Raw genomic sequence first — 109169 nt, forward strand, 5'->3', positions numbered from 1 at the left:
GGGGCATGTCGCGGGGGCGGGGGGCCGGGGCCGGGCATGGCGCGGGGGGCGGGGCATGCTGCGGGGGAGGGGCGGGGCATGGCGCGGGGGCGGGGCGCGGGGAGGGGCGGGGCCGGGCATGGCGCGGGGGCGGGGCATGTTGCGGGGGCGGGGCGGCGGGCGCGGGGGCGGGGCGCGGGGGCGGGCCGGGCTCTGAGGCCTGGGACCCGCCGGGACTCTAAGCCCCCGTGTCCCTCTGTCCACCCCACAATGGCGTCTCCCTGACGACTAAACAAGTTGGCGCCCACGGAACCCTCACACTCCAGCCCAGCATGCTGCAAATGCCCACGAGCCAGCCCTCGACCTGGGGTGCCCATCTGTTCAGGGGTTCTTTGCCTGATGTGCACAAAAGAGCCAATTCTGTGGCACTGGGGTTTTGAAGAAAGCGTTTATTATCGAGCACAAAGCAAGGAGAAGAGAAGGCCTATGGCCTCCCATCTGTCTCCCCGGCCTGGAGAAGCTTTTGGTGCTTCACAGCATTCAAACAAGGCAGGCAGGCTGGGCGAACGGGCAGGTGGCCTCAGGCTGATTCGAGGACCTTCATCTGTAACCATCGAGGGAGCTATGTGCAGGAGCACCAGACTGCAGGGTTGCAAAACAAAATAAGGGGATACGAGGGGACAGTCCGCCTTGCTTCCTGTTCAGTTACAGGGTAAAGATTATGCATTAGAGGACATAAGAAGCAAGGCATCTGGGTAACAGCGCATAGGTGTAGCTGACACTCCTTGTAGCTCTTGGCTGCATTGCAGTGTATCAGAAAGTTAGTGGTCTGTAGGTTACAATTATACCATTAGCTTTCTGGTACACCTGGGGAGGGTGAGGCACCGCCGGGAGTGAGAGGTCCTGAGCGAGCAGAGTCCTGGGGGCTCGGCGGTGGGGTGCAACACTGAGACCCTAGCCCAGTCCAGAAGAAGGAGAAGGTGGGCAGGGGCCAGGGAGTTTGCAGGGCCTGGGGTACAAAGCGGGAAGACAAAGGCCTTGGGGGGGGGCTGTGTCTCAATTTCCTGAGATAAATGAAGCTACCTGTGCAGGTAGGGTGTCAGGGGCTGGGGGAAGGGCTCGGACTGGAGGCTGAGTGTGGGGGAGAGGCTGCCTGAGGCCCCGTAGGCGCCTTATTCCTTTTTTTAAAAAGGTATTTATTTCCATTTTATGTATTTCCTCTTTATCCCCCCTCCGCCAGCTGGTCCTCTCCCTGTTCGTCGTTTGCTCGCCTTCCCCAGGAGGCACCGGGTATCAAACCTGGGACCTCCTACACGGATGTGGAGTCTGCTCATCTTGAGGGGGCTCAAACCTGAACCCAGGACCTCCCCTGTGGTATGTGGGCACCTACTGGTTGAGCCATATCTACTTCCCCCTTACTCCTTTTGCTCTTTCATTCTACTCCCTTTCTGCTGTCAAGAGTACATGTGATAGGGGCGGCGGACTTTGCCCAGTGGTTAGGGCGTCCGTCTACCACATGGGAGATCCATGGTTCAAATCCCGGGCCTCCTTGACCCACGTAGAGCTGGCCCATGCTCAGTGCTGATGCGCACAAGGAGTTCTGTGCCATGCAGGGGCGTCCCCACATAGGGGAGCCCCACACGCAAGGAGTGCACCCCATAAGGAGAGCCGCCCAGCGCTAAAGAAAGTGCAGCCTGCCCAGGAATGGGGCTGCACACATGGAGAGCTGACGCAGCAAGATGACGCAACAAAAAGAAACATAGTTTCCCGTGCTGCTGACAACAACAGAAGCAGACAAAGAAGATGCAGCAAATAGACACAGAGAACAGACAACCGGGGGGTGGGGGGGTGGGGGGGTGGGGAAGGGGAGAGAGAAAAAAAAAAGAGTATATGTGATAGCTAGAGCTCTGGCAGCTATTTTGTCCATGGAGGGGTAGGTGTTAACAGGTTGAAATATGTCTTCCAAAAAGATATGTTGAATCAATAATGAAAAGGTTAATTAAAAGACAAATATTTGGAAATGAAGAAATACATTTCCCAATAACTTGTGGGTCAGGAAAGAAATCATAATGGAACTTAGAAAATATTTAGAACTTGAGATAATGAAAACACTGCGTGTCAACACTTGTGGGAAGCAGGTAGAACTATACTTGAAGGGAAATTTGAAGCCTTAAGTACTCAGAATGGAAAAACGGCTGGAAGTCAATAAGCTGAGCTAAGCTTCCAATTTGGAAAAAAGTAAGGGCAAAAGTCAATGAAACAGCAAACAGACATGCAATGGGGATCTACGAGGCTGCAGTTGATTCTTTGAAAATGACCAATAAAACTGAGAACTTCTGTCAAGACTGATCAAGATAAAAGATAAGGCACAAACATTCCTAGGAATGAGGACAGAGGACATAAGCACAACTTCAGTGAGTTAACAGAGGATTTGTGAGTCATTTTATGGTAATAAATTTGAAAATCTGGATGAGTGGACAGAACTCTAGAAAAATACAACTTAACAAAAAACAAGCCAAGAAGAAAAAAGCAACCTGAATAGTTCTATAACCATTAATTAAGTTGGATCAATAAACACAAAGGAAACCAGGCCTAGATTGTTTTACTGGCAAGTTTTACCCTCGTTTAAGAAAAAACAATTCCAATCTAAAAAAATATTTCAGAGTAAATAAAAAAGACATATTTGTAAAAAAGAGAGAGACGCTGAGGTCCTAACCCCGGTGGAGAAGAGTGAGGCGGGGCGTCAACGGCAAGCGCTCTTTATTGAGGCGGGGGCAAGGGCGGGGCTCCCGGGCTGGCCCTCGGCGGCCGTCAGAAGGCGATGCTCTCCTCGTACAGCGACAGCAGCAGCAGCGCGGCCCAGCCGCCCAGGAGCCCCGCGTTGTGCAGCAGGAACAGGAGCCAGGGCCGCGGGTCGCGCACTCGGAGCATGGCCGGGAGCTGCGGGCAGGCGCGCTCAGCCCCGCTCAGCCCCGCTCAGCCCCGCTCAGCCCCGCTCAGCCCCGCTCAGCCCCGCGCCCGCGCCCCCGCCCGCGCCCCCCGCGCCCCCCGCGCCCCCGCGCCCCGCGCCCGCGCCCCCCCCCCCCGCCGCCCCCCGCGCCCCCGCCCCGCGCGGACCATGTCGCAGAGCGCCACGTAGAGGAAGAGGCCGGTGGCCACCGCCAGGACCCAGGCCTCGCCCTCCGCGCTGAAGCCCGCGGCGAGCGCCACGTAGAGGCCGGCGAAGGCCGTGAGCGCCGAGGCCAGGTTCAGCAGCACCGCGCGCCGCACCGACAGCCCCGCGTGCAGCAGCGCCGCGAAGTCCCCTGCGGGGCGAGGGGCGGGTGAGACCCGAGACCCCGCCGCGGGAGGCCGCGCCCCCGGGCAGCGTGTCCGCCACCACCCCCGCAGTCCCCCCCAGGCCCCCCCGCAGTTCCCCCCCAGGCCCCCCTGCAGCTCCCCAGGAAGTCCCCCTCCGCAGCACCGCTCTCCCCCACCCCCGTAGGTCCCTCCCGCAGCCGCCCCCACACACAGCGCCGCCCCCCCCCCGCAGTCCCCCCTCCGTAGTCCCCCCCACAGCCCCACACACACCGCCTCCCCCCCCCCCCCGCAGGTCCCTCCCCCCGGGCAGTTCCCCCCCCACAGGTCCCCCCTCCCCCGCAGCGCCACACCCCAGGGCAGTACCCCGGCAGCTCCCTCGCCCCTGCAGTCCCTCCTCCCACAGTGCCTCTGCCCTCTCCCCGCAGCTCCCCCTCTCCCGCAGCTACCCCGCAGCTCCCCCTCTCCCCTCTCCCGCAGCTACGGTCCCCAGGGCAGTCTCCCCCCCCAGCCCCCCCAACAGTTACCCTCCCCCCCAGCTTCCCCTGGAAGACCCCTCCAGTGCCCCGCCCTGCCCCCCGCCGCAGCCCCCTCCGCAGTGCTCTCCCTGCAGTTCCCCCCCACAAGTCCCCCCTCCTCTGCAGCGCCACCCCCCAGGGCAGTACCCCCTGGCAGCTCCCTCTCCACCACAGCACTGCTCCCCAGGGCAGTACCCCCCCAGCTCCACCCGCCCCAGTTGCCCCCCCGGCAGCACCACCTCCTATAGCCCCCCCCCACGGCCCCGCCCCAAGCTCACCCAGCTCGTGGGGCACCTCGTGGCAGAACACAGCCAGCGACGTGGCCAGCCCAGTCTTCCAAGAGGACGCGAAGGCGGCGCCCATGGCCAGCCCGTCCGCGAAGTTGTGCACTGCGTCGCCCACCGTGATCACATAGGGCAGCAGCCGCAGCTCTGCGGGGCAGGGGCGCAGGTCGGGCATGGCCAGGCGCTCCCTCAAACCCCTGTGGGCCACGGGGGAGGACTCACCTGGGTCACCTGAGCTGTTGGGCCTCTGGAGCTCTGGGCTCTCCTGGGCTACCTGGGCGGGGAGAGTTCATCTAAATGAGAGCCGGGGCGGGGGGGGGGCAGGGGCGGGCAGGGGTCCTGGGGGCCACAGGCCAGCAGGCTCCTCACCAGGTCAGTCCGGGACTCCCCGTGGGGCTGCTTGGGCGGCCGGAGCTCCACGGGGCTCATCTGCAGGAACAGGCTGTGGCTGTGCCCACCGTGGCTGCAAGGCTGGCCCCTCTCTGGGTCCTGTGCAGAGGGCAGCTGATGCCCGCCGCCCTGGTCCCCGTGCAGCCGCTCAGACCACCCCCACCCCTGCCTGCCTGACCTCGGGGTCCGGGGGCAGCAGGAGGTTGAACAGGTTCTCAAACAGGAAGAAGATGTAGAGCCCACCCAGTGCAGCCAGGAGGCGCCAGGTGGGCTGCAGGCTGTGGCCCTCCGCGCCGTGGTCATGCAGCCCCAGCACCTGCCAGACAGGGGACGCTGCGCCGGGGCAGGCATTTCAAGGCCCCCCTCTGCCCAGGCCAGGGCATGCCGAGGGGAACAGGGAGGGGGTCCCCAAGAATGTGTGCGGGGACGAAGGGCAGAGAGGGCAGCCTCGGGCCGGGGCCAGGCCAGGGCCCACCTTGGGCAGCAGGTGCAGGAAGGCGTCTCCGGTGAGCGCGCCCACCGCCATGCTGAGGAAGGTCTGGATGACGTAGTGGGTGGCGGCGGGGTAGCCCACGCAGGCCAGGAGCAGGAGGCCGAGCACGGAGGCCAGGCAGACGAGCAGCGTGGCCAGTGAGCCGTACAGGTACACTGCGGGGGGCGCGTCTGAGGGCCCGCAGGGCCCGGGAGCCCCCAGCCCCGCTCTTCCCCGTGGGTGGAGGGCGCCGGAGGCCAGGGCGGCTTGCTCTGCTCAGGCTGACCCCCTGGCCCGGGAGCCCCGCTCCCCCCGCCAGGCCTTCCCACTCTCGCTGGTCTCCTCCCCCTCCCGGGGCCAGTGTCCCCAGCCGGCCGCACCCCCTCCCCCCGTGGCCGGGCGCCCCCGGCGTGCCTGGGCACTCACTCTCGGCCTGGCTGAGCCGGCCCTGGGCGGGGGGCTGGAGCGGGGAGCGGCAGGCCCCGCTGAGCTGCTGCTGGAGCAGCGCCGGGCTGAGACGGGCCCAGGCTTCGGGGTCCACTCCCGCCTCCTCATCCAGCCCGTACACGGCCATCACGTCGCTGGCGCCGAGGCACACCTGTGCAGGCACAGGACGGGGCGTCGGGGGCTGCAGCAGCCCCCCGGTCCCCCGCCTCCCGGGACCCTCGCCCGTTGGGTGCTCACCGTGTCCCACACAGTGGCACTGCTGTTGGGGGCGTCGCGGTGCACAGGGTCCTCGGGGCCGGCCCCCTGATGGCTGTGGTCGTGGTCCCCGTGGTCGTGGTCCCCGTGGTCGTGGCCCCCAGGGGCCTTGCCCTTGGTCCCCACCCCCAGGCGCTGCATCAGGGCGGCCAACTCTGGCAGGGAGGACAGGGCCACCCAGTCCACGTGGGCTCCAGTCCCGCACGCCCCGGGACAGAGGCTCTGGGACGCCCCTCCAGCTGCGCCGTGGCCCCCCTGGCCGGCCAGTCGGGGCCTCACCCGTCACGGTGATGTTCCGCGCCGGGTTCCCGAGCTGGCGGAACACGAAGTCCACGAAGTACTGCGGGGCGGGCAGGGCGCGGACGCAGGCACCGCGGCCGACGTGGTCCACCAGGGCCGCCAGGACCCAGCCGGGGGCTCCCGGGGCCCCAGCCCCCGCCGCCTCCCACAGCAGCCGAGGCGCGTCCACGCAGGCCTGGGGGTGCAGCGAGTCGGACCCCACCCTCGGGACCCCCCGCCCCCAGCCGGCCCCTGGCTGCACCCGGGACGCCTCCCGCCCAGAATCCGCACCGATGCTGCCCGGCCAGCCGCTCCGGAGCTTCTCGAGCTCCGTGCCATTCCCTCCAGCCCCAAGCCGGGACTTGCCAGAGCCCACCCCTGCGCCCCGGGCCTGCCTCGGGACCACGCCCTGCGTCCCCGCAGCCGTCTCTCCCTGCAGCCCTGCGCCCCGTTGTCTGCATGCCCCTCCCACGTGCCGGGAAATTTTGGGGGTGGCCGTGCCAGGTGTGACGACGAGGCCGCCAGGCACCGCACGGCATGGCTGGCGGCCGCTCTCACCTCCTGCGGGGCAGGCCGCGCGGCCCCGCGGGCCTGGATCCTGCGCAGCAGCCGGTTCAGGCCCGGGCTCAGGGCCTCGGGGCCCTCCAGCTCGGCCAGGAGGCGGTTGGCCCGGGAGGCCCAGCGGCCGGCCCGCGCGTCCTCACACGTGCCCTCGGGGTCGCTGAGGTAGAGGGCCGCGGCGGCGCTCAGGCGGGCGGCATGCGGGGCGCCCAGCGCGGGCTCCGCGGTGGCCCCGGGGCCCTGCGTTCTGGCCAGGGCCAGGACATCCTCCACAGACACACACTGGACAGAGAGGCAGGTGGGCGGGGGCCCGCTCACACACATGTGCACACGCGGGCCCATGCAGGCACGGGCCCCGATGTCACACCCACCCCATGAGCCCTGGGAGCACGGGGCTGCACCCCGAGGGGTGCCCCGGCCGGCTCCCCCGGGTCAGCTTGTCGTGTCCACCTCCAGGCGGGTGCAGGACCCGGCCCGGGTTCCCAGGAGGCGGCCCCGGGCTCCCGGCAGGGGAGGCTGCTCCAGCAGGGTGCCGGGTGCTGGCCGCCGCCGCCTCCTGGAGTTTGCCCCAGGGCCTTTGCAGCCGGCCCCTGGGTCGGCCCTTACCTTTCCACACGGCCCGGCGGCGCAGTGCACACGGGCCGCCAGCGTATTTAACAGGCCACCCAGCGCCGCGTGGTCCAGAGCGCCGCGACCCGAGGCGAGCAGGCCCAGCAGGCGGGTGGGCTCTGCAGCCGCCGCGGCCGCCACCACGGCCAGCAGGAGCGCCGGCCCCAGGCGAGCCAGCTCCCCCATGACCGCGCGAGGACCCCGCAGTGCCGAGAAGGGCCGCGCCAGGCCGGCTGGGCTGAGAGGGCTGCCAGGGGCCAGACTGGGGCTGGGCGCGACCCGCCCGGCCCAGGCCCTCCGCAGGTATTTCCCTCGGGGCGCTGTGATTGGCTGCCAGCGGCTGCGGGTTAACCATTCCAGCTGCTGATCCTTCCCGACAGCGTCAGCGCTGCGGGGGGCGAGGGCCCTGTCTGGCTGGAGGGAGCCTGGACATCTGCTCAGAGCCCCTGCCCGGCTCCTCCCACTCCCCAGGGAGTGGGGGCCCCTGTTCGGGTGGGCTGGGAACCAGGCGCCCCTCCCCCTCTCCAGAGGTGCTCCCCACCCTCCCAGCACTTCCTCACTCCTCCTCCCGGCCGGACCCTCCTGGCTCAGGCCTCCGAGGACCTCAGGGAGTCAGGGAGTCGCTCTGGCCTCAGCCTGGGTTCCCAACCTGGCCCTGGGCTGTGTTCTGGTTGGAGGAGGAGCAGATAGACACGGAGCCCTTCCTGCGCCCAAGCCCCCGGGGACATTCTCCCTAAGAGGCCAGACCTGACCAAGTCCAGCAGGAGGGGGCAGGGACCAGGGACCCAGGAGGGGGCAGGGACCCGGGAGGGGGCAGCCACCCAGGAGTTGCGCCACCCACGCCCAGGGGCAGGAGCCCAGCAGGACGTGCCCCGGCCCCCCTGCCCCGGCCTTTGCACTGGCCTGACCTCGGCTGGTGACCTGCTGCCACCAGCCTGGCCGGGGCAGACTCCTGAACTCCCAGCCTGGGCGGCGGAGGCGGGGCCTGCCCGGAGCTGCCTGTCTCAGCCGAGCACGCAGGGCGGGGCCGGCCAGGCCGGGGCAGGGTCCGAGGTCCTGGGGCAGGTGCCCTCTGCGCACACGCCTGCCGGCTCCCTACACGTGCGCGGCGGCCCTTCCCTCGTGGGAACCGGGCACCCGGGAGTGCAGCGACCTGGGGGCTCCAGGCCCTCCGGGGAGCGCAGGGCGGCCCCGGCGCACAGCCCCCTCCCAGCTCCGCTGTCCCCCATGGCTAGACCGGGCCGTCCCCGGATCCAGAAGCGGTAGAGGAGAAGGGCGCCGGCTCCCGCAGATAGGCCCGCCAAACCGCTGGGCGCCCGGACGGCCCCTGCTCGGGCCCTGGCCGCGGCCTCCCCCAGGCGCGCCGCCGCCGGAGCAGGACGAGCGAGTCGGAGGACACGTTTATTAACGGGACGGGAGGAGCGGGTGCCGATGCGGGGCCGCGCACAGCCGGGGCCGCGCACAGCCGGGCTGCGTACACTGCACACCGCGTGCGCGCCCCGAGGCCCGGGGCGGGGCGGGGTCCCTGGAGCCGGGCTCAGGTGTGCAGGAAGCGGTTGAAGGCGTTGTAGGCCGACTCCAGGTCGAAGAGCATCTGGCGCACCTGCGCGTCGTCCAGCTCGTCGGACGCAGACATGCCGCTCAGGGTCTGCAGCCTGCGGCACAGCGCGGGGTTGGGGCGCGCCGGGGTCGGGGGGCGGGGCGCGGGGCCGGGCCGGGCACTCACCACTGGCTGACCGTCTGGCGGCCCTCGAAGTCGGGCGGCAGGTGGCTCATGCGGTGCATGGTCTCCATCAGCTCCCGCAGGTCCGGCTGGATCTGCACACAGCGCGGGCTGGGACCCTCCCGGGGCCCCCGCGCGTCCCCGCCGCCGCCCCCACCGCGTCCCCCCCTACAGACCCCCGCAGGGCGGGCACCTCGTCCATGGCGCGGATCTCCAGGCGCAGCTTGTCCATCACTGTGATGAAGAGCTGGGGACAGCGCGTGTGAGCCGGGCCCCCCAGGCCTGCTCCCCACGGGGGGCGCGTGGGGGGAGCCCGGGCGGCGGGAAGAGGCGGGGCATGCTCCCACCCACAGGGACACCCTTGCCTGGTGCTCAGCTCCCTCCCTTGCAGCTCACAGGCTGGTTCTCAGGGCAGGTCTGCTCAGGTGCCGAGCCCCCTGCCCCCTGCCCCGCCCCCACCCGCACCAAGCACCAAGCCACTTCTCCTCCCACCTGGGCCACCTTCCCCTCGAGCCCACGGCCCCCACTTCCACCGCCTCTCAGGGTCGGCGAGGTCTCAGTGGAGCCCCCACCTCACAGGGCACCCGGCCCTGCCGCCTCCTGGCTGACCCTGCGGGTGTCAAGGGCCCAGCTGCTCCCACCCGGGGCCAAGGCAGTGTCTCACCAAGGGGCGCGGGCTGGGCAGGGGTCTGCTCCCCCAGAGCCGGAGGCCAGGCCTGCCCACCCCCAGGGTCCCAGGGTGCGGGTGGCCCTGGGGAGCTGCTGGGACACGGCTTCAGAAGCTCCTGCCCACCCCACCTCCTGACAAGGACCCGGCCCACGCGTCACAGCAAGGGGTTCGCTTTAGGAACAGGATTTTCTGGGGTCCACAAAAGCTTCAAACTGCATGCCCCACCCTCTCGACCTGCAAGATGGATGTTCTTTCCATACGCAAACAGATTTATTCCATCACAACAATTCAAAAAGCCTTAAATCACTGCGGTAACAACAGTAAGTCCAAAGTCCTATCAGGCCGTTGATAGGCGTGCGGGCCTTGGGGGAGACGCCGGTCAAGTAGACCCGTGGAACTTGGAGAGCAAGCGATCCGCTTTCAGTACACAAAGGAGGGGCGAACAGAATCACATCCCGTCGCTCAGAGGGAGGAACTGGAAGGAGAACGGTCCCCAGCAGTTCTGAACACCTGCGGGCTCACCTATTAGGTTTCAGGGTAGGGCCTCACCTGTGGACAGAAGGCTCCAGCAGCCCCACCCTGTCCTCGGGTTCCCAGAAGCCACGTTCTCCCTCCGCCCTCGTCAAACACTCAAACATGGGCCCCAGAGGCCCACCTGAGCGCAAGGGGGTGAAGGCTCCACACCCCAGACATCTGCGCTGGCCTCTGAACCCCGGGCGGAGGCCCGCCCTCTCTGAGCTCCGGGGCGCACCCGCCCTTTCTCCACGCACGCTGGGGTCCCTCCCCTCACCCACTTCAGGTGCCTCGGTTTCCGCGTTGCTGCCTCTGAAGTCATTTCCCTTCGACCGCTGCGTCCCTGTCCCCTCTCGTTCAGGCTGGCCTGGTCTTGTTCCTGCAGCTCTCACACAGACCTTGCTGGTTTAAGGTGCAGGAAACGGTTGCGAGCCTTCGGACAGCAACACCTTCCACAGGCCCTCCTGGCTGCGGCGCCTCCAGCCCCGCCTTGCGCTGAAAGGGCTGCCTGGTTCCATGTTAAGTATCCCATGGAGCACTATTTTCTGCTCAGAATTTCCCAAGCCATCAACTTTTGGTTTCTCTGTGCCCTGGAGTTCAGCTCTCAGCTTTCCCTTCCTCCTTACCTTTTGCTATAAGCTGCAAGGAGAAGCCAGGCTGCACTTTCCATGTTTAGTTGGAAATCTCAGCTAAACATCCAAGCTCGTCACTTCCAAATTGTGCCTTCCATCTGACATCAGGAGTCAATTTTGCCAAGTTCTCTGCCATTTTAAAATAAGTTTTGCCTTTTCTTCCAGTTTGCAAAGACACAAGCATCATTTCCATCTAAGTCCTCATCAGAAGTTTCTTTAAAATGTTTATGTTGGGAAGTGGACTTGGCACAGTGGTTAGAGTGTCCGCCTACCACATGGGAGGTCCGCAGTTTAAACCCTGGGCCTCCTTGACCCGTGTGGAGCTGGCCCATGCGCAGTGCTGATGCGCACAAGGAGTGCCCTGCCACGCAGGGGTGTCCCCCATGTAGGGGAGCCCCACGCACAGGGAGTGTGCCCTGTAAGGAGAGGTGCCCAGCGTGAAAGAAAGTGCAGCCTGCCCTAGAATGGCTCTGCACACAGGGAGAGCTGACACAACAAGATGATGCAACAAAAAGAAACACATTCCCTTCCTGGTGCCACTGATAAGGATAGGAGCGGTCACAGAGGAGCACACAGTGAATGGACACAGAGCAGACAACTGGGGGCGGGGGGGAAGGGGAAAGAAATAAAAAATAAATCTTTGGGAAAAGAAAATGCTTATGTTGGGAAGCAGATTTGGCTCAACTATCTGATAGAGCGTCTGCCTACCACATGGGAAGTCCAGGGTTCAAATTAGGGCCTCCTGGCCCATGTGGTGAGCTGGCCATGTGCAGTGCTGCTGCACTGAGGAATGCCATGCCACACAGGGATGTCCCCCACATAGGGGAGCCCCATGTGCAAGGAGTACGCCCTGCAAGGAGAGTCGACCCATGTGAACAAAAGCATGCAACCTGCCCAGGAGTGGCGCAGCACATACACAGCTGACGCAGCAAGATGATGCAACAAAAAGAGACACATTCCCAGTGCCGCTACAGGAATACAAGCAGACACAGAACACACAGCTGGGAAACAGACTTGGCCCAGTGGTTAGGGCGTTCGTCTACCACAAGGGAGGTCCGCGGTTCAAACCCAGGGCCTCCTTGACCCGTGTGGAGCTGGCCCATGCGCAGTGCTGATGCGTGCAAGGAGTGCACCCGTAAGGAGAGCCGCCCGGCAGGAGAGAAAGTGCAGCCTGCCCAGGAATGGCGCTACCCACACTTCCCGTGCCGCTGACAACGACAGAAGCGGACAAAGAAACAACGCAGCAAATAGACACAGAGAACAGACTGTCGGGGGGGGGGGGGGAATTAAATAAATAAATCTTAAAAAAAAAAAAAGAACACAGCAAATGGACACAGAGAACAGACAACGGGGGGCGGGGGGAAGGGAAGAGAAATTTTTTAAAAAATGCTTTATGTTAGAAAACAAGAAAGGTCACAAATCCGTGATCTAAGAGTCTACCTTATGAAAGTAGAAAAAGTCAAAATCAATAAAAGCAGAAGGAAAGAAACGAGCAGAAATTATTGAAATAGAAAACAGAAAAACTATAGAAAAAGTAATGAAACTAAAAGTTGGGTCTTTAAAGAGGACCCCTATCTCACACCTTCTACAAAAATTAATTCAAAATGAGTCAGACACCTAAATGTAAAAGCAAGAACCATACAACATCTAGGAAAAAAATGTAGGAAAATATCTACAAGACCTGGTGGTAGGTGGTAGGTTCTTAAACCTTACACTGAAAGCAAGAGCCACAAAAGAAAACACGGATCAATGGGACCTCCTCAAACTTAAAAACTTACGTGACTCAGGATTTCGTCAAGGTGAAGAGACAACCCACTCCATAGGAGAAAATATTTGGAAACCACATATCTGATAAGGGTTTGATTTCCATTCTATATAAAGAGATCATACAACTCAACAATAAAAGAGCAACAATCCAATTTAAAAATGGGCAAAAGATTTAAATAGACATTTCTCCAAAGAGGAAATACAAATGGCCAAAAAGCACATGAAAAAAATATTCAACATCACTATTAGGGAAATGAAAATCAAAACAAAATGGGATATCATCTGATACTGCATGGAATGACCATTGTTTAAAAGCAGAAAACAATAAATGCTGGAGAGAATGTGGAGAAATAGGAACACTCCTTCAAGGTTTGTGGGAGTGTCAAATGGTGCAGCCTCTGTGGAAGACAGTATGGCAGTTCCTCAGGAAGCTAAATACAGAACTGCCATATGATCTAGCAATTCCTCTACTAGGAATATATCCAGAAGAATTGAAACTATGGCTCAAACAGACATCTGCACACGGATGTTTGTAGCGGCATTATCCACAATTGCCAAAATATGGAAACAACTCAAGAGTTCATCAACTAATGCATAGATAAACAAAATGTGGTATATACATATGATGGAATACTATGCTAAGAAATGAAAAAATGAAATTGGGACACGTATGATAACATGGATGAATCTTTTTTTTTTACATGGATGAACCTTGAAGACATTATGCGGAGTGATAAGCCAGACACAGAAGGACAAATATTGCACGGTTTCACTAATATGAACTAAATATGAAGAAAAAAAGAATTGAGTTAAAACCTCAATTATAGGTTATTAGGAGGTAAGAGGAGGGCTGAGAAGGACTACTGATGCTTATTGTATGTAGACGTTTTAATTAACTTGACTATAAAAGTGTGGAAATGGATGGAGTGATGGTAACACTTTATAGTGAGTAGCAGCTGTTTTGTAAATGGAAATGTGGCTGAAAAGAGTAGTCTAGGGATGTAAATGTTAATTGAAAGAAAGCTAGAAATAACGTAGGGACTGAATAACAGTGAACTCGGAGGTGGATGAGGATTGTGGTTGATGGTACAGATGCAAGGGTGTCCTGTGAGCTAGAGCAGATGAATATCGCTACTGCAGGGTGGTGGGAATGTGGAGAGGCATGGGAAAAATACAACTGGAGTGACCTATGGACTGTGATTAATACAGCAATACTGTAATAGTCTTCCATAAATACCAAAGATGTACTGTGTTGATAATGGGGGTGTATTAGTCAGCCAAAGGGGTGCTAATGCAAAGTACCAGAAAGCTGTTAGCTTTTATAAAGGGTATTTATTTGGGGTAGAAGCTTACAGTTACCAAGCCATAAAGTGTAAGTTACTTCCCTTATCAAAGTCCGTTGCCATGGGTTGGAGCAGGAAGGCTGCCGACCGCTACGAGGGTCCAGGCTTGCTCTTCCTCTGGAGGCTCCGTGGTCCCAGCTTCTCCCAGTGTCAGCTGTGGGGTAAGTCTCGTCTCTCCTGGGGCTCTCACTTCTCTTCAGGCTCAGCTGCTTGGGGCTCTGGTCTCTGCAGCTTCCCACTACCAGGTGAATAGCTCGTTTCTCCTCTCGGGGCCTCTGCCATGTCTAAGGAGCCATCTCTATGCCTCTGTGTTCTCCTGTGTTTACTTCCCAGGGTTCCAGCACCCAAAAACGCCAACCTCCCTTCTCTGTGGTGCCGTTTCTTTGTGGCTCAACGTCCTACTGCCGTCGCCCAGTCAAAGCCCTAATCATAATTTAATCATGCCCAGAGCGACAGACCAGTTCACAAGCATGATCCAATACCCATTTTTGGAATTCATAAACAATGTCAAACTGCCACAGGGGAGGTACGGGGAAAGGGTGCCAAATGTACGCTGTGGACCATGGTGGGTGGTAATAGTCCAATGATACTATCTCATAATCTGCAACAAATGTCCCACCACAGTGTGGTACATTGTTGAAGGTGTGTTGTATGGGAATTCTACACATGTGCATGATTGCTCTTTAAGTTTACAACCTCTGTAATAAAAATATATTTTAAAAAATAATAGGGTGGGTTTGGAGAAAAATACACCAAATGTAAGACATAGACTATAGTTAGTAGAATATTTTGATGATACTCTTGCATAGGTAGTAAAAAATGTCTCACAACAATTCAAGGTGTTGGTGGAGGGGTGATGTATAGGACCCCTGTATGATGTTATACATGTTTATTTTGTAAGCCTACAACTTTTACTATAGACTTGTTTATGTATGTTCATGTATGAATGATATACTTCAATAAAGTTTTAAAAATGTAAAAAAAAAGTTGGGTCTTTAAAAGATCAACAAAGTTGATAAGCTTCAATCAGACTGAACCAAACAAAAATGAGAGAAGACACACAGGATCGATATCAACAATGAGGAAGGTGACAAGCGTAAAAACCCTAGTGGAACCATCCCAGGTCCTCAGGATGGAGGAATAAAATATGGACTAGAATGGACTTACTGATATTCTACGATCAAACTGTTGTGATGAGTAATAGAAGAAATTTTAGCATCCAGGTAGAGAAGTGGCTACAGTAGTTGCTGAGGGCAGGGTAGAAGAGATATGATGTGGGGGCATTTTGGGGATTTTGAGTTGTCCTAAATGATATTGCAGGGTCAGATGCTGGACCTTATATATCCTGCCATAACCCACTGAACACTGGGGGAGAGTGCGAACTACAGGGTAAACTATTATCTGTGTAGTGCAGCAGTGCCCCAAAATGTGTTCACCAAGTGCAATGAGTGTGCCACAATGATGAGGGAGGTTGTTGGTGTGGGAGGGATGGGGTGGGGAGAGGGGGTATACGGGAACCTCTTTTTTATATATATATATATTTAAGGGTTTAAAAATTTTTTTAATAAATAAATCAAAAGGAATGTTACATTAAAAAACACAAAACAAAAAACATAAGAGGTTCCCATATAACCCACTCCCCACCACATCATTTTTATAAATTCTATTTTTTTTGAAAATATATACGTCACAAAAAAAAGTTACACTAAAAAATATAAGATGTTCCTGTATATCCTGTATATCTTCAAAAAAATACAACTTACAAAAATGATGTGGTGGGGCGTGGGGAGTGGGTTATAGAGAACCTCATGTTTTTTGTTTTTTTATGTTTTTTAATGTAACATTCCTTGTGATCTATTAACTTTAATTTTAAAAAAACCTAGTGGATATAATGAACAGGTTTACGTGAATAACTTAGACAACTTACAAGAAAGGGGCACATTCCTTATAATTCACAAACTATCAAGAAGGTAGAAGATATCCTGAACATTCTCCCATCTATTAAATAAATTAAATTAGTGGTTAAAATTGTCCCATCAATACATAACTGTCAATTGAAAGGAAGCTAGAGGATAATCTAGGAATATAACATAGTGATTTGGTGGTAGATGATTATGGTTAATATAACAATTATTATAATTATCTTTAATGTCCCTATTTTTGCCAACAGTCTCTTCAAAGCTATCTTGCCCTTTTTTATCAAGCATCTCACAATTCTTCCAAAATCTTCACTTTACCCATTTTAAAGGCCCTTTTAACTTTTTTTTTTTTTGGTATTTGCATAGCAGCATGCACCCCACTTTTCTGGTACTGATTTCTGTTTTAGTTTACACTAACAGCTGCTGGGAGCAATATACCAGAAATGGGTTGGGATTTATTGGGTTAAAAGCTTACAGGTCTGAAGCTGTGAAAATGTCCAAATTGAGGCATCATCAGGAGATGCTGCTCCCTGAGCTGCAGCCGTGGGCGCTCAGGCGCGGTGGTGTTTGCCCCCGTCCCCCGCTCCAGACCTCCTTGCTTCCACCTTCTGTCTTCAGTGGCCCTGGCTGTGGGGCCTGCTCTCTCAGCTTCTGCATTCCTCTGGCTCTGCAGTTTTCTTCTGTGTCTGTGGCTTTTTATTCCTCCATTTATAGGGGCTCCAGTGAGAGGATTTAGACCCAGCCTGGGTCCTGCAGTCTAACCGAGGTAATTCAGTGCAAACGCCCCACCTACGGTAGGTTCCACACATAGGAATGGATTAGCTAAGAGGATTTCCTGAGGCCCACAAAAGCTTCAAACTGTCACAGACATAAAATGTTGAACATACAATATTTTGTCTCATTTCTCTTCCTTTTTACAATATAAATTTAACTGTAGGATAGTATTATAATTTGAATAATTATTTTCAGGCCAGTGTTCCCCAGATTCTACTTCATACTGGACCAGGCTCCATTTCAATATCCTCCTTTTCTTTTTACTACTAAACACAGACCCTTATCCAGAATGCATTTTATTTTTCATTTTTATTTTTTTTTCAGAATGCATTTTAAAGGGCTGCAGTCAGATGTGCTAGTAACACTGTCCACGACTACCTAAAACTAATAATTAACTTTACAATATTAGCAACAGTACCAGTACTTTACAGAGACCCAACTTACCCAACAACCAGGTCAGATATGGACCAGAGCCAGATGAAAAGGCCGGTCAAACGTGGAGGGAGGGACGAGAGGGTCTTGGGGGAGGTGGGACCTGGACAGCTGAGGTCTGGGCAACTGTGCTGGCCTCAACCCTGCCTTCTCCTTCGCTCACCGATTTTGTGTCCAGAACCTAGAACTGTGTCTTCTCTCAAAATAAGATTGTACCCATGGGTCGGCGGCGCCAGTGGGGGCGCAGCCTCGACGATCAAGTCTCTAGACAAATAGGTCTGGTGGCCGTGGAGGGTTGGACTGGACAAGCTCTTCCCACCAGAGTCACCAATTGTGACCAAGCAAGGGCTTGCCGTCCAATGCGCACAGAAGTCAACACTGTGACACCAGGATTTCCAGGAGAGGTTTATTACGAGGCAGTCAAGTAAGATGACTGGAGGAAAAACTCCAATCTGTCTCTCCAGGTCTGAAGAATCCAGGGTCCGTGCAGAGTCAAACGGCCTTCGGGTTCGGTTACTTCAGAGGAGGCATGGCCTGGGGTGGGTCCTAATCCTCTTACTGGAGCTCTTTATAAATGGGATGAAGAGAGACAGACAGAGAAAACCCCACGGAAGCTGAGAGAGAAAGCCAGGGAACCAAGAAGCTGGAAGCAAGGAGACCCAGGAAACCGGCTTGACCAGCGGGTGCTGCCCGAGCCTTCCGTGTGCTGGAGGAGTCCAGGAGCGCCAGCTGCTGGTCTCCAGGGAGCAGCATTGCCTGATGACACTGTGATTTGGACATTTTTCTCAGCCTCAAAGCTGTAAGCTTGTAACCTAATAAACCCCATCGTAAAAGCCAACTCTTGTCTGGTATACTGTACTTTGGCAGTCTAACAAACTAAGAAAAACTATTAAAATAACAAGTATAAGCAACTACAATATGATTCAAAGGAAAGGAATTGCGCTGAACTAACTCTTATGATAACAGGTATACATCACTCAGTAGATGGAACTAAGCTAAAGGAACAAGAACAAGCACAGCTGCTGGAGTCAGTGGTTACACCACAACGTGATGAGCCTTGAACACGTGACTCTGAGTGAACTAAGCCAAGACAAGAGATCACGGATGGTACAGGTTCCACGCACAGAAAACACCCCACGAGGCCACAGGGAAGCCTGCAGGCCCTGCTGCCCTGCAGACCGCGGCTGGCAGCCCCCGCCCAGCAGGAGGCCCTCATGGGTATTTCCCTCCCGGCGCTGCGATTGGCTGCCAGCAGCAGACTAACCATTCCAGCTGCTGCGGATCCTTCCGGATAGCTGAGCACTGCCGGGGGTGGGGAGCCAGGGCCAGGCCAGCCCCGAGGGCAGCCTGGACATCTGCTCAGAGCCCCTGCCCCCGTTCCTCCCTCTCCCCAGAGCCCAGGGTAGCCCCTCCTGGGGCTGGCGGCCCCTGTGCGGGTGGGCTGGGAACCAGGCGCCCCTACCCCTCTGCAGAGGTGCCCCCCACCTCTCCCCGCCCCTCCTCCCTGGCTCAGGCCTCCGAGGTAGGATCTCCGGGAGTCGCTCTGGCCTCAGCCTGGGTTCCAACCTGGCCCTGGGCCGTGTTCTGGCTGGAGGAGTAGATAGACACGGAGCCCTTCCTGTGCCCAAGCCCCCAGGGACAGTCTCCCTAAGAGGCCAGACCTGACCAAGTCCAGCAGGAGGGGGCAGGGACCCAGAGGGGACAGGGACCAGGGAGGGGGCAGGGACCCAGGAGGGGGCAGCCACCCAGGAGTTGCGCCACCCACGCCCAGGGGCGGGAGCCCAGCAGGACGTGCCCCGGCCCCTCTGCCCCGGCCTTTGCACTGGCCTGACCTCAGCTGGCGACCTGCTGCCACCAGCAGAGGCGGGGCCTGCCCAGAGCTGCTTGTCCCTGCTGAGCACGCAGGGTGGGGCGGGCCAGGCCGGGACAGGGTCCGAGGTCCTGGGGCAGGTGCCCTCTGCGCACACGCCTGCCTGCTCCCTGCCTGCTCCCTACACGTGCGCGGCGGCCTTCCCTCGTGGGAACCGGGCGCCCGGGAGTGCAGCGACCTGGGGGCTCCAGGCCCACCGGGAGCACAGAGCAGGGAGCACGGGCGGCCCCGGCACACAGCCCCTTCCCAGCTCCTCTGTCTCTGGTGGCTAGACCACGCCGTCCCTGGATCCAGAAGCGGTAGAGAAGGGCGCCGGCTCCTGCAGATCTGCCTGACAACCTGCTGGGCGCCGGGACATCCCCTCCTCGGGACCTGGTCGGCCCCTCCCCTGCCCTGCATCTCCCCGCACGGCCGCTAGCCCGGAGTGCAGGCCATCACTCTTGTGCTCAGACCAGCCCTGTGGCTGTCACCTCCTTTTCTGCCCACTTCCCGTCCCCCTTGGCAGCAGAGGTGGCGCTGCCCCCACTGGCAGGCCTGGGTCCCCACTCCGCCCAGGTGTCTCCCTCCCCCTCAGCCTCCAGGCCCCCATCTCCAGCCCGGGTCTTTTTCTCCCAGCCCACACACTGGGAGTGTCCCGCACGCCCCATCACGCTTCGGCAGGAGCCCCCTCCTGCACGCGCTGACGCCAAACCTTGGCCCTTCTGGCCTGGGCACTGCCTGCGCCCGGGGGCAGCTCTACAGGTGCAGCTCCCAGCACCTCACCTCCAAGCCTCGAGTGCCCCACGCTGGCCCCGGCCCTGCCCCAGCACAGCTGCCTCCGATAGGCGGGACGTGCGCTCAGTGGGCCCTGGAGCCCCAGGCCCAGGTGGGGCTGGGGCAGGCATGGCAGGCAGTGTGCTCTGCGCCACCCCACCTCCTGCCCGGGCAGCGCCCCCAGAGGCTGTCCCCAGCCACAGTCGAGCCTGCAGCCCCCAGACCAGCTCCCGAGGGCCCCCAGGGCTGTGGGCCCAGGACCCATGCTGGTTCTGGGGTGCAGAGGGCCGTGCCTCAGCTGCTTCTGCAGGGGGCGGGACCCCGTGGGCTGGCCCAAGCGCGCCCCCCGCACGGAGCAGGACGAGCGAGTCGGAGGACACGTTTATTAACGTGGGACGGGAGGAGCGGGGTGCCGATGCGGGGCCGCGCACAGCCGGGGCCGCGCACAGCCGGGCTGCGTACACTGCACACTGCGTGCGCGCCCCGAGGCCTGGGGCGGGGCGGGGTCCCTGGAGCCGGGCTCAGGCGTGCAGGAAGCGGTTGAAGGCGTTGTAGGCCGACTCCAGGTCGAAGAGCATCTGGCGCACCTGCGCGTCGTCCAGCTCGTCGGACGCAGACATGCCGCTCAGGGTCTGCAGCCTGCGGCACAGCGCGGGGTTGGGGCGCGCCGGGGTCGGGGGGCGGGGCGCGGGGCCGGGCCGGGCACTCACCACTGGCTGACCGTCTGGCGGCCCTCGAAGTCGGGCGGCAGGTGGCTCATGCGGTGCATGGTCTCCATCAGCTCCCGCAGGTCCGGCTGGATCTGCACACAGCGCGGGCTGGGACCCTCCCGGGGCCCCCGCGCGTCCCCGCCGCCGCCCCCACCGCGTCCCCCCCTACAGACCCCCGCAGGGCGGGCACCTCGTCCATGGCGCGGATCTCCAGGCGCAGCTTGTCCATCACCGTGATGAAGAGCTGGGGACAGCGCGTGTGAGCCCGGCCCCCCAGGCCTGCTCCCCACGGGGGGCGCGTGGGGGGAGCCCGGGCGGCGGGAAGAGGCGGGGCATGCTCCCACCCACAGGGACACCCTTGCCTGGTGCTCAGCTCCCTCCCTTGCAGCTCACAGGCTGGTTCTCAGGGCAGGTCTGCTCAGGTGCCGAGCCCCCTGCCCCCTGCCCCGCCCCCACCCGCACCAAGCACCAAGCCACTTCTCCTCCCACCTGGGCCACCTTCCCCTCGAGCCCACGGCCCCCACTTCCACCGCCTCTCAGGGTCGGCGAGGTCTCAGTGGAGCCCCCGCCTCACAGGGCACCCGGCCCTGCCGCCTCCTGGCGGGCCCTGCGGGTGTCAAGGGCCCGGCCGCTCCCACGCAGGACCAAGGCAGTGTCTCACCAAGGGGCGCGGGCTGGGCAGGGGTCTGCTCCCCCAGAGCCGGAGGCCAGGCCTGCCCACCCCCAGGGTCCCAGGGTGCGGGTGGCCCTGGGGAGCTGCTGGGACACGGCTCCAGAAGCTCCTGCCCACCCCGCCTCCTGACAAGGACCTGCCCACAGCACGGTCAGCTTGGAAATGTGACCCCGGGCGTGTGCCTCCTGCTGCGACCCCAGCTCAGCCTCGACTGCGTGAGACCCAGCGCCCACCGAGACGACGTCGGCGATGCAGCGGTTGAGGTTCCCCTTGTCATCCTTGATGGTGATGGGCCGGTCCTCTCTGATCCTCTCCATGGCCAGTGGACAGTCCAGCTGGGGAGAGGAGACCCTGAGGTGTCCAGCCGAGGAGGGAGATCCTGAGGTGTCAGCCGGGGGAGGGGCCCCAAGGTGTCCAGCTGGGGGCGGGGCCCTGAGGTGTCCGCTGGGGGGGGGGGGCAGTGGGTCTCCTCTGGCCCCTGGCACTCACACGGAACTTGCGGCAGAACTCATCGATGGAGCTGATCTCTGAGCCCTGAACCTGCCGGAAGGCGGCTTTGTACTGGACCAGGAGCCGAGAGCAGGCCGCTGTGTACCTGGGGAGAAGCCACAGCCATACAGCGGCTGGCAGGACACCCCAGGGTCCCCCATTAGACACGCAGATAGCTCTCATGGCAGGGAGGCCCAACGGAGTGCTTCATGCAAACCGCAGAGAGACGAAGTTTCCCTTTGTGTCTGCCCAATCAACAAGTCCTGAAGAAAGGTAGGGGGACGCGCCGTAGCCCGTGGGATGGCCACAGGCTGGTCACGGCCGTGGGGACACGCCTAGGGATGAGCAACCCGTCCCCTCCACCCCCAGCCCAGCCATCCTGCCCTGTGCCCGGCGCTCATTGGCAGCTCACAGGTAGACCCCACTGAGCAAGGACCACGCACCTCCCAGCCGGCAGGGATGGAATGCCACCGCTGCTGCTACTTGTCCAGCGTGATGGCAGGGGTAGTGACGGCCCTGGGACACCCACCGGCCTGATGGCGGCAGCTGATGGACACACAGGCCCCAAAGGGGAGAGGCGCTGGCCTGACCACGGGGCCCGCGCACCGCGGGGACTCACTCGCTGGGGGTGACGCAGTCCTTGATGTAGGCCTTCTCCAGCGCCTGCATCGTCTTCACCACGGCAAACAGCTCCGCCATGTTGTCGTATCTAAGGAAGGCTGCCTGTCAGGCCGTGCCGCCGGAGGAGAGGGCCCTGGCTGGGGGCACACGCTGCCTGCCCCAGCCCACTGCCCTCCCAGCCCTCAGTGTGGGGGTGAAGGGGGGATGCTCAGGCACAGGGGGCCTGGACGTACTTCTCCCGCTCCCGGGCATTCTTATACAGCTTCACTTCCTGTCGGGAGAAGCAGACAGGCCATCACCCTAACGCCCTGGCGGTGGCCCAGAGCCCTGGCGAGAGGGGAAAGCAGCACCCCACTTACCTCGTAAAGCTCTGGTTTGGTCCCAGGGGCTGCAACAGAGCAGAGAGTTGGCAGGCTACCCTGGAAGGCTCCCCCGGGGTGTCCCTGTCCCGCCCCCTTCCCAGGCCTCGCCTTCCTGAGGATGCACCTGTGCTGCCCTGCAGCCAGGTGGGGCTGGAGGACGAGGCCAGCAGCCTGATGCCGCCCGGCGAGCGGGCACGAGCGGGGGCCACGTGCCTCCCAGGCTTCCCCTCATCTGCAGCCCTTTGGCCGCCCACCCTGCCTGCTAAGGCAACGCGACACCAACGAGGATGTCGAAAGCCCCAAGGCGCCGAAAGGGCGCTCCCGGGCTTCGTGACACAGGGTGTCCACGACCCGAGGCTTGAGCCACATTTAGGGTTTGCTGTCTCTCTGCCCGGGAGGGCAGTCAACCCACCTGGAGGAGGTCTCGGGGGCTAGGCTTGGCCCCCCCAAGGCCACAGGTGAGCAGCTGAGGCGGTCAGAACCCCGTCCCCACCCCGTCGCCCCGCCAGCCTTCCTTGGGCCACACTCACCTCCCAGGCCCGGAGTGGCCGGGACCCCGTGGAACATCCTGGGGGCTGGGCAGCGAGGCCTGGGGGAGAGCCACCGAGCACCCTGAGTCCAGAGCAGCAGCAGCCAGCCCCCCCCCCCAGGTGCTGCCAGCAGGAAGGCCCGGCTGAGACACGGAGGCAGGCCAGGGGTGCTGGGCGAAGGGGCAGGCTCAGGCGGGCAGGGAGGTGGCGGGGGCTGCCCTACTCTGCCCAAGAGGCCTGGGAAGGGCAAGTGGCGTGGGCAGTGGGAGGCAGCTGGGCGAGGATGGGGGATGCAGGGGCCCCTCCTGTGAACACAGATTAAGAGAGGATGGCAGGTGCACCGACTGCTAGGTGAGAGCAGCTGGGAGGTGTGCCTGGGAGAGCGGGAAGAGTCTTCCCCTCCAGGGCAGGTCCTTAGACACTTCGCGGAGACCAGGGGACCAAGGAAGATGAGCTATGGCTGCACCGGGGGTGCTCGGGCCAAGGGAACGGCTCGTCTAACACCGGGCCTTGAGATAGGAACGCGGGGGGCCTGGGAACGCGGCCGAGGCAGGCCGGGGTCAGAGCGCACAGGAGCTTGGGCTCTGTTCTGAGGCCCTGGGGAGCCAGTGGGGGTGAGGCTGCGGGGAAGCCCCAGGCTGTAAAGAAGGGGACGTCGGGGGACGCTGAGGGCCCGGGCTGGGAGGAGCGGCCTCAGCCAAGCGCTCCCGGGGACAGGAGCAACGACAGGCCCGCCGGGCCGGGAAGGGACGAAGGCCTGGAGCCGCCCCACAGGGGCAGGGGGACGGCCACGCGCCCCCCAACCGCGCGGGTCGCGATCCCGGGCGGCGGCCGCTCCGAGGCCTGAGCCGGGGAAGCCCGCGGGCGGAGGGCGGAGGGCGGAGGGCGGGCCCAGCCCAGAGCCGCCCCTTGCCCCCCGGTCCCGGGGGCCGCCACCCGTGCCCCACGGCCGCGCACAAGTACCTGGGCGTGCCGAGGGGGTCCCCGAGATGGCGCCGGGGCGGGGCGTCCTCCTCCCACCGCGCAGGGCCGCTCGCCGTCTGCGCCTGCGCGCAATGGGCAGGCCCACCCCCTCCTTTCCCGGGCAGCGGGTGCGCATGCGCAAACTGCACCCCGCCCCGACGGGAGCGCGCTCCCGGAAGGGCCGGGTTTGGGGTTCCCACCTCCGCCCGCAGACCCCCGAGTAGGGGGCGTCCCACCCCCGGGCCCGCACCCCGCCTCAGGTAGCGCCAGGAGATGACGGAGCAGCGTGCGTTTATTTAGGGCTGGGACACAGTCCGCGCGGCGCGCCGCGGGTCAGAGGCGCCGGAAGAAGAGCGTGGGGCCGCGGTGCAGCGCGCGGGCGCCGGGCAGCGCGTGCTGCAGGGCGCGTGGGTCCTCGGCCGAGAGGCGCCGGCTGCACAGCTGCAGCTCCTGCAGCTGCTCCGCGATCGTGTCCCAGAGGCTCTGGCCCAGTGGGCCCCGCACCGCGCAGCCTGCGGGGTCACGAGCAGGCTCAGGAGGCGCCTCGCAGCAGGCCCAGGGGCCCGCGGAACCCACGCTCTTTCCTCTCCCCCGCTGTGGCCCTCGGAGGAAACACTCCTGCGAGGCCCGGAGGGCCGGGGGGCAGGAGCAGGAGCTCTCGGGTAAAGCGAGGGCTCCTGTGCAGCCAGTGGCCAAGCAGGAGGGAGGCTGGCCCAGGGGACTTGGGGCTCCCTCTGACCGCACCCCGCTCTCACACTGCCTGCCTCCTCTCTCCATCCATAAGATGGACAGTGCGTCTGCCCCTGAACCTACAAATCGTGGGTCTGAGCTGACAGGGAGCACACCAGGCAGCACAGGTATATGGGGAGCACCCTCCCAGGCTAAGTGCAGCTCTCTGTCCAGCTTGCCTTCAGGGGCACCCACCTGGAGGAGCCAGCCTGGCCCCCTGCCCCTAGAGGCGTGACCCCAGGGGCGGAGCCTGGTGTGCTCCTGCCCAGGCCAAAACTGCGCTGCCGTGGAGCAAAGCCAGCTGGTCCTCCCCTGGGGTCAGCCTGGACAGGCTGCCAGGGGACAACGCCCGGGTGGGGCCGGAGGCTGCGGGTGGGGCTGGAGGAGCCCGGGGTGCCCCCCTGCCTGTGGAAGCGTGCCCGCTGTTGTGGCCTGCTGTGAGGACGAGGTAGGGGCCCGCTCCCTGGAGGCCGCTCTGCCCCTCCCTCCTGCCCAGCCTCCGCGACACCAAGTCCCACCAGGGTATCCAGCAGGTGGCAGTGCCAGCCCCACCTCAGCGGCCCCTGGGCCCTCACCGGACAGGCCGAGGAAGCGGAGCCCTTGGGGCCGCTCCTGGAGGGCGGACAGGAGTTCCTCGAGGCCGGCAGCGCTGATCTCAGGGTTGGCAGACAGGTCAAGCGAGACGAGTGAGGGGCAGAGGGGGAGGCACCTGGGGACATCACCAGAAGTAGCGCAGGGTTGGTTTCCAGGGAGCCCCTGGCCCACCGGGGAAAACGGCTTCCCAGAGGGGCCCGGCAGACCTCAGCTCTGGGAGCTGCCGGCTGGGCGTGGCCCGGGTGCAGGGCGGTGTGGTGGGGGCACCTGACGTTCTGCTAGAGCCGGCCAGGGCCGTGTGCGGTGGCCCAGCAGGGGCTCTGGCGTGGGCTGATGCACGCAGATGATGATGCACCAAGGGCAAGGGTGCACAGGGGGTGGCCAGAAGGAACACTGGAGGGTGAGGCTGGTGAGAAAGGAGTGCTGTGGGGACAAGCATGCTGGGCAGGGGCAGGGATGGCCAGACCTCTGGGCACTGCTTGAGCCCAGCTCCCTGGGGTTGCTGGGCCAAGAGAGGACACCTCTCCCCCATCCGTGGGCGGCAGAGGCAGCCTTACCTGCTCAGGGCTCTCACAGCCTCATCACCCAGGTGGTTTCCAGACAGGGTCAGGTGCGCCAGGGCACAGCCTTCCTAGACACAGCAGCCCGGGCTGTGGCCAAAGCCTGCCAGGCCTCCCCACTTCCCAGTACCCGGGCTGCCTGGGAGGAATGTCCCCCGCCAGCTCCCAGACAGCCCCCCCAGGGAGTGGCCTCCAGGCTGAGGACAGGGACCCCAGCTCTGCCGGGCAGTCAGAGGGAAGAGCCACCCCTGCCTTGGCACTCAGAAAGAACCAAAGGAAATGTCTTTCCAAGGCAAGTCATGCTTGGCACCCCACAACGCAAAACTCCCAGGGACCCCCAGAGCCCTGGAATGGCCTGGGAGCTCCCGCTGGGGGGCGGGCATGCAGCCCTGCGCCCGCAGCACCTTCCTGCAGCCCCCGAGGCTTCTCTCTCCAAACTGCACCCCGGCACCCCTTAGCTCATCTGGACCGATGAGCCCCCTCCTGCCTCCCACACGCCCCTCCCGCCCCCGCTCCCCCCAGTCCTCACACCTTAGTCAGATAGCTGACCACCGGCTCCACGAGCCCCGAGCCGCCCTTCCCGGCCGCCACGGCGCCGAGCTCCAGGTGGAGGAGAGTACAGGCAGGCAGGCTGTGCAGCAGCGGGGCCGGGGCGCCCAGGGCGTTGTAGGACAGGGACAGCGTCCGCAGGCGCTCGGCACCTGTGCGGGCAGCGCCTCCGTCAGCCCCACCCAGGTCCTACGCAGAGACGCCCCCGCCCTCTGTGGGGAAGCCGCGGCCCCGGGCTTTTGTGCACAGGGAAACTGAGGTCCAGACAGGCAGAGGTCCAGGGTCCCTGCCGGCCACTCTGGGTTGCCTTGGGTGGAGTAGGTACACGTGAGGGGTGGGGGCCGGGGGGGGCTCTCCTTGTCTGCGGCCTGTGCAAGGCGCCCTCCTGGGTGAACCCCAGCCCCCAGCCCCTCTGCAGCTGGGAGGGCTTGGCGTGAGCACAGGGGGCTGGACCCACCTGGCCGGCTCACCTTGGAAGGCGCCGCCCAGGGCCACCTGGTGGCTCAGGAAGAAGCCGGGGCTAAAGCCACAGGCCTGGAGGCGCAGGGTGCTGAGCAAGGGGCAGGCCCGCAGGACGGAGGCCAGGGCCTGGCCGCAGCTGTCCCCGAGCGGGTTCATGCTCAAGTCCAGCTCCTCCAGGTTCTGTGGGGACACGGGCGGGGCGCTGAGCTCCCGGCAGCCTCGGGGACAGCGTCCCCGCCCCTGGCACAGAGCCCAGCACAGACCCGGCTCTGCCGCCGCCGCTGGGCCCTTACCTGCAAGGCAGCCTGGCCAGGGAGGCCGGCCGCGAGCTGGCGCAGGCCCTCGGGTCCCAGGTGGTTGGAGGAGAGGTCCAGGAGGGCCAGGCCGGGCATGGTGGCCAGGGCAGCCAGCAGCTCGGCAGCGCACGCGTCCCCCAGCCGGTTCCCGGCCAGGCGCAGCTCCCGGAGCTCGGCGTGCAGCTTCAGGGCTCGCAGCAGGGGCGTGAGCTGGGCCGGGCGCAGAGCCAGGCGGCAGGCGCTGAACGAGGGTCCCGAGGCCTGGCGCTCCATGGCCTGCAGCACCTGCTGGTGCTCCCCTGGGGAGTCGGGGGGTCACCTGGGGGTCCCTAGTGCCAGCGCCTACTGGAGGCCTCACAGAGCCCATCCCCCAAGTCCGAAGGCCATGAGCCCACCACACCTCCCCCAGCTGCTGGCCGCCTTCGAGAGCTCCTTCCAGAGACTTCCGTGGCAGCTCTCAGTCCACACCAAATTTCCCCGGGGGGCCCAGGCACGGATTCGCCTGTGTTCTGTGGCTTTCCCCCATCCCGCCCCGACAGACCACGGAAGCTCCGGTCTGCCTTCGTCCACCCGCCATCCTGCGGCGCAAACACGAGGCGGAGTACCCATCAGGCACTGGGGCTGCGGCCTTCCAGCCCCGGAGGGTCCACCTCGTTGCAGGAGGGGAAAAAGAGCCAAGGCCAGACCTGGGGGTGCTCCTGGGCCCCCTGAGCTCCATGCTTGAACCCGGGCCCAGCCGGTGGGGCTCCTGCCTCACCTTGCCCCAGGCTCTCGCAGGCCCTGCGGTAGCGGTCAGTCAGCGGGGGCAGGTCCCACGAAGCCACCTCGGCCAGCACCTGGGGAGGGGAGACCCGTGAGCAGCCCGGAGGCAGCGCACGGCAGGGCCCGGCCCTGCTGCTCACCTCCTCGTTGCTCTGCAGCACGTCGGGGATGGCGTCCTGCGGGGCCAGCAGGGCGCCCTCCTTGCGCAGCGTCAGCCGCGGCAGCAGCCCGCAGGTCTGGCAGAAGCGCTGGGCCGCCTGCTGGGCCAGCCAGGCCACAGAGCGGGCCTCAGGGCTGCGGGGACGAAAGCACCCCGTGCTCAGGCCGGGGGCCGCCCCCAGGCTCCCCGACAGCGCCAAGGCCTGCAGCCCCCCCGCCCCGCCGCGTGCTCTCCCGTCCCCTTCCGACTGCCACGTGCCCTCAAGCAGGCAGGGCCCTGCCAGGCAGAACCCCGGGGGAGGGGGCCGCCCGGCGGCCTACCTGTGCGGGACAGGGATGAGGAAGAGGCTGTCCTGCACGCGGACTCGGACCCGGATGGGCGGGGTGGGGGCGGGGCCCTGTGGGCGGGGCCCGAGGGAGGGCAGTGTCAGACGTGACCCCACCCGCCCCCCCCCAGGGCTCCCCAAGCTGGAAGACCAGCCCTGCTCCGGGGCTGCACGCTTACCGGGGGTTGGCCTGTTGGGGGGTTCTCCGTGGGGACCGAGGGGCTCTCTGGGGGTGCGGCCGCCGAGCAGCTGCTCCCGCCTGCGCCGACCTGCGCGCTCCAACCCTGCAAGCGGGTCTGCCGGCTCAGCCTGCGGCGGCTCTCGCCCCTCCCCCCGGGGCTGTCCCCGCTGGCCCTGGGGCGGTGCAGGCGGTTGCCTTTCCAGCGGCGACCGTGGGTCCGAGGCATGTCGTCCTCCAGCCAGTCCTCAGCCGGGTCCTCGCCCTCGGGGATGAGGGCTGCCTGGCCCGCGGGGGTCCTGCCTGTGCCGGGAGGCCAGCTGGGTCCCGGGCTGCAGCTCTGGGTACTGCCTCGGGCGGCTGCCTTGCTGTCCCCAGCTGGGCCAGGCGTCGGGGCCACAGCCTGCGGTGCTGCTGCTGAGAGCCGAGGTCTCTTCTGGACGGGCCCCAGAGGGCCCCCGCAGTCCCCCTCTGAGTGGCTACCACTGGCGGCCGCGCTCCTGTCCCCTGGAGGCCTGGCCGCTGCCTGCTCCAGGGAGGCCTCCAGGGACCTTGAGGCATCAGAGGAAGGTCCTGGGTGGGGGCTCAAGGGTGGGGAGACCTCAGGGTCAAACAGGTGGCTGCGCGGGACAGTACCAGGAGCCTGGGGACTTGGGAGCGCTGCAGGGGAGGAAAGAACCTGCTGTGAGACAAGGCCCTGGCACCAGCCCTGCCACCTGCCCTGAACATGTCCTTGGCACCTCAGGACACAGAAGTCCTCCTAAGGGGACAGCGGCCACTCAGGCTAAGAGGCAGTGTCCCCAAGGACCACTCAAGCTAAGAGACAGTGTCTGCAAAGATAACCGAGGCTAGGGAAACGGACTTGGCCCAGTGGTTAGGGCGTCCGTCTACCATATGGGAGGTCCGCGGTTCAAGCCCCGGGCCTCCTTGACCCGTGTGGAGCTGGCCATGCGCAGTGCTGATGCGCGCAAGGAGTGCCGTGCCACGCAGGGGTGTCCCCCGCGTAGGGGAGCCCCACGCGCAAGGAGTGCGCCCGTGAGGCCCAGCGCGAAGGAGGGAGCAGCCTGCCGAGGAATGGCGCCACACACACTTCCCGTGCCGCTGACGACAACAGAAGCGGACAGAGAAACAAGACGCAGCAAAAAGACACAGAAAACAGACAACCAGGAGAAGGGAGGGGAATTAAATAAAAAAATAAAAAAAAAAAGATAACCGAGGCTAAGGAACAGCATCCCCAGGGGTCACTCAGGCTAAGAGGTGTCCCCAGGGGTCACTCAGGCTAAGGGGTGTCCCCAGGGGTCACTCAGGCTAAGGGGTGTCCCCAGGGCTGCTCAGGCTAAGGGGTGTCCCCAGGGGTCACTCAGGCTAAGGGGTGTCCCCAGGGGTCACTCAGGCTAAGGGGTGTCCCCAGGGGTCACTCAGGCTAAGGGGTGTCCCCAGGGGTCACTCAGGCTAAGGGGTGTCCCCAGGGGTCACTCAGGCTAAGGGGTGTCCCCAGGGGTCACTCAGGCTAAGGGGTGTCCCCAGGGCCCTCGGGTAAGGGGTGCTGCTCTGCTACCTTGGCCCGTGGAGGCTGTCCGGAGCAGCCGCTCCATGGCAGCGGCCTTCTGCCGCGTCTCCTGGTCCAGGTCCTCGTCGTACAGCTTCACCCACTGCTGCAGCGTCTCCAGAGGGCTGTGACCCTGCATGGCACAGAGCTGAGTGGATCTGGCGCGGCACTCCCCGCCAGCTGCGGCAGCGCCCACCCCAGCCCCGCTCACCTTGCTGGTTCGCAGCGAGACTGACGCCCCCCGCTCAATGAGCAGCTCAGCCACCTCGAAGTGGCCACAGGTGAGGGCGTCATGCAGGGGGGTGAGCCCCTCACAGCCCGGGCCGCCTGGGTCGTCCACTGCAGCCCCATGGTCCAGGAGGAAGCGGACGATCTCTGTAGCCAGAGGGACGTGAGCCCAGGCCCCGCCCAGCCAGCGCCCCCGCCCCCTGCCCCGTGGGGTGCCACTGTCTCTCTCACCCCAGTGCCCGTGGTTGCAGGCCTCATGCAGGGGCGTCCAGCCACAGTAGTCCCGGGGGTTCAGAGGGTGGCCCTGTGACAGAGTGGGCCAGGGCCTGAGCACCGCGGCCCAGGGCGCAGCCCACCCCCGCTGGCCCCACGAGCCCCGCCCAGCCCTCTGCTCCCCTGCTCCACACAAGGTGGGGACCCTGGGTGAGAGGTGTCCCAACAGCCCCCCCACTTTCCCACTGGGGAGCAGGAGCTGCCCACCGAGGGCCTGAGGCCAGGTGGGGAGCACGGGGTGGGCGGAGGCCAGGGCACCACGCTGGCGCCTTTGAGACAGGGAAGCTGGGGCCCCGCCCTGCTGGCAGCTCGGGAGGGAGCCTGGCTGTGGGTCGGGTCCATGGCCCTCTCCTTCCTCTGGGCCAGACCCGCCCGAACAGGGGTGCACGGTGGCTGGGCCGGGGGGCCCACCTGCCTCACAAGGTCCTGGACGCGGCGCAGCTGGCCCTCAATGCAGGCGCGGTGCAGCAGCGTCTCGCCCATGTCGTTCCGCCGGTTCCACTGTGAGCACAGCCACCCAGTGAGGATGGGGCGGCCACGAAGGGCCACGCGCACCGCGCAGCAGGGGTACGGGCCCCTTACCTTGTGCGCTTTCCGCCGACCCAGGCAGCTCCGCAGCCCCTCCTCCTCCTCCAGTGGCTGGGGTGGGCCCTCGGCCTCATCCTCTGGAACAGCAGCCCCCGCCAGGTGAGGTGGCACCTGTACCAGCCACCCCTACACCTGCACGAGCCCGGCACCCCCCCTCCTGGGGCCGCGGGGGCACACCCCAGGTCCTGGACGCCGCACCAGAGGCTCTGCATGGGCTGCCAAACCCAATGCCTGGCCCTTCCCTGAGCCCACTGCCCTCTGCCCTGTCCTCAGGAAATGCCCACCCACCACCCAGCCCCAGCCGGCTGTGTTCGATCCTCCCCCACGCCCAAACCCATGCATCCTGCCCTCCCCGCCAGCCCGGCTTCTCCGCAGACTGGGTCTGCACTGCCCCTCCCTCATCCCCCCACAGCCCCTGCCCTCCAGCTCCCCTCACATCCACTCCAGCCTCCCCGAGAAGCATCCAGAGGCTCTCCGGGTTTCTAAGAACGCACCCAACTCGGTCGGGTGGCATGCACGGCCTCCCAGCCGGCTGCTCCTGGCCGTGTTTAGCCCCCCCCGCCCCGCCCAGTGGTGGGCCCCATGCCACCCCCCTGCTCCTCCTCCTGGTGGTAGGTGCTAGAGACCCTCTGTGCGGGGAGCCATCTCCCCAGGCGTGCCAGCAGCCCCAGGCCTCACCACTCTCCGACAGCTCCACCTCGCTGTCGTCCAGGGCCTCGCCGTCACCCGCGGCCTCCCCGTCGTCCAGGGCCTCGCTGTCCTCCCCGTCCTCGTCCACACTCAGCTCCTGCAGTCTGGCCTTGGTGCCAGGGGCCTCCTGGGGCTGCAGCCTCAGCTGCACGGAGTGGAGATGCTGCAAGACTCGCTTCTGAGCAGGGGAGGGGAGTGGAGATCCAGCTCAGAGTAGGGCAAGCAGGTGGGGAGGTAGGAGGGGCGGGGGGCTGCCCCGAGGACGCCAGCCGCCCCGGGTGGGACCACGTGAACGGGGGGACAGTTGGGTTGTGAGGAAAGCCAGGTGGGGCAGGGGCAGGGCCAGTGCGGGGCTGCCCCAAGGACGCCAGCCGCCCCGGGTGACGCGAGCTCCCCACCTGTAGCTGAGGCCGCTGGGCCTGCTGTGCACAGCTCAGCGCCTTCTGGAAGCAGGGCGCCAGGAGCTCGTAGGCATCCCCGGCCTCTTCCCGGGACAGTGCGATATTGAGCCAGGTCTTCGCCTCCTGGAGAAGGAGGGATGCGCCTTGGGCCATGCTGCCCACGGCCCCCGCTGCCCCCAGGAAATGCTCAGGTCTGCCCTGCGCTGCAGGACCGACTCACCTCCAGGGGGTTGTGGTTGCGCAGCCTCAGCTCCTGTTCATAGTGGTGCACAGCCTGGCGGTGGTCCTTCATGTCCCCCAGCGTGGCGGCCAGGGACACGTGTATGACGGCCAGCTCGGGCCCTGGCCGACCCAGCAGCTCCGCGAACCGCAGCTGGGGAGCAGAGCCGGTGAGGCTAGGGGGCCAGTGTGGAGGGCCGCCCAGACCCCTCCTCGCCCCCAGTGGCGCCCGCCCCTTCCGGTGCCCACCTGCTTCTGGTAGGCCTCGGCGGCCTTGGGGAAGTCGCCCGCCCTGGAGAACAGGTCCCCCAGCTGCTCGCAGATGCCCATGGCGTCCTGAGGGTCCCCGCCCTCGGCCTCCTCCAGCTGCTGCTGCAGCCGGACCACCTTCAGCACTGCAGGGAGAGCTCCGTGAGACGGGCCGGCAGCACGGGGGCCGGCCCCTCCGGCCGCCGAGGCCCTTTCTGGCCTCCACGTGCAGGAGGTAAGCGAGCCCCCACACAGGACCGGCCCTGCCCTGTGGGGATCAGAAGGGTCAGTAAACGGTACTCAGGACAGTGCCTGGCCAGCAGCGAGGGTTCTCATGGACAGTGCCTGCTGCGTACCCGGGGCTGGTTCCCCGGGACGACTCTGGTGGGCGGCCTGCTGCCCGCCCCTGCAGCTGGTCACAGAAACGCTCATGGGTAAGCGAGCAGCCTGTCTCCTCCCTGCTTCCAGGCCATGCACAGTGCTGCAAGCTCAGAAAAAAGGGGGTTTCTTCCCAACAGGAAGTGGGTGGTGCAGAAGACACCTGCCTTTCTCCCGAAGAGACCCTGGTACTGAAGGTGCCACCTCTCCAGGAAGACACGCCAAGGCCCTGGGCCGAGGGAAGCCCCCCCTATGGAGAGACCCCCCGCGGTCTCACCGTACTTGAGGCTGCTGCAGACAACCTCTCTCTGCAAAGGCTTCTGGGAGCCCAGCCTGTAGGCCTTCTTCAGGGCTCGTTTGGCAGCCAGGAAATCCCCCAAGTCCTGGAGGACCTGCGGAGCAAGGGAAGGCGGGGCTCGTGTCCTCCCATGGCCAGAACCAGCCAGCGGCTCAGGAGCAGAGCCTGGCGCTGGGGCCGGCCCGTACCTGCGCAATTGCCACGCAGCACTCGCTCTCCATGAACCTCCTCCGCATGGTGCGGGCGCACTCCCGGGCCCCCTCCAGGCAACGCATGGCCTTGGAGGGCTGGCCCCCGCGCCAGTGGATGGTGCCCAGGTTGTAGCGGGCTCGAAACAGGTCCTCGTACAGGTGGTTCTGCCTGAGGATGGGGGCAGAGGCCTTCAGGGTGCCTGGGCCCACTCTCCCGGGAACAGCAGCTGCGATCAGACACCTGGAGCACCCGCGAGGGCCGCTGACGTGCAGGAAGCACCTGACAACCCAGAGCTGTGGACGGCACACGGATTCCAGCCCCACCCGGCCTGCCCTCGCGGCATCCTGGGGTCTCCTCTCCCGCTGCTTCTCCCCGGCTCATGGAATGGGGGATGCTGCCCCCTCTGGGGACCCAGCCCTACAGACGTACTCGGAGAGGAAGATGCTCTTCTTGAAGAAGTCGCTGCACAGGGCCGCCTGCTGCAGGCTCTCGAAGGTGAGGCCCAGGTTGAGGTAGAGGCGGGTGCGCATCTCGCTCAGCTCCCGCTGGGCCACCGCCCCTGGAAGACGAGCCCACTGGGGTCTCAGCTTGGCCCTCAGCCCCATCCAGGGCCACAACCCCACCCCACCCCTCCCTGTGGGTGCCAATGGGGTGGGGGTTTGTTCAGACAAAGACCAGCCCTCTCTTATGGGAGCGGCTTATTCGAATTTCAGGCCCAGTCCTCACAAAGGGAGGGCCCAGAGAATGGGGTGGGGCCAGGCCCCCCAAGGGCACCCACCTTCCAGCTTCTCGTCCACAATAGCCAGGCTCTTCTCGAAGGCAGCCTGCGCCTGCAGCAGGGCATCCCGCGACTGGCTGTGGTCATAGATGTCCAAGTGGGTGCGGCCAATGGTAGCCCAGGCCCTCTGCAGCTCGATGTAGTTGGATAGGGAACGGGCCAGCTCCAGGTAGCGGTGCTGGTGCTGAGACGTGGGGACTTGCAGCTCACCAGGGAATCCAACACACCCTCCCCACGCCAGGGGCCACCCGTGCTGACAGCTGCCAACCTTCCAGCCAGCTAACGTGCTTTGGGGGTCCAGGGTACAATAGCAGTTGTCCAGGCTCCGGGGGTCATTGGGTCCTGCCCCTGCCCCCACCTCAACCCCTGCCCTTCCTGGCCCACGAACCCAGCTCGATCAGTACACTCATGGGTGGCTTCTGGGGCCAGGGGACCATTCTGGCACCAGGAGAGCTGGGTGCCCTAGGCCTAGGCAGCCGTCCCCATCACAAGGGGGTCTCTGTAAGGACAGATCTTCCACCTGCCTGGGGCTCCCCACCCTGGGGACCTGGCCAGTGAAGAGCAGGTGGGCAGGCTGCTCCGCCCACACATCCGCCCCCACCCCACCTGCAAGGCGGCCGAGTAGTCCTCCATCTCTGCCAGACGCTCCCCGATCTTGCGGTGGGCCACGGCGCAGCCCAGGGGGTCGTCGGCGCTCTCCAGGAGCTGCAGCTCCTGCCGGTGCTCCTCCAGGGCCTCGGGATAGCGGCCTGGGCCAGCAAGGGCACAAAGCGGCCCTCAGCCCGGGGGAGCTGCGCCCTTTTCCCTTTCCACCCGGGGCGCCGCCCTCCGTGGACAGGGCTGTGGCGGGCGCCGCTCACCATGGCTGGCCAGCAGCTCTCCCAGCTGGTGGCAGAGATCGGCCTCCTCCCGCAGCTGCCCGCTCCGCTGGGCCTTGGTCTTGGCTTTGCTCAGCTCTGCAGGGAAGAGGGCGCGGAGGATGAGGCGCTGTTGCGCTGCCAGGCCCGGGCGGCCCGCGAGGGTCGGCCGCGAGACCCCGAGTCCGTTCCCCGGCGCTCTGGCTGGGACTCGGGGCTCCGCCACCCCGGCACTCCAGGCACCCGAGAGACTCACGGCGTAGCTCGCGCTCGAAACTCATGCTGCAGCCGGGCCGCCGCCGCAGCCACCGGCGCAGCAGCCGCCACCGGACTTCCCGCGCTCCCGCGGCCCCGCCCCCGCCCCGCGCGCAGGCCCAGCCCGGCCCCCTGGAGCCGCGGCCCGCCCCCAGCCCCACGGCCCCGCCCCCAATCCCGCGCGCAGGCCCGGTACCGCTCCCAGGGGCCTCGGCCCCGCCCACAGCCCCGCGCGCAGGCCCAGCCCGGCCCCCTGGAGCCGCGGCCCGCCCCCAGCCCCACGGCCCCGCCCCCAATCCCGCGCGCAGGCCCGGTACCGCTCCCAGGGGCCTCGGCCCCGCCCACAGCCCCGCGCGCAGGCCCGGCCCGGCCCCCTGGAGCAGCAGCCCGCCCCCAGCCCCGCGCGCAGGCCAGGCCCGGCCCCCTGTAGCCGCGGCCCGCCCACACCCCCGCGGCCCCGCCCCAGCCCCGCGCGCATGCCCGGTACCGCTCCCGGGGACCACGGCCCCGCCCACACCCCCGCAGCTCCGCCCCAGCCCCGCGCGCATGCCCGGTACCGCTCCCGGGGGCCTCGGCCCCGCCCTCAGCCCACGCGGTCCGGTCCCCTGCACAGCGCGCATGCCCGGTACCGCTCCCGGGGGCCTCGGCCCCGCCCTCAGCCCACGCGGTCCGGTCCCCTGCTCAGCGCGCAGATCCAGTCGCGCCCCTCGGCGTCGAAGTCGGGCCAGGCGGGCGCAGAGCGTCCTGGGAGGTGCAGTCCGACCTGCCCTCGAGGCATCCTGGGGGCTGTAGTGCGGCTGGCAGGGCCCGGAAGCAGCCGCGATAGGGCGAGCTCCTGTTGGTGGTCGCTTTCCTGGATTGCAAGGACTGTCCCAGGAGCTGAGTCCTCGGCCTGGACCCATGGCCAGCGGGCCCGAGGCATGCTTGAGGACGTCTCCATTCCTCCTAGCTGGCGGCGGGGACGCGGCCTTGGGAAAGCAGACGCGTAGGCGGCCCAGGGGTCTCCGGTGGGGCCCACACCGCCGCCCCCAGAGGTTTAGTCTCTTGGGCGCCAGTCGCGGTCCTGCCCTCGGCCTAGGGCCCAGTCACCCCGGAGTCCACTTTCCTCTTTCAGCACTGATGTTCTGTAATGCTTCCCCTTACTTCGTATTGAGATTAAAGCAAAACCTACGTATCCTAAACTTTAAAAAAGGAACAAAATACCATAACGTGAAGCAAAACAAAGGTGACTAAAAGTTGACTCGAACGTTTGAATACGCGGTCATAGTCAAGGTTTCAGGTGCCCCCTCTTTCACACAGTGGGGCAACAGCCCTGCAATGGGACATTGCCCGGTGGCATTTGGGATTCAAACCCTGTTGCTGTTGCCAAGAGGGGGAGAAATGTGTTTTCCTAAATGAGCAGATCAAGGGACATTTCCTGCAACGTAAAAATCAGTCACACCCCTGGCGAGTCCAGCTCCTGTGCTGAAAACTGCAAATCTCCCTTAGGGGGGAAGGGGCTAGGGGTCTGCGGGATGTCTGGGAGCACTGTGTGGCAACTGCTGTCCCGGTTGCTATCTCCTGAGTGGATTGCAGACCTTGCCCAGCCCTGGGCTGCCCGAGCTGCGGTGGGGTTCCCAAGGCCCCAGAGGAGGTGGAAGTCACAGGCTTCCGAGGAGGCCTGAAGGAGAGGGAGGTAGTTTGCCTTTCTCTCATAACGTCCGCAGGCCCAGGGGGTAAAAGCCTCAGCCACTCGATGGGCAGCGCTGTGGATGAGGGCAGAGGACAGCAGGTGCAGCTGGATCCAGGGAGGGCTGCCCAGGCCAGGGCCCCTGCCAGAGGGAAGAGCAGGCCTGTGCTGGGGGAGGCGGGAAGGTGGGTGCGGGAGCCCTCGTTTTGGAGCGGAATGTGCTGTGCGGGAGCCCGGAGCCGGGCCTGGGGCTGCGGGGTCAGGACATGGAGACTCGCACCACCGCCTCTTCTGCGCCGAAGCCCAGCTCTGAGAACAAGGGAGCGGGTTGAGGTGCGCACTCTGGTGTGTATGTGCCACGGGGAGGCGTGAGGGCACAGGCAGGACGGGCAGGGCATGAAGGGCCACAGAAGAGGATACCAGCTCTGCTGGACGACCAGGGGGTACCAGGAGGCTCCGGTGCTGCTGAGGATGGAGCAGCCCGGGGACTGGCCCTCCCTCCACCCCAGCTCTCAGGGACAGCCAGGTCCTGGGAGCCCAGTGTCCTTTCAGAGTGCCTGTTTCCCTTCTGACCAGACAAGGGTGTGTATACGAGGCGGCACAGCGGGAGGGCAGATGGCAGGGGTAGCAGACCCCTGGCTGGGAGGGCTGTCTTAAGGAAACACAGACAAAGTGTGGTTTGGAAATTTTTTTTTAAGCTACAGTTACATACAGATGATATCCAAAGGGAGTGCAGACCACAAAAAGGACATAGCGGTCACCGCCAACAGCGGTAAAAACACCTTTTGCTCACTCTTTAAAAAATTCTTAGGATTATTGTAAATGTCTCACTTTGGGTGAACTGAAGGATGTAGCACTCATGGTGTCGGGGTGGAGGTGAGAAGGAGGGAAGGTGAAGGGGGCCGCTCGGCCTGTGCCCTCCCCTGCCACTGAGGCTGGCCCTGGCACGTCCTGTCCCATCTGCAGAAACACGAGGACAAGTTGAGGACTGCATCAGGAGACCAACACGATAGTGTCCTGGAGACAAGCCGTTGGCGTCTGCTCCTTTTTAGCAAGGTGGATGTGACATTCACCAGTAATTAAATCACCCGAAAGGACTATGCCACGAGGAGTTTGTGAGCGCCAGCCCCCTGGGCAGCAGGCAGAGACGTGCGGCCGTCTTCCGTGGTGCCCGGTTACCCTGGGCAGGAAGGCTCAGCTGGCGCGTGAGCACCTGGCAGAGAAGGATCAGGCAGGGGACCACACGGGCTGAGGCTGCGGGATGGGTCGGGCGGCGCACCCCCCGTCTCCCCCAGGGCTGCTCTGCCATCCAGGATGAAGGAAGCAGGGGCCGCAGAAGCCCCGTCAGGCCGCCCCGCCTCCACGCCTCCACGCCGGCCCAGGCCTCTGCAGCACAACCCTCACACGCACAGAGGACCAGCGAGCCGCTCCAGCACGCCTGCCGCCCCTCGCAGCCCCCAGGAGGCCCTGCTGAGCCAGACACCCCCACCCCCACCCCCACCTGAACCAGTATCACACATGTGGCCGACATTCGTTTTGGAATCCAGACCCACGCCGGGGAGGCTGTCGGGCCCCAAGACCCCGTGGTGGGGGCACAGCGCTGTCCCTGCGCACAGGCCCACAGACGCGGGCGGGGTGGGAGGGCAGACACCAAGCCCAGCCCCCTCCTCTCCAGGGGCCTATCAGAGATGGCTCCCAGACAGCCGTAGCCCACGAGGAGCAGAGATGATTCCGGAAGACTACATGGCCACGTGCCCATGCTCAGGACTGGGGCTGGGCTTGGCCCCCTACCCCACAGCACTCGGCCCTGCTGGGCCCGGCGGGGGGCAGGGGGGTGCCCCACGAGACCATGCCTGCGGGCAGCACGGGCAGCCCGGCCAGCAGCTCTGCACCCATGTCGGGGAAGAGGCCGGTTCTTTGGTATCGAAGCAACACAAAGCCATCGTGTTAGAGCCGCTTTTCCTGGCAACAGCAGGCAGGGGGCATGAAGCTTTGCCCTTTCCAGTTGCTCTGGGGGACCCAGCCCTCCAAGCCCTTTCTGCCCTCGGAAGCCCACCTAAGGGTCCCTGTGCCCACCCATCCAGGATGGCACCCTCCCTCGAGTGGGAGACGGCTGCCCACCTGACCTCCTCGGGCCGCCTGCGAGCATGGCCGTGTTCTGCCCCTGCCTCGGGCCAGCCCACTCGCAGCCCAGAGCTCTTGACACAGTCTGGAGAGGCTGGGCCTTCAAGACCGCACGTAGAAAGTCAGTTCTCTCCCACTAAACTCGCATAATTTATAGAACAGCCTGTAAGTTTAATTTTTTTCTTCAAGAGTCAAAATTTCACCCTGCATTCCGAAAATGCCTGCTGAACCTGGGGGCCGAGTCCAGCCCCACTGGGTGAGGCACGGAGGCCAAAAGCCTGGTCAGTCCCCTCCAAGCTGCCTGCCCTGGCAGGTCTCCCACTGGCCAGGACCCTCTGATGGAGTGGGGGCTCATCTCCAAGGTTCCTGGGGGCACGGGCAGTGCACAGGGCAGTGGGATGGCCGCCAGCTTCCTGCATGCCTGTGGCCCCCATGCCAAACCCGCTGGACTCCCGACTGTCCACTCACAGCCATGCCTCTCCCCTCGAACGAAACAGAAAGTAGGAAACAAGGGTGCCTTTTTAATCGCAATCGAATATGCCGTCTGCGGTGGGCCAGGACTGAGCCCAGCCCGGGCCCGGGCCCCAAGCCCGCCAGTGCCGCCACACAGGCCGACGGGGCGGGGGCCGGGCCACACCCTTTGCCCACGAGTCCCTGAGGCCCGCCGGGGGAGGGGGCCCAGCTCCAGCCACCCTCAGGCCTAGGGGAGGCGCGGGAGGGGAGGGCGGGAGCTGGGAGGCGTGGCCGCGCACACCGTCGCGCACATGCAGACTTGCTCCGTTTGCTTCGGTTTTGTTTGTTTCCTCCTTTTGCTAAAATGCTCGGGTAACATTATCACACCTGGCGCCAGGGGCCTGAACCAGGTGCGGTCGGCGCGGGCCGCAGTACCTGCGCCCGCCTGCCGGGGCGTCCTGCGAGCACCGCCGTCCTACTTCTGGATCTGGAACAGGAAGAGCCGCAGGTTGATGTTCTTGGCGGCCAGCAGCTTGTTGCACTCCACCGAGTCGGTGATGGGCAGCGGCACGTAGTCGGTCTCGTTGCTCTCGCCAGTGAAGACGAAGTGGTAGATGACGGGGTTGATCTTCACGTCGTCGTAAGGACCCTTGAGCAGCAGGAAGGAGCACTCGAGGGGCGCATTGACCTTGCTCTTGAGGATGAGCTGGAAGGAGAGCGTGCGCTTGCACGACAAGCTGGGGTTGCGTTCCGAGTCGTTCACCCGCGCCTTCAGGACCCAGGTCTGGCTTAGCACCGTGAACCGGGGCGTCTCGTAGTAGAGGCGCGTGATGAAGTCGTCCGTGCGGTAGGGCCGGAACTGGACCTCTGTGGAGACAGGCCGGGAGAGCGGGCAGTTAGCGAGGGTAGGGCCAGGCTGAGCAGCTGGCTCAGGCGGGGGGCAGCAGCTTACTGCGGACATGCTGCGGTCTGTGCGCGAAGCGCAAACCACGAGGGTGACAGAGGCGCCCGCGAGCCTGGGAGCAGAGCTACCAACGCGGCCTACCAAGGGGCTCACCTGCCCATGGCCTGCCCACCCTCTTGCCTCACCCTGGGGGCCAGCAGGGAGAGGAAGAGGCCTGTACCCACGGGGCGGGCAAGCAGACACGCAGACAGGATGCAGTTCTGAGAAAAGGTTCACTTTATTGGTTCTGATACAGAATTCCAGAAAAGCTGGGGCCCGGGTGGGCACACAGCACCCGGCCCTGCCCGAGGGGAGTGCCCACCAGCACGTGCCGGGTGTCTGACCGCTCGCTGGGAGGTCCGCCTGGCCATCCTGAAGGTCCAAGAGTCAGCGGCGGCCCTGCCTTCCACAGTCCACTCGGCTCGGTCTGTCCTGGTGGAGCCGGCTCCCGGCGGCGTCCTTCCTGCTGGCCGGGCTCCCTGCCTGGTGCATGCTTAGCCCGCCCAGATCCCGCGCTACCGCGCCTGCCCGGCACCGAGGCTGCTTGGCACCAGGCCCGCTGTGACCTGCTGCTGCTGCCCAGGGCCTGGGGGCCCCTGACCTGTGCAGGCCATACCTAACTGGGCTTGGCAGGAAGCACGGCAAGGCCGGCTGCCCGTGGCGGCCCTGGCCTCGACTGGCTGCCGGCGTGTGCTGGGCGGGGCAAGCCACAGGCCTCCTGTGCGGCGGGGGCTCCTCACACCCTTCCGGGCTCGGGCCTGGGCCCTGCTTCCCAGCGGTCCCAACACGGCAGCGGTGGCCCGAGGTCCTGCAGACCTGGGCTCAGCCTGGCCTGCACTCCGCAGACGTCCACTGCTGGTCTGCAGTCCAAGCTGGGCGTCCTCAGCTCCTTCCGTGGCTGTTTCTGAACTGTTTCTCTGCCAGCGGCAGCTCTTCTCACCCAGCTCCTTGGCAGCCCCCGGGCCATGCCTCCCTGATGGGCACGCACAACTTCCCTGCTCTGGGACCTTGCCCCAGTCCATGCAGCCCATGCAGCGAGGACGCCAGCTGGCGTGGTGGCAGGGAGAGGCCGCGCTGGAGGCGCCTTGCAGGAGCTGTGCTCTGCTCCCTCGGCTCATCTCCAGCCATCTTCTTCCCTGGGCACCTGGTCTATGGGGATGCGTGGAGCCGACCAGCAGCCCGTGCCCTCAAAAGACCCCCACCCACTGCCCGAGAGCCTGCTGCCCTCGGGTGGCATGCAGCAAGTGGCAGGGCGCCTCACCGGTGTAGCCGATCTTCTCGAAGCTGAGCAGGCTGAAGATGCTGTTGTAGAGCTGCATCTCTTTGCGGCGGCCCTGGTCCATCTCATCCAGCATCTCCATCAGCTCGTTGCCTGTCTTGGTGGGATGGGCACACGCGGCCTCGTGCACTGTCAGCTCGTGGAAGGGGCCGTGCCACGGGCAGCCGATGCGCTTGTACTTGCACTGCGTCACCCTGGGGAAGAGGTGGCACGGGGGGGTTAGGGCCTGTGGCTGGTGGGAAGGGCTATGTCAGCCTCCAAGGGCCTCGCCCCATCTGCCCCTGCCTGGGGCCTTTCCTGCAGGACACACTCACCATGCCCCCAGCCCTGGAAGGGCTGGGGTGCGCGTGTGCATGGGGGTGGGGGGGAGCCAGAGAGCATGCCGTCTGGGTCACAGCTGCGGCCTGTCCCCTGCCGGGCAGGGAGCAGCCACTGGCCATGGTCCTGGACCCCAGGCCCCCTCCGAGCAGCAGTGTTGCCGGGGTGCCCTGGCAGGGTCGTGGGTTGTGGTCCGCACACAGCTTCCCTCCCACCACAGGGCCTCTGTCCATCCAGCCTCCCGCGGTCTTGGAGCTGTGTAGGGGCTGGGGGTCCGGTGCTCCCAAGCTGCCCCTGCCAGCCTGGGCCCAGGGACACCAGGGCGGCACCCAGCAGCCAAGGTGATGTCAACACAGTCGGGTGCAGACCGAGGCCCAAAGTGCCTCCAGCTGCGGCTCAGCCTAAGCCTCCGCAGCACCCCGAGACCCCGAGCCCCTGGCGCCGCCTGCCCTCCAGCCCGGCCCAGCCGGCCATCACTGGGCAGCCACGGGCGGCGCCCCAGGCCTGGGCGACAGAGACCGGCAGGGCCCGGCGCGGCCTGGGCGTCCTGCATGCCGGGCTCGCCCAGCATGCGGTCACCTGTCCTGGCACTCCTCCTTCTGGTGCCTCTCCAGGAGGGAGCGGGGAAACTGGCGCAGGCAGAAGCCACACTCAGACGGCAGCTCGCTCACGGCCTTCTCCACGGCCAGGTTCCGGCAGCAGAGGCTCTTGCTGATCTCGCAGCGGCAGTTGGGGCACGTGGCCTGCTCCTCCTTCAGCCGGGCATCTGCTAGTAGGTGGATAAAACAGCCAGCGCACATCAAGTGACCGTTAGTACACTGTGGAGAAGGAGAGGGAGACGAGGCTCACAGACCTGCGGGGCTCACGCGCCCCGCCCACCCGCGGCCGTCCTGGGGCTGTCGCGAGCCATCGCGCCGCTCTTCCTGAGGTGCGGCTGGGGGTCACAGGCGTGGGGGCCTCTGCTCTGGGGCCCCCGAGACGGAGCCCACTCTGGTTTTCAGGGATCGGCACCTTGAGAGCTTGGACCCCGCCGTCCGGCTGAGGTCGGGGCTGGGAGGTGCAGGCTCGGCCATGCTGGGGCTTGCAGCCTCGACGCCCCCATCCTGAAGCCCAGGGGCTGGCCCGGTCTCTCCTACAGCCACCAACCCCAGGACAGCACAGCATGGCGGTGCAGCCCACAAGCAGCGGTCAGGCGGAGCAGCAGACACAACTTCCGCCCGGGCAGGCACCGCTGAGCGTGCTGGGAACCGGAAACCCTGCCCCTCACTGATGCCCTCCCTGACAAGCCTAGGAGAGCAGCAGCTGCCACCCACCCAGCAGCCAGCCACCTGCAGGGCCCCCGAGTGCCTCTGCGGCACGACGAGCTGCCGAGTCTGCCCTGGGCTGCTGCAGGCAGGGAGGGCAGAGCCAGCCCCTCTGGGACCTCGGGCAGAACTCGTTTCTGAACCTGCAGAGCTGAGGACCACACACCCAGCTCCTCCAGCCCCCCAGGGGTGGACGACTGTCGGCCAAGTGACCATGTCCACCCTGGTTCTCTCCCAGGTTCAATCAGCACTTCTGGACTGCCCACTTGGTACCTGTCCAGAGACATGCAGCGGGCTATGGTCCTGGCCCCCGGGGTGCTCCCGTAGAGGAACTGAGGTGTGCAAAGGCGTGGGTCCCAGCAAGCCAGCAGCGTGCTGTGCAGGCAGGTGGGAAAGGCAGGGCGCCGGGGCTCGGGGCAGAGGAACACGCTGCAGCACGGGGGCTTGGGCTGCTGCAACACAAGCATCACCCGGGCTAGGGGACCATGGCAGGGACTGCCTTTCCGTTGGGAGTCGCACGGTGCTGGGCTGGCTCTCAGCTGGGGCGCTGCCCTGGGGCCCAGGATCCTTCGGAGAATCGCGGCAGAAGGACGGAGGAGAGCAGGTGAGTGGGGAGCTTGTGCAGCCCCCACCCTCAGCCCCACCCACCACAGGATTCACGTTCCTACAAGTTCCACGGGATTATCTGCACTCGAGTCACAAGTTCGAATTAGGTAAAAAGCTAAAAGGCACAAGATAAGGAAAGGGAGAGCTGGCTGAGCTTGGCTTGGAGGCGCAGGGTCGCGGAGTGCTGCCCGCAGCTGGCCACGACTGTGTGGCCGAGGGACCCCAGGCTGGGGCTCGCCCTGCCCAGGGGAGCAGCGTGAGGAAGGCTGGTGGCTCATCCACCCCCAGGGCTCAAAGGGGCCGAGGATGTCCCAGTGCTGTGTGCTGCTCACCACCCTGTGGGGGCTGCATGGCCACAGCCCAGCCCCCACATCCTCTCATGCCACCGAGCCCCACCTGGGCTCGCCATGGACCACAGCAGCTGGAGGGAGAGAGCAGGGACAGTGCTCTGCCACCAAGGCCGCAGGCCCATGGGCAGAGGACCGTTGCAGCTTCCAGTCTGCAGGGAGTGGCAGTCGAGGGCAGACCTGGTGGTTTGGCCGGAGAAGAAAGGAACCTCTGCGGCTCCCTGGGAAGTGCCCACAGGACACCCAGCACCTGGCAGGACACACGCTGGGACCCCCAGGGCCACAAGGTCCCACAAGCCTCTTGCTCTGTGTAGTCCATCCAGGGCAGGAGCCCAGGGGTTCAGAGGCTAAGGAAAACATCCTGGGCCTGCCCACGGAGCACCGAGCTGCTGGCCGGGTCCCACCGGCCCCGGGGAAACCAGGCTGCTGTCTGCAGGCTGCTCTGTGGAGCAGCGCTTCCTGCTTGGCTGGCAAGCCCTCCCTCTCAGCCGGGCCGGCCCCTCGGCCCTGGGCTCGCCTGTCATTGAGTCCCTTTCCTCTTGGAGCTCCCGAGTTCAGCACGTGCAGCCCTAAGAGGAGCACTCCTTAGATGGGCTCCTCACAGGTGGAGCAGAGCACTCGCCTGCTTGCCCTCTCCCCGCCGGGGAGACAGCAAGCTCTGGGGAGGGGTGGGCTCACGGCCCTCCCAGCTCCACAGCTCGGCTCTGAGCTGGACAGCAGTGAGCGGTGACCTGGCCGAGACAAGCCTGCCTGGTGGACAGCAGCCCACTGGCCGCAGAGCACCACGGAGCTCAGGGCTGGCTCCTGCAGGTGACCTGGGCTCCGCAGCCCTGCCGCTCCTACTTTGGCCGAAGGGTGCAGAGGCCCTCAGGCCAGGGCACCAAGAGCCCTCCAGCAGCCGGAGCCCAGAGCCCCACGCCGGCCCCGCTCTCTAACCCCTCCTTCATCCTGGCACCAACCCCTTCCAGGGCAGCATGCCCACGGCCTGCCCCGTCACCCCCACGACCCTCTCCCCGCCCCCCGCCTCCTGACCGCTCGAGCAGGGTCTGGGTGGGGCCCACCTGTGCTGCCTGGGGGTCGATCCAGGACTAACCCCTCCATCCAGGCAGGTCCAGGCCTGACCCTCCGGGCCAGCGTCCGAGCAGGGCAGCCAGGGCCCAGCGGGACCAGCCAAGCCCTCAGCACGGCCTTCCCAAACACAGATGCAGGCCGGGTCTGGGAGGAACCAGGAGGACGGACTGCCATCAGCACGGAGACCCGCCTTCGACCCGGTGGGGTGCGGGACGCCCTTCCTGCTGCCTGGTGGGCTCGACGCCCGGGCAGACGTTCCAAGAGCTCCTTCCTGCCACCTTTCCTCCTGGGAGAACCGGCCTGCCAGCATCCTGTGCAGCCGCTGCTCAGAGCTGGGGAAGGGGCGCCCGGGGCCTCCCCGCCTGGCAGCTGTGCTCAAGGACATGTGGAGAATCCCTCAGCGCCCTCCGAAGAGGGCCCTCCTGGCCGGCACCTCACCCACCTGTGTGCAGCACAACCTGGGGGGGAAGCAAGGCCCCCAGCCCACTTCCTGCCCCTCTCGACAACATGGCTGACAAGCAGGTAATCCAGACCCCGTGCCAGGACCTGGGCTGAGTCCTCCGCAGGGGCAGGGGGCCACAGCAGGACATAACCAGACCCTCCCTGAGGGGCAGGTGGTGCTAAGGGCCCTAGGCCAGAGCGGGGAGGCACCTGGGGCAGGGACCCGGGGAGGGGTGTGGGGGCACAAGCTGGGGCAGTGCGGGGACACAGGCCAAGGGCCAGAGCAGGCGCAGGCTGGACTGTGTCCCCATGGCAGAGCTGCCCTGCTGGCCCTGTCACCCTGACATTAGGACGGGGGCAGCTCTTGTGGCCGAGGGACGGGGTCATCAGGTGGTCGCCCCTGCCCGACGCAGGCCTGGGGCTCAGGGCTTGGCAGGAAGAGTCAGCGCCAGTTCTGTCTCGTGTGGTGGGAGAGGCTGCTGCCCTCTTCCTGGCACCCACCTGCCTGCTCAGCCTGGAGAAGCCGGAAGCCCCTGGGTGGGTGTCGGTCCGGGGGCCCACCCACGACCTCGGTGGTAGCAAATACCTCATCATCCCAGACACCCGACACCCACACAGGAACCTGAGGGGCAGGATTCAGGCGAGGCAGGGAGAGCCTCAGTCTGGCCCCACCTGCGCGGGTCAGTCGGCAGGCAGGCCCGGGGAAAGCCCACCCATCCAGCCCACGTCTGCTCCCGAGGGGAGATTTCGTGCTCCCTGGTGGGGCGGAGGTCAGGGAGGTGGCTCTGGGGGCCAGCTGGCAGGTTCTTGGCCAGCTCCTGCCCACGGGGGTGGCCCCAGGTGTGCTGGGCTCACGCAGCCACTGCTCTCCTCCTTGCCGCAGGCAGCAGCTCACACAGGCCCAGGCCACCCACCGCCAAACCCTCCCGGGGGAAACCCAGCCTGGCCTTGCACCCCTGCCTCTCCACGTCTGCAAGGGTAAAGTGGGCGATGACAGAGACCCAGCCGAGGCTGCTGTGAAGGACGAGGGAAGTGCTGACAAAGCAGGGTACCAGGGCAGCCCTGCCCCTCTCCCACAAGTCTCCCGCCCTCGGCCGTCCTGGCCCCAGCACACTCGAGCTGCTCAGCATGGGTGCTGCTGGGTCCTCACACCCCTACCCTGTCATTCTGGTAGGTCTGCGTGCAGCCAAGGGGAGTTCCGACCCTCCCAGACCCCAGGGCTCTTCCACTCATCACAAGTTCTAGAGCCTTCTCCAGGCTCCCTGAAACAGAAGGGGCACACTTGTACTGAGGCCTCGGTGTCACCTGGAAAGAATGGATGGAGTAGGGAGGGTGGAAGGCTGGAGACGGAGCCTAGAGCCAAGCCAGGATCCAAGGCTCTTTCTGCTTCAGCCAGCCTGTCCCCAGGTAGTGGCTGAGGAGAACCCATGGGTCAGAAGGGAGCCTCGGCCTGGGGAGACTCACAAGTCCCTCTGCACCCACGCCTCCTGCCTGCCCTGGAAAGAGCTCAGCTCCTAGCAGTGAGGGCTGGGCCAGTTTGAACTAGCCACGGTCGGAGGCACAACTGAGGTTCTCGGCGCAGAGCAAGCCCCAGCTGAGGACCTGGAGCCACTCCCACCCCCGGGGAGGGGGGAGGAGACAGGGCAACAAGGCTATATACTCTGGGAGCCCCACCACTGGTTTGGCCTACACCAAGGACAAGTTCATCCACCTGGGAGGACCCAAAGATTGTGGGCAAGGAAAAGAGGGACTTGGAAGGTGGGTGGCCCAAGGCTGAGGTGGCCCTTGGCCAGAAGGGTCTCTGGCCAGGAGCTTTCCCAAGCCCAAAGGAAGTGAAAGCCACTGCCCTCTCCCCAGACAGCTCAACACGCTCCCCTGCAATGCCTTTTCCTCTCCTCATCACCCAGGAAACAGGGGTCCTCCCAAGCAACCTCATGCCAGGCAAAAAAACTGGAAATACAGTGATCGGGGAGATGGCAACCCAGACCAACCCTGCACTGGCTTCCTACAAAAGCAGCCCCTTTGTAACAAATGCAAGGCTACAAGCCCCCATTAGCTACTCCCGGCTCCCCCAGCACAAAAAAACTGATAGAGGACTGCTTCATTTTTCAGTGGGATTCTCGGACGTGGGGGGCCACAGATCAGAAGTGGGGGGTTGAGATGTAGAGAGAGACAGGAGAAGGCCACATCAAGAATCCAGGCAAGGAACTGCACACCAACTCTGCTCGTCAGCCAGAGATCTGCCTCTGCTACTCCCTGAGATGGGACACGCGGTGGGGTACAGGTTAGACCCACCTGGGCCAGGGACCCTATCTCGTAGTCCTGAGCGCATTGAGGGCTCTGAGTCCAGCCCCCACACTGCTACTCAGATGGGGAAGAAGGCGGGCAGACTCCCTGGAGCGCTGGTAGTGTAGGAAGCCAGGGCCTGGGACCCTCGAGGCGGGCTGGGGTGGGGAAGCCTAGTGGGGGGTGCAGCACACCCAGGAGGCACAGGGTGAAGTTAGGGCTGGAGAAAGTTTCCCAGACCTTGGCAAGGTTTGACACAGAAGGTTCATCCAGACCAGGGATGAGGAGGCGGGTGGGGAGCCCTACGTCTTTAACATTCTTTGAGAAAGAAAAAAACAAAGCAAAAAGAATCCTTCCACTTGGGAAGACAAAGAAAGAAATACACAGGGGAAGTGGAGGAATAGCTTTGGGGGTGTGGCTGCCAAAAGAATAGGAAAGCTGTTCTTGGGTGAAAAGAACCGACCAGGGGCTCCTTGAGCCCAAGGAGCTGGGAATGAGGGGCAGCAGGCGGTGGCCGGTTGACCAGCTCTCCACTGCTCTCAGCCTGAGATCGCGGTTTGAGAAGTGTTGAGAAATTCAGAATAAATAAAAAATTCTAACTAGAACATGGGAAATTCAAGTTTAGGATTAAGATACATATGAAGACAAAAAAAAAAAAAAGAGATTCAGAACAAAAAAACAAGAAAGTCCTGACAAAAAGAGAACACGGATCTGCGGAACAATCGTTGGAGTCCGGCCGAGAAAGAATACGCAGGTGAGGGCAGGAAAGGGTGCCCGGCCGGCGGGCTCCGGGGCCTGCAGGGCCTCCGGGCCGGGCCTCGAGGAGAGGCGGGACCTGCAGCCCCGGGCCGGGTCGGGGTCGGGCCGGCGGCCCTACCTGGTACACGGAGGCCTTGGGCAGGTCCAGGCAGACGGTGCAGCACAGCACCGAGTAGAGCCGCTCCTCCAGCTTCCCGCTGCCCGCCGCCGCCGCCGCCGCCGCCGCCTCGGCCGCCTCGGCCGCCCGCAGCCGCTTCTTGGGCGGCGCGTCGGGGTCGCCGGCCGCCTCCTGCAGCTGCCGGGCGCCGGCCAGGCCCGCCTCGTCCGGGAGCCCGGGCCCCGCCGCCTCGCCCAGCGCCGCCGCCGGTCCCGCGGCCGCCCCCGGCCCGGCTCCGACCCCCACCCCGGCCGGCACGGCGCCGGCGGGCCCCGCGGCAGGGCCGCCCCCGCCAGCCTCTTCGGCGCCGGACATCGCTGCCGGCCGGCCCGGCGGGCGGGTGCCGGCGCGCCCCCGCGGCTGTAAGTTAGGGGCGCCGCGCGCTCCCGCCGGCCTCTCGCCGCCGCCGCGACCCCGCAGCCCCCGCTCCCGCCTTCGCCGCCTCAGTGGGCCCGGCCCGCGCGTCGCCCCGCAGCCGCCGCGGCCACCGAGCCCGGCGCAGCCGCCATCTTTGTTTTCGCTGCGCGCTCCCCGCCCCCCCCGCCGCCACCGCCCCCTCCGTCCTCCACGTCACGTGAGCCGCTCGCGCGGCCAATGGGAGCGCCGCTCGGGGCCCGGCGGCGCGGCGGCCAGAGCCATTGGGCACGCGGCGGCGCCCGAGGACCCGCCCCTGCAGAAGGTGGGCCGGAAGGGGCGGTGCCCGGCGGCGCGCGCACCTGGGGGCGGGGCGGCCCCGCGCCCACCTGGGGACCCGGGACGTCGAGGAACCAGCACGCCACAGTGTGCGTGCGCCTTTGTCTTCCAGGACTCGAGCTTGCGGGTGCAGGGCCCTGAAGGGCGCGCAGGAGGAGTGGGGCGGACCCCGCAGCGCCCCGGATGACCGTGGTGTGGGCGAGACTCTGCTCCTCCGAGGACGCGCTCCTCGGGACGGGTGGGAGGCCCTGGCAGCGTGCCGGGCGCGGGGAATAAAGGGAAGGCTGGAGCGCATTAAAAAAACAAACAAACAAAAAACAGGGTCCGAACGAGCAAACCCACCGACCACTCCTCTAAGTCCGGGAGTAACTTCCTAGGGAGGGCTCCGGACCCCGAATCTAACCCGTTGCTCTGCCCAATTCGTTTCCTGACCTTGGAGTGGGGAGCTGAAGAAGGGCCTTCGAGGTAACCGAGGGTCTGAGGTAATTAGGACTTGGCTCAGATAGGCTGGCTAGAAACCCGGGGTCAAACAGGTAGAGGTGGTGGCAGTCCCTGGAAGGGATAGTTTCTGAGAACAACTGTGGTACAGGCCTCCCTTGCCCCCACCCCTACCGGCAGCCCATGGTCACTGCCCCAGAGGGCCACCTGCCAGGCCATGCAGGGCTATGTCCTCTCAGGCTGTGGCCCTCCTGACATAGGGGCCAGGAGGAGGCCAGGCTGGGCGAGGCCCTGTCTAAAGCCTCCCCTCCCTTTTCTCCAGGAACCAGTTGCTGTCATGGGAGGGGCCCCCAGTCCCTCTCAAGAACCGGCAGATTCCACATTCCTGCTGAATCCCTAAGATTTATTGGAGACCAAGCCTCTCTCGGGACCCACAACCACGTCCTGCCCAGAATCAGTCCCCAAAATGTGCTTTGACCCCACCCACTGACAACTCAACCTGCATAGGTCCCTGTGGGGGGAGAATCTGCCTCTAGGGAAGGATGCCCCAGGGGTGGGCCGGTGGAAGGTGGTAGGTAGCCAGGAGCCTGTCACCCCCACTGCAGGTGCTGCACGTGCAGGGCTCGGCAGTAGGCCCAGCTGCCTGCAGCCAGGGCCCAGCGACCAGCATCCTCCTTCGGCAGCAGGAAGTTGTCCTCCTCCAGCCGGCTCAGGAGGCCGGCCACCCCCAGCATCGTGCCCCCCCACACCCCGTAAGTGTTGGCCGTGAAAACAGCCACGATGACGACGGTCACTGAGACCACCAGCACCACTGCCTGGCCGGCCACGGAGCGGCCCTCCACACCAAGGTGGTCGCCAGCCACGGCCAGCACCATGCCTCCTCCCAGGAGTAGGTTGGCGGAGGAGTGGTCCCCGTTGACCCAGTGGAAGTCGAAGGCCAGAAGGGGCAGGCCGATGACAGTGGCCACCCAGGCTCCCGCCTGGCAGTCTTCATCTGTACCCAGCCCTGGGGCCAGCATGGTGGCGGCGGCCAGGGCCTGGAGCAGGAAGCCAGCGGCGGCCCCTCGGTTTGCCTGTCAACACAGGGAGAGGAGATGTGGCGAAAGGAGGCCGGGCTACCCATTTAAGCAGGGTCTGGGCTCTCACAGCCACATGGCACCCAGCCTTTATCTCCCACCAGCCTCCCCCAATTCCAGTGTCCTTGGGATTTAGGGGGTGGGGGTGCCGGGCCTGGTGGGCCATCCAGGCCTTCTTTCTCTGGGACCCCTGCCGGTCTACTCACCTGGGCAGTGCACACCGCTGCATGCAGAGACACCACTGAGAGCACCAGGTGGGAGAGGGCTGTGCCCCACTCCTCCCCAGACTTGGGGGCCATGGCACCTCCGCTGGTGAGTTTTTGGTGACGGCTTGGAGGGGATCCTGAACTTTGGAGACAAAGGCTAAGCCAGGAAGCCGGGGCCCTAGGGGCCGCTGTCCAGGACTCCCGGGTTCCGGGGCTCCATTTCTAAGCGTTGGAACAGGTTCAGCTCTAAACTTTCCAGGGCCCTGAGGCCGCTGAACACAACGGTGGGGAAGAAGGCTCTATCTAATTCGGCCGGGGATGCGGGGTGGGGGGCGCGGGGCCTGGGCCGGAGGGGCCCGAAGGATCAAGGGTCAAGTGGGAGGTGTTGGGGCCCACGCGCGGCCTGGGCCTGGTTCCTGCGCCCGGGGAGGAGGAGAGGCCCGGCCCGGAAGGACCGGCGGCGCGGGCGCTGGCAGGCGTCCGGCCGGGTGCGCAGCGGCCGCGGCTCCGCCCCGCGCGCCGGCCCCGCTCGCCCCGGAGCGCGCCACCACCGAGCGCCGCGCAGGCTAGAGCGGCCCGAGGCTCTGCAGGAGGCGATCGGGACTCGGAGGAGGGAGCTCGGCACCGCGACGAGTGGCCTGCGAGAGGCGGGGCCGGGGGCGGGGCCGGGGCGGGGCCGGGGGCGTGTCCCCGCGGGGAGGCCGACACCTGCGGGCAGAGGGCGCTGGCGGGCGGGGAGGGGGATCTCCACGAGGTAGTGCTGGGGGCGGGGCTCCGGGACACCTGCTCGAGCGCCCGCCTCGCCCGGCGCCCCTCCGCCGCGGGGGCGACCGCCAGAGCATGCGCACCGACGCTGCGGCGGGCGGGTGCGGGGCCGGGGCGCGGGGACGCGGGGACGCGGGGCGGCGCGAAGCGGGGGCGCTCTGCCGCCCCGCTCCCCATGTACGCCTTTTACTCGCTGCTCATCTACATCTTCTACAGCCTCTTCCGCAGGGATGGCGAGGCAGCGGCGGCCGCCGACCCCGGCGACTCCGGCCAGGTGAGCGGGGGCGGTCGCTGCGTCCCCGCCCCGGCGAGTCGGGTCCCGCGCTGCCCACGTCGTCAGCACGCCGGAGAGTGGGGGCCGTGCTAAGGACCCCGTCTCTGTTCAGGTGTTGGAAGCCGGAGACCTCGGCCCCAACGCCTCTGGGCCCGTCCCCGAGGGAGCCCCGCAGGCGGCTTGCCCCCTCCTCAAGGGCTCCTACTCCTCCCCCCACCCAGAGCGCCCGCTGCAAGCCCAGAGGTCGCCGCCGCCCCGACCAGCCCACGCCGGACCCGGGGACCGAGCTGAGCGGCCTGGACGGTAGGTGCTGTCAGTGCTTCGGGAGCGCGGAGCCCCGAGGGCAAGCGAGCGAGGGAGAGAGAGAGAGCAAGAGAGAGGCCCTGACCCTGGGGAGGGAGGACTCGGCAGGTGCCTTTGGGCGACCCACCGTCCAGCACCAGGAATGCCGCCCCCGTCCCAACGCAGGCTCCACAAGCTGCTCGGAGTCTGAGGATGGGCCAGAACGGGGCGACGAGAGCCCCCAGGCCACCGTCTCCCTGGAAGAGGCTCTCACGCGCCTTGCAGAGTTCCTCTCTGTCCAGCTGGGGGCGGAAGAAAGCTATGGGCCTCCTCCAGACGCGGGCAAGGTGAGCTCCCCTGACCCCTCTCAGCTTCTGGGACCTCCAAGGGCCTCCTGCACCCCATTTTCACCAGGAGCAACACCTGCTTTTGCAGGTAGACAGCCTCAGTCCCTCTTCTACTGTGAACGCATTCCAAACTTGTCTGCAGCATCCCATTCTCCCTCTCCAGCCCTTGAAGCTCTCACTGACCTGACCCCCACCCCGATTCTTTTCCTCACAGCCTGCCGAGGTACCCCCACTCCTGACAGTGACCAGTCAGCTCCTGGCCCTCCTGGCATGGAATCGGGGCCCCAGGGGGAGGCAGGCCCTGCTACAGGGGACCCAGTCAGCCTCGGGAGTGCAGACCCCGACTCGACATGGTGTGTAGGGGTAGAGCCGAGAAGGGGTCCCGTGGGGGGAGCGAGGCCCGAGAGCTGGGTGGCCTGGGGTCTTTGGTCCCAAGCCCAGCCATGTTCCTGAGGTGGTCCTTCTCCGGGCCAGAGGCCTCCCCCGTCTTAGTTGGGTCCACCCCACCTCAGGGCCCCCACCCCAAGAAGAAGGCCCTTCCCATCCTGCCCCAGCCCTGGGGGAGGCACCCAGAGGTGCGACCCAGGGGCAGCCACTCTCTGAGTTGGAGGAACAGAGGGCTTGGCAGCGGCTGGAGCAGCTCATCCTCGGACAGGTGAGCGCCCCGAGTGGGCAGGACGTGGGGTGGGGGGCCAGAAGGAGGCGCTCCGCCCTGGCCCTTCCCTCACTCCTTCCCAGTTGGAAGAGCTGAAGCAGCAGCTGGAGCAGCAAGAGGAGGAGATGAGCCGGCTGCGCCTGGGAGCGGTGAGGCTGCTGGCAGGAAGTGGGGAGGGGCGCCCCAGGGGGGCTGGGCTCTCAGGAGCGTCCTGGGGGCTTCCCTCCCACAGGGGGCGACTGACTCAGAGAAGAGGGTTCAGCACCTAACCTTGGAGAACGAGGCCCTGAAACAGAGCCTGAGCCTAATGCGGGAGCTCCTGCTGCACTGGGCACCCGGCCCCTCCCTGGGGGCCCCTCAGGTACCCTGCTCCCTGGTGGCCTCGCCCCGCAGCTAGGGCTGTCCACAAACGTGCTCCTCAGAGTCACTTGCACTGAGCAGCCCAGCAGGTAGGCTGAGCTCATGGGACAGACCACCATGAGACTGACCCCAGGAGAGCAAAGGGGGGGTCCCCAGCCTGGGGTCTGCCCTCTCCTCTGGACTTGGCCTTCCCACCTGCGCAAGGGGGCGGCTGCTGTCCCTCTCTGAGTTCCCACCTGGTTCCCCAGGAGGAAGCAGACGCCCTGGTGGTGCTCCAGAACCAGCTGCAGGAGGCTCAGGACACCACGGAAGCCCTCCGCGTCCAGGTGGGCATGGGGCCCCTGGGGCCCCCAGAGGACTGGACCCTGCAGAGGGAAGGCCGAGGTGGGGCCTGCTGAGTGCCTGTTCCCTCAGTGACAGGGGTGTGGTCTGGTGGGGCAGCTGGGGGTCCAGGAGGTGCAGCTGCAGGGCCTTCGGGGGGCCCTCCAGCAGCTCCAGCAAGACACAGAGCAGAACTGCAGGCGGGAGCTGCAGCAGATGCTTGGACAGCTGGCAGGTAAGGGCTCAGGACGGGGAGGGGGCCCGTGGAAGGCCGTGGGGTGTGCGCCCGCCCTCCCAACAGCCTTCCCACCAGGACTTCGGGCGCGCATGGCCAGCCTGCGTCAGGGCTGCGGGGACCTCCGAGGGCTGGTCAGCACCTTTACCCAGAGCTGCCAGGGCTCGCTGAGCGAGGCCCGGGGACAGGTCAGCCCCCCTCCCTCCCAGCGCTCCTTCTCCAGGCCGGCCCGTTTCATGCCCAGATCTTGGTGGTTGCATGTGCTAATGGAGCAGCCATGGGCTGACCCCGCTCTAGCCGGTCGGTTTCCTTCCGACAGCTGTGGATCTCCACAGCAGGTCTACGCTGCTCGGTGGTGTTACCCACAGCACTCCTCTCCCTGACCCCAGGTCCCCTCCTGCCCCCCACCTGTTCTCCCAGGTATCCTGGGCCCTGGGGGCGCTGTCAGCTGAAGGAGCTGGGGCTCGGCTCTCTGAGGAGCAGCAGAGCCCTCCCGTGGGATATCAGAGGCGGCTGCTGGAACCCAAGGGTAGGGCGGCTTGGGGAGGGCAGGCCGCGGGGAGGGGAGCCCGAGAGCCTGGGCCTACTCCGGCCCACCTCCCCTCCGCCCCCAGGCAACATCCGCGTGCTGTGTCGTCTGAGGCCTGGGCATCCCTCCAGCCTGGTGGCCACAGAGCCGGGCCCAGGCGGCGTTGTCACCACCTGCTACCGAGGGCGCCAGCGCCGCTTCCACCTAGACTGGGTGTTCCCTCCGGATGCCAGCCAGGAGGAGGTGACACCCCACCCGACCTTGTGGCTGCCAGATCCTTCCCCCTACCAGAGTTCCCCAGGGGACAGAGCAGACTCCAGCTTCGCGTTCTTTGCCCTCTGTCCACCCTGGAAGGAGGGCGGCTGCGGCTGGAGCCTGCGGGTCTGGGAAGCAGCAGCCTAGCCGGGCACCTTCCCTCCGGGGTTTTCCCTCTCTGCACCTCCCCCGCCCCACCCAAGCTCTTGGTTTAGATAGGAAGAAAACAATTCTCTTGGTTTAGATAGGAAGAACAACAACTGCAAAAACAGCTCCTTTTACCAGGAAATATACCACGGCACACCTGCCCATGATGATGGTTACTGCTTACACGGAGCGTGGCTGGGGACAGTGCTCTGACCCCACAGGCGCTGCCTTGGTCTCTCCTTGGCTGTGCTGCACTGGGTCCATGTCTAGCTGTGAGGGTGGGCACCCCTGGCGAGCCCAGCAGCCTCGTGGCTGGGGTGGGCATGGGCGTGTGAGCAGGCGAGATTTGAGCTTCAGCTCCCATTGTCTACTGCCAAACTGAAGTGGGAAGGCAGGGACTTTCCCCGAGTTCTCACCCCCACCAGCGTGCCTTATGCACGCTGTGTGTGCACAGCCCTTGGGCTTCCCGGAGCTACGGCTGAGGGAGGGCCCTTAGGTAGGCAGAGCAGCAGGACTCAGACCCGGCTACCCGTAGCTGCCGGGACTCTTGCCAGCTGGCATTCCTTGGGCTTTGTAGGGCAGTGGGATGAGTGGGCAGCAGGTGGCCACACTCCCTTCCCCTCTCCCCAGGGCCTTACCCACTCCAGAGCTCTGGTTTCCATTCTTCACTGCCCTCAGGGTCCTCTTGACCAAACCCAAGAGCAGAACTCCTTTGTCACCAAGCTTCCCCACTGCCCCCATCCATGTTCCCAGTCTTGGGGATGGGGCAACAGCCCCTCACCCCAGTGATCCTACTCTTGGTGGTTTTGCAAAGCCAGGGAGCCCACCAAGCTGCCAGCCACCTTCCAGCAGCCAACAGGACAGAAGCTCCCTCTCCCCCAGGGCCCACTTTGCCTCCCCCAGGGGCCATGGCTCATTATGTGTGCTCTAGGCTACTGGAGGCTTCCAGTCCCTGCCGTGCAGGCATGCTGGGCTCTGGGCCCGGGCACCTGGGCTCTGGACCACTGCCTCACGGGCCTCGAGGGCTGCTCCCTTTTCTGTCCCGCCCCTTTCTGTCTGGATGGCAGATGGTCCTTCTCCAGGGTGACTCTTCTCTGCTGGGGAACATCCTCCAGCAGATCCCCTCGTGTCTGGGTCCTAGCAGAAGTAAGCTCTGCTCTCACGCCCACCGCCCGAGCATGCTCAGGACTCTCCCACTCCACCCTGACCTGAGCGGGGGCTCCTTGTCAGCTCAGGACGCCCCTCCCCTGGCCCCCAGGTCTTCGGGCAGCTGGAGCCTGCCGTTCTGTCCTGCCTCCGTGGCTACAGCGTCTGCATTTTCACCTATGGTCAGACGGGGACCGGGAAGACCTACAGCATGGAGGTGGGGTGCAGCCACTCATGGAGGGGACAGCGGGTGCTCGGGCGGCTCCTGGAGCTGAGCCCGAATGTGGCCCCCGCCCCCACCCCAGGGCCCACCCGAGGACCCTGGCATAGCTCCGAGGGCCCTGCAGTCGCTGTTCCGGGAGATTGGGGCCAGAGGGCAGCACCGTGTGACCCTCAGCATGGTGGAGGTCTACAACGAGGCTGTCAGGTGGGGCCAGAGGCTGCCTCCTCCCTGCCCCAGGCCCAAGGCCCCTCCAGCGCCCCTGAGAGTCCAGAACAACCCCCCCTTGCTTCTCCCAGGGACCTCCTGGCCCCAGGGCCTCCCGAGCGCCTGGCCGTGAGGCAGGGCCCGGCAGGCCAGGGGGGCGTCCAAGTGGCCGGCCTCACCCACTGGGACGTGCCCAACCTGGACGCGCTGCACCAGGTAAGGCTGCCGAGTGGGCGGGCCTCTTCCGAGGGCCCTTCCTTGACCTCCAGCCCGGGGCGGGGACCCTGCACCGGCCAGCCTGCCTCTCCACCCTCCAGATGCTGAGCCTGGGGAGGGGTAACCGGGCCACGGCAGCCACAGCCATGAACCAGCGCAGCTCCCGCTCCCACGCCCTGGTCACGCTGACGTTGCGCGCGGCGTCCCCACCGCATGGGCAGGGCACCGCAGGTACCACTGCCCGCGCCGGAGCCCTGCCGAGGGACCGCGGCGAGCCCGGGCCCCGCCTCCCTCCGTGTCGGGTTTCGCTCGCCCCTTGCAGGCACGCTGCACTTGGTGGACCTGGCCGGATCCGAGCGCGCCTGGAAGGCAGGGGCGGCCGGTGCGCCCTGCGGAGCCAGGGACGCGGCTCGGCGACAGCGGGAGGCCCGCACCATCAACCGCTCGCTGCTGGCGCTGGGAGGCGTGATGGCCGCGCTGCGGGCCCGCCGGCCCCACGTGCCCTTCCGGGACTCGCAGCTCACGCGCCTGCTGCAGCCCGCGCTGGGCCCCGGCGCCACCGCCGTGCTGCTGCTGCAGGTGGGCGGGGCGGGAGGTGCTGTTTGCATACCGGGCACCGCCCACCGGGGGCGTGGCTGGCGGTCTGGGGCGGGGCCAGCGGACGCGGGAGGTGCATTTGCACGCCAGGCACCGCCCACCCGGGGGCGTGGTGGGCGGAGCTGTTTGCATGCCAGGCACCGCCCACTCAGGGGCACGCTCACCAGCACCGCCTCCTCGCAGATCTCCACGCGGCCGGAGGATCTCGGGGAGACCGTCTGCTCGCTCAAGTTCGCGGAGCGAGTGGGCCAAGTGGCACTGGGCCCTGCCCGACGCCGCAGGGGCCCGCGCTCCGCCACGCCCTCCTCCCTTAGCACCGACAGCCCACTCTCCGGGACACCCTGTACTCCCACGCCGTCCCCCGGCAGCCCTCCAAGCCCGGGTCCCAGCAGTGGCTCTTGTCTGGCCCTAGCGCCCGCCGAGGGCTCTCCCCCTAGTCCTGCCAGCGGCCCTGCGTAGGGGGTCTGGAGTTGCGCCTCTGCCGGCAGAGGCTGCAGTGATGTCCCCATACCCATCTCCTAGGGTACAACGTCTTTGACCTCTGGGGGCCCACTGCCCCCAAACTCCCAGAGTCCACCCCCACCCGTGAGGAGTGTTAGGCCCTGGGAAGCGATCGCTCCCTCCCGCCCCCCAACTCGGCCCCTGGTCCTCATCTTCTACCTTATCGCCATTTGCTGTTATCGCCACACACAGCAGGGGATCCCAGGGCCCCAGAAGACAGACCCAAGTCAACACCCCTGCCCCAAAATCAGACTTCACGTTAAGATGGTCTAAGTCCCTTTATTATCTTCCCACCACCACCACCAGACCTCGCAGGGTCCATTCTGCATTCCCTATCCCCATTTCCCCAAAAGGTGCTACCTCCTTCCAGCCAGTTGAGGGAGGGCAGGACTCTAGGCTGGAGCCCCCACTGGGCTCTCCCTCCCCCAGCCTGGAGCCAGGGAAGGGAGGTGACAGATGGTGATGGATGGATGGATGGATGGACAGAAGCCTGAGAAGATGGGACCCGCCCCTCAGCCTTGCCTTTTGGGGTGGGGGTGGCCTGAGGGCCAGGTTTGCACTCAGCTGAGCCCTGGCCCTTGGAGGGGGAGGGTATTCCAATAAACATTTTGGACTCTGAGCTCGGCTGCTTTGGCTGCAGATACTCTCCGCTCCCCGCCTTGGTCTCCCTGGGGCCCATGTGGCTGGGATGGGCCCGGAGGGAAAGCAGCCCCTGCCCAGGCAGCCTCACAGGCTGTACCAGGAGAGCAGCCAGCCTGGGGCCGGGACTGGGTCCCGGGGGCGGCTGACCCACACATCGTAGATGCTCTTGTTGGGCGGCACACCCTGGAAGAGGGTGTCTAGGTCCCAGAGCAGTCCTGGGGGCCCATGGGTTTCGGGGGACACCCCCCAGAAGGACCTGCTGGTGGTGGGTGGGCACTGGGGGCAGGAGGAGGCGGGGAGTGGGGCCAAGGGCATTACCACATTGGGAGTGTAGATGGGCAAGTAGGAGGTGGGCAGCTGCCCCCAAAGTGGGGCCCCGTGCCCCCCGCCAGACAATGCCACAGGCTCTGGGGAGCCCTGTAGTAATTGCAGGGGCCAGGCCCTGGGTTCCAGCGAGAGGGGCGGGGGTCCTGTGTTTCCCCATTGGGACGTCTGCCCCTCTCCTCCTCTGGGCCCCTGGAGCGGGCAGAGGGGCCACAGGGGCCTCTCAGAGGAGGGCAGGGGTGGGGTGGGCCCTGCTTCCTCCAGAGCGGGGGCTGGCACTGGACTCCTCTGTGGTAGCAGCCGGGGCCAGGGTGCCCCCTCCCCGGGTTCCCCAAGCAGGGACTTGAGGCTGAAATCCTCGCTGGGCGCAGGCGGAGGGCTGGGTGGCCGGTAAGGCTGGCCGTGCAGCACGTAGGGGCCCAGGTCCTTGGCGAAGGCGCCGCGCTGGCCCTTGCTCTGCCAGCGCCGGCACAGCGCCGTGTTCTGCAGCCGCAGCGCCTCTGCCGGGATCAGGCTCACGTCGACTGCCCAGAAGTTGCCCTTGGCCTGGGGCTTCGCAGGGTCCTTGGGCACCTGGTGGGGGGGCAGGCTTGGGTGGGCTGCCCGGCCCCAGGTGCTCGGGCCCTCCGCGCCCGCCCCGCCCCCGCCCCGGCCCCCACCGCCCCACCTTGCGGAAGCAGGGGTTGGAGGAGAGGTTGTGGCGGATGGAGTCCTTCCAGCCCTCGTAGTCGTCTCGGAAGAAGGGGAAGGCAGCCTGGACCTGGCGGATGATCTGAAAGCACAGGCGGGCAGCAACGCCTGAGGCCGGGGCGGGAGTGCACAGCACTCCCCCTCTCCACCACCGGCCCGCCGAAACACCCCACACCACCAAGTCCTACAACCCGTTTTGCACTGCCTGAGCCCCTCGGCTCTGCGAGTGAGCCCGCACCCCACACCACCAAGTCCTACAACCCATCCGTGCCCCGGGGAGGGGTCCCGCCTGAGCCCCTCGGCTCTGCGCATTGAGCCGGCACCCCACACCACCAAGTCCTACAACCCATCTGCGCCCTGGGGAGGGGGTCCCACCTGAGCCCCTCGGCTCTGCGGGCTCGCCCGGGCGGTGACCTGGCTGGGAGGGACCAAGCGGGGGTGGGGGCCCGGGGCCTGACCCTGGGAGTAGGTGGGGAAGGGGTCAGGGGAGGAGGAGCCCCACGGTGGGCGTAAGTGGGGGGTTCTGGAAAGGCCTAACCACGGGCGTGAGGGAGGGCGAGGGTCTTCTCACCTGGGCCAGCTTCAACCGGCGGGAGGGTGCGGCCTGGATCACCAAGGCGATCATGGCCAAGTAGGTGTAGGGGGGCTTGTCATGCCGCAGGTACCTCTTCTTCCTCTTCTTGGGGGGCTGGGAGGGCGACTCCGCCCCCAGGAGACCCCGGCCCGGGTTGCTGCAGGGCCCCATGCAGGGGAGGCAGGCTGTGTGGGCAGGGGCCTGGCCCGGTGCTGGGCACACTGCAGTGGGACTCTGCTGCGAGGCAGGGCCGGCCGGGCCGGTGGGGTGGGGCGGGCGGACCCTTTATCATTCGGATGGAAGGGGGAGGGGAATGGAGGAAGGCTGGGAGTGGGGGAGGGGAGCGAGCGGAGGGTTGCCACAATTAGCAGGTTTCAGTTAATCTGAAAGGGAGGGGCAGGGAGGATTCCAGCGGGTGGCTGCTGGCCGGCCACTGGGGGCCTGAGTCTCCTCCCCTGGGCTACTTTTGGATGCCCAGGCAGCCCCCTGTGAGTTGGAAGGAGGAGCCTTTGAAGGGGCACACAACCGCTGCCTCCTTCATTCTCCCCCCATGGGCTGTGGTCTCCTGCTCCCATTTAACAGATGGGGGAGCGATTAGCCCAGGGGCAGGACCCCCTTTCCTCAGTGCGTGAAAGGCTTGCTTGGAGCTCAAGGCTGAGCAGCGGGCAGGACCAGACAGCTCCAGACACCCCCGAGAGGTGATCCGGAAGGGCTTCCTGGAGGAAATGGCCTTGAAGCCTCCACTCAGGAACACCCTCCCAGGAACAAGAGAGGACCTGAGCTGAGCAGTGCTTTGCCTGAGGGCAGGCTCCCCTGCGGGAATGGCTCTGGAGAGCTGGAGGTCCTTCTTTGTATGTAGGCATCCTCCCTGGGCCCTGGGTGAGCTGGGCTGGCCTTGGCCCTCAGGGCTTCACTGGGCAGCACTTGCCCCCTCCCAGTCCTCGGGGTGGTTGCTCTGGAGGCCGTCCCTGGGGAGGGTGCCATTAGTCAGCGGGTGGCACTCTTGGGGAGGGGGCAACGCCCCCAGTAGGTAGGGGTGGAGGAGAAGGGCGTCCTTGCTGCTGGGGTTTATTGGGCACCCCAGGGCCAGGCCTTGAGCGTACGCCCCAGGGGTCTGGGCCCTGCCTGGAAGAGCCTGGAAGGTGTGCAGTATGGGAGTGTCTTGGAAGGAGAGAAAGGCTTCCCAGGGGGATGGGGCCAGGCTGGAGGGGGACGGGGCTCTAGGGGAAGGAGCGGGGGCTTGATGGTTTGGGGAAGCCCGAGGGGTCAGCATCCCTGTTCAGGCCTGGCTGGGGCCTCTGAGGCGCTTTAATTGCCACAGGATTTGCCCAGAGAAGGGTTCTAGAAAGACTCCTCTGGTTGCTGCTCGGAGGCCTGCCGGTCCTCCTAGTTCTGACTCTTGCTCCTCATCTTCTCCTCTGGCTATCTGACCTTCGGCTCTGCCCCTGGAGTCAGTCCAGGCCTGTGCCCCGTACCCTGCCGGACAAACCCCAGCCCCACCTGGCAAGTCTGCCCAAGCAGGTGTCAGGCTCAGGACACTGGCCATGTCAGGGCCCTCAGACCCGCGGTGAGCCTGTGGGAGGGTGGCACTACACCTCTCCACTCCAAGAATTCAGCTTTTCTTGTGCAATTCTTAAGGGGTGTAAAACCTGCATCTTACAATGGGGTCCAGCACAAGTTGGGGGAAGGGACGAGTGCACTGGGGCTGAGACTAGATGTCGGCGGGTTAGCGCGCTGCTTCTGCCCAGCCCCGGGCCTCTGTGGGAGGCCCTGGACTCCGTGCCCTCCGCGACCCCGCACTGCACTAGGCCTCCACCTCCGCCCACCACTGGGTTCTCGTCGAGGGGTCCTTGTGTCTCATGGCGACCAGTACTGGGTCTCCTAATCGGTCTCTGCCTCACCCAATCAGCAGAGGGGTCTTTCTCTTTCTCTCCGACGGGGCTCATGGCACTCTTCTGCTCCACTGGTCCCCCTTTTTCCCGTCCCTGCCCCCGTTTTTAAGCTCAGCTCCCCGGTGCAGCGTTCAAGGCTTGGGAGCCCTGGCCCCGCCATCCCTCGCCCAGGCTGCAACAGCCTCTCCAGCCGCCCGGAGGACCAACGCCGCCTCCGCCTCGCCCTGGCAGCTCCTGTCCCTCCTGCCGAGCCAGCATAGGCAGAAGACCACCCTCCCGGGCCCCGCGACGCGCGGGTCGCCCCTGCCCCAGCGCAGGGCGGGCTGCACTGCCTTGCCCCGCCCCCGGCTCCCACACGGCGACGCACTTCCGGCCCCGGCCCAGCGGGCCGGAAGTGTAGCGTTGCCATGGCGAGGGCCGGGCGCGGAGCTGAGTGACGGCAGACGGGACCGGAGTGGTGCGCGGCGGCGGCGGCGGCGGCGGCGGCGGCGGCGGCCTGCGCGCGGCGGAAGGTGAGGCGCGGACTTCCGGGGCCTGCTGCGGGAGAGGAGCGGGAGAGGAGCGGGAGAGGAGGTCGGCTGAGGCCGGGAGAGAGGAGGCCGGCCCGGGAGGGGGAAGAGCGGAGGCCGGGACGGGGATGAACTGCGGTGGGTGGGGGCGGGAGAAGAGCGGAGGCCGGGGAGGTAGAGAAGCAGCCAGGCCCGGGGGAATCCTCTGCAAGAGTCTCCAGCCTGCACGGGGCAGGGACAGGGCCACTGGGCGTTGGTGGGTGCGGCCCGGGTGGCAAGTGCTAAGGGTCAGGAAAGGCTTCTGGGAGTCTCTGAATGCGGCCAGTAGGACGTTGCACTTTTTGTCTAAATGTGAAGTCGTTTTGATTCTTGCACTTTACTTATAAGGAAGGCAGCACTTCTTTTATCTCCATTTTCAGATGAGGAAATTAAGGCCTGCAGAGCCTAAGGGATTTGCCCAAGCTTTGGAGTTAGGCCAGAGAGGAAAAACTGGACCTTCTCTGGGGCAAATTCCTTGGCTTTTCAGAGCTTCAGGTGATGTCACTGTAAAGCGGGGTCAGGGCTCCACCTCAGGTATGGGGTGGAGAGGAGAGGCACTAACTCACCCTGGGAGAGCGCCTGGCCTGTGCGGTGTGGAGGAGGTGCTTGGGCCTGAGGGACGGGGTATCCCTTGCTGTTGTGGGCTCAGGATTCGGTGGGGTTAATTCGTTGGGTGCAGGGGGAGGCGTGTGAAGCCCTTGCAGCTTAGGGAAGCTGCTGAGCAGGGTCGTCGTCCTCACCAGCCCTGTCCTTCCTTCCTGTACCCCTCACTGGGGTGTGGGGAGGAGGCAGGGTCCACATTGCTCTAATCATCCTCTCTGGCCCAGCAGAGAACCCGCCTGGGCATCTTTGCCTCCTCAGGTGCTCCCCAGGCATGATTGGGGTCCCCCCACAAGATTGGGGCTCCCCCAGAAGATGCATCTTGCTTGCTGCACCCCGTTCTCTAGAGGGGCCTCTGTACCAGGCTGTGCCGGCCCAGTTCAGTTCAGGACCCAGAGCCACCACCAGGCAGGAACGCAGGCCGTCTGCTGCCCAAGGCCGCTCCACCAAAGGGCCACCAAGGGCCAGAGCAGTGTGGCTCGGCACGGGACTGCTTCCAGGCTGAGTTGTCTTTGGGCTGGTGGCTGCCAGGTGGACTGGTCTCTGCCTGTCCCCTTGATGGATGCTCAGGGCCCAGGGGCCAACTGCCTGCTTCAGAGCTCAGGTCGGGGAGCTTTAGCTGGTCCTTCCATCTTCAGGTGCCCAGGCTAGATTGCCTTGCCTCCTAGCCCCAGCCCTGCGCCCCGGCCTGCTTGGGGCCTTCCTGGAGTCTGTTCTCCCCAGGTGGTTGCCTGGGCAGGCACCTAGGAAGGAGCTCCTATGTCTTTGGGCTCAGACTTTGGGGTCCATGTTCTAGGGATTTTGGGACCTCAGGTCTGTCTCAGTGGCCTGCGTTCAGCCTGGGAAACTCAGTCTTGGGCGACCCAGCTGTCGTAGCTGCTCCAGGCTCCTCACCAGCTCTGCCCCACCCCAGGGTCTGCACCGCAGATGGCCAGAGAAGTCTAGGCAGTGTCTCTAGGCTGTTCTCCTACTTCCAGGCTCCCTGACAACTTCGTCCCCAAGTAGCCCTTTCTGTCTGTCCTTCTCTTGCACAGCCGTCCTTCGTGGCCCTCGTCTCTCCCGGGTCAAAGTGTTGCCCCGCTGGACTTCCTGCTTCTGCCTCCCCCTCTCACCTTCACCTGCCACGCCCAGCCTTGTGACTTACCTCAAGTGCACACCTTCCAGCCGGCTCTGCAGCCTGGCCCCCGGGCCCTTGCCCTGCTCCCTGACCACTCTCCACACTGGCCCACACCTCAGCCTTGGCCCCACAGACCTGTCCGGGAGGCGATGGCCTGGGAAGAGTGAGGAGGACCCGTCACCTCTGCTCCTAGCCGTGGCTTCAGACAAGGCCCTCCCAGCATAGCAGAGTGAGAAAGACAGACCAGGGAGGCACCGGGAGAACCAGAGAGCTTAGTTCACAGAAACCAAGGGCCGATAGGCAGTCTCTTGAGCAGGATGTGATCGTGTGAGGGCCGAAGCTGGGAAGCCCTGGAGGAGGAGTGGGTGGACCTGAGGAAGTGGAGACGGAGCCCCTGAAGAGGGGCTGAGGCCCCAGAGGGCTGCATGTGTGAATGTGTGAGGGGCTTGAGTTGGAAGGTCAGCAGACAGGGAGCGACTGTGAGGCGGAAGAGGGCGGGCTGACGGCGGCAATGGGGGCAGGACCGCCAGTGGCTTGGAGGGGCTCGAGTCCCCTTCTTGACCCTCAGCCCTGTTTCTCTGTGCCAGGCCTCAAGACCCTGGCGATTCTTTGGTCTGACCATTGCTATTTTGTTAAGGTTCTGTGGCTTGCTGTATAGTTTCACCCCCAGAGCCTCCTCCCACTATAGAAGAAGGAGGGTGCAGACCCAGGGGACCCCCAGGAGTCTACAGGGCTCAGCTGACTGGTCCAGTGGGCCTGGCTGTCCTTCCCTGGGCTGGCAGGGCTTGGGGCAGAGCCTGAGTGCACTGGCTCCCTGTGCTCCCTCTAGGATGAGCCTCTCCCGGCTGGCAGTGCATGCTGTCAGCAGCTCTGCATGGCAGCAGTGCACCCAGGCCTGTTGCACAGCCAAAGGTAGGCCTTTCTACACAGACCGACTCTGCTGTGAGCGTGGAGTCTCCTGTTAAATAGCCAGTAGCTAGCTTCTTCATTTGTGCATTTATGAGTGCGTACTGCAAGGCAGGCGCTGAGCCAGCTCTGAGACTACAACAGAATGCAAACAGTAGTGGCACGTCAGAAACTAAGACAGGGTGACGAGGAGCGGATGTAGCTCAGTGGTTGAGTTCCCACTCTGTGCGTATGAGGTCCCCAGTTCAATCCCCAGTACCGCCTACAAAAAAGAAGAAAATAGGGTGATGAGATGAGAGTGACAAGGTGACCACGGAAGACCTCCGAGGATGTCACATTTGAGGTGTGATATGAGTTATGAGGAGGGAGCTAGCTATCCTAAGATGGGATAGAAGAACATCCCAGAGAAGGGACAACTAATGCAAAGTGGAGATGATGAAGATGATGGCACCATTTCAACATGTGTTAGAAGTGTGTTGAATCCCCTCAAATGGCATGCTTGGGAGGGGTCAGGATGGGGAGATTTATGTGATATTTATGCTCCCACAATTAAAAAAGAAAAAGAAACAAAGAATGAAATGCAATCCATGGTCCTGGGTGAGATCTAAGAATGGAGGAGAGAAGGCTCAAAAGGACATTATTAGGACATAATTAAATGTGGGAATATAGAATGTAAGCTTTATTTATTTATTTTTTTAAAGATTTATTTTATTTATTTCTCTCCCCTTCTCCCCCCCACTGCAGTTGTCTGTTCTCTGTGTCCATTTGCTGTGTGTTCTTCTTTTTGTCCGCTTCTGTTGTTGTCAGTGGCACAGGAATCTATGTTTCTTCTTGTTGAGACATCTTGCTGCATCAGCTCTCCGTGTGTGCGGCGCCATTCCTGGGCAGGCTGCACTTGGTTTTGCGCTGAGCGGCTCTCCTTACGGGGCGCACTCCTTGCGCGTGGGGCTCCCCTACACGGGCCCCCCGGGTGGCAGGGCACTCCTTGCACGCATCAGCACTGCACATGGGCCAGCTCCACACGGGTCAAGGAGGCCCGGGGTTTGAACCACGGACCTCCCATATGGTAGACCGACGCCCTATCCACTGGGCCAAGTCTGCTTCCCAGAATGTAAGCTTTAGATCAACATTAAACTTCTTGAAATTGGTAGCTGCACTTAAGGTGTTTATGTAATTGAATGCTCCTGTTTGTGGAAAATCTTCCTGGAACTGTTAGGAGTTGAGGAGATGCAGCCTGCTCTCAGAGGAGAGATGTGTGGATGGAGGGATGGGAGCAGAAGAGGATGCAGCAGAGCTGGCACCATGCCCAAGCGGATGGGTCTGCCTGGGGGTGGCGAGAGTGTGCTGGGTTTCCCTGTATGGGGTTTCTGTTTTTAAAGTTAAGTTGTAAGATATACATAAAAATAATTTTAACAATTTTAAATGGACAATTCTTTGACAATAAGTACACTGACAGTACTGTGTAACTTTCACCACTATGTTTCCAGCTATTTTCATCATCCTAAGACAAAATTCATGCTCATTTAGCAATAATTCCCCATTCTCCCTTCCCAGCACGCTGGTAACCACTGTTCTGCCTTCTGTCTCTACGGATTTGCTTCTTCTAAGCGTTCGTAGAGAAGTTTGTCCGTTGCGTTTGGCTTCTTTTGTTCAGCACCGTGTCTTCAGGGTCTGCCCGTGTGGTAGCATGTACCAGCAGGCCACTGCTTCTTATGGCTGGGTGAGAGTCCACTGAAAGCACAGGCCACATTGGGTTTACCCTTCATCTCTTGATGGACTCTTGGGTTGCTTCCACCTTTTGGCTGTTGTGAATAATGCTGCATTTAATTTTGATAAAGTACCATTTATCCATTTTTTAGTTTGTTACTTGTACTTTTAATGTAAAATGTGAAAATCCGTCATTTCCTACTATAAGGTCCTCAAGATATTTCCCCTGTTTTCTTGTTAAGAGTTTTATAGATTAGTTCTTATATTTAGGTCTTTAATCTATTTTGTATTAATTTTTGAATATAGTGAGAGGTAGGTGTCCACATTCATTCTTTTGCCGGTGGATTTCCAGTTGTTTCAGCATCATTTGTTGAAGAGACTATTTTTCTTCCATTGGATGAACTTGGCACCTTTGTTGAAAATCAACTGGCCATAGATGTGTTGATTTAACCTGGGCCCTTTTTTTTTTTTTAAGGTTTATTCCCCCCTTCCTTACCCCCTGTTGTTTGCGCTTGCTGTCTGCTCTCTGTGTCCACCCATTGTGTGTTCCTCTGTGTCTGCTTGTCTTCTCTTTAGACGGCACCGGGAACCAGTCCTGCGACCTTCTGGAGTGGGAGAGAGGTGCTCAATCTCTTGGGCCACCTAGGCTCCCTGGTCTGCTGCATCTCTTATTGTCTCTCTTCTGTGTCTCTTTTTGTTATGTCATCTTGCTGCGCCAGCTCCCTGCTTGGACCAGCTCGCCACTTGGGCCAGCTTGCCTTCACTAGGAGGCCCTGGGAATCGAACCCTGGACCTCCCATATGTAGATGGGAGCCCAATTGCTTAAGCCACATCTGCTTCCCTCTTATTTTCTTGATCTAGTGAAAACTTTATCCAGGGAAATGGATGTGACTCAAGCAATTGGGCTCCTGTCTACCATATAGGGGGTCCCGGGTTTGACGCTCAGGGCCTCCTGGTGAAGGCAGGCTGGCCCGCGTAGTGAGCTGGCCCATGCAGGGTGCTGGCCCACATGGGAGTGCCACCATGCACAGAAATGCCACCCCAAGCGGGAGTGACCCCCGTGCAGGAATGCCACCCTGCACAGGAGTGCTGGCCTATGCAGAGAGCTGGCACAGCAAGATGATGCAACAAAAGACAAAGAGGAGAGACAATAAAAGACATAGCAGAAAAGGGAGCTGAGGTGGTGCAAGAGAATGATTGCCTTTTTCCCACTCTAGAAGGTCCCAGGTTTGGTTCCTGGAGATGCCTATTGAGAATAGCAGACACAGAACACACAGCAAATGGACACAGAGAGCAGCCAATGGGGGTGGGGGGGAAGAAAAAAAAAAATAAGCCTTTAAAAAAAAGTTTATCCATTTAATTTATATTGTCAAAGAAACAGCTTTTGGTTTCAGTGTTTTCCTGTATTTTTTTTCCTAATCCATGTCTGTTCTTAACATTATTATTTTACTCTACCCACTTTGGTTTTAGTTTTCTCCTCTTTTTCTAGTTTCTAAAGCTGGAAGCTTATGTTGTTGATTGGATCCTTTTTTTTTTTTAGGTACTGGGGCCAGGGGTTGAACCTCGACCTTGTAAGTGGGAAGCTGGTGCTCAGCCACGGAGTCATATTGACGCCCTGAGTTGGTTTTTTCATTTGTTTGCTTGTTGTTTGTTTTCTTGTTCTTAGGGGGAACCGGGAACCTAACCCAGGAGCTTCCACGGGGGAAGTAGGCGCTCAACTGCTTGAGCACGTTGGCTCCCCTCAAGTTTCTTTTCTTTGACCTAAATGTAGAAATTTCCTTCAGTGCACTGCTTTAACTGCATCTCGGATATTTTCATGTTTCATTTTCAGTCAGCTCAAAATATGTTCTGATTTCCACTTCAACTTCTTCTTTAACCTATAGGTTATTAGGAAGTGCATTGTGTCTTAGCATATGATCCATATCAGTGAATGAGTTTGTTTTTCATTCTAGAAAATTTTTAATATCTATCCAGGTAAGCATCCCCCAATTTCAACAATTATCAACTCATGAGCAGTTTTTTCTTAAAAATATTGATTTTTAAATTGTAAAATATACGAAACGAAAATCACTTGATCCATACTTAACTGGACAGTCCTGTGGCAGCACATTGACAGTGCTGTGTAACAGTCACCGCAGTCTATTTCCACAACGTTTTCATCATCCCAAACAGTAACTGGTGCCCTTTAAGCAGTACCTCCCCATTTCCCCTCTTCTGGCCCTGGCCCTGGCCCTGGGGGTTCCGTGATGCTCACTTCTGGAGCTGTGGCTGTGGGACGGCGCTCCTCCCGCTGGCCTCTGCGGCTCCGGGGCTGGCTTTCATCTTCTGTTCTCTTTGAGTCTTTTCAGATGCGCAGGCCTCCGGCTGGGCGGCAGCATTCATTTGGGTCTCAGGGCCCGACACCTTGCTGTGAGTTAGTGTATTAGATTTATTTTGAGGCTGGGTGGCAAAAGGAAAGGAAATTGAGGAGGGAGACTTTGGAGGCACCTCCCCTCCCCCCCCCCCCCCCCCCCCCCCCGCCCAGCCCTCCCCCCCCTCCCCGCCCCATTCTGGGGAGAGGCTTTTAGGCTGTTTCAGGGCTTTGGCCCCTTGGGCCCTGCCGAGATCTGGAGCAGAGCCTCCATCCTGAACCGATGTTGATTAAAGGCTGTGACTGTACAAACCGGCTGCCCCCTGGCAGGGGAGACTGGCAAATGAGGGGCAGTTGCTTTTGAGCCTAATGAAATTTCATTTTTCTGGTCAAAAACAGTTGAACAGCTTCAATTTCGTGTGGTTTACTGGTGTTATGCCAGGGAAGGTTGAGGAACACGAGGCCACCAAGAAAAGACACAGAACCTCGTGGAAGGCACAGAAAGGAACCGAGAGCCCCCAGAGAGGTGGGGAGCCAAAGAGGAAGCCTTGGTGTGAAACCGTAGCGAGTGGGCTACAGTCTCAGGACAGAACTGAGGTCTAGAACAGGCCCACTTTTGTACAGGCACTTGATTTATGCCAGGGGCACTTCAGAACAGTGGGGAGAAAAACAGCCTTTAAGTAAAATGATGCAGGGACAGTTGGATATCCATCCATATAGAGGGGATGTGAGTTTGGAGTTGTGCTAGATAGCTAATGCTGCATAACAAATTACCCCCAAAACATTGAGGCTTAAAGCAACAGCCATTTTTTCTCTTGCAGTCACTGTGGTCAGGAATTTGAAAACAGCCTAGCTGGGTGTTTCTGGCTTGGGGTCTCCTAAAATTGTAGCCACATCATCAGCCAGGCCTGCTCCCCCTGAGGCCCATCAGGCTGGAGATCCCCTTCCAGGATGGCTCCCTTGCCTTCCTGCTGGCAGGAGGCGCCCCCAGCAGTCCAAGAGAGAGCAAGGAGGAGGCCGTCGCTCATTCTCATAGCCACTGAATCCAGCCCACTCTTAAGCGGAGGCCTCTCAGAGCTTGGGGACATACTTTATGACCACCACAGATCCTGCTTGCACTGATGCCTTGTCAGCTCCAGGGGGGTGGCGGGCTTCAGAGCGACCCGCCTCTGCTCCTAGAGTAGTGCTGCACCCAGTTAGTGCTCGGAGCAGCACAAATCAACACGCAGTGAGCATCACCACTCGCCAGGCGGGCAGAACCTCCTGTTGGTGAGGACGGACACAGGCATTCTGGGAGGTCGGCTGGTGGTGTGAGCAGCCCCAGTGCCCTGGAGCAGCCGGCTGTGGAGCCGGGGTGTGTCCCACGAGGGCTGGTCCCTGAGCTGGAGCTGGCCCTGATGGTCACTCGCCAGGTGTGCGGATCCACAGTCGCCTGCACAGCAGAGGGCACCCAGGTGACCCCATTGTTCAAACCTCCAGCCCTAAACTCTTAAGGCAGGTGTGTAGGTGGTGAAACCAGACAGCACCGAGGAAGTGCCTCCAGAAAGGAACAGGTGGGCGCCTTGGGGATGGGTGGAAGTTACTAGGCAGTGGCAGATGTGCTTACTCTACCTTGTGTCGTGTGCACTTTTCTGTCTTTGTGTAATATTTCACAATAAAGATGGTCTTTAAAAGAGGAAAACCTAGACACGTTGGGGGAAGTGTGTTTGAGAGCATGTTCCAGGCAAGGGGCGGTGCCCTCCCGAGGCAGGAGGCGCTGGTGGGGTGCTCTGGGGTCTGCAGGGTGGGGGAGGTGTCCTTGGGGGTGGGGCGGGGCGGCAGTGGTGGCCCTGGGTCTAGCAGAGCCCCGGCTGTGTAAGAAGCTTGGCCCTGACCCCAGGCCCCCAAGTCTGTTTTAGTTTCCTAGCTGTTGAAGCAAATACCATGAAATGGGTCGGGCTAAGCAATGGACTTCCCCCGACTTGGGGGAGACATCCCCAAGGCGATGCTTTCTCCTGAGGACTGGTATCCTGCGGCAGCCGCCCGGGCCCGCAGCCCTCAGCTCATCGCCGGGCCATGCATGGCGTCTGCCAGTCTCCCCTTCTCTGCCAGGTGCTCGTGTGGGGCCTCGTCTCTCCCTGTCTGATTTCCCAGCTGACAAAGGCCTCGGGCCTCAGGGTTAGGCCTGTCTGACTGCGGTGGGTGCGCCGTGGCCGCAGCAGCCTCCTCAGTGGGTCCCGCTCACGGTGGGCTCACGCCCGCAGGCGAGGGTTCAGGTGAAGCACACATTTTCCTGGGGTGCACCCAGCTTAAAACACCACAGTCCACTGTCTGGACCCCAAGAAGACATGTTCTTTCTACACACAAAATACATTGGTTCCATCACAACGTCCGGTAGGACCTGGACTGGGCGACAGGTGGTGGAGGGCCTACAGGGAGGGTGCTCGGCCTTGCCAAGGGGAGGGGAGCAGGCCTGTGCCCAGGCACCCAGCCAGCCCCTCCTGCCCCTGGTTCTCCAGCCAGAGCATCAGCGCCCCTCGCCCCTGCTGGCTGGTAGCACCCACATCCCGCCTGGATCCTTGCCCTGCTGACAGTCCAGGTCGGTGCCCCTGCCCTGGAGGCCGCCTGGAGGGCAGGCACCAAGCCGGGTGGACGCCGGGAAGCGCCGTCCTCTGGGGAGAGTGCTGCGGCGGGCGCCAGCCTTGGGGACGTCGGTGGAGGCGCTGCTGGGCCGAGGGCCTGGCAGGAAAGCCATTTGTGTGGGTGGTGGGAGCAGGGCGGGCTCGGTGGGCCGCAGCCACGCAGTTCCCTGGCTGGCGGCTGGGGGGAGGCCCGCCTGCGCTGCGAGAGTGGGTTTGCGGGCCTTGCGGGGGAGTGGCAGTGCCCCACCCCGAGGCGGTGCCGCGGGGCGTCTCTCCCGGGTCCCCTGTGCCTGGCCCGGACCCCAGGGCATCCGCGCAGGTAGCCCCCAGCCCGCCCTGCTCCTGAGCTGCCTGCGCCCCGCGCCTGGGCTGGGGCCCCCGGGAAACGAGCCCGCCGCCCCTGCCCTGGTCGGGGTTGGTCGTGTACCGCAGATGCTGCCTCACGCCCGGTGGCTTGCGTTTTCCCTCCTGTTTCTTTCTGGGCTTTTTATTTTTAGTGACTTCGGGTTGACACACACCTATGAGAAGCCCCGCAATCCGCCCTTGGGCCATGCCCCGGGAGGGTGGGCTCTGGCCGGCCCCGGGGACCAGCTTTGTGCGCTCCCCTTGGCGGTCTGTAGTTCCTTGTGGTTTTATCACACGTGCTGTTTCCCGGGGCGCCGCGGTGCAATGCAGACCCCCACTGCCCTTCCCAGCCGCAGACCCCAGCCCGTCCCTCCCTCCTGCCCACTAACCACGAGCAGCATGCAGCTGTTCTCCGTCCTGGAACTTTGTCATTTCAAGAATGTTACAGGCTTGTCATCACGCACCGTATGCGACTTTTTTTTAGCGTAGCAGCAGGTTTTCAGGGGAGTCGTGCAGGAAGGCTGTGGGTGCTTGAGTGTGGCTTGTCCCTTGCCCCTCCAGGTGGCTGTGCGCCCTGGTGCCTCCCCTCCTCCTGCTGAGGTGCCGAGTGTGCTCGCCAGGCCTGCGCCTGCGTTTCTAGGCTCGGCGCTGTGGGCGGTTGTGTGCAGGTCGTGTGTTCCTCCAGGCTTCGTTTCTCCTGGCCTAGAAGTCCGGGAGTTGGGTGGCGGGGCCTGTGCTGGTTGTGGGCTGAGGGTTCCCAGGGTACTGCTCCATCCTGCCTCTCCGCCTCGCCAGCGCCTGGGTGGCCCCAGCGTCCAGGCCGCCCTCCTGGAGGGTGCGTTCCCTTGTGGGCCAGCGGAGCCGAGCCTCTTCCGTGCCTCGTCAGCTGCCAGCCGCTTCTCCTGCGACTGCCTCACCCTCGTGTCTCTTGATGGTTTTTGCTTATTTTCTAGTTGGATGTTTGTTTTTACTGGTGAGTCTTGAGAGTTCTTTATGTATTCAGGATATAAGTCCTTTAGCTATTATGTGGGTTGCAAGTATTTTCTCCCACTCAGTAGCTCATCTTTTCATTCTCTTCACAGGGTTTTTAGCAGAGCAAACTTCTTGAAATTTGATGAGGTTCAATTTATCAGTATTTCCTTTTCCTGCATTGTGCTTTGGCGTCAACTCTGTAGAAGTTTTGTTGTCTCATCTTTTGAATTAGATGTGCAGTTCACCTAGAATGACCTTTTAAATATATATATATATTTTTACATACCTACCCCCTGCCCCAAGATGGCTCACTTGTTTGCTTGCTTGTTGGTTTTGCTCATTGTCTGCTCGTCTTCTTTAGGAGACACTGGAAATCGAACCCAGGACCTACCATGTGGGAGGCAGGTACCCACCTGCCTGAGCCACGTCTGCTCTGCTTATGTGTATATATATATTTTTAAGATTTATTTTACTTATTTCTCCCTACTCCCTCATCGTTTGCATTTGCTGTGTCTGCTTGTTGTGTGCTGGTCTTTTCAGGAGGCACGGGAACTGAACCCAGGACTTCCAATGTGGAAGGAGGCGCCTAATCGTCTGAGCCACTCTTGCTACCTGCTTTGTTGTGTCTCTCATTATGTTTTCCTTGTGTCTCTTATAGCATGAGCTCACTGCACCTGCCCATCATGTCAGCTTGCTGTCTGGCTCATCTTCTTTAGGAGGCCCTGGGCTCTGAACCAGGGACTTCCCATTGGTAGGCAGGAGCTCAATCCCTCGAGCCACATCCGCTTTCCTGATTAGAGAAGTTGTAGGTTTACAGAAAGTCATGCAGAAAATATAGAGCACCTGGAATCACTTATTTTTTATTTTTTTTTTAATTTATTTTTAATTTATTTCTCTCCCCGCCCTGTTGTCTGCTCTCTATGTCCATTCGCTGAGTGTTCTTCTGTGACCACTTCTATTCTTATCAGCGGCACCGGGAATCTGTGTTTCTTTTTGTTGCATCATCTTGTTGTGTCAGCTCTCCATGTGTGCGGTGCCATTCCTGGGCAGGCTGCACTTTCTTTCACACTGGGTGGCTCTCCTTATGGGTGCACTCCTTGCGCGTGGGACTTCCCTACGCGGGGCCCCCTGCATGGCACCGCACTCCTTGCGCGCATCAGCACTGCACGTGGGCCAGCTCCACACGGGGCAAGGAGGCCCGGGGTTTGAACTGCGGACCTCCCATATGGTAGGCGGACACCCTATCCATTGGGCCAAGACTGCTTCCCACTTTTTATTTTTCTGAGGTACCGGAGCTGGGTTTGAACCCAGGACCTTGTATGTGGGCAACCAGTACTCAACCACTGAGCTACGCTAGCTCCCCTGCTGGTTTTTTTGTATGTTTACTTGCTTGCTTTTAGGAATCGTATATGGGAAGCAGTTGCTCAATCACTGGAGCTACTTTTGTTCCCCTGGAGTCACTTTTGTGTGTCGTAAGGCAGAGTTCAAGGTGCCTTTTTCCCCACATGGGTATCCAGCTGTCCCAGCGCTGCTCACTGTAGACTCCTCGCTCCCGCCCTGCTGCATCCTGGCGGTGCCCGTCCCTGGGCCTGTCCCTCTAGCCTAAGTGGCACCTCAGAGCCTTACTCTTCTGGTCTTCTGCGTTTCTATACAAAACTGAGAGTTACCTGGCGAGTTTCAAGAGCAAGCGCTGGGGCTGGCCCCTCCACAGGCCTGAGTCTCTCACGCCTGCGCCTGGCATGCCCTGCCTTCTCCAGCCTCCGGGATCTCTCCCTGATGGTTCTGGCTTCGTGGGAGGTCTTGTTTTCACGTCTTCTCGTTGCTGTGCGTCGGTGCAGTAGACTGTGGCCACCTTGTACCTGGCGGCGTCCTCTGTTCTCGTTGGCTCTGATCATTTACCAGCAGGATCTTCTAGGCTACCTCATACACAGCCTGTCCCCTGCGGGGGATGCCCATTCTCGTACCTTCCCTCTCCTTATTCCTGTTACTTGGTTTCCTTCCCTTGTTGCCCTGGCCGAGTGGACCCAGTGGCTTGCCTTGAGGCCTGCTGTGTCCTCCTGGGACAGCCCCGCAGGCGTGCCAGCCCACACGTGGCCTGGTGGCGGGAGGACGCTGCTGCTGGACACTAGGGCAGCTGCCAGGGCCGTCCTGCAGGCGGGGAGCACGGCCTTGTGCTGGGGGGCAGTTGGCTCCCTTCCGCGGAGGCTCTGGACAGCGCAGGGCCCCACGTGGGTTCAGCGGCAGTGGCGGGTATAGGTGATTGTGCTGGGATGTGGCTCGCGTTTTCTCAGGACACAGCAGCCGAGCAAGAGCAGGAGGGGCAGGTGCCGGGCCCTCCAGGGCGTGGAGGAGGGTAGGAGAGGAAGCGCAGAGGCCTCTGCAGGGTGTGCGTGGGGGCAGCTGGACTGCTGGCGAGGCACCGCTCTCTCGCCCAGGTCTGAGTCCTGGCAGGAGGGAGAGGGCCAGAGAGTGATTGTCACAACCGACGTGGAGGAAAGTGGCTGGGGCCCTGGAGGCCGGGTCGGGCCCGGGGGTGAGCTGGCGAGAGGAGGCACGTGCAGAGCGGGGTGCCTGGGACTGAGTCGACAGCACCAGTTATGGGTGAGGCCGAGGCCCGGGGTGCGGGGTCGTGCACGAGGACGTCAAGGCCACCGAGGAGTCAGACAGGAGCCGAGCAGAGGCCTGCCTGACCGCGGGGGGCAGGCGGGGGGCACGGCCGGACGCCTCCAGGCCACAGCTGGGACTTAGGCGAGGGGGGAGCGGGGTCTGTGAGGAGCAGTGAGGAACGAGGGGGGCCGAGGGCAGCGGGGAGGGGGCAGTGTTGGAGGGAGAGCGGGCAGCGGGGCTTTGAGGGCCGAGGGCTGGCCGCGGGAGGTCGGGGCGTGGGCTTGCGGGGCAGTGGCCGGCTTCCAGCTCTGGCTCTGTGGGCGACATTGGGTGGGGCCGGTGGTCAAAAGAGCCCCTCCGCTCTGGCTGCTCCTCTTGCCCCCTCCCTCCTCAGCCAGGGCTCCCAGGATGGGCTCCCCTGCCGGGCCAGCTGCCCCTCTGCGGGCTGCCTGCCGGCCTTGCCTGGGCCTCCTCTGGACGTGGCTCTGTCTTGCACCCTGTGTCCTCTGCCGCCCCTTGGCTGGCCCTTGCCTCGCACTTGACACCCTGGCACCCACTCGGTCTGTGCCCTTTGCTCTGCTGTTTCTCTCCAGTCCCCGTGGACGGCTGGTTCCAGCGTCTTTCCTGCGCTCTACCCCTCCCCCCGTGGTTTCTAAGAGGGATCCGATCACATGGCTTGTTCGGAAGCGCTGGTTCCCAGGGCCTGTTGGGTGCGGGCCAGCTCTGCGCCCTGTCTGACCTTCCTTCCGCTCCTCGCCCCGGCCCTGCCCGCTGGCCCCTGAGCTGCGGCCGGTGCCGCCACTGCAGACCGCCCGCCAGGCAGCCTCCCTCAAGGCTTGTCTTCACCGTAAACGCCCCTCCCTGCAACGCCTTTTGCCGCTTTTGCGTCTGTTTTGTGTTCCTTAGGGAAATGTGAACATCTATTATTTTTGTTCCTTTTATACACTGAAGGTCGCACATTGCACAGTTTTGCACCTTTCTTCCCGCCCTGCACGAGCCTTTGTCTAGGAGATTCCTCCATCGGTCGAGGAGGTCGAGGAGGCTTCCTGTTCTCCCCTTTAGAGGGACGCCCAGTAGTCCACCATTGGATGGCGCTGTCGTTCTCGAGACCCCTCGGCATTGGTCTTTTCAGTGTTACCAGTGCTGCGGCGGCGGCGGTGGCGGCGGCCGTAGGCACTCCTGCCTCCACCTGGCAGGTGGCGGCCCGAGGCTCCTCCTGGGCTGCGCTTTGCAGTCGTGCCTGCCTTGTGGCTCCTGCACGCCGCCGGGCTGCGTCTCCGCCCTCACACGAAGGCCCAGCAGGCCCGGCTGCCGTCTTGTTTCTCTTGCACCCGCAGGGTGGCTGCGGGCTCTGGGGGCTCTGGGGGGGCTGACTGCGGGACCCTCCGCACACGGGGCCAGCACTGGGGCCGCTGTCTGACTGACGGGCGTCGACTCGCTGCTCCTCACGCGCGCTCGCTGCCCAGGCTGGGCCGCCTTCTGCCCCCACCCCTGCCAGAAGGGCTGGGCACGGCAGGGCCTCGAGCACGGTGGGCGTCTCCCAGGGAGACGTGCGGCCTGGGGCCCTGGGCCCTCTTCAGGGGCCACCAGCGCGTCCCCGAGCCCCTGTCCAGGCAGGGGCACACGTCGTCCTGGCGTCCGTCTCCACCTGCGGGGCCTGCAGCGGGTGGGGGTGCTGTTTGCCAGGTAGCGGGGGCCGGGGGCTCTGGCTGAGCGAGGGGCACAAGGCCTGGGCAGCCCCTCGGGTGTGCCGGGGTCGTTTCCAGGAAGGGGGCCGGCGACCGTGTCCGTGGAGGCCCAGGGGCCGAGGCACGCTGCTCCCCCCGCCGGCTGCCGGCCGGGCGCTGGGGCCCAGGGGAGTCACCCGGGGAGGTAGGGGCCTCTGGCTTCCAGACATCCTGGCCCATACCAGTCCCAGCTCGAGGCTTCAGGAGGGTCCCAGAAGTGGGTCAGGCCCACCCCCGGTGCAGCCCGTGCTCCAGGCGCTGCCTGGGGAGCGATGCCGGCCCTCCCTGCACTGAGCGATGGTGCCGACGTGTGGCCCGTATGCACACTTCCACCCGCCGCGAGGGCGCCCACTCGCCCTTTGCCCCCAGCGCCCTGTCCAGAGGCGCAGGCGCCCGTTTCCCGCTCTGCTCTGGAGATGCGCACTGCGGACCGGGCAGCACACGCACATGCTGCTGGAGGCGCGCCTGCCAGCACGTGAGGGGAACAGATGCTCTACCAGGTTCTGGAATGTCCCGAGGCCGCCCGCGGCCCTGTGTTGTACATGCTGTGGTGTACGGGCCAGGGTCCTGTGCCACCCTGCAGGGACGGCCCTTTCCCGCTGCCCCCCTTCCCCCTGCCCTGACTGGCGGCTCTGCCGGGTCTGGGCTTCTGGCGGCTGCTTTCCGTGGCTCATTTTAACCTTGGGCCTCCCGCCCCATTCCTCTGCCCCTCCTTCTCCCCCTCCTCGCTCTTGCCCTCCCAGCCCCCGCCCCTTCATCTCCCTCCTCTCCCCTGCCCGCTCTGGGCACCAGGCCCTGTGCTTGCACTGCGCCGTCCCTGACCCTCACGGGGAAGCTGGGGGGTTGCCGCGAGAGGCGGCATGGGGAGTGGTTGCCGGGGAGCTCTGGGTTCAGGCTGGCCTGAGAACGGGGAGCTGGAGGTGGGCACTGGGCGCGAGGCCAAGGCGGCCCTGTGGGCTGGCGCCACCCCGCCGAGGCCGGCAGCCCACAGGTCCTCGCGCAGCGGTGCCCTTCCCGGGGCCGGCCCTGCACACCCCACGCCCCCTGCAGCCTCGCCTGGGTGTCAGCTGAGGAGGGACCAGGCTCTCTCTGTTGGACATTCTAGGTGGCTTGGGGTGGATTGGAGGCCCGGGGGGCCCAGCCTCGGGGCACTCTCAGCCAGCGTGGTGTGTGGAGGGGTGAGTCCGCCAGGCTCTGCGTGGCTGGGAGGAAGGGGCTGAGCCCAGTGGGTTCAGGCAGGCCAGACCCAGGCGGGGAGGTGCTGGCCTCTGCAGCTGTCCGCTCCAGGTGGTGGCTTGGGGCAGGTGGGCATCGTGACACCCCACCAAGGAAGACGTGGAGCTGGCATTCTCGGGGTGCCTTAGAGGAGAAGCTGGCCCTGAGCGGGGCGCTGTGTGCTCAGACCCTGCCCAGCAGGCAGTGCCCAGCGAGGAGCACCTGACGGGCACTGGGGGACAGGACCTGTGTGAGCTGTGCGGGGAGGCGGGCACAGCTGCCCCGTGGACCTGGAGGCGCCTGGGCAGGGGCTGGGGAGGCGTGTGTCCAGACCCCAGGCCGGCACTCCTGCTGTGCTCCGCGGCCGAGGTAGGAGGGTGGTGTCAGCTTGCCCAGGATTTTCACAGGCGGGCCTCAAAATTGAGAAAACATAAGATAATATTTAATCAGTCCACAGGATGGGTTTTGTTCCAAGAAGGACATCAGGATACTCTCTCATCAAAAAAGCCAGCTCCCAGGAGGCCCCCTCGGGCTGCCGAGCCACGAGCGGGCCTGTGGCCGAGGTGGCGGTCCTGGCCTGCCTGCCCCACGCAGAAGCAGTGGGGACGCCGTGTGCCGGGGACCGGGGCTCCGTGGTGCTCGTGGGGGCCGAGTGCGGGCTGGCGGGTGTGGAACCAGCCGTGGCCCCCTTGGCCCAGGACGTGTCCCTGGTGCTAGCCGCTGGCCTCAGGCCGGTCTGGTAGGTGGCCTTCCTACCAAACCCAGGTAGAGAGGCCTGCCTGGGGCGTGGGGGGTGGGCTGCCCGGGTCTGTGTGAGCCCAGGTGCCGGCAGACCCTGCCCTGAGCCTCTGACCACCACAGGGCACGAGGGTGGCTGGGGCGAGCCCCTGTGCTGGCGGCCTGGGGGGGCGCCTTTTGGGGGGGCCCTCGGCTTCCTCCTGCCAGGAGGAGCTGCAGGGCCTGTGGTCCTGGGCCCTTTGCAAGCAAGCCCGGTGGGGCCGGCTTCGGGGGTCTCCTCGCAGGGGGCGCTCGCGGGGGCGCTGATGCAGGCCTAGACGAGAAGTTGTGTGGCCACGTTGTGGGTGGGCATTGGCTCCTGGGCAGTGTCCGGTGGTCCCATCCAGTGGCCACACCAGCGTGGGGCAGGATGGGCCGCATCGCAGCCAGAGCATTCTGTCCTGAGGGACCCCAGCCAGATGGCCCCTGTGCCCATTCTCAGAGGACAGCCGAGGCGTCGGTGCCTGGCTGGGTCGCCAGCGGGGGAAGGGGCCGGTGCTGGGTGGGGGGGCATCCCGGGGCCCTGGGGGCAGGTGCTGCTCTCTGGAAGGCCTGGCCTGAGGACAGGCAGGTCCCTGAGGCTTCTGGGCCCAGGAGGGCAGTAGCCTGAGGGCTGGGCCTGTGCAGAGGGCACTCCCCTCGGCGGGGAGGTGTCCCCTGGCTTCCTTCTCCCGCCTGCGGCCACTGTGTCCTAAAAAAGGGGCCCATGGGGGCTGGAGACGTGAGACGCAGCCCCTTACCCCCCAGGACCGTTGTCCTGAGCCGCCAGCGCAGAGGGGTCCTGCTTGGCCTGCCTTGCCCTCGGCCTGCCCCCAGCTGCTTCCTTGTTCCTTCCTCCAGATCCTCCAGACCCGCCGGGAACAGGAGCTCACCTGTGGGACCTGCCACGCCTCAGCACCTGGCTGCCTGAGAGCCTCAGCCCTGGGTGGCCCCCTGCCCACCAAGCCCTGATCACACGGGCGGCACCCTGCCCTCCTACCACTGTCTTGCAGGCTGTGCACTGACCTGGGGGGCATTCGGAGGGGGCGGGGAGAGGTGCCGGGCATGGCCGGGCACAGGCCCCACCCAGGGCCCTGAGGCCTGGAAGTGGAAGAGGGGCTTCCGGGGTCCCGGTGGCTGCCAGTCACGGGCGCCAGCTTCCCTTCCCGGACGGCCAGGTGCCAGGAAGCTGGAGCTGTTACCTGGGTAATTAGCTCCAGGCCCTGGGCGGGGGCCGCTCCCAGGCTGTGCACCCTGACCCCGAGGCCCGAGAGGCCCTGCCCATGCCCGAGCCTGGTGACCGAGGCGCCAGAGCTGCCCCTCAGGGCCGCCCAGGCCTGTGGCCAAGCCGGAGGCGGGGGCTCGGGGCCGTGGGGAGGGGATGCCCCCTGGGGGCCCCGCAGGCCCGGCCTGGTTCTGCGTGAGGCCGAGTGGGCAGGTGGCCTCTGCCATGGCCGAGCACCTGGAGCTGGTGGCAGAGATGCCGCTGGTGAGCAGGATGGGCGCCCAGGAGCGGCTGAAGCACGCCCAGAAGCGGCGGGCGCAGCAGGTGAAGCTGTGGGCGCAGGCCGAGAAGGAGACCCGGGGGCAGGGGGCCCACGGGGGGCGGCCGCGGGCAGCCGGCAGCGCGCCACAGAAGCGGGTCCTCTTCCCTCCCTGCGTGGCCCTCCTGGAGGCCGCCGCCCGCAACGACCTGGAGGAAGGTGAGCAGCGGTGCCGCCCTGCCAGGGCCTCGGCCTGTGGGCCAGCCCCCTCCGCCCCGGGTGCCTGGGCCTCGCCCTCCCCGGTGCTAGGAGGAGGGGCCTGAGAGACTAGGCTTTCCCGGCAAAGCCAGTGTGAGGCCCGCCCCCATCTTGGTCTGAGCCTGAGCTGGCCCTGGTGGGGGTGAGGGACCCGGGTTGGGTGCCCCCTCTGGGGCCTGCCACCTCCCTGACCTCCCAGCCTGGGGACTATGGAGGAGGCCACTCCTGCAGGGGCCTCAGCTGCCTGGCCTGGGGCTCCTGCGTGGCCTGGGGCTCCTGCGTGTGGCTGAGGGCGCAGGGGGGAGGCTGCCTGGCCCCCTCCCAGCCTCCCTGCTCCAGGCTGTGCAGCGGCTAGGGTGGGTGTGGCCGTGGCCTCGGGCTGCGGTGGGCAGCCTCCGCTGACCTGCTTCCCCCTTGCAGTCTGCCAGTTCCTGGAGAGCGGGGTCAGCCCCGATCTGGCCAACGAGGACGGCCTAACAGCGCTGCACCAGGTCGGCCTGCGTGGGGGCGCAGGGTTGGGGTGGGGGGGCGCTCCGTGACAGGGTGACAGGGCCGTGTGTCCCCAGTGCTGCATCGATGACTTCCGGGAGATGGCGCAGCAGCTCCTGGAGGCGGGGGCCGACGTCAACGCCTGTGACAGCGAGTCCTGGACGCCGCTGCATGCTGCGGCCACCTGCGGTCACCTGCATCTGGTGGAGCTGCTCATCGCCCGGTACGGAGGGGCCCCTGGGCAGGGGGTGGTCTTTCCTCAGCCCCCTCTGGGGGCTTGCTTTGGAACCCTGAGCCTCCTCGCCCCCAACCTGAGCTGGCCTGGCCTGCATCCGGCGCTGGGCGCGAAGCATGGCAGCTGCCACACTGCCCCCAGGGGCACACCTGTGGGCCACTGGTGTGTCAGGGCAGGAGGCCGGCTGGTGGGCAGGGTGGTCCTCCGCCCTGGGCTGCCTGCCTGGCAAGCACCGCTGGGAGCTCCAAGGGCAGGCGTTGGCCTCCGGCTCTGCTCCAGGGTCTGCTCCACTCCAGGGTCTCCGCCAGCCTGCACAGAACTGCCCAGAACCGCCCAGGACTGGGATGAGGGATTGGGGAAGGGGGGAGGCTGGGCCCAGGTGGAGAGGACAGAGCAGTAGGTGGCTTCTGATCAGGCGGCAGGGGCCCGGGCCTGCGCCCTAAGGCACACCGTTCCTCCTGTGGAGGGGTGGGCGGTGGGCGGTGCCGCCCGAGCCTCGGGAGCTGCAGTCCAGGGGCTGCGTAGGTGCCAGCTGCTGCAGGGTGGGAGTGGGAGGCCCGGGGCGCCACTTCTTCAGCGGGAGGCAGGCCTTGCTCTCCTGCTCAGGCTCCATGTTCTGGTCACCCCCCCCCATCGGGTGCAGGGCAGTCCACCCCAGCCTGCTCCTTCCTGCACTGCTGAGGCGGTGGTGATGCCCCAGGGTGCCTGCACCCCCTCCCCGGGCAGACTGCAGAGCTGGCGCAGAGGCAGGCTCAGCTCAGAGGAGCTCGGCATGCCTGGGGGGCTCCAGCAGCTGCACCTTCTGTCTGCCGCTGTCCGTCTGTCCTCGACCCCATCCCACCTCTTCCCCTGCAGGGGGGCCGACCTCCTGGCAGTCAATGCCGAGGGGAACATGCCCTACGACCTGTGTGAGGACGAGCAGACGCTGGACTGCCTGGAGACTGCCATGGCTGACCTTGGTGAGCACTGGGGGCCTCGCCGGGGGGGCTGGAGGGACTCTGCCCTGAGCCTGCCGCCCTGCAGGCATCACGCAGGAGGCCATCGAGGAGGCCCGCGGCGCCCCGGAGCGGAGCATGCTAGAGGACCTCCGCGGCCTGCTGCGGGCAGGGGCTGACCTCGACAGCCCCAGGGACCACGGGGCCACGCTGGTGAGGGCCGGGCCTGGGAGGCGCCTGGGGCACGCCCCTGGACAGGGCGTCCCCACTGGCTGGGACTCAGGGCGGACGCTTCCCTGCAGCTCCACGTGGCCTCAGCCAGTGGGTTCAGCGAGGCCGTGGCCCTGCTGCTGGAGCACGGAGCCAGCCTGAGTGCCAAGGACCGGGATGGCTGGGAGCCGCTGCACGCTGCCGCCTACTGGGGCCAGGTGAGCCCTGGGGCCCGGGAGGGCTCTGCGAGCCCCAGCCCGCCCCAGTGCCCCTGTGAGCCCCCAATGCCCCAATGCCCCCAGGTGCACGTGGTGGAGCAGCTCGTGGCACACGGGGCCGACCTGACTGTCAAGTCCCTAATGGACGAGACTCCCCTTGGTGAGCTCTGCGGGCCCCCTGCCTCAGGCCGTGATGGAGGTGGACTGGGGGGGCCTCCTGGTGATATGTGCGCCCGCCCCCTTCTCCCCAGACGTGTGTGGGGATGAGGAGGTGCGGGCCAAGTTGCTGGAGCTGAAGCACAAGCACGATGCCCTCCTGCGCGCCCAGGGCCCCCAGCGCTCCCTGCTGCGCCGCCGCACCTCCAGCGCCGGCAGCCGGGGGTGAGTGCTGCACCCAGCCCCCTGCCAGGAGGCACACCCCCCCTGCCGGACTTTGCCCTTCCTTGTGCTCTGCTCTGACGTGGGGTGGCGGGGCCTTGACGTTAGCCGGTGATCCCGGTGCCAGCCGGAGCTCCCGGGCAAGAGTCCACGGGGCGGGGCGGGGCCACGTCCCCTGTACCCTCAGCCTCTCCTCCCCCAGGAAGGTGGTGAGGCGCGTCAGCCTGACGCAGCGCACCAGCCTGTACCGCAAGGAGCACGCCCAGGAGGCCATCGTGTGGCAGCAGCCCCCGCCCACCAGCCCGGAGCCAGAGGACGACGAGGACCGCTGGACAGATGCCGAGCTCCAGGTCCCGCCCCTGGATGTGAGCGCCGCCGTTGCCCCACAGTGGGTGGGTCATGGGGCCCAGCTCAGCCTGGGTGTGCAGAACTCAGGGGCCTCGAGCTCATCAGGGCCATGTGGGGGGTGAGGGGCCCCCACTGCCAGCTGGTGGGCCCAGCCCGTGTTGCGCCCGCAGGAGGATGGCTCCGAGGCCACCAGGCCACACAACGGCCGAGTGGGGAGCCCCCCGGGGCGGCACCTGTATTCCAAGAGGCTGGACCGAAGCGTCTCCTACCAGTTGAGCCCCCTGGAGGGCTCCCCTGACGCCCTCGGCTGGGACAAGGCCCACCACACCCTGGCAGAGCTCAAGCGCCAGCGAGCTGCTGCCAAGCTGCAGCGACCCCTGCCTGAAGGGCCTGGGACCCCCGATTCCGGCCTGCCTGCTGGCATAGAGACCCCCCAGCCTGGGTGTGGCTCCAGGTCCGGGGGGGACCCACCCCTGCTCAAGCTGACAGCCCCCTCGGAGGAGGGCCCCGTGGAGAAGAAGCCCTGCTGCCTGCTCATGTGAGCCGGGAGGGCCCTGCCCTGTGCTGGGGCGGGCGGCCAGCACGGGGGCTTGGCGTCCAGGCTTGGCGTCCACTGCCCAGGACCCCAGACACCTCTCAGGGGTAGGTCCTGCAGGCAGAATCAGACCTGGATGGGGCCTGACCAGAGACTCCCCCTTTACCCTGTCACTCTTGATAAAGGACCGTTCTGCCATCACGCCTTGTGTATCTCAGCCCCCAGCTGGGAACAGGTTTTACTGTGGCCCGGGCCCTGCCCTCCCCTGCAGGCACCTGTCTGAGGCCTGTAGGTGCACGCTGGGGCAGCCCCAGCCCTTGCGTGGGAGTGAGGGCCGTGGGGCAAGAGCCTGGCACCGCCCACACCTCCTCCCTGTGGTGCCTCCCTGGGAAGCTTTGGGAGGTGGTTCCTCAGGGGCCAGGATTGGAGGGGCCCTGGCCTGCAGAGGAAGGGGTGGTCCCATGAGGTGGCTGAGCCAGGTCCAGTGGGGCGAGGCAAAGGCTGGCATCAGAAACGTCCCTGGGCTAGTGGGGGGGGCAGTTCCTGGCAGGCAGCCCTGATCCAAAGGCCTGGCTGCCAGCTTCCGCTTGGGCTGGCAGGGGACAGGCAGCTGGCCACTCAGGCTCTGAGCTGGCCTGGGCACTGTCGGGACAAGAGGGCCCCCTTAGGGGCCTCGAGTGGGAAGGCCGAGGGCACTGCCCAGTCCACCCATGGCAGTACAGCTCTGCCACCAGTGTGCGTGCCGTGGGCTCCCTCTGCCTGCTGGGTGCCAAGTGGGTCAGCACAATGTCCCAGGACACCCGTGGTAAGAGGGTGTGCAGAGCGGGGCTGGGGGAGGGCAGGGCAGGCCACTGGGTTAAATTTAGTGTGGCAGTGCAACTGCCCAAGGTCCACCTGCCGCCCAGCCGCCCTATGGGCCCTGCTGCCAGGGGGCGGGGACAGGGCTGGTCCCACTTGGGGCCAGGCCCATATCAACCTGTGCCCCAGCCTGGGGCCAGAAGGGCAGGCTGCAGGCCGCAGTCTCCGTAGAGCCCAGGAGAGCCAGGTGAGAGGCGCGGGGCGGATGCAGTGCTGGGAAGCTCCTGCAGCCTCTCCTAGCCAGCAGGCCCGGAAGGAGCTGAGCAGACAGGCCAGCGGCTCAGGGCCGCTCCCCAGCCTCACATGCCAGCGGCTGGGGGAGGGCCCCGCAGGGAGAGCCCTCAGCTTCCAGCAGGGCTGTGGGCCACTTCAAGGGCCTATGCAGCTCTCCGGGCCTGGGGTGTGGTCCAAGGGCACGCGGGCAAAGGGCAGAACAGCCACCAGGGCAGCTGCCCCGTCCCCAGCAGGCCTTGCAGCCACCAGCCCCTGGAGGGGCCGGATGGACCCTCGTGTCTGAGCTGCTTGGCTGGCCCCCTCCCCCAGCTGCTCTCAAGGTTCTGGAGGCCTGGCCTGGTTTCCTAGGAGACCAGTCTGTTGGCCCAGGCCAAGATGGGGGTGCCGAGAGGCCCCGGCGCAGTCCTGCTGGGGTAAATCTCCAGAGGCCAGCTGCCCTCCAGGGGGTTGCCCCGCCCCTTTCCCTCTTCACCCCTGCCCCCTCTGCCAACCCCGTGGGCCCTGGCCTCAGCCAGGGTCCACACGTCTGGACCCTGAGAGCACTTGGGACCGTCTGTCCTCGCCCCCCGCTGTGGGTCTCCTGCTCCCGGTCATGGAGACACTGGGCGGCTCTGGGCCTTGCCCAAGTCCCGCCTGCTTCCTCACCCACTCCCTCTGGCTCCTGGGCACAGCACTGTTCCCGGGCGGGGCCAGGCCGGGCCCCAGTGCCTCCTTCAGTCCTTTCTGTGGGGCCAGCAGGCTGCGGCGAGAGTGCGTGCCCTGCTTACCTGAGCCAGGCTCCCCCGCCCCAGTCCCGGCCCACCGACCCTGAACCCAGCGGCATCCCTGTTTCTGGGCGCCCAGGCTGCCTCCTGAGCCCGCCTCCTGCCTGGTCTGGGCAGGGTCATGGCCTTGAGAGCAGGTAAGCAGGGCCAGGCCACGATGAACGGGCGGAAGGAGAAGGTGCTGACGCTGGGCAGCATGAACCCCTGCGTGCGGAAAGTGGAGTACGCCGTGCGCGGCCCTATCGTCCAGCGCGCCCTGGAGCTGGAGGAGGAGCTGCGCCAGGTATGGCCGGGCCTCACAGCTGCCCTCCAGGCTGCACGGGGGCAGCAAGGTCTGCCCCAACCCGAGGCACGTGGGGCAAGGGTCTGCAGGAGGGATAAGGCCCCGTCTCTGCCCCCTGCTGTCCAGGGCGTGAAGAAGCCCTTCACTGAGGTCATCCGAGCCAACGTCGGGGACGCCCAGGCCATGGGGCAGAAGCCCATCACCTTCCTGCGCCAGGTGAGGTTCCCACAGGGCCCCGGGCCCCGCCCGGCCAGCCCCCGTGTGCTGGCCTCAGCACGTGGTCCTCCCAGGTCCTGGCCCTCTGTGTCTACCCGGACCTTTTGGGCAGCCCCAACTTCCCTGAGGACGCCAAGAAGAGGGCAGAGCGCATCTTGCAGGCATGCGGGGGCTGCCACCTGGGTGAGTGCCCACGAGGGGCAGGGAGACGGTGCACCTGCCCGCCGGATGGGGTACCTCCCCTCACAAAACTTCCCCTTCCTGTGCTGCCGCTGGGCCCAGGGTCTTACACCTTCAGTGGCGGCATCCAGATCATCCGCGAGGACGTAGCGCGGTACATCGAGTCACGTGATGGAGGCATCCCCTCGGACCCCGACAACATCTTCCTGTCCACGGGAGCCAGCAACGCCATCGTGGTAGGCGGGGGCCCGGGCAGGAAGGCCCAGGGGACGCGCGCGGGACAGGGGGCGGGAATGTGGCCTCGGGCCAGGCCCACCTCGTCGCCCCCTTCCCCTGCAGACGGTGCTGAAGTTGCTGGTGGCTGGCGAGGGGCGCACGCGCACGGGCGTGCTCATCCCCATCCCGCAGTACCCGCTTTACTCGGCTGCGCTGGCCGAGCTTGACGCCGTGCAGGTGGACTACTACCTGGACGAGGAGCGCGCCTGGGAGCTCGACGTGGCCGAGCTACAGCGCGCGCTGCGCCAGGCGCGTGCGCGCTGCTGTCCGCGGGCGCTGTGCGTCATCAACCCCGGCAACCCCACCGGTGCGCCGCCCCGCCCGGCCCCGCCCCGCCCCGCCCCGCGGCCCCGACGGGCACCCGGACCCCGCCCCCACGGGAGAGCAGTGCGCGCCCCCGGCTGACCCTGGGCGCACGCGCTCCCGCACCCCAGGTCAGGTGCTGACCCGAGAGTGCATCGAGGCGGTGATCCGCTTCGCCTTCGAGGAGCACCTCTTCCTGCTGGCTGACGAGGTGCGGCGCAGGGGTCCGGGGCCGGGGCCGGGGCCGGGGGCGGGGGCGAAGGGAGCGCCGCCCGCCGTGACCGGCCGCTGCCCACCCAGGTGTACCAGGACAACGTGTACGCCGAGGGCTCGCAGTTCCACTCGTTCAAGAAGGTGCTCTCCGAGATGGGGCCGCCGTACGCTGCGCAGCAGGAGCTTGCCTCCTTCCACTCCATCTCCAAAGGCTACATGGGCGAGTACGTGCCGGGCGGGGCTGGCGGACCCTGGCCACGACCTGGCGCCCCTCGCCGCGCGGGCGCCCCTCGCGCCGGCCCTCCCCAAAGGCCGCCGTCGCCCTCGCAGGTGCGGGTTCCGTGGCGGCTACGTGGAGGTGATGAACTTGGACCTGGCGGTGCGGCAGCAGATGATGAAACTGATGAGCGTGCAGCTGTGCGCCCCCGTGCCGGGCCAAGCCGTGCTCGACCTGGTGGTCAGCCCGCCAGCGCCCTCCGACCCCTCCTTCGCGCAGTTCCAGGCGGTGAGCGGCAGGGCAGCAGGCAGGGCAGCGGGCGGCGGCGGCCCGGAGGCGCAGCGTTCCCCCGGCCAGCGCTGATCGGCCCTTCCTGTGTGGCCGCAGGAGAGGCAGGCGGTACTGTCTGAGCTGGCGGCCAAGGCCAAGCTCACGGAGCAGGTCTTCAACGAGGCTCCCGGCATCCGCTGCAACCCGGTGCAGGGCGCCATGTACTCCTTCCCCAGCGTGCACCTGCCCCCGCGCGCCGTGCAACGCGCACAGGTCAGGTGGGGGCGGGGAGGGGCCGGCGGGGGCAGGAGGGGCTGGCGGGGTCCATCCTGACCCGTCTGCTTCCGCCCCAGGAGCTGGGCCTGGCCCCGGACATGTTCTTTTGCATGCGCCTACTGGAGGAGACCGGCATCTGCGTGGTGCCTGGGAGCGGCTTCGGGCAGCGGGAGGGCACCTACCACTTCCGGTGAGCCGAGCCCCTGCCCTCGGCCCCGCCCCTGCGCTCCGTCCCACCCCTCCCCCACTAAACTAGCCCCTTTTAGGATGACCATTCTGCCGTCCATGGAGAAGCTGCGGCCCCTGCTGGAGAGGCTGAGCCAGTTCCACGCCAAGTTCACCCGCGAGTACTCCTGAGGCCCCGACCAGGGTGGGGCGTGCTGGGCCGCCCCTGAGCTCACCGAGCGCAGGGCCCTGGGGTGTCTCTGGAACCCTCTGGACTTGCTGCTGCTGCCTGGGGGCTGGGCCCCTGCCTCTCCACAGGCCCCCAATAAAAAGCTGTGAGACAGCCCAGCTTCTGGGGGGCGGCTTTGTGTGCCTCAGTTGGAGTGCTGCCCTGGCTGCCTGGGCGAGCTGGGGGTCCCAGCCCAGAGTGGCCCCAGCTAGCGTCCATCTGGCCCTCAGACACCAGTGCCCAGCTGCGGGGATCGATGGACTCAGGAATAGACGAGCACAAAGGCTGAGAAGGGGCTGCTGTCGGCCTGTGCCTGCTCAGGGGGCTCCAAGGCTGTCACAGGTGGGGTGGGGTTTGAGTTACGGCTCTCGCAGGAAGGGGTCTCTCCTCAAGAGTCCTGGGAGAGCAGCGGAGATGTTAAGGCCCCACCTGGTGGTGCTGGAAGAGAGGGAAGAGGGAGCGGATGGGAACCCTCTGCCCGTGTGGGGTTTTAGTGGTGGAAGGCGTGGGGAGGGGCTCCGCGGGCCTGAAGCCAGGGGGAGAGGCTAAGAGGCACCTGGGGAGAGCATGGGCAGAGGGGTCGGGCGGGGAGTGGGCCGGCGGCCTGTGTCCTGGGAACATGGCCTGTGGGACCTTAGGAACGAGCTGCCCCTGGCTTCAGCAAGAGGTGCATTCACTGGTGGCCTGGGCCGGCTCAGGGTGAGGCCGGCTCAGGGCTCCACACTCTTGGGGGCAGGACCTGTCCGGGACCTGGTGGGTCTGCGCAGGCGTCCTTGGGGTCCTACTGCACCCCTTTCTTGGGCCTCAGGAGTGCCCTCCTCGGGGCAGGACAAGAGGTGGCTAGTGCCCCACTAGGGGACCCCTCGCGGGGCTCGGCTTGGACACTGGGGCATGTCAAGGGCAGCCTGCGGCCCTCTGAGGTCCCTGGCTTGGGGAGGATGCCGAAGCCACAGCAAGCTGGCTGCAAGAGTTCAGAGGCTCACCCTTCCAAGGAGGCTCCGCAAGCCGGACACGCCAGGAGCCCTTTTGGAGAGTTAGGGTCTACGCAGGTTGAAATCCTGTTTACCAGGACCTCAGTGTGGGCTCGTGGGGGAATACAGCCCCTGCTGGTGAAAACAGGACCGTCAGTGCCGTGCTGGGGTGGGGTGGCCCTTTTCCCCCTGACCACAATCCTTATACAGAAGGACAGAAGTTGGAGGTGGGGCAGAGGTTGAGCGATGCCAGGGGTCGCCGGCCCTGCCAGGAGACGTAGGACAGGTTCCCCCGACGGAGTCCCGGCGGCGCGGGCCCTGCTGACCCCTTGACTTGGGACTTCTAGCCTCCAGAACTGGTCGCTGGAGAGCTGCTTGAAGGCGCCCCGTGTGCGGCTGTCACATCTGTCCAGGACACTGGGAGGGGCCCTATCTCGGGGGCTGGGGGCCGGGTCTGGCAACCCTGTCCCGGCGACCCCGGGGGAGAGGCCCGGCGGCGGGCTCAGCTCCCTCCGCGCCGGGGGCACGCCGTACCTAGGTCAGCCGCGGGGGGCGCCAGAGGGCCCCGGGGCCGGGCGGGCGGCGCTCTAGGCGCGCGCTCTGCTCTGTGGCCGCGACGCTGCGGCCGTTCGGGGCTCCCGCCGGCCGAGGGGCGCTGGCGCGGCGACGGCGGAGGAACCGGGGCAGCTCCCGACCCCGCCAAGCCCGCTGGGAGCCCGGACCCCGCCCCGGGAGGGCGGGCCTGAGTCCCAGCCCGGATCCATGCCGAGCTGCCCGCCGACGGCGTCCTGAGCGGACCTTACCCGTCAGACGCCACCGGAACGGCTCCGCCTGCGCCGCGCCTGAGCCTACTCCGCGGAGCGCGCCTGGATCCCGCGCGCCCCCGCCGGCCATGCGCGGGAAGCTGCTGCCGCTGGCCGGCCTCTACCTGGTGCAGGGCCTGCCCTACGGGCTGCAGTCGGGGCTGCTGCCCGTGCTGCTGCGGGCCAGGGGCCTCTCGCTGACGCGCGTGGCGCTGGCCAAGGTGCTGTATGCGCCGTGGCTGCTCAAGCTGGCGTGGGCCCCCCTGGTGGACAGGCGGGGCTCTCCGCGGGCCTGGCTGACGCTCAGCACGGCCGCCCTGGGCGCCGTGTGCGGCTTGCTGGGGGCGCTGCCTCCTGCCGAGGCTGGCCAGGCCGGGCTGCCCAGGGCCGTGGGGGCGCTCCTGCTGCTGCTGAACCTGGGCGCGGCCGTGCAGGACGTGGCCCTGGACGCCCTGGCCGTGCAGCTCCTGCAGCCGGCCGAGCTGGGCCCCGGCAGCACGGTGCAGGTGGTTGCTTACAAGTTGGGTGCGGCGCTGGCGGGCGGCGGGCTGCTGGCCCTCGTGCCCACCCTCTCCTGGCCTCTGCTCTTCATGCTCCTGGCGGCCACCTACTTGATGGCCGCGGCCCTGGCCTGGGCCACACCAGCCCTGCGAGAGCAGCCGCAGCCTCAGCCCTCAGAGCACGCCCCCCTCCCGCTGCACCTTCAGGCCCTGCTGGCCGTGCCTGGGACCCTGTGGACAGCTGGCTTTGTGCTCACCTATAAGCTCGGTGAGCGAGGCCTCCAGCCAGGGCAGCAGCAGGGGTGGGGAGCATGGCATGGGGCTGCCCCCTTCCTCGTTTTTGCTGGCTGTAACAGGCCCCATCCCTGACAGCCAAGGCTCCGGGCTTCTCACTTGTCCTTGCCCCAGCTCCAGCGCTGCTGGGCTGCAGCCATGGGCCCTCAGCCCGGTCTCTCCTGCGCTACCCAGCCTGCTGCGGCTGGTGGCCCAGGGTGCATGGCTCAGGAAGGATTGGCAGAAAGAGGCGGTGACCGGCAGGGCAGAGTGTGGACAAGGCTTCATTGGGGAGGAGGGGTGCCCCGCTCATGGTCTCCCCTCCAGGTGAGCAGGGTGCTGGCAGCCTGTTCCCGCTCCTCCTGCTGGACCTCGGTGCCTCCGCAGCAGAGCTGGGGCTGTGGAACGGCATCGGCGCAGTGGCCTGCTCCATCGCTGGCTCCTCCCTGGCTGGGGCCCTGCTCGCCAGGCACTGGTGAGCCTTGCCTGCCCGTCCCTGCCCCCCCCTGCTCGCTCTGCATCCCCTGACTGGCCACACCTCCCCACCCCTGCCAGGCAGCCCCTGCTTCTGCTGAGGCCAGTGCTGCAGCTCCGCCTTGGGGGCCTGGCCTGTCAGACGGTCCTGCTCTTCCACTTGGATGCTGGCCTGGGACCAGACGGGGTCCTGAGAGGTGAAGGGCCTGCTGGGGGACGGGGGAGGTGCCGGGCCCTGGGCCCTGCTGACCACCACTCTCCCAGGGGCCGCCTTGCTGAGCCTGTGTGTGCAGCACTTCCTGGGGGGCCTGGCCACCAGCATCACCTTCACGCTGATGATGCGCTGCAGCCAGCACGCGCCCAGGACCCTGCAGGTGAGGGGGTGGGAGGAGGAGCAGGCTGGCCAGGTGCCATGCAGGCCCCAACCTGATGGACTCCCCCCCCTCCAGGCCACCCATTATAGCCTCCTGGCTACGCTGGAGCTGCTGGGGAAGCTGCTGCTGGGTGCGCTGGCAGGTGCGCTGGCCGACGGCCTGGGGCTGCGGCTCTGCTTCTCCTCCTTCCTTGCGCTGTCGGCCCTGCCCATCCTGTACCTGGGTCTGGCACCCGACACCCTGGCCTGAGCGGACGGCCAAGCTCGCCAATAAAGCTGAGTGTACTGTGGCAGGTGTAGTGTGTGGGGTGCACGCAGGTATCCCCAAGCCACAGGTGGTGGCCGTGCTTGAGGCTTAGCTGGGAAGCAAACTCTGCAAGCAACTTGAGCACCTTTTATTTTGTGTCGTGAGGCCCTGGCGCCCCACCCTTGCCAGCTGGCTTTGCCTGGACCCCTCGTCCCCACACGGGTCATGCCTGCCGTGCCACGGAAGCCGGCAGGCCGTCAGCGGCCCCAGAGCAGGATCTCCTCGGTGGCCAAGCCCACCAGGGCGTGGAAGCTCACGTGCAGGTACTTCCTCCAGAAGCGCCGATCCCGCCCGTACACCTGGGCGGGGTAGCAGGGGCTGCCTGCGGGAGGGTCAAGGCAGAGGTCCCTGAGGACTCCCGGCTGCTCTGGCTCTGGCTCTCCCCGCCCCGCTCCCCCAGCCCCTCACCAATGCCATGGAAGATGCGGGCCACCGCCCGGCCCGTGAACCTCTCCTCGGGCCGCAGGGACAGGAGCAGCCGGACGTCGCGGCGGGCCTGGTCTTCCCAGTCCTGGAGCTGTAACGGCAGGCGGGCAGGTGGGGCCACGCCGTGGACAGGCCGGAAGCTGCCCCACGCCCCCGTGCCTGCGGGGATGCCAGGGCCCATGGCCACCCTGGCTGTGGAAACCCTGCCAGGCCGCAGGGCCTCGGGCTCCTCTTGCGGTGTCCAGCCAGGGGTGTGGGCTATGTCCCGGCCCTGGGCCAGGCGCCCTCGGTGTCGTCCCCCTGCCCCGTGCTGGGAGGTGCTGCCACTCACGCTGGCCTGCCCGGGCTCCAGGCCCTGGCCGCCCCCCGAGCCCTCCTCTGGCTCTTCCTCCTCCTCAAAGTAGCGGCCCAGCAGGGCCTTGAGCCTGGCGCTGCGCTCCATGTCAGGATGCTCCAAGCAGGGCCCGCAGCTGGGGAAGGCCACGCTGGGGGGGAGGCGCCTGTCAGTGCTGGGGCTAGGGGCCCGGGGGCTGGGGGCCGGGAGGCCGGGGACTGGGGGGCCCGGGGGCTGGGGGCTGGGAGGTCGGGGACTGGGGGGCCCGGGAGATTAGGTGCTAGGGGTCTGGGGACTGGGGGGTCAGGGGTGCTGGGAGGCCAGGGACTGGGGGGCCTGGGGGCCGGGGGGGCCTGGGAGACTAGGTGCTAGGGGTCTGGGGACTGGGGGGTCAGGGGTGCTGGGAGGCCAGGGACTGGGGGGCCTGGGGGCCGGGGGGGCCTGGGAGACTAGGTGCTAGGGGTCTGGGGACTGGGGGGTTGTTGGGTGCTGGGAGGCTGGGGGGTCAGGGGCGCTGGGGGGCTGGGGGGCCGGGGGCGCTGGGGGGCCGGGGGCTGGGGCCTGGGAGCCTCTGCCTGTACCTGTGGAAGGCCTGGAAGACCCGGCGCAGGCGGGCCAGGGCCTCGCGCTCCCTGGCTTGCACGCGGCCGTGTAGGAGTTGGCAGACCTGGTCCCTCTCCTCGGCCGTCAGGTCCCCGGGGCAGCGCAGGTGGAAGGCCAGCTCCCTGAACTCCACGCGCACCCCCGTCCCGGGCTCTCCGTCCCACTGCAGCTGGCGGAGAGCCCGCCGCACAGGGGCCAGCTCCCAGCCCATGGAGTCGGCCAGCTCCACCACATCAAACTCCACGGAGCTACTGCCCGTGCCCAGGGGTGGCTGCCGGGCCAGGCATGCGGCCAGGGGGGGACACCTGCGCTCAGAAAGGAAGGGGTGTGTGGGGAGTGGCCCAGCCCAAGGTCTGAGCTCCCAGCCTGGACAGGTGTGCTCACCTGCGGGCCAAGGCGAGGAGCTGGGGGGCACCCCCAGGACAGCACAGGCGGCACTGGGCGTAGACAGGAGGCAGCAACTCGAGCCAGCGCTGCGGGTGCAGCTCCAGGTAACAGAGCAGAGTCTCAATGGCTGGGGGAGAGCAGGACTCAGGGCCTCCTGCGCCCGGCCCCCTGCCTGGCCCCCCGCCCGGTCCCCCATCCCCTGCCCGGAGCCTCACCCTCCTCCGGCATGTCCAGGGCCTGCACCAGCGGCTGCACCGGTAATGCCCGCTCGTGGCCCAGGCAGGCCCTTCGGGGGGCTGGGGTCGCGTCCTGGCCGCTGGGCTGCTCTGCCTCCTGGGGGGACGTGGCTCCCTGGGCCCCTCCCTCCCTCCCTGGGGGCAGCCTGGCACAGGCGCAGAGTGGGAAGACGCGCTGCACCAGCTTCTTGACCGCGAGGAAGTCCACGGTGTCGGCATGTGCGTGTCTGCGCAGCTCGCACAGGTCCTCGCCCTGCGGGAGGCGGGACACAGCTGTGAGGAGGGCTCAGACGCCCCCGGGATGCGGGCGGGGGAAGGGCGCCCACCTGAGGCCGCAGGAAGAGGTGGCAGTGGGCGGGTTGCCCGTCGCGCCCCGCACGGCCCACGGCCTGCACGTAGCTCTCGAAGCTCGCGGGCAGCCCCAGGTGCAGCACTGCCCGCACGTCCGGTCGGTCCAGCCCCATCCCGAAAGCCACCGTGGCCACCACCACCCGCAGCCGGCCCTGCATGAAGGCCTGCTGCACTCGCCGCCGCTCCCGGCTGCCCATGCCTGCGTGGTACGCTTCAGCCGTGGCCTCGCGGGCTCCACCTGGGGAGGGACCGGCAGGTGGGCGGGGCACGGGCGCTCGAGTGGCCGCGAAGCCGCAGCCCGAGGCCGCCCCCTCACCTCCATGACCCTGAAGGTCACGCAGGCAGGTGCGCAGGAGCGCGGCCACGCGCTCTGTGTCCTCGCGCCTGTTGCAGTAGATGATGACAGAGTCCAGGGCGCGGAAACGGTCGCCCTGCAGAAGTGCCACCAGCGCCTGGGGAGAGCAGCCAGTGTGGGCGCCGGGGGCAGGGCCTCTGCCGGCGGCCCCGGGGTGCGCGCAGCCCCACCTGCTCCGGGTCCCTGTCCATGGACACGGACAGGTGCAGGTTGGCGGGGATGGTGGCCAGGAGCCCGCGGGGGCCCAGCTCCTCAGCCACGCCCAGGTGCTGGCCCACGTCCCGCGCAGTGCTCCGTGTGGCAGTGGCCGTGAGACCCAGGAAGCAGCGCACGCCCAGGCGCTCCCGCAGCACCTGCACGGGCAGGGGCTGATGAGGACGCTGCCCCGTGGCCCCAGCTCCAGCCCACCGCCCACGCTGACCCTTGGGGACCACACCTTGCAGACACGCAGGTAGCGAGGCCGGAAGTTGTGGGACCACTGCGAGAGGCAGTGGGCCTCGTCGATGCAGGCGAAGGCCACCGGGGGCAGCTGGCCGAGCCGTGGGAGGCAGGCGGGACCCCCCGCCCCCACCCCCACCAGTGCTTCGGGGGACAGCATCAGCACGTGGACCTTGGCCATCTGTACCTGTGGGAGACCGAGTCAGAAGGATGGCCCCAGGTGCTCGCCCGCCACCTACCACAGGCCCCCTCACCTTCTGCAAGACTTTATCCCGCTGCTTCGGGGTCATGCCCGAGTGGACACACACTGCCTTCAGGCCCGGGGGCAAACCTGCCACCTGCAGACACAAGGGCCCCGCCTGCCACCAGCTGTCCCCAGGCCTGCCCCTTCCCTAGTGCCCCAAGCTGCTGCCACCCCTCTCCCCAGGGTCTGTGGGGAAAGGAGATCTGAACTCTGAGCCTGGGGTCCTTGGACTAGGGCATGAGAACCAAGGGGAGGCTGGACACAGAAAGGTGGCCAGACCAGCCTGAGAACACCTCCCCCTTCCCGGGGCTGCTGCCCACAGGCCAGCTGCAGAGCGGATGGCGCGTGGGTCAAGGGCAGCTGGCGCCTCGTAGCTCCAGGAGCATGCTGGGGGACAGGAAGTAGTGGCCAAAGGGAGCTGTGGCTGCAGGTTTCCACCCTGTCCCAGCACCTGGGGCCCTGCCCCCGCACACCTGGTCGTCCATGAGCGACAGGAGAGGAGAAATGACCAGTGTGAGGCAGGGGCTGCGCCGGGCATAGAGAAGCGCCGGGAGCTGGTAGCACAGCGACTTGCCGGCACCGGTGGGCAGCACCAACAGCGTGGACAGGCCTGCCGGTGGTCAGCAGCAAGGGCTGTGGCAGGTGCCCTCGGCCCCCGGCCCCTGCCCGCCCTGGCCCCGCCCGCTCACCTGACAGGATCCGCATGACAGCACGCTCCTGCCCGGGCCGGAAGGCTTGGTGTCCCAGCTGCTCCAGGGCCTGGAACACCTCTGCCGGGGTCTCTGCGCCCAGACGTCTGGTGACCCCTTGCCCGGGTTGCCCCGCTCCCTCCACAAAGGCCACGAGCTGCCCCATCTGCTTACCTACCACCTGCCCCGAGGGCCTGGGTGGGTAGAGAGGTGGCACCGTGGGGTGCATGCGTGGTGGTTCAGGCTGCTGGTCAACCTCTCTGGCTGAGGCAGGCAGCGCTGCAGGGGGCGTGGGGGCTCTGGGCTGGGCGGTGGTAGTGCCAGCAGGATGGTCGGGCTCCTCCTGGGCCCGCTCTCCAGAGGGCTCACAGGAGGCAGTGCCTGTCCTGCAGGCCACTTCCTCTAGCGTGGGCAGGGCCCGCGTGTCGGCCTTATCCCCGCCATCTTCCCGGGGGGCTGGGGCAGGCTCTGGGACAGGGAGGGGGAGGCTGGTAGGGCCTTTGGCTTGAGCCCGCCCCCCAGTGCTGGCCTGACCCACCCCTGGGGCGGAGGCCTCACCTGGTTGGGGACACTGAGATGCCCAGTGGCCGGGCTGCCCACAGCAGAAGCAAGAGTCCTCGCCCGTGGCTCTGGACTGGCCACCCCCAAAACACTCCCCTTTCTTCTGCCATTTCTGTTTCCACACCTGGGGGCCACCAAGGCAGGTCATGATGGGAGGCGGGGGACCAGGGGAGGCCCTGCTGCAGGCAGGACGCAGCTGCCTCACCTGCCTGCGGAGGCGGCGGCCCTGCAGGGCTGGGCCCCGTGCGTAGCGTTTGTGCTTCAAGTTGAGCCTCACGTAGTTACCTCTGTCCTGGGGGGCTGGCCTAGAGGGCACACGAGGGTGGGCTTGGGCACTCAGCAACCCCCGTCCCAGCTCGACTTGGAGGCTACTCTGGCTAGGGGTCGGGGCTAGGGTACCTGGGTGAGGTGGGGTCTTGGAGAGACTGAGATGGCGGCTCCTTCACAGGCCCCCCCTTGGGCTCTACAGGCCCAGCTTCCCCAGGCAGGGGTCCTGCTTGGCTGCTGTCCTGCTGGGCCTGCCCAGCAACCCCTCTGGGACCCCCACTCCATCTCCGCTTCTTGCTTTGCCTGTGGCTGGGCTGCGAGCTCCCTCCAGGGACGCTGGTGGCCGGCAGGGCTGGTGCCTCTGGGTCCCCTGAAGATGCCTCAGACACCACGCTGGGGTCAGGGCTGGCCAAGGGCTGCAACTCCTGCTCATGGCTGCGCTGCTCCTGTCCACCCAGGTGAGGCCCAGAGGCCTTGGGGATCCCCAGCGAGTCGGGGGCCCCTCCGTGACACCGCTGCAGCCAGCCGGGGTCCAGGGAGCTCAGTCGCAGGCTCAGGGACAGCTGCAGCTGCTGGAGCCGGCCTGGCCTTGGCTGGGGTCCTGGGGGCGGGAGGGGCACCTCACGGGGTTCTTCTGGGGAGGTGGGAGCAGCAGCTGCACCTGGCAGTCCCTGGGGCGTCTCAGAAGGGGTGCTCTGCACAGGCCTGGGTGTGCGGCTCAGAGCTGGGCCAGCCTGGGAGGGTGAGGACAGAGCAGCGAGCAGGGGTCAGGCCCAGGGCTGCTGACCCACCTGCAGCTGTGTCCCCACTCCCAGTGACAGGCAAGGGCAGAGAGAGGGGCTGGAGCGAAAGGAAAGCTGGAGGCAGCTCAGAAGACTTGTGTTCTGGCGGGTAGGTCTCGCAGGGGTAGGGGTTAACCTGGCGACCTGCCCACTGGGAGCCCCTGACCTGCAGCGCGTTCCTCAGGTTGGCTTTCAGCCTCTTTCCGTAGTCCTGCGCAGACCCCCGCGGGCTGGGTTCTGGGATGGGCTGACGCCGAGGGGTGGCGGCCCGATTCAGGTGCGGCCCCCAGCAGCTGGGCTCCCGCGCCTGCAGGACAGGGTGCTGGGCCCAGGGCTGGGAGAGGCCCGGGGTGGGGGGAGGCGTCCCCACCCTGCCCTCCGGGCTCCTGTCACCCCGCCGTGGAAGACTGATTGGAGGGCTGGGGAGACCTGCCAGGTACCTCCTCGGCCGCCGCGGGAGGCGCCTGCTCGGGGCTGCGGGGCGGGACGCCGCCGGCCGGGGTCAGGCCCTTTTTCAGGGCGCGGTACTCGCGGTAGAGCGCTGGCGGGGAGGGCGGGGGTCAGGCTGCGCCGGCCCACGGCCCCCCGCCCCGGGCCCCCCGCCCCGGGCCCGCGCGCTCACCGCGGGTGTCCTCGGGCGCCTCCTCCACGTCGCCCTAAAGAGCAGCACGTCAGCTCGGGACGCCCCCGGTCCCCGGCCCCCGCCCCAGGCCGGGCCGCCCGCACCTGGCCAGGCCGCCGCCCGTGACTCCGCCGGAACGCGCGCTCCCACGCCAGCAGCCGCGCGCGCACGTCCCGCAGCCGCTCCATGCGGGCCCCGCGCGCCCCGCGCTTCTCCCGCCGCCGCGCCTCTCCCGCCGCCGGCCAATGGGGACGCTCGGCGGGGGCGGGGCGCCGGGCCGAGGCGGCCAATGGGCGGCGCCTACGTCATCGCGGCGCGCGGTGGCGGGCCAAGCTTCCTCGGCCGGGCGCGCGGGGGTCTGTCTCCGCGCCGCCCGCAGCCGCGCTCGCGGGCCCTTCTTCGCCGGAGCGAGGCGAGGCCGGCGGTTAAGGTGACCCCGAGCTGGGGCGCCGAGGCGCGGGCTCCCCGCGTGCCCCTGCCCAGGCCGCCGCCTTCGCCGTCTCAGCAGTCGGGAGGGATGATGCCCGCCACCGGGGTAGTTCCGAGGATGCGGTGCCGGGGGCTCCGAGTCCTTGCGGCAGCGCCGACACCCAGGCCTCAGGCAGGTCCCGGAGCACTTCGACAGCCTGCGCGCGGCTTGTGTGTCCTCCCCTGCCCAGGCCTGAACCCGTGGGTTTGAGATGTGCGCCCTCAGCATCAGCTCCCCAAGGAGGCGGAAGGTGTTTAGTCGAGGCACGACTGGGGCGGGCGCAGGTCCTTCTCTTGCTGTAGATGTCCCAGGGTCTCTGGTATTGGCGGCGTTCACGGCTGGGGTTAGTAGTGAGGGCTTGAGTTTCTCAGACCAGGTTGTCTGGACTCTGGTGTTCCTTGGGGCCTGGTTCTCTCTGCCTGCCCAGTTCTTATTTAGCTGTGTTTGTGATTGCAGCGTTTTTCTGCTACGCCACAGGGAATCCAGGGGAGGCCGGCATGCACGGCAAAGCAAACCAGCGGGGCTGGCCTGGCGAGAACTGGGGGTGGGGCTGTGATGTGGCTGCTGGCCCGTGGAGCATCCCACCCCTCCCAGTGCTGACCAAGGCACTCAAGCTGCTGTGTGTGCGCATAGCAGGTGGGGGCAGAAAATAGGGTTTCTGATAGATGGCTTTGTGGTTTGGGAGGTGGGGATGGTAGCTCCAGAAAAATACAATGGGATGTGAAAGTCACAGCACAGCAGGCAGACGACTGCTCATGCCACACAGTGCATGTTCCCCCAGAGGGAAGGGACTGGGCTGCAGCCTCGTCCTACACTACCACTCCACCCAGCCCAGTGCCAGGTCCACATTAAGGGCCCGGCGGTGCAGTGTCGTCCCATGAGCGCCTGCTCCATGCCTAGCTTTGTCAGCCTCAGCCACTGGTTCCCAGAAGGGGAGCCTGGCCAGGTGATAGCTTGGGCTCTCCCCTCTTCCCAAAGGTCCTTTGCTGCAGGTGGCCACCCACTCGGCCCAGCACCACGCACACGCGGCAGGGGGTCCAGTGTCAGCCAGCCAGCCGCCTGCCAGGCCTGCCTCTGTTGTGGGAGCCCTTTCCTCTGATTTTCAAGGGGATTTTGTGGGCAAGAAGACAGCTGTGCTGCGTGAGCCTGTGCGTGTGTGACCCACGCAGACTGCGGTCCTGGGGCTGGCGGCTCGGCTGCACACCCCACAGCCTCTGCAAGTAGGGCCGCCTGATGCGCCCTCAGGCCCTCCCAGAGGTGCAGAAAGGATTCCTGTGGGGTTAAGGAGAGGTTGGTGCTGGGGCATCCATGAGGCTCTTGTGCCAAGGTAGCTAGGACCCCACCCCCACTGTAGCCCACCCCTGCCCCTGGAAGCGCGTGCTGCAGGTGCTGGACACGACGGGCCTCCCTGCTGATGGCATGGAGCGGGACCCTGGTGCCATGAGCATGTGGGGCTGCACAGCAGCCATCGCCCGCTCCCACATTGCCCAGCAGTAGGGGGGCGGCCGTGCCGGCCAGCGCCTGTGCGTACCCACCCCTGTGGAGTGCGTGTGAATCTTCACGTAACTCGTGCTTCTCTGCGTTCCTGCGGGAGGTGCTCCACAGTAGCGTGGACAGCCCGCTGCACCCTTGCTACCGGGACCTGCAGGCTAAGAACCTGCCCATGCAGAACACGGTGGCCCTGCTGCGGCTGCTGGACACAGGCTGCCTGCTCTGTGTGGACCCGCTTCAGCACCCGGGCCCTCGTGACTTGTCCATCGTCATCCCGCATGTGGTCAGGTTGCAGTGTCTGGCCAGCCTGCGGCTGCACTATGCTCACTGAAACTTGCTGCAACTCTGGACAGCGAGCACAACTTTTACTTCCTGGCCCATATGGGCCACTTTGCTTGTTCAGCATGGGCTCCTTGCCATCCCGGTGGCTGGAGCAGCTGCTCAGGTGAGCCACCTCACTGCTGCCTGGTCTGCCTGTGACCCCTCCGTCTCCTCAACGTGCTGCAGAGACCCCTGGAGAGCCTGGAGTTGGCCTTCTGTGCCCTGCTGCCCGAGGACCTGCGCTTCCTGGCGCAGAGCCTCATGCTACCCACCTCATGCTACCCACTCAGGAAGCTGGACCTGAGTGGCAGCCAGCTGCGCCCTTCCAGAGCCTTGTTCAGGCAGCGGCAGCCACGCTGCTGCACCTTGAATTGACTGAGTGCCCCCTCACAACCCCCAGCCGCTGGCCACGCGGCCTGTGATGATACGCCGCGCCAGTCTTCACTACTCGGACTCTACAGCAGCCCACTGTCCACGGTGGGCCTCGAGCTGCTGCTGCGGGACTCGGCAGCCCAGGCTGAGCTGCACACGGGGTGCACCCCTTCCTGGTGGGTTGCCACGAGGGTCTGCCCTGGCGGCCGCCTGCCTCTGTCCTAGTGGCCTCCACAACGAGAAGTTGGCCCGCGTGGAGGCCAAGCTGCACCAGCTGCTGCTGGCCTTGGGCCCTGCCCACTTGCTCTGGAGCACTGACCTCTGCGGGCCTGACCACTTCAGCCCATCACTGCTGGGCCATCCCACAGCCGGGGCGAGAGGCTCGTCCTCCCCTCAGGCACGCAGAGCTGCTGAGGGGCTCCAGCTCTGGTGGGTCCACGCAGCCTGGCTCAGGACCCTGCGGTCCCCTTCCCCACCCCAGCCTCCTGTGTTCTCCAAGTGTCCCCCGTGGTTTGGCCAATGCACCCCCTCCCCACTGCGGCTTTGTGTGGGCCCAGGGCCAGGCTCAGCTGGCGCCTGTGGGCGGCTGTCCCAGGACCCAGCGCTCGGAGGAACACTCTTGGAGCTCAGCGGGAAGCCTCCAGGTTCTCAGAGTTCCTCTTTCCCATCTGCTTCCTGACAGCCAGATGCCTTCAGGGGGTCGGGTTCTTGTGGCCTTGCTGTCTCAGCCCTGGGGGTGGCCAGTGTCCTGCTGCCACTTTAGCCAGCCTCGTGCCTGGGCTCCGGGGCTGAGGCTTCCTCGGGCACGGATGCGCAGTGTGCTCAGAACGTGACTTTGTGTCTGCTGTTTCTGTCCTGATGAGCCTAGTGACCTGCCCCCATCTCTGGCCAGCCACTGGGCAATGACCATCGCCCACCTGCTGCCCTCTCCGCTCCCCAGTGTCCCCGCTAACCCGTGGCTGGCCAGTTCTTGCTACTCCGAATGGGCACCTATGCAGGCCCCCCAGCCGGCCAGGCTTGGGGCCAGACTTGGGCCCCTGCAGGGCACACGGGTGAGGATTCTGGAGCCGTCTTCTCCACAGGGGCTCAGTGGGCTGTTGGGGAGCCCCCCTGACCCCCCACCCCCTCCAGTCCCGTCTCTCCAGGCCTGTTCTCTTTGCCAAGGCCCCGCACACACGGCTCGGCGCACACTGCGCAGCTTCCACCCTTTACTGACCCGCGCGCCCGAGCAAGCGCGAGGCCCGGGGCGGGGGCGGGCGCCGTCTCAGCAGCGGCGCTCGTAGGCGGCCTGCGGCGGGAGCGGGAGGCCCTGCGCGGGGCCCAGGGCTGCGGGGCCGGGCGGGGCGCCCTCGGCGGGGGCGCGGTCCGGAAGTGGCGGCGGCGCGTCGGCGAAGAGCGGCTTGGAGCGGTCGATGACGAACATCTCGTGGCCGCGCTCGCCGCGGAGCTCCTCCAGCTGCGCGAAGGTGCAGGGCCCGTCCGAGTAGTCGTTGACGAAGAGCGCGCCCTCGCCCGGCGGCCCCGCCGCCTTCTTCCGCCTGCGCCGCCGGCGGCAGATGAGCGCGGCCAGCAGCAGCGCCGTGAGCGCCAGGAGCGCGATGGCCGCCGCCACGGCCGCCTGCGTGGCCAGGCCCAGCGCGCGGAAGGCCAGGCTGCCCGCCTCCGGCAGCGGCTCGTGGCTGACGGCGCCGGCCGGGCCCGGCGGGGGCGCCAGGCGCTGCCGCTGCTGCTGGGACAGGTTGACGCGCAGCTGGAAGGGCACGCGCGCCGCGCCGCCGGCGTTGGAGGCCTCGCACTCGTACCTGCCGGCGTGCGCCAGGGTGATGTTGGTGAGGAAGAGCATGCCGCTGCCCGTGTCCGAGGCCCCAGGCCCGCCCCGGCCCGGCGCCTCGCCTGCTGGCCGGGCCTGGGCCCGCGGCCGGCCGGCGCGGGGCTGGGCCAGTTTCCTCCAAGTCACCAGGGGCTGCGGGTAGCCAGCAGCCTGGCAGGCAACGCGCAGGTCCTCCCCCAGGCTGGCCGTGGCCTCCGGCGGCTCCACGCGCACCGAGGGCGGGATGCAGACCAGGCTGCTGCCGGGGACGTCCAGGAGGCTCTGCAGTGCCAGGCGCGGGGGCTCTGCGCACACGAGCTTCCTGTCCCTGGAGCTCAGCAGCCGCTGGCCTCCCTCCTTGATCCAGGCACCCAGCCAGTGCAGAGCGCAGTCACAGCGCCACGGGTTCTCTGCGGGGGGGGGGGGGGGGCTCAGGGGGGGCTCCAGCACCCAGCCTGTGTAGTCGGCTGGAGCAGGAGCTGCCTCTCCACCTGCAGCCTCCTCACAGAACCCCAGGACTCCTTGGGGCGGGGGCAGCCTCCTTGACACCCCTCTCCCCTGAAGCTTTCTAATGCTTCCCCGCTGCTCTGGGAAAACCCCTGCTTCTCTGAAGTCCCTGCTGTGGGGCCACAGTTACCTTCCCCGCTGTGCTCCTAGTCCACAGAACCCCCCGCCCCCCCGTGCTGAAACCTTGCAAATCCTGCCAGCCTTTCCTCTGGGTGCCTCCTGGAAACCGGCCCAGTCCTGGCTGCTGCCTCGGGTCCCAGCCGTCGCCTGCCTGCCCTCTGATGGCCCCATGGAGTGGCAGGCCCCGCGCTCCTCTGCCCTGCTTTTCTCTGTCTTCCTCAGAAGTCCCTGAGCCATTTCCACCACACCCCCATCCTGCAGCTCAGAGCCACAGGAGCGCCTCCCCACCTAGGCCTGCTCCTTGCTGCACCCACTGGCCATGGCACACACCCTGGTCTGAGACCCTGTGTCCTTCGAAGGAAGTACCTGTGAGGCGGAGCACCTGCAGGCTAGCCAGGGGCTGCAGGGCCTCACGGCTGATGGTGCCCAGCCGGTTCCTGCTGAGGTCCAGCAGGGCCAGCGAGGAGAGCCCGGCCAGGGCCTGGTCCTCCAGCAGCTCGATGCTGTTTTGCTGCAGGTGCAGCTCCTGCAGGCGCTGAAGGAGGGAACACCTGATCACTGGGGAAGGGGTCCTGGCAGGAGGCCCCTTTTTATGTCAGGCCTCCACCTACCCGCAGCCCCTCAGACGAGCCCCTGCTACAGGCCCAGGCTGGACCGCTTGGCTGTGCTCACTGCTCCAACCCAGCAGGGCGGGTGGCAGCCCCGATGGGCCCCGCCCCCTGGGTCACCCCACTCACTGGCAGATGCAGGAACGTGAAATCCAGCAGTCGTGCCAGCTCGTTGTCCGCCAGGTAGAGCACGCGCAGCTGGGCGAGGCCGGTGAAGGCGCCACCGCGCAGGCCGCGCAGCTGGTTGCCAGTGAGCGCCAGCTCGAGCAGGCGCGGCTGCGCGCGGAAGGCGCTGGGCTCCAGGGAGTGCAGGCTGTTATTGTGCAGGTAGAGGCGGCGCAGGGCGGCGAGCGGTGCCAGAGCGCCCGGCTCCAGGCGCGCGATGCGGTTGTCCTGCAGGAACAGCGTCTGGGGCGCAGGAGGCGCTTACACAGCTGCACGCGTCTCCCTCCACTGGGCCGCCCCGTCCAGCCCTTCAGGACGCCCCCTCCCTCCGCGTCGCGGGGTCCCCTCGCGCCCGTTGCTCCAGCCCGTGGCCCGGCGGCTTCCCGCGGTGCCCACCTGCGTACCCGGCGGGATTCCTGGCGGGAGTGCACGCAACCTCTGGGCGCCGCACTCCACTGTGGCGCTGTAGCAGCGACAGACGGCCGGACAGCCTGCGGCGCGGGGCGGGAGGCCGGGCAGCAGTGGTGGCGGTGGCGGCAGCAGCAGCAGCAGCAGCAGCGTGAGCGCCCCCACAGCCATCTCCCGCGGGCTGGTCGCGGAGCGTGTTGCTGCGGCGTCCCCCTGAAACAGGTTGGCAAGCTGCCCCCTCACAATTGCGGCCGCTGGACCCCAGGTGGAGGCCTGCACCCTGGATCTAGTTTTTCTTTTTTTAAGTTATATATTAGTTTAAGAATCTGATAAAACTTTCCAGCCTTCTCCCTTCGTCAAGATTCGGGGCATCAAGTTCAAATGTAGAATTCCGATCTCATCGGGAGAGCCTCCCAGTTTGGCCTCCTCACATCCCTGCCCCTCCCCATGCACCCAGGGGCTTGCTGCGTGCACAGGTCAACACCTTGGCAAACAGACACCCTTTGGCCATCCCTCGGCTCTAGGGTGCAAGAGGCTGGTGCAGGTGACACAAGGGGGTTGGGTGACGTGGGCAGTGAATTCAGGGCTCCCCGTTACCCACACATGCACTAGAGAAGAGGAGGCCCTGGGCAGGTGTTCTCCAGTTCACGTGGACCCTCACCCATGGGGACTGGCACTGTACCTCCCGAGGCCCAGAGCGGAGGCTCCTCGTGTCCTCAGGATAAGGCCAGAGGGCCCCGACTGCCAGAGCCCCTGTCCTCACCCAACCCTGACCCGGCACTGGCTTCAGCCCTCTTGCTCCCAGAACTCACTGTCTGACCCCACCATGGGGTTCACCTGTTGGGGCCTGGAGGGGCTGCTACCCACAGGGGGAGGCCAAGGCACAGCTTAGTCCAGCCCTGCCCTCCACAGGGGGTGTGGCTTCTTAGGAAACTTGTCAGGGGATCCAGGGATGGCCACAGTGTGAGAGCCAGCAGGCCTGTGAGTTCGTGCTTCCCGTGCACCTGACCCCTGCAGGGTCCAGGAGGGGAATGTGAGAGGGGCCTAGGGCCGCCTGCTAGGTTGCCACTGTCACCGCCTGAGTGGGCAGGGGGAACGTGGTGTGTGGGAGATTCGCCCAGGCACCACTGTGGCTCTAGGGAGAGGGGCCTGGCTGAGAAGCCCTGCCTTCTGGAGCCAGGGGCACAGGACGCTGCCCCAGCCCGCCACCCCGCCTCGCCTGCCCCCTCTGAGCACCCAGTGCATGTTCCCTACGTGCTGGCGGTGGAGGAAAGGCGCCACGAGGTCTTGGCAGTGGTGCAAATCTTGCTTTAAATTGTTACGCGGTTATTTAAAGCGACTAGAGGTGAAAGATGGAAACTTAAGCACAGCAATAAAGTTTTTAATGGAAGAGCTTCAGCCCCACAGAGGCGTTCGGGGTCACAAGATGTGTGTGACCCTGTGAAGATGGGCGCATTCTCGAGCCCCCTGGACGTTTCCTTGAGTGCAAAGGACTGGCCCACTCAGCCTCCAGAGGTCCTTTGAAGTAAAGAAGGTTCTCTGCCTCCTCGGGACACAGGGCGCTGCTGCTCGTGAGGAACACCCACGGCAGGTGCACGGGGACCAGCCGGGGCGGGGATGAGACGCAGGCGGGAAAGGAGCACCCAGAAATCCTTGCCCAGCGGGCAACCTCCGAACCCGACGGGCAGGGGCAGGGCGGCCGCCGTCACCCCCCGGGGCACCCATCTGTGCGGCCAGGGCTGCAGGGGCAGGGGGGAAGCCCTGCGCCCCCGCAGCGCCGCTGTCTGAAATGCCCTTGGGACCGGGGCCCTGCTACGCCGCGGCCGCCCCCGCCCACCCCGGCTCCCGCGCGGGCCCGGCCGGGGCAGGGCGCGGTCTCCGCGTCCCGCACGCCTCCAGCCCGCACGCCCTGGCCGGTGCGCGCCGCGGTGGAGAGCCAGGCCGCGCCGCATCCCGCCCGCACGGCCCGGGTGACCTTGGGTCGGGCGCCCCTCACCTGACGGTCCGCGGCGAGCAGCTCCCCGTCGTGCCCGCGGCGGCCCCGCAGCGCGGGCGGGGGCGGGGCGGCTCGCGCACGCGCACTCGAGGCCCTGCGCGTCTTGCCCGGGTCCCGCCGGCCCGACGTCGTGAGCTTGCGCCGGCCTAGAGGACGCCCGGACTCGAGGCGTGGATAGAGAGGGGTGGCGCGGCAGGGGGAGTGGGAGCGGCGACCCCCACGCCTCCCCAGGGTGAGCCCCCGGCAGAGCTCCCCGGCTGGCGCGGGCGGCGGCAGCACCTCGGACAGCGCCGGGGAGGGGCCGCGAGCACCCTCCGCCGCGCACGCGCACTCCAGATGGCGCGTGCGCGAGCAACCCTAGCGGGGGCGGGGCCTGGAAGTCGGAGGGGCTGGTCTCGGTGGTCGAGGGGCGGGGCTGGGGGGCGCGGCGGAGCTCGGGAAGCGAAGGGGGGCTGGCCTCGGGGCTCGAGGAGTGGGGGCGGGGCTGGAAGGGCGGGGCGGGGCTGGGGGACGCGGGACTCAGCGCTCGAGGGGCGGGGCTCGAAAGGCGGGGCGGGGCTCAGGGGCTCGAGGGGCGGAGTCAGGCTCCGGGCTTGAGGGCTGGGGGGATGCGGGGCGGGACTCGGTGCTCGAGGGGGCGGGGCCGGGCAGGGAGGAACGCGGGGGCGGGGCTAGGCTCCGGGCTCGAGGGGCGTGGCTGGGCAGGAGGAACGTGGGGCGGGGCCGGGGCGGGGCCGGGGCGGGGCCCTCGGCTCAGCGCGGCGCGCCGGCGCGCAGCAGCGGGGCCAGGTCCAGGGTGAGCGCGCGCCGGCGGCCCTCCCAGCGCACGTGCGAGGGCAGCGCGGGCGCGCCGGGCGCGAACTCGAAGCACGCGCTGAGCTCGAAGGCCAGGGCCGAGCGCACCAGGCCCACGCCGCCCGCGCGCTCCGGCGCCGGGTGGTAGAGGCGGCCGTTGGTGGCCAGGGGCAGCAGGCGCTCGGGCTCGAAGGGCACGGTCAGGGCCTCGCCGCCGCCGCAGTAGGAGAGGCGCGGAGGCCCGGGGCCCGCGGCCAGCAGGTGCGTGAAGACCACGGGCCGGTCCTCGCAGCGCAGGAAGTTGCGCTCCCT

At 65.3% G+C, this 109169-nt stretch overlaps 14 protein-coding genes and 1 long non-coding RNA gene across 28 annotated transcripts; 6 read left to right on the forward strand and 9 right to left on the reverse strand.

Moving 5' to 3' along the window:
* Positions 1–2565: 2565 nt before the first annotated feature.
* On the reverse strand, positions 2566–8025 carry SLC39A4 (solute carrier family 39 member 4). Its single transcript, XM_058276194.2, has 12 exons — positions 7089–8025; positions 6480–6764; positions 5922–6117; positions 5625–5797; positions 5367–5538; positions 4944–5116; positions 4647–4784; positions 4448–4567; positions 4301–4352; positions 4073–4225; positions 3097–3284; positions 2566–2919 (listed from the first exon to the last, which is right to left on the reverse strand). Exons 1-12 carry the CDS (start codon positions 7275–7277, stop codon positions 2791–2793), a joined length of 1968 nt encoding a protein of 655 aa, XP_058132177.1. The 5' UTR covers positions 7278–8025; the 3' UTR covers positions 2566–2790.
* Positions 7177–17702, forward strand: LOC139436445 (uncharacterized). Its single transcript, XR_011645735.1, has 2 exons — positions 7177–7394; positions 13792–17702. It is a non-coding gene; the product is annotated as an uncharacterized lncRNA (long non-coding RNA).
* On the reverse strand, positions 8484–9365 carry LOC101428411 (vacuolar protein sorting-associated protein 28 homolog). The gene is made up of 3 exons (XM_004472030.5): positions 9008–9365; positions 8818–8909; positions 8484–8746 (listed from the first exon to the last, which is right to left on the reverse strand). The coding sequence occupies exons 1-3, from the start codon at positions 9044–9046 to the stop codon at positions 8629–8631; spliced, it is 249 nt and encodes an 82-aa protein (XP_004472087.1). The 5' UTR covers positions 9047–9365; the 3' UTR covers positions 8484–8628.
* Positions 17703–19856: 2154 nt separating the features above from the next.
* On the reverse strand, positions 19857–23973 carry LOC101428848 (vacuolar protein sorting-associated protein 28 homolog). The gene is made up of 10 exons (XM_004472031.4): positions 23836–23973; positions 22873–22931; positions 22340–22368; positions 22214–22251; positions 21979–22068; positions 21360–21465; positions 21104–21205; positions 20388–20441; positions 20198–20289; positions 19857–20126 (listed from the first exon to the last, which is right to left on the reverse strand). Exons 2-10 carry the CDS (start codon positions 22907–22909, stop codon positions 20009–20011), a joined length of 666 nt encoding a protein of 221 aa, XP_004472088.1. The 5' UTR covers positions 22910–22931; positions 23836–23973; the 3' UTR covers positions 19857–20008.
* Positions 23974–24109: 136 nt separating this feature from the next.
* On the reverse strand, positions 24110–35508 carry TONSL (tonsoku like, DNA repair protein). 2 transcript variants are annotated; one of them, XR_011645734.1, is made up of 26 exons: positions 35407–35508; positions 35154–35249; positions 34900–35042; positions 34294–34477; positions 33945–34074; positions 33512–33683; positions 33303–33417; positions 32648–32793; positions 32400–32552; positions 32177–32302; positions 31767–31956; positions 31083–31165; positions 30912–31001; positions 30459–30531; positions 30211–30374; positions 30009–30132; positions 28452–29110; positions 28268–28344; positions 27928–28081; positions 27783–27861; positions 27023–27324; positions 26738–26909; positions 26250–26419; positions 25716–25785; positions 25140–25273; positions 24110–24347 (listed from the first exon to the last, which is right to left on the reverse strand). XR_011645734.1 is itself a non-coding variant. In XM_058276192.1 (26 exons), the coding sequence occupies exons 1-26, from the start codon at positions 35429–35431 to the stop codon at positions 24169–24171; spliced, it is 4014 nt and encodes a 1337-aa protein (XP_058132175.1). In that variant the 5' UTR covers positions 35432–35508; the 3' UTR covers positions 24110–24168. The 2 variants fall into 2 exon arrangements, 1 of the variants encoding a protein (XP_058132175.1); XM_058276192.1 differs by having other exon boundaries at positions 25716–25789.
* Positions 35509–39699: 4191 nt separating this feature from the next.
* On the reverse strand, positions 39700–49676 carry ZFTRAF1 (zinc finger TRAF-type containing 1). The gene is made up of 4 exons (XM_004472038.5): positions 49124–49676; positions 42771–43009; positions 41856–42067; positions 39700–40518 (listed from the first exon to the last, which is right to left on the reverse strand). The coding sequence occupies exons 1-4, from the start codon at positions 49475–49477 to the stop codon at positions 40127–40129; spliced, it is 1197 nt and encodes a 398-aa protein (XP_004472095.1). The 5' UTR covers positions 49478–49676; the 3' UTR covers positions 39700–40126.
* A 999-nt stretch (positions 49677–50675) lies between these two features.
* On the reverse strand, positions 50676–51813 carry TMEM276 (transmembrane protein 276). The gene is made up of 2 exons (XM_058276200.2): positions 51576–51813; positions 50676–51366 (listed from the first exon to the last, which is right to left on the reverse strand). Exons 1-2 carry the CDS (start codon positions 51666–51668, stop codon positions 50884–50886), a joined length of 576 nt encoding a protein of 191 aa, XP_058132183.1. The 5' UTR covers positions 51669–51813; the 3' UTR covers positions 50676–50883.
* Positions 51814–52349: 536 nt separating this feature from the next.
* KIFC2 (kinesin family member C2) lies at positions 52350–59251 on the forward strand. 5 transcript variants are annotated; one of them, XM_058276197.2, is made up of 18 exons: positions 52358–52614; positions 52836–52917; positions 53083–53243; positions 53458–53596; positions 53756–53898; positions 53982–54047; positions 54131–54259; positions 54507–54584; positions 54751–54814; positions 54893–55002; positions 55235–55343; positions 55429–55586; positions 57004–57108; positions 57197–57318; positions 57411–57534; positions 57636–57765; positions 57857–58113; positions 58315–59251. In XM_058276197.2, exons 1-18 carry the CDS (start codon positions 52516–52518, stop codon positions 58588–58590), a joined length of 2352 nt encoding a protein of 783 aa, XP_058132180.1. In that variant the 5' UTR covers positions 52358–52515; the 3' UTR covers positions 58591–59251. The 5 variants fall into 5 exon arrangements, with proteins under 5 accessions (XP_058132181.1, XP_058132179.1, XP_058132180.1 ...); XM_012530473.4 differs by having other exon boundaries at positions 52360–52614; positions 54700–54814; XM_004472036.5 differs by having other exon boundaries at positions 52422–52614; positions 52727–52917; positions 54700–54814.
* On the reverse strand, positions 58896–63117 carry FOXH1 (forkhead box H1). Its single transcript, XM_058276199.1, has 3 exons — positions 60860–63117; positions 60266–60370; positions 58896–60171 (listed from the first exon to the last, which is right to left on the reverse strand). Exons 1-3 carry the CDS (start codon positions 61031–61033, stop codon positions 59359–59361), a joined length of 1092 nt encoding a protein of 363 aa, XP_058132182.1. The 5' UTR covers positions 61034–63117; the 3' UTR covers positions 58896–59358.
* A 34-nt stretch (positions 63118–63151) lies between these two features.
* PPP1R16A (protein phosphatase 1 regulatory subunit 16A) lies at positions 63152–85516 on the forward strand. 4 transcript variants are annotated; one of them, XM_071208091.1, is made up of 11 exons: positions 63152–63266; positions 81087–81928; positions 82388–82458; positions 82534–82679; positions 83547–83650; positions 83715–83839; positions 83929–84054; positions 84139–84214; positions 84306–84435; positions 84635–84824; positions 84951–85516. In XM_071208091.1, the coding sequence occupies exons 2-11, from the start codon at positions 81607–81609 to the stop codon at positions 85320–85322; spliced, it is 1662 nt and encodes a 553-aa protein (XP_071064192.1). In that variant the 5' UTR covers positions 63152–63266; positions 81087–81606; the 3' UTR covers positions 85323–85516. The 4 variants fall into 4 exon arrangements, with proteins under 4 accessions (XP_071064192.1, XP_023438452.2, XP_071064193.1 ...); XM_023582684.3 differs by having other exon boundaries at positions 84635–84797; XM_071208092.1 differs by lacking the exon at positions 63152–63266 and adding an exon at positions 63313–63327.
* Positions 85517–85663: 147 nt separating this feature from the next.
* On the forward strand, positions 85664–89918 carry GPT (glutamic--pyruvic transaminase). 2 transcript variants are annotated; one of them, XM_058276201.2, is made up of 12 exons: positions 85664–86120; positions 87289–87454; positions 87581–87670; positions 87745–87853; positions 87953–88086; positions 88190–88433; positions 88561–88640; positions 88730–88866; positions 88973–89147; positions 89247–89402; positions 89483–89595; positions 89672–89918. In XM_058276201.2, exons 1-12 carry the CDS (start codon positions 86026–86028, stop codon positions 89760–89762), a joined length of 1590 nt encoding a protein of 529 aa, XP_058132184.1. In that variant the 5' UTR covers positions 85664–86025; the 3' UTR covers positions 89763–89918. The 2 variants fall into 2 exon arrangements, with proteins under 2 accessions (XP_058132184.1, XP_058132185.1); XM_058276202.2 differs by lacking the exon at positions 85664–86120 and adding an exon at positions 86168–86360.
* A 1472-nt stretch (positions 89919–91390) lies between these two features.
* Positions 91391–93483, forward strand: MFSD3 (major facilitator superfamily domain containing 3). The gene is made up of 5 exons (XM_004472046.5): positions 91391–92341; positions 92674–92821; positions 92902–93017; positions 93085–93194; positions 93270–93483. The coding sequence occupies exons 1-5, from the start codon at positions 91663–91665 to the stop codon at positions 93441–93443; spliced, it is 1227 nt and encodes a 408-aa protein (XP_004472103.2). The 5' UTR covers positions 91391–91662; the 3' UTR covers positions 93444–93483.
* A 90-nt stretch (positions 93484–93573) lies between these two features.
* RECQL4 (RecQ like helicase 4) lies at positions 93574–100815 on the reverse strand. 5 transcript variants are annotated; one of them, XM_071208089.1, is made up of 21 exons: positions 99900–100815; positions 99796–99829; positions 99614–99714; positions 99340–99480; positions 98524–99125; positions 98330–98429; positions 98122–98248; positions 97738–97842; positions 97564–97656; positions 97348–97484; positions 96885–96968; positions 96629–96817; positions 96363–96545; positions 96154–96289; positions 95813–96075; positions 95466–95739; positions 95248–95377; positions 94842–95168; positions 94258–94411; positions 93909–94017; positions 93574–93822 (listed from the first exon to the last, which is right to left on the reverse strand). In XM_071208089.1, the coding sequence occupies exons 1-21, from the start codon at positions 99981–99983 to the stop codon at positions 93698–93700; spliced, it is 3498 nt and encodes a 1165-aa protein (XP_071064190.1). In that variant the 5' UTR covers positions 99984–100815; the 3' UTR covers positions 93574–93697. The 5 variants fall into 5 exon arrangements, with proteins under 5 accessions (XP_071064190.1, XP_071064189.1, XP_058132194.1 ...); XM_071208088.1 differs by having other exon boundaries at positions 97738–98031; XM_058276211.2 differs by lacking the exon at positions 94258–94411 and having other exon boundaries at positions 97738–98031.
* On the forward strand, positions 100085–103127 carry LRRC14 (leucine rich repeat containing 14). Its single transcript, XM_071207793.1, is given in 10 exon segments — positions 100085–100330; positions 101600–101807; positions 101810–101839; positions 101842–102096; positions 102099–102392; positions 102395–102463; positions 102466–102522; positions 102525–102605; positions 102608–102673; positions 102676–103127. Coding segments are annotated over 10 exon segments (1758 nt in total).
* Positions 103128–103642: 515 nt separating this feature from the next.
* LRRC24 (leucine rich repeat containing 24) lies at positions 103643–108810 on the reverse strand. The gene is made up of 5 exons (XM_012530475.3): positions 108063–108810; positions 106055–106279; positions 105623–105901; positions 105252–105420; positions 103643–104668 (listed from the first exon to the last, which is right to left on the reverse strand). Exons 2-5 carry the CDS (start codon positions 106235–106237, stop codon positions 103713–103715), a joined length of 1587 nt encoding a protein of 528 aa, XP_012385929.2. The 5' UTR covers positions 106238–106279; positions 108063–108810; the 3' UTR covers positions 103643–103712.
* Positions 108811–109169: the final 359 nt, after the last annotated feature.

Source organism: Dasypus novemcinctus, chromosome 14 (assembly GCF_030445035.2).
Source record: "Dasypus novemcinctus isolate mDasNov1 chromosome 14, mDasNov1.1.hap2, whole genome shotgun sequence".
Taxonomy (NCBI): Eukaryota; Metazoa; Chordata; class Mammalia; order Cingulata; family Dasypodidae; genus Dasypus; species Dasypus novemcinctus.

Coding starts and splice junctions, on each gene's coding strand:
- SLC39A4 (XM_058276194.2), bottom strand. CDS start 7,277: ATGGGGGAGCTGGCTCGCCTGGGGCCGGCGCTCCTGCTGGCCGTGGTG. Junction 5,117..5,366: donor CCGGCTCAGCCAGGCCGAGA/GTGAGTGCCCAG, acceptor CGCCCCCCGCAG/TGTACCTGTACGGCTCACTG. Junction 4,353..4,447: donor GGGAGTCCCGGACTGACCTG/GTGAGGAGCCTG, acceptor CTCCCCGCCCAG/GTAGCCCAGGAGAGCCCAGA.
- LOC101428411 (XM_004472030.5), bottom strand. CDS start 9,046: ATGGACAAGCTGCGCCTGGAGATCCGCGCCATGGACGAG. Junction 8,910..9,007: donor AGATCCGCGCCATGGACGAG/GTGCCCGCCCTG, acceptor CGCTGTGTGCAG/ATCCAGCCGGACCTGCGGGA. Junction 8,747..8,817: donor CGCCAGACGGTCAGCCAGTG/GTGAGTGCCCGG, acceptor GCTGTGCCGCAG/GCTGCAGACCCTGAGCGGCA.
- LOC101428848 (XM_004472031.4), bottom strand. CDS start 22,909: ATGTTCCACGGGGTCCCGGCCACTCCGGGCCTGGGAG. Junction 22,252..22,339: donor CCAAACCAGAGCTTTACGAG/GTAAGTGGGGTG, acceptor TTCTCCCGACAG/GAAGTGAAGCTGTATAAGAA. Junction 22,069..22,213: donor AATGCCCGGGAGCGGGAGAA/GTACGTCCAGGC, acceptor AGCCTTCCTTAG/ATACGACAACATGGCGGAGC.
- TONSL (XM_058276192.1), bottom strand. CDS start 35,431: ATGAGTTTCGAGCGCGAGCTACGCC. Junction 25,790..26,249: donor TGGTCAGCTATCTGACTAAG/GTGTGAGGACTG, acceptor TGCTGTGTCTAG/GAAGGCTGTGCCCTGGCGCA. Junction 25,274..25,715: donor GCTGTGAGAGCCCTGAGCAG/GTAAGGCTGCCT, acceptor TGATGTCCCCAG/GTGCCTCCCCCTCTGCCCCT.
- ZFTRAF1 (XM_004472038.5), bottom strand. CDS start 49,477: ATGTCCGGCGCCGAAGAGGCTGGCGGGGGCGGCCCTGCCGCGGGGCCC. Junction 43,010..49,123: donor CCAAGGCCTCCGTGTACCAG/GTAGGGCCGCCG, acceptor CCTTCTCCACAG/TGTACTAACGGTCACTTGAT. Junction 42,068..42,770: donor AAGGAGGAGTGCCAGGACAG/GTGACCGCATGC, acceptor CCTCTTCCCCAG/GGTGACGCAGTGCAAGTACA.
- TMEM276 (XM_058276200.2), bottom strand. CDS start 51,668: ATGGCCCCCAAGTCTGGGGAGGAGTGGGGCACAGCCCTCTCCCACCTG. Junction 51,367..51,575: donor CAGCGGTGTGCACTGCCCAG/GTGAGTAGACCG, acceptor CTGTGTTGACAG/GCAAACCGAGGGGCCGCCGC.
- KIFC2 (XM_058276196.2), top strand. CDS start 52,516: ATGTACGCCTTTTACTCGCTGCTCATCTACATCTTCTACAGCCTCTTC. Junction 55,344..55,428: donor GCGGCTGCTGGAACCCAAGG/GTAGGGCGGCTT, acceptor CTCCGCCCCCAG/GCAACATCCGCGTGCTGTGT. Junction 57,109..57,196: donor GGAAGACCTACAGCATGGAG/GTGGGGTGCAGC, acceptor CCCCCACCCCAG/GGCCCACCCGAGGACCCTGG.
- FOXH1 (XM_058276199.1), bottom strand. CDS start 61,033: ATGGGGCCCTGCAGCAACCCGGGCCGGGGTCTCCTGGGGGCGGAGTCG. Junction 60,371..60,859: donor GCCGGTTGAAGCTGGCCCAG/GTGAGAAGACCC, acceptor CTGTGCTTTCAG/ATCATCCGCCAGGTCCAGGC. Junction 60,172..60,265: donor CCAACCCCTGCTTCCGCAAG/GTGGGGCGGTGG, acceptor CCCCCCCACCAG/GTGCCCAAGGACCCTGCGAA.
- PPP1R16A (XM_071208091.1), top strand. CDS start 81,607: ATGCCCCCTGGGGGCCCCGCAGGCCCGGCCTGGTTCTGCGTGAGGCCG. Junction 82,680..83,546: donor GTGGAGCTGCTCATCGCCCG/GTACGGAGGGGC, acceptor CTTCCCCTGCAG/GGGGGCCGACCTCCTGGCAG. Junction 84,215..84,305: donor AATGGACGAGACTCCCCTTG/GTGAGCTCTGCG, acceptor CCTTCTCCCCAG/ACGTGTGTGGGGATGAGGAG.
- GPT (XM_058276201.2), top strand. CDS start 86,026: ATGGCAGTACAGCTCTGCCACCAGTGTGCGTGCCGTGGGCTCCCTCTG. Junction 89,148..89,246: donor CCTTCGCGCAGTTCCAGGCG/GTGAGCGGCAGG, acceptor GTGTGGCCGCAG/GAGAGGCAGGCGGTACTGTC. Junction 89,596..89,671: donor GAGGGCACCTACCACTTCCG/GTGAGCCGAGCC, acceptor AGCCCCTTTTAG/GATGACCATTCTGCCGTCCA.
- MFSD3 (XM_004472046.5), top strand. CDS start 91,663: ATGCGCGGGAAGCTGCTGCCGCTGGCCGGCCTCTACCTGGTGCAGGGC. Junction 92,342..92,673: donor TGTGCTCACCTATAAGCTCG/GTGAGCGAGGCC, acceptor TCTCCCCTCCAG/GTGAGCAGGGTGCTGGCAGC. Junction 93,018..93,084: donor ACCAGACGGGGTCCTGAGAG/GTGAAGGGCCTG, acceptor CCACTCTCCCAG/GGGCCGCCTTGCTGAGCCTG.
- RECQL4 (XM_058276209.2), bottom strand. CDS start 99,983: ATGGAGCGGCTGCGGGACGTGCGCGCGCGGCTGCTGGCGTGGGAGCGC. Junction 96,818..96,884: donor GGGATAAAGTCTTGCAGAAG/GTGAGGGGGCCT, acceptor GGTCTCCCACAG/GTACAGATGGCCAAGGTCCA. Junction 96,290..96,362: donor TGGACAGGGACCCGGAGCAG/GTGGGGCTGCGC, acceptor TGCTCTCCCCAG/GCGCTGGTGGCACTTCTGCA.
- LRRC24 (XM_012530475.3), bottom strand. CDS start 106,237: ATGGCTGTGGGGGCGCTCACGCTGCTGCTGCTGCTGCTGCTGCCGCCA. Junction 105,421..105,622: donor TCACGTTCCTGCATCTGCCA/GTGAGTGGGGTG, acceptor TCCCTCCTTCAG/CGCCTGCAGGAGCTGCACCT. Junction 104,669..105,251: donor GCAGGTGCTCCGCCTCACAG/GTACTTCCTTCG, acceptor CCCCCCCCGCAG/AGAACCCGTGGCGCTGTGAC.